We start from the raw sequence: 120,030 nt of genomic DNA, 5'->3' as shown, positions 1-120,030 counted from the left end.
TTCCTATTTTTCTTGCTTCTCGCCACTCCGCTAGGGGTAGACCCCAAGCTGGCCAGATCCAGCAGGCGGAATTTTCAGCACCTTTTCTTCCAACTGAACATGTCCCAGGCCACCAGAAAAGCTTTTATTCTCTTAACAGATTGTTTAAAAACAAATGTCTCAATTCTCCACAGTATCTTCACAGAGAAAGTGCTTGCCTGTAAGCTTTCTCTCAGCGGTTTCTTGGGTTGCAAAACAGCCCATACAGTTCCTCTGTAGCTCTTTAGGAGATGCCTCTTCCTTTCCATCACCCCAGAGGCTTCCCCACAAGTCCACTTTCTGTTCCTCTTAGGAAAACCCTGGTTTCCTTCCCATCTTGTGCAGTCCAGCATGGTGCTCCAAAGCATCCCTCTGCCTGCCTCCTGTGCACACTCTCCATTCTCAAAGAAGAAACCATCTCCTCATCATCCTAGACAGTTCTGCCCTGTCAAAGATATCAGGAGCCAGGGCAAGGCAGGGAAGCAGTCTGCCTTCTCCCCTGATCCCCAGCTGTGGCCTTTCTGAAGAACACGGAGTACCCAGGCACATAGGAACAAACACACACCCTCCCTTTCCGCACCCCTCCCTTCCCTGGTCTGAATGGTGCAGCTGGGCTCCTGGAGCAACATTTCACTCCAGATGGCTTTTTCTCTTGGCTGTCTCCTATGCAAAGCATGCATGGCTTCCCCATGACCAGGAGTCCTATCCTCCTGCAGAAACCAACCATCCCTTGAAGCCACTGCATTTCCTGGACCTCTGCTGCGCCAGCCCATTGCTGACTGGCCCAGCCTTGCCTGGCTTTCCCAGGGATGGTCAGCACTTCTGGCCTGATCCAAACTCCTTAATTGCGATTTTGGCCTTTCCCTTCGATCTTCTTGTTTAGACACCTCACGCTGCATTTCTGTACCATTCCTTTACCAACCTCAGTCTATCTTTCTTGCTGCACAAGCTTCTATTCCTCTTATTACTGAATGTTATTTCCTCCAGAACCTCTGTCCCACTGAATATTATCTCCAGAATCCCTATCCCATCATTAGCCTCTTCTGGTGGACCACAGAACAAGTGTAACTCCTACACGTATGTTCCTAACTATTGACTATAAAGGAGAATTATGTCGGTGGGCTCTAAAACTAGGTAAGAAGAATTTCACTTAGCTGTCTAGATCAAGGGGCTGGATAAAAAGGCAGTATAATGGTTGCACTGTGTGCATTCTCCTGAAATGAGAGTAAATATTTACTCAGAGGAACCAGAACCACTAACCATAGCCTTAAAATGCTTTACATATCATTTAACAGGTAGCAAATTAAAAGTTGTGCCCTGCAAAATGTCATGGAAGGGGGAGAGCTGGATATGTCAGATAAGGACACAGCTGAGAAGAGACAAAATGAACCCTGGACTGTTCCTGTGTCCGGATGCAGTGACATCAGGACAACTTTATGCTTACGGAGCAGTTCACACTCTTCCTATTGACCTGGGAAAATCTGGCTCTCATCTGCTGGAATCTGGCCTGAAGGCACTAGTTCATTTCACAACTATCTATTCTGTTTGTGGGGTTTTGTTCCAAATTACTCTTCCCTTCCTTTTTCGGTCTCCTAGTTTCAGCAATGTAAATGACAAAATTAAACACTTCCAGTTCATAAACTTCTTTTTAGGTTCCTGCTTTAGCCAAGGAACTGCAGTTAATAATTTATTTTCTGTTCCAAATTACTGGTACCAATATTAGCAAATAGTTTCTATGTAAACTGGTATTCTTTTGGAGGAGGATGATGTTCCATTCTTCTTTGTACATCTGTCTGCTGTGGCTGTGTCACTGTCTGACATTACAGAAAGCAACAATGGTGAATTGTTCCACAGCTTTTCCTTCCCTAAAGGCAGTTACTACTTCTTACTTTGTAATAAGTTCAAGTTAGCTTAAAAAATAACTGATTGTTATCTTATAGATTAGGGATATAATGAAAATAGTGAGAAAAGGTGGGATGTTCTTTCAAAAATACCACCCTAATAGAGAGAAAGAAAGGGCAAGCAACTGAGAAAGTAGTTCTCCACATCTTGTCTATGTGGAGAGACATTTTATAAAACCTATTAGGCTGCATGTAAGCCCAAAGCCAGAATCTATGTGGAAGCTGGACAAACCGCAAATTGTGGTCCCCCAAACATCTGCTTACAGCAGCTTAACCATGAAGGGGCCTAGACCCAGTAAAAAGCTTGCTTTCAGCACTAAATTCTCCCCATATCTGTTTCTGGGCATGTGTCCAAGCACCTCGATGAGCACTTATTTCATGTCTCCATGTAAGTAGTGTCTTTAAACTAGGTACTAGATTTGTCTCGTCTGAGGAACATTCTTGGAGCAGGTCTGTTAGCCAGGACTTGATATGAAATGCAGCAGCAGCCTTCAGAAATCCAGCTGCAGGAGAGGAATATGGAATCAAAAACATGAGAGACATCAACACTTTGAGAAGAAAAAACATCATACCAGGGTGTACAAACCACAGTTTCTTGTAAATTCCCTTTTCACTGATAGGGATCAGGGTGGGAGGAAATGCAGGTCATAAAGCAGTATTTCTTAGAACAAGGTTGTTTGAGGTTTTTTTCACTAAGCTGTTATTACTAATAGAATAAAACTCTTATAATAAATATCAAATAACTATCCACCCAGCACATTCACTTCTTCACTTGCAGACCTCATTTGCAGACAGTCACCCACAGCTACCTGGTCGGAGCTGTGTTTGGAAACCAATCCCAGCTGCACAGTCAGTTGCACAGAGCCATACTGGCACTCCAGGGGATTTTGGGGAGATCTCTGAAAAGTCTCTCAAAGGGTTGTACTCATCATTATCAGATAGAAGCCACTGCTGTCTCAGATGTCGTTGAAATTATACAATCCTCTGCTGATGCTTGTGTGCGCTAACAGCCTTGTACAGTCCCAGCACATTCTTGGCTCAGTTCTCACAGACACTAGAGGACTACTAGCCTATAATGTTTATCAGTCCTTGGAAAATTTCACAGACTAACTTCTCATTAGGCACCTTTCCTGTCTTTGGTTTATTGTTTTCTGGTAGCCATTTCTGAATCCAGACCTACAGATCCTGTAGAACCAATCCAGACAGACAAGTCCTTCTTGGCAAGTGTTACAATGGTGGATTAATCTTTTTGATCTGCTCAGTGTTGTTAGGATCTCACCTGAAATACCTTATCCACTGGTACGTTGTACTGTCAGAAAGACCTACATGCCACAGAGTAAGGTTTAGAAGGGAACAACAAAAAGGATTAGAGATCTAGGAGACATAGCTAGTGAAGTAAAAAGGGAAGAAATAGTGTTGCTGTCAGAAAATACAGAGAGGAGACGTGACGAGCTACTAAATATATAAAAATCTATCTCAGAAACTGCTCATCAGTACAGCACATCAGTAGTCTTAAATTACACTTCTACTAGATGTTTATTAGGGTTCAAATGTCGGGGATAAAGAAGCAATGAGATACACTCTTTTCCAGGATGGTAAAGACAAATCGCTACTGCTATTTAAGAACATGCTAAGACTAGGAGAAGTGACTGCTCATCTGTGTATAGAAGTTTAAGAATCCCATCCCCTCTTCCTGTTATCTTTACTTTTATGATAAATTGTTTGGTTTAAGAAGACACACAAACTTTTACTTAGAACTAGCCTTTTAATGCCCATTTAGTGAACCGACATAGAATAAAAACTTATTTACATGTATTTCAAACACACACAAAATATTTTAATTTAAACACAATTAAAATCTGTCAAAAGGTTAAAATATCAAAAAATACCAAATTAAATAAGGACCTTCTCTAGACTAAGAGCTTTGAGTCATTTGATTTGTTTACATTTGGCATAAAATACACCAGAAAAGTAAAAAACCCGCAAAACTATATGTGAGCCTGTTGTATATTTTTAGGGTTTATGAACCCAGAGAATATACCAGTAGACCAGTATGACATGCAATGTTATCAGCTCCATCATGATGGAGGTTTCGAATGATACTCAAAGAATTAAAACAGACAGATGGGGGGGATTTGGTTAGATACCCACTAGTCAGAAAAGACTTTTTCATGCTTTATCAGGCTTTGAAAATATGGCCTAAAAAGGTATGAAGTCTTCACTGCCACTGGAGATTTTAAGAATAAATTTAATGTAATTTTTTCAGGTATGAATTAAGTATGAAAAAATGAATAGGCATGTTTATTCTGCCTATTCCCCCCCCCCCCTTTTGCAGAATCCTTTGAGAACCCTATTCTACTATTTAAATAATAAAATATTTCTATTCATAAAACATTCCAGCCTCTTATTACAGTTGATCTTTCAATGCTTATGTTACAGAATTATAGCAGAAGAAAAACAATTTACGCTTTCCTTTCTATCAGTCATATACAGAGGAGGAAAATGCGTTAATTCAGATATTACGGGCAGCACAAAGGGTTTCTGTGGGTAGCTCAGTAGCAAAAGGAAGATGTGGACCCACAACACTGGAGCAGGCTGCCTGGTTGAGGCAGGGAGCTGGTCCTGCTTCCAGCACGGACATGAACCAGGTAAGCTTGGAGATCCTGTCCAACTTGTGCAATTCTGCCAGTTTGCACTGGAGATCAGGGTGGCATTTTCAGGATACCTACAGATCCGGATGTACTTTTTTGGAGTGTGCTAAGGAGCATATTGTCACAGCTGCCTGGGTGAACATGGTTCTTCTTGTGCCTAAAGGTGGTGCTGGACTGATGCAGAGACTGGAACTGTCTTACACAGCATGGCTCCAGGTCTGTATGTACGCTCAACAGTCCTCCCAGGTACTACATTTTGTGAGCAGATCTCTGGACCTGCCCTGCAAGATTGCTTGTTCTTGCTAGTACAGAAAGCAAGAAGCATCCTGTGCAAAATGAACTAGAATTTCTGTGGGAGAAAATTGCTTTGCCTTAAGAATTCTTGTATTCCAGCACTTTAATTCCTTTCAAAATCAGGCCCAAGATTACCATGCTTATTAAACTGTTGCCTGCTCATTTTGTTCAATATTGGTCACAAGACAATTTGATTCATGAGTTCCAAGATCAGCATCACCACGGTATATAGCATTTTCAAAACTGGCTGTAAATGTTTGTCGATCACGTCTTTTCTTATAGAAGAAATAGACTATAAGGCCAGTTCCTGTCAGCAGAAGGAAGATCAGTATAACAACAATCCCACCTAAACTATTTGCTGATGAAACAGCAGCTTCATGTTTTGATGCTGTGAAAGACAAAACAGAATAATTACTACAAATGTCCAGAGACTGCTGTTGCATACAACAAACATCTTGCTAAGTAAACGGAGTGAACTGCAAAAGTTCACTTAACGACCATAACAACAGTTAAAACTGATGCATGTTCTGGATGGACAATGCAAAATTGGGCTCAATCTCTTCTATGCTCCTTTTAAAAGGAGCATTATATTGCACTACGGTATACCATTTGTAAAGAAAGAAAAAAAATATTGCAATAAGACATCCAGTTTGAGAGAAGACCTGTTCTTTTACACAGACTTAAAATAAAATCATCTGTGACAGTTAAGTGGGTATTTAAATGAAACTTTTCTGAAGGCAATTTTACTTGTAAATGATAGGTGCCTATGAACTTACTGAAATTTCAGTTTAATGGGCTTATAAGAAACCAACTTACCCTTATTGACCAGTGAATCATGGGTTGGCTCAACTTCAGTAACTTTAAAATTAAAATATAAATATATATTACACACAGTTTGCAAGCAACCATCCAAAGACTAAATACATACTGCAAACATAATTTTTACTTTGTGTTCCTATCAAATTTTAAATAACTGCAGAATCATAGAATGGTTTGGGTTGGAAGGGACCTTAAAGATCACTAGTTCCAACCCCCCTGTCAGGGCAGGGACACCTTCCACTACACCAGGTTGCTCAAAGCCCCATCCAGCCTGGCCTTGAATGCTTCCAGTGATGAGGCATCCATAACTACTTTGGGCAACCTTTTCCAGTGCCTCACCGCCCTCACGGTAAAGAATTTCTTTCTAGTACCTAACCTAAGTCTACCCTCTTTCAGTTTAAAACCATTACCCCTCATCCTATCACTACACTGTCTGATAAAAAGTCCCTCTCCGTCTTTCCTATAGGCACTGTAAGTACTGGAAAGCTGCAATAAGCCGCAGAACATTTTCTTCTCTAGGCTAAACAACTCCAACTCTCCCAACCTGTCCTCCTAGGAGAGGTGTCACAGCCTGCTGAGCATCTTTGTAGCCCTCCAGTGGGCCCACTTGAGTAGGTCCATGTCTTATGCTGGGGGCCCTGGAGCTGAACACAGTACATGGACACGAAAAATACATGAAAACATTATCCCTGACCATTCAAGCTGAATCCATCAAACATTCTTGTTAAAAATATTTGGAGAAAAAAAACAAAAGACCAAAACAAAACTGTTTTTCTCACTATTAATTGACTTGAACACTTTTTTTGGTAGTGGAGACAGATGTTCAAAGTTTTTACTCTTCCACAGTGTAAGGCTTGACACTGAAAAACTGGATTTTTTTTTACACTTTCAAAAATGAAAAGCGCATTTGTACTTGGCATTTAAGCTGTTGCTGTTAGGCAACTTCCTTTTCCTCTCTCCATGGCTTAGGGAGTATGATTCAGTTAATTGCTTGCAGGACTGGCTGGCTGGGCCCTACAAAGTTCACGGATGACTCCATTGCCAACCTGCCAACATGTGGAGATCCACAAGCAGGAGACTCAGCTGGTTCCACATTGCAGCGGGTCTGTTTGCCAATGGCAAACCTGGCCTATTTCGTATTGCTTCCCAGTTGATGTGGGCAAACACAGACTGAATCCATACATACATGGTGACTCGCTCTAGCTGCATGTGTGCAGATTTACATCCTTCATGCTTTATGCAACACTGCTGTGCATGCAAGGGGGACTCACCTCAGCCTGTAACACAGTCAGATTTTGCATGAGTTGACATCCAAAAAGTCATAAGGCCACAAGCAACCATTAAAAATGAAATGCACTATGCTGTCTGGTTGTCTTGGCATGTCTCCCCAGGTCTGTGTCAGCAGACACATAAGTTGGGCCCTGCAGCTCACTCTCACTTGCCGCTTTCTTCTTGGTCATCCAGCAGATCCCAGCACACTTCACTGGTACAGACCCCACTGGCAGCACCTCCTTCCTTTCTGCAGGAGTTCAGTGACTTTGTCCTCCTGCCCCTCAGCTTAGCTATCAAGAGAGTGCCTTCTCACCATTAGTCACCTATTCATCATCTACTGCCCCTTGCAATCTGACCGTTAATGACTATGGATTTTCTTTGCACTCTCAACAGGTTATGTGTTCTCCCCTGCCTTGGGGTATGAAAGATGCCAAGACATCAACGCTTTTAAATGAAAGGAGGAAACAGCAGCTCAGGTTCTTCTCCAGCATTATTTCTCATTGCCTTGAACAGAAATTACTCTTGGCTTTGATGCACATGCATCAGCGTTGGTGCATAAAGCATACCTAGTGCATAAGCAGTATGGCTTGATGTATATTAACCACTACTGCTAAAATAACCCAGTGCACAGAAATTCAAAACTTACTTTTGGGGATTTTGCAAATAAAATTCTGGTCAACGGAGCAGTAATAGTTCCTCCAGGTTCCACTTGAGACATCCATGTCAACACAGTGTTCGTCAAAAATTACTGTAGGCTCTCCTTTCTCCCAGTTGACAAATTCTACTGCGCTTCTGTCTGTCCATAGCCATTCCCCTAAAATCAAAAGTATTACCTAGTGAGGGACTGAAGTGGAGGATCATTTCTAGTCTACCAGGCACAACAACATCAGACATGGAGTATATTTGTTGATTAAAATAACATCAAGGAGGACTTATTTCTCACTGGTTTAACAGCCAGAGATACTCAGACAGGAGTGTTCCAAATGTAAATACTCACAGACAAAGTGAACTCCATTAGCCTTCAGGGCCATGGCTGCCAGTGATGTAGGAAAGACATGCCCAGGCTGCCCAAGCATGTTTAGCTGAAGCCTGTGCCCAGGACTGGAGCCTTAAGAAAAGCAGAGCACCTGTGCAAGCCACGCTCTGCAGTTCAAGGATCCACGTTGCTTGGGAGGTTTTCTTTATGTGTGTATCCAAAATCGGTGAATAGCTGCTTTATTAGAGCTGTACTAATCAATTATCTTTGCAGACTGAATCAGCTCTCTTTCTGTAATAATAACTCTCTGCTCATCTCCTGCTGAGGCGCATCAAGTAGGAATAATTGCAGTCTCTGCTCCCTCAGCATGTGCTTTCATGGCAGCATATCCTGATATAACTCACAACTGCCTCAGTGCCACCTCCTCTGTCCCCCTGACTGCAGCTGCACTTTCTTCTTGCCTCTGCTTGCACTGCATCTAGCTGTGTGGCAGCATGGTGGGCCAGGTCAGGAATAAATCTCTGCTTTTGTACTGTTAGCTTTCAGCTAGATCAGATGAACCTGGCCCACCATGGGACAAGGTACCTGCCATTGATGGTGGGGAGAGACAGGGACCTGGGCAGCCGTACCCAAGGCCACTTGCTGCAGCCCAGCCCAGACTCATTCTGGAGATGTACCCTCAAAGTCTGCCATGAGAAACAGGCTTCAGAATTACAGTAATATAGAAAACAGGATCAAAAGTGCAATTAAGAAACAAAAAGCTGAAATATTGTTGGGTGAAATTAAAAAGTTCTAAAAAAAAAAATAATTTTGAAACCCCCCTGAAATTTAGATTAAGAAGTGTTGCTAGGCAGCTTATATGAGCTGCTATCTTCTGTGTTGTTTAGAAAAAAATTTCAATTTAAGGCTGCCTCAGCTTTTAATTACAAGACAACATTTTTCTTAAAAGACTAAGTTTAACCAACTAACATTGGTTAAATGTTGAGCAATTTGAATTAAAAAAAGCAAAAGGAAACATTTTAATCAACTAATGCAGTGCTAAGCTAGAACCATTTACAGACCAAAATATGCTCTAATTACAGTAAAGAAACAAAATGCGTAGACTTCTTGGTGGTTTACATTTTAAGTATTTTAGCAGAAAAGCTATTAAACATTTAACAGTTGATTTCTTTCTCATTTATTTAATATTTAGTATATTAACATTAGTATTTCATATGTTAGTGTTATTTAGTATTCTTTCTGTTTATTTATTATTTATTTTCATCTCAGTATGCATCGTGAAATAATTACCATCAATATTTTTGAACAATCCTATCCAAAACTTTCTGAAGTCACTTGCAAGTGGAGACAAATAAAGTAAGAGAAAGTTCATTTCAGCTGAATCTTCTATGGAAACCAGAGAAGCACCTAAAAATATCAATTAAATATTACATATAATATCAGCAACATTTTACATTAGAAATTAATTAGCTCAGTAAACAATCGTGGCATGTTTTGTGATCAGTTTTTTCATATAGTAGAAGAGCTTGATAACAAATTTAAATTAGCTGTTGCTTGTAATTGATATACATACACACACGCACATCTATGTATAACCTCTTAGTTCTGGATTAAAAAAACAAACACACAAACCACCTGTAAAATATCATCATAAAAACCTCCAACACTTACCCATTTGAATACACGTCATGGAAGCATCAGGCCAGCTTTCCTCAGTATCAGTGTGAACATAGTAGCAATGACCACGGAAGGGAATCCAAGACCTACCACGCTTCGGTTCAGGACACTTTCCAGGAAGCTGTGGTGGTTCACTGGGAATTAACTCTATTAAGACACACAGGTTTTAGTAGGGTCTTAAAAACTAAGGGAAATGTACTCCCGCACCACCCCATCAGCTCTACCAATTTGACAGTGATTCCAGGAAAAGGTATATCCCATAGACTTAACTGATGATAAAAGATTGAACTAAACGTGATAAATCAGTAATAAACCATACTGGTTGGAGCTGGTTCTCCAATCTGCTGAACAAGGCTTACGCCAGTCTAACTGCAATTGTTTTCAGCAAGGCAAGTTCTACTTAAAATTTGTGAAACAGAGTGAGTCAATATACATAAAGGATCTCGACACCACCACCAACACAAGCCAGTGGCATGTTTCCAGCCAGTTTGTAGCAAGATTGGTCAGAGAAGCTGTTTGTACCTGCCCTTGTACATACATCCTAAGCTATGTAAAAGTGCAATTAGTAGCCTATCGCATCGCCTAACTCAAGCCAAAGTAGAGCTTAGATGAATATAAAATTTGCTGTGAAGTATCGTGCAGAGATCATAAAAGAACTATTGCATGTGTCATGAAATATTGCAGTTGTCTTTATCATTTGCATGTGTTGACTGGCCTTCTGGAATTAAATGTCTGAAAATCATTCAAGACAGACTGGATCTGGAAGTTCTTCCTTGATAAACGCAGTAGTTTATCACAAGGCATACACCATCTATCACAACAGTTCATATGCAGAAAAGATAAATTCAGATAAGCCGTTAATTGAAATTCCAGCATCCCAAATCACATTTTTCCCATTCACAACTTACCATCAGATTGTTTACAGAGAGATAAAAATGTTTCGTTGCAAGGTGCTGTCTTCCAAAACCCATCCAAATCTAAGTAGACACAAGCTGTGTTCTTATTTGGTTCTCCACTTGCCCAGTTATGATACCTGCTCCTCCTTCTATCTGACCATATGTAATGGCCACGGCTCTAAAAGCAAATGACAGTAAGGATTATGTCACATAACAGAATTAGATTGAAAGAACATTAAGACATTGAAAGAAGACTTGAAGGTATATAAAAATTATGAAAAATCATGGTTGTTCACACAAAATTGATTTGTCCTCTCTCATGAACACATAACAGGCTGGTCCAGACTTCCACTCCCCACAGCAGTTAGGGCATTGGTCCTACAGATGTTTATTTAGTATGCAACCTATGTTATTGAATTCACACCATCCATCTCAGGCACTGAACGGTCAAAGAGCCTTGTGGTGACAAATACGAATATGTAGATGAAGATTGTAACTAGAGGAGTCCACATATACACACAGATCAAATACAGATCCTCTAACCCAGGGTTCTCTCTCTATATAGAAAGCAAATAGAAGAAGCAGAAGTTCCACTGGAGAGAGGAATACTGATGACGTTTTTCATGAGGCATGCACTGCAGACCTCAGCTACCCCTGCTAACAGGGCTTGTGGTGGTAAGTTTTTAGCTCTTGCAAGGACCAGCTACTAGAGACAAGCTAAGCACGCATTTTTTCAGCGGATTTCACCACTATTTGCAGAGCGTGAGCAACGTTAGTCACATCTGTGGCTTCTGTCACCCCATACTGTGCAGCCTAGCCCCTTCTTCCTGCAATCTTTGGAGGCAGGCTCCCATCCATTTTTTTTGTGCCAGTTCCTTTCCTGTCCTTTTTTCCTTTGAAGTCCTTGGCCATGTTTCATTCCGGATTCCTGTCTTGCCCTGGTTTCCCAATGCCTGCTCTCACTGAAGTGCCTCTCCCGTTCCTCTCACCTCAGTACCTATGCCTGCTCAGTCCTGTGTCTCACCGAGCTCCGGCTCTGCCTCTGTCCTCTTGATTCCCTCAGAACTCTGCTTCCACAAACACCCCGTTACATCATCTTTCTTCATGTTCTTTTGACATGCCTCTAATAGGTGTTTCCCCTTCCAGTCCTTTCCACTTTTTGTTGACTGAGTTTGTTGGCAGTTTTCCCCAAGGCCCTGGCTTCAGCTCCAAAAGCAGCCGAAGGCGTCCCAGTTGCCAGAGGTCTGCTCCCGGCCCTGCGCTGCACTCTGCCGTTTCCCCTATTGCCTGGCACAAGCACTTGTAGCGCTGGGCTGTGAATTAACACAAAACGTGCAATAACCTCAAGAAGAAATAACTGGTTTTAACCCCAGTTTTTCCCATGGTGTCTCTACAATGTGCCTTAAGAAATGGCAGTGCTCCCCGACACCAGTGTGTGGTAGACCGTGGCGTAGGAAGTGGAAACTCCATAGCCACTTGTACTGCTGAAACCGCTGCCGACGGCGCTCCATCCTTGGTGCCCTTTGAAATGCAGGCTGGGGCAGATCTCACTCACATTGTGGCCAAACAGTTTGATGTGTAAAACCCCTGAAGCGGAGGGAACTCGGGTACCTCAGCAAGGTTTTGATGCCTGCCACACATTCAAGGGTCTCACCAGGAGCACTCACATGGGAGCAGGCAGCACCCACAGTAGTGGATCCTGTCAACCTCTGAGCAAGATCTGTGCTGATCTAGGGTAGCAGTAGGATTGTCACAAGCATTTGATGGACTCACCATGTCACTGTTTAGACCAATCCATGCAGGCTCCCCGTGCTTTAATATTTGCAACCACAGGTAAGATTCAGCATAAGGATCCAAAACGCTGGCAAGTTCTGCGAACTGCTCTCTGCAGTTTGTCTGTGCCGCTTCCCAGGTCATTTTGCGGTTGATGACTGCATAGCTGTCATTACCGTAACTGTTAAAGCCAAATATCGGAACCATGGGTTCGGAGTTCTGCAGTTTGGGGTCTGTAAAGAGCAAACAAACAAAAGGGAAAATCAAACACTTTATATTGGCTAGACATGTAACACTGAGAGAAGATCTAGTGTACTGGAGTAGTCAAGCAATTAAGAGAGGCTGGAATAACAAAGATGTGTCGCAACTATAACTGCAGCGATGAAAGCCATGTTTTCGTATTCTTTGACAAAATTTTCAATTCTTGTCAGAATAACCTTTTAGCATAATTAGCTGTATCACCTCCAGGAACATGCCTTGTAAGCTCTAGACCTTCCCAAAGCATACTGTAATGATGTAGGGCATTGAAGGGAACAATTCCTCCGGTTTTTCCATTATATATTAGCATTTGTTGTGTTTCTGACAAGGAACAGGGTGCAGTAAGAACACCATGAGCAAGCAGAGGGATACAATGGCTGCTGATGTAAGATTGTAGCCCGAGTAAGACTGAGTAAGTGAGACTGAGAAAGACTGTAAAGGAAATCAGGCAGGGCAGTTTTTCAAAATAAAGTTGCAGTGCTTTTCAGTATGACAGTATTATTTCATTTTGAAGAATTTAGCTATGCAAAGAAAGACAAAGTACTGTCCTCTCTGTCCCACCTGATCACCAACAATAGTGAAATACATGATGATCGATGATTTATTCATTTTTTTTTAATTTACTGGTCTAGTTCTCAAAATAGGAAAGCTTAAGTGTTTTTCTCCAAAAAATAAAATGTGTGCTCGTTTTGTTGAAATGGTCAGTAGCACATGTGATACTGTCAGATTAATCTCAGTTAACATAGGGTTAATGTGGGAAAATCACTTTTAAGACCAGTTTGACATAACCACAATTAATCTGCTGTACTAGGAAGTGGTGAAAGAAAACTCACCAGAATTTTTCTGGCATATGTAGCTTTTGCTTGTTTTACATTCTTCATCTTTCCATTTCCCTGCCTGTTCAATAGGGTTCTTCATCATAAAGACACAGTCGTCCTATAGGGTAAATGAGATTGACAAGAAAAAGATATGGATAGATAGGAAACATTCCTACTCCTCCTGGGTATACAGACTAGCTTATCACACACAAGCACACACAGATGGATAATACAAAGGTCATACACGTAAACACACACAAGCAGTGGTCAGGAGCCATGATATGACAGTAAGCATTTACAACTCAGCCTTAGGAAGGTTTGCACTTGGATGATGGGGGGAGTTGCAAAGCACAGCACAGAGGCAGGAAGAAGTGTTTTGGACTACCGGTATGTATATAATCCCTGTGCACTCACTTATATGCATATGTGTGTGCCAGTAGACGTGCGCCTGCTAGCTCTGGCCCACAGGACATTTCAGCTCCGTTGCTGTTTTCCTGGAGGCTATGAGGAAGCTCCCCTCAGCACTGGTGCTCGTCTGCATTGCTGCAATCCTCCTCCTGCCCCAGTGTGGTACTTGGAACCAAAGTTGTCACCGCAGTGCGGTAATGTAGAGGTAGCGATCAGACTCAGCCTTTTGTGGGGGACACCTCCCAAACCCTTTGCACTGCAGGTTGGGCTTTTTACCTTCCTCCTTCTCCTCCCACATCGTGAGCAGCTGCTGCTTGGCTTTCTGCAGCAGGAGGCAGTGGCTCTCCCCACTTCATATCAGCACAGTCTCATGCAACTTCCAACACCCTCCAGGGGCATTAGCCCAGGTCTTGGTTGCAAGTGAAGTTGTATCTGGAGGAATTTGTGTAGGGAAGTGGGCACAGCCTTCTACAGAAAGTGTATGCATTTGTGAGATGGGGAAGTCCTAGAGAGCCCAAACCCCAGCTCTAGGCAGCCGGGGTTAGACCTTGCAGAACTTTTTCCCATTTTAAATAAACTCAAACAATTCTGTTATGAAAAAAGAGAGAAACTTGGTAAAGCTAGCACAGCAGGACAGAAACAGTACTAATGTAGAATACTAGGAGCAGTATTCTACATTAGCCATTTTACAATTATTGAAAAACAGTCATGTTTGTCTTGCATTTAAACACAAAATGATATAGCAGTGCTGAAAGTTTCAAAGCATGCAGAAGAGATCTTTCAGAAGGAAGACTAGTGGGGGAGAAGATAAAAATGGGAAAGGAGTCTCCTTCCCAGTCTCCTTTTGAGGATTTTGTTCAATCCATTTATCTGAATAAGTTCAGTCTAAATAAATATAAATATATGCAGTCATCTGAGTATTTTCTCCAAGTCTAAATAACATTCACTGTATCCCAAAATTACGCAGTTACTGCTCTACTGTGGTTTACTTGAATCTCCTCATCAGTCATGGTAAAGTGAGGGAAATTGCTCAATTGTCTGAGTTTTGCATAACGCTTCCAAACCTGTGCTGGATTCATAAAGAACCATACAAAATCTCCCACATGATTACTCTGCTTTTAAAAAGCAATGACATTACTAAAAATCTTCATAATGAAACCTTACAGAAAATATGGTTGTAACTACATATTTTTTATCCATCTACCAAAGTTATAATGTTTAAGTGATAAACAGAAATTAATGTTTACCTTACTATAATAACTTCGGGAACCTTTTGCCCAATTTGTATAGAAAACTGGGCTTCCATCTGTCCATAAGTATGTGTGCTCCTGATTTATGTCGTTCAGTCCAATCCAAGCATCAGTTGCAGCATTTTTCAGGAGGGACATGAGGAAAGCTGAAGAATAAAGAAAAATTGTACAAGCAGGGAAATTGAATGCACCTTTCCCATACAGCACAGACTTTAGAGTGCCTGGAACTGGGATGATGAGTTTAGGGTTTCTCTTTATTAACAAGGTGATAATCTTATGATAAAAATAAAAAGAATAGTCATTTGATGTTAAAGTCAGAAAAAGTATTTACAAACTCAAAGATGTGCAATTTTTTTAAAAAACGGGAATATCTTTGTACACTTCAGTGTTTTTCATCATCTGAGCTAACAGGGGAAATGTTTTAATGGTGTTACAGAAATTAACATGAGTATGCTAAACCCTGGCACAGGAAATGAGTCTACAGGCTGTGCACTCCCTTTTCTTCTTTGGTAACTTCTTTGTTAGCCAGACTTAATAACCTCATTTCTAAGCAGGCATAACACAAATAAAACTACTTAATAACCAAGTATGTATGTACTGGGATCTCAGCTTTTTGGAAGGCCAGATTATGTTTCCCTCAGCTCCTGCCTAGACTGACTTCCCACTAAAAGAATGTCCTTCTGCTGTGGAAAAAAGTATGAACCACAAGCACTGGTAGAGTGAGCCAGGAGATGGTCCATGTGCAGCCCTCAGGACCTGAGGCATTACATTTCCTAAGCAAACATGAGGCCTCACAAAAACCCCTGTAACATGCTGAGCAGCAACACCAGCAGGCTGAGCAGAGCAAGGGGAACGGGGAAACTGGGACTCCAGCATTACAGCCTTCTACTGCCTGAGGATGTGTCCTCCACTGACACCCACAACATTTGGCTCAGCAGCTGGTGATTTGCACAGTGATTTGTTTGGGACATTACTCTCTTTGCGTGCTATTTTTAGATGTACACCTAAAAAAAAATAAAATATGGACATTTTATTATTTGACAAGCCCCTAATACAAAATCTTAATATTTGAACAGTATTCATTCCTTTGTACATCCTATATTAACTCAAAGCTATGATTTTAAAAGTTAATCAAGACACTAAAACCAATGCAAGCATTTTTGCAAAAGTGCAATTTCACATTCAACAGAACTTTGTATTAATACAGCATAAATAACAGCATATATTGCAGAACCTATAACACCTGATTTAATCTGTTTATCAGGAATTACTTAATATCTCATCCAGTATCAAAACATTAGTACTTTATACCTTGGATTTCCTTTTTGGATATAGTAGCCAGGTTTCCTCCAAAATTAATACAATTGTTCCTCGCAGCGTGCCATGTCAATGTATCATTTTCATTAAACCCAAATACTTTGAAACACTGAAAAAAGAGAAGCGTGACAAATATGTAACAGAATGGTGTTTTAATTTCTGGTGAAAGCACCTCTGTTTGTAACAAACAAGATAAAACAAGATATTTTAAGCAAAAAGGCAGAGTAGCTGGTTTAACAGTCCTTTCTTGCTTGTCTTTAGGTCTTTAAGAAAGAGAAGATCTATACTAGAAGACTAGTATAAATCCTGGTATTTCAGCACACACTTAGGAGAAGGAAAATGTCAGCCTAATGATTTCAGTAAAAATTATGTTAAAGCTTCTGGGCACACTTCTGAGGTGTGGCTTTGTGGGAGGAATGCCTAATGAGACCTCAGAAAACAAACAAGGATAAGATACGTTTTTGAAGCTGACCATCTCAGTTTCTGTTGCCTTATTTGTCAAACCAGGTTTGGTTCTCACAGGATAATCACAGAAAGAGAATGACTGTGACTTTACAAAGAAAACCATGATTTACCATTTCTTGTAATATGATCTGTGAGATTTAACCAAGTCGTCATTAGCTTTGTCATAACCAAGCAAATCAATGTGCTGATTAAAGCATGCAACTGGAAAGTTAATCAAGCAATTTGGGAAAAAAGTTGAGCAAAAGCGAGGTAGCTCCATCACCGTCAGAAGCAGTGTGTGAACACTTCAAGAGGAGTCAAGGAAGGAGCCTTTGGAAGCTCCTCTTGCAGGAGATGGGGAAGAAAGAGACATTTTATCTTGAGAGAGGACCACGAATGGGAACAAACTCTGAGTTCATGACTCTTTTTCCCAGGACTGAGAGAGTGAAGGAAAGAGGAGGCCGCAGCCAGGGGATCTCAAACAAAGGAGCTCTATCAAACTGAAATCATATTTTGGTTTAGTGTGGTGCGTTGACCTTAGTTGGGTACCAGGTGCCCACCAAGCCTCTCTATCACTCCCCTCCTCAACAGAACAGGGGGGAGAAAATAAGATGGAATAAAAAAAACCCTTGTGGGTCAAGATAGAGGCAGTTTAATGAAGCAATAGCAAAAGGCACATGCATGGAAGTGAAGGAAAACAGATGTTATTCTCTACTGCCCATCAGCAGGTAATGTTTGGCTACTTCCCGGAAAGCAGGGCTTCAGTACACATGGTAGTTGCTCCGGAAAACAAATCTCATGAATAATGACTTCCCCGCCCCGCCTTCTTCCTCCTTTCCTTTAGCTTTTATATCTGAGCAGACATCATAAGGCACAGAATATCCAACCAATCACTTTGGGCCAGCTGTCCTGGCTGTGTCCCTTCCCCAGATCTTGCCCACACCCAGCCTGATGGTGCTGGGGGTGAGGTGAAGGTTGGGGAGACAGCCTTGATGCTGTGCCAGCACTGCTCAGCAGCAGCCAAAGCACTGGTGTGTCACCACCACCTTTCTACCTACCAACATAAGCACAGCACTGTGAGGCTGCTGGGAGGCTCAGCCAGCCACGACACACGACACACGTAGCCAAAAGGAAGACAGACAGAGGTAGATAAAGAGATGTCATCAAGGCTTGTCATCATTTCTAGCTGCGTTCTCAACAGTGTACACTGTTCTCTTACAGCTTTTATAGCTTCATTGATGACAATCTATAGATTTAAAAAATATATATATACAGTCTCTTACCCTGAACTTTTGTCTTTTGAGAAGGCTAAGAGTAATCTTAACTAATAAAGTGTAGTGAAGGTTAAAATTGGATTATTTAAAAACCTTACCAGGTGTTTTAGTTATAGAAAAAAAACCTGATAAATTTGCTCAAGGGAAGGTGCTTTTGTGGCTTAAGAGCCAGTGCATAGTAAGCAAGGGACAAATGAATGTTATGACAACCTGGGACAGCCAAATAAGCCCAACACAGTAAATGGGAACATACAACAGCTCCACACAAGGGAAATTGCTCAGCCACTCTTGGCAACACAAAACACTAGCAAAATTATAAGAGGAAGCTTTCTTCTTGTATGTGTCTCATGACCTCCCTCGTAACTGCTGTAATCTCAATAGAGGTTATAATTTTTATTTCAGGAATTCTATATTTATCGCCTTTAAATAGACACAATCAGAACATATTTTGTGAAAACTGAAAACCCTGCTGCAACTGAAAAACTGAACCAAACATGGTTTTTATTCTGCTCTTTTTGAAACACAATATACCAACATTTCATACTGCACCTTGTTATCAAAGAGGAGCCAGCCTTCTGAACAGCCACCCTTTGGTGGTGGTGAAGTGGGAGCTACAGCTGGACGAACAGTGTTGTTAAGCCTTTCACAGATGAATAACTCAACACTGCCACAGTTGAGATCGTTCCATGTACCTGAAAGCAAATTAGAATGAAAGAAAAATGAAATGCAACTGAGACTGGGATAAAAAGTGTCCTTTCCTGAAGCAGATCTATCCTAGGAAATAGAGCTAATTCCAATATTTGTATTTCTCTGCCCCAGAAATAGAGTAATTTTTATGTATGTTCCTTAGAAATACTCAGGTTTCCAGCAAAATTCAGAATATGAATATTTTTGCCTGAGAACAGAAATATTTCAATATTGCAAAATAATAGCATTGCCAAAAGGGAGTTTTAGGTTCAAATGCTTAGTTCACCTCTCTAAGACCTGTACGATCCCTAAGTTCACTCTCTCTATATAAGGTACTTGGTCCTCGTTACCTGAGGTTCTTATAGTCTTCTGGGTATCTTTTCCCCCTATGGGAATCTGATGTAAGGATATAACACTAACATCATCATCCCCGTTTTATGGATCAGGAATGAATAAGAAAATGGCCTTCATTTCATTAGCTGTAGACAACTACAAGGTAATCCCACCTTATGTTCAATGTCATTATAACTCAGGGAAATTAAGGACATTATTAAAGATCTCCAAAAACAGGACATAATATTTACTCCGCAAAAGTGTTCGCTTCCTTCCATTGACCTCTAACAGAGCCTAGGAAGACTACCTCAGCTATAGATTTTGAGACTAGAGATGCTTAAAAGTAGAAGAGAGTAACTACTCCGAAGAATAAGTGCTTGGCTAACGTAGGCACAATTACTTCCAGCTCTCTCTATTACAGGATATCTGTATTTATTTTAACTAAAATAGCGTATAGCAGTGTTTAGTAATAATCAAAACCATGCCCAAGCCTTCAATTTTTAGGAACTGCAGAAATGATAACAGACAGCTGATGTCCCTGAGAGGTAGTCTTAAAATTGACAGAAGTTAGAGGAAAAAAAATACTGACTCTGTCTGCAGATAGTCTGATGCTTAACTGATTTGTTCATGTTGAAATTTTCTGACAAAGCTAGGAACCGAACTGCAGATGTAATCCAATGTGTTAGCTACATAGAGTTGAATTTTTTTAAAAGTGCATAAATGAAAGAAGAGGATATGATTTATGCTCTTTCCTATGCTTTTTAAACACTCTGTCAGGCACCAGCCTGCTCAGCATTATAACTCACCCAGCCTTGCACATGCAGCCCTCCCAAGCCTATGCCGCACCATGCAGGCTGAATGTTGTTACAGCACACACCTGTTTGGGTATACATGACCACACAGTTCTCATCATTATTTGCAAAATTGGGTTCATTTGGAGCCCAGGCAACATAGTTCACTGGAGTTCCATCCATCCACCTGAAAGAAGTAATACAGGGCAATAATAATACTTCGTTGAATGAGTTAATATTTATTTGTAAAGGATGTATTAGAGCTTTGTATTTTAAGTTTCCTATAGCCTAGCTTACAAACACATGCTGTTCTCTGTTGAGAGAAAACCAAGACCATCCATTTGGAATTAGTAAAAAGTAACTTTGTATGTTTGGTCTGGACCAGATCTGAACTAACCATCTCAACTGGTGGTCCCAGACTTTCTTGGTGTCTAAGCACTGACAGCCTGCAGGGAACACGCCAGCATAGCACTGGATGGACCTGGCTTTCTCTGAAGTACAGGAACAGAAACCTGAGCCTAATTTAGTAATTTCCTGCGTCCAAAACCAGTAATATGAGATCTTGCAGGGTAAGACAGAGCCCTGAACCACATACTGGGGACCAATTGGAACCATTTTGTTAAACAAAGGAAATCTTTAATATTATACAGCTATTGCTTTCAGGTGTACAACAATCATTTCCTAGTTTGGTGATTCACAAATTTTTTAATTTTTTTTTTTTTAAAAGAGTAGTCAAGAAAAAAGTGGAAAAGACTCAATGTGATGGAAGGAGGAAAGTCAAGTGGGGAATCTGCCGAGACTGAGAGACTTCAGACAACATCAGCTCCAGGGTAATTTAGTGGGTTTCCAGGTAGGCATCAACAGGGTGCCTTGGTGCTTCTACTTGCAAATCTCCTGAGCCAAATAGGAAAAACCAGTACATAATAAACTGGGAGAAATAATATAAAGAATATAGTGGCACTGTCATCCAGCAGGGAGGAGGATGAACCTAGTGAGGGAGCAAGGGAGAACTGGACAAACAACATGTCTTCTGAGCAGTGGATGTGATGCAGAAAGCAGTAGCTCCAGAAGATGACACTATCCAGTTTTGTGGCTTGTGGCCAAGACAGGCATCCTAAGGCAACAGCAAAAAGACTGAAACGAAGAAGCTGAGACTCATCTGACTGAGCTTCAAATCCCAGAAGTCACTAGAAAAAGAGGCGGCGGGGGGCGGCAAAGTGCCACAGGAGAAATGTGTCTGTAACTCATCTAAGGCTCCAGGGGTAGTTTAGGACATTCCCAGGGCACTTTGTTTCCAAAGACATTTGGAGAAGTGTGATGACTCCGTGTAACCTGAAGCTGTCCTGCCCTAGGCTCTGACAGCACAACCATCTGGGAATTACCTGTCAGACAAGGGCTCTCCACTATTGATACTTCACCTCTAAAAACCACCCTGATGCCTCTCACTTCAGGTTTTGAGGGTTCTTTTTCTTTGATCATTTGTATATTCAGTAATGTCTGCAAGTACCATCTGGAACATCCTAGAGACCTCCAACCAATTTTATCTGTCATCTAACAAGGGGATGACACCACACCAACTGTGAGTGAGTATCTCAGCTGCACAATACAAAAGCAGAGTATAGAACCAAAAGAAGGGGAAAGAGAGAGTGAAATTATTAAGAGATAAATGCTCCCCTGAGGAGCAGAATCGTATTTTAAAACCGGATGTCAAGACATGGCTGTAGACAGGTTGTATCAGTCATTGAACTTCAACAGTCTCTTACAGACATGCCAAATACTCACATCTGACAAACTTGTTTTGTTTTGACTTACCGGAATGTCTTGTCAAGGCTCACGCTTAAGCCAATATAGAAGTTATTTCCCCAGTCTTTATAGAAAGTCTAAAACACAGAAAATAAGGATTTTAATGAGCTGTAAGAAAACAGATTTCAAATAAAATAAGCAAGCTCTCAAAAAAACACTTTAGTTTCAGTTGTAAAATTGCAAATTATGCAATGTCCGGGGATTTGCTGGGATTATGTGCCTGAACTGCAAAATGCAATTTTTTTTTCTCCTATTTCTAGTCTTTAAATTTAAAAAACAACCAAAAAAAAGGCAGAATGGCATGAAGAAGAAATGGAGCAGAAATCTGTTAAGAAGATAAGAACAACCTCTTAAGCAGATTATAAGATAAAGCAATATTTTTTAAGAATTTTAGGAAAACATCGTGATAATTTGCTGAAAGACTACAAGTAAATGGTGGGGTTTAGTACTTAGTCATGTGGAGGAAAGGCTGGAATCATATTTGGGTTTAATAGTAAGGAATTATTTCCAAAAGAGTATATCATCATCAAGTTATTCTTTTCCTATTAGAAAATATTCTGACTTAAACATTTTACTGAAAATCTGACATCTGTTTTGGCAAAAAAAGGGAAAAGCTTTTCTTGAATTCTGTGAAGAGAATGAGTTGGAAAAGAAAATACACACAGTAACTGTAGCTTTCAGATAAACACAGCAAGGTTTTTGAAATTTGCATCCTGAGAGTGTTCTTGAAAAGAAGCTGAGGATTTCTCTACATGTAGCAATTTATCAAAATAATGATTATGGTAAAGCTCCTAAGTAGATAAGCCCATAAAAGGTTGTACTGATTTTTTTTTTTTTTTTATGTTGGGGACCGCTTTCTAATATTTCACAAGCCAGCTGAAAGAGATGCCTCAGTGCAGGACAGAACAGCACATCTTCGAAGTAAAACATGTTTCTTACGTATTTCCAAAGAAAATTTTTTTCACTTTCATTCTCAATAACAGCAAGATCACCACCATTCTTCTTGCAAAAGTCCCTGGCTTTTTCCATAGGCATTGGTTCCATGCTGAAGTAGTATTCCTTGTGATTATGTATTATCCAGTCATCTTCACTAACAATATATTCATAATCTGCAAGGTAAAACATTAATTTCTATTACAGACTGCTTAATGTCGTTATTGTGAATTGATTTCTGTTATTGGAAGTACAAGACTTACTGAACGTGGAAGTAGGCTCTGGTTTCAGTGGTACTCCTGCAACATAAATCAGTATCTGAGTATATTACGTTTCTCAGATAACTCTCGATTAAATATATTTATACAGTTGTTAGCATTTTAATTCCAAGTAATAAAATTAATCTTAAGGGTTACTCAGTATGCTTATTTTTGTCACAGAATTTCTCAGAATATCTGGAAAGAAGGTGTTACGCTCAGCAAAACACCATGTTATAGCTGATCACATGTTAAGCTTACAGAAACTATGCCAAACTTTACGTTGCTCTATTTCACTTCCTCAACATGCTGCATATACATCCCAAACTTACGTGTGTATCTCATGGATGAACCCATAGTTTTCAACTACTTATATTTAAATTAAAATTTATTAAGTGGTTTTTTTTTGTGCTTGATGGCACAGATGACCCTAATACCTGCAGGTAATGTGATCTGACCTGGAAAGGATGTTTTTATCTGCCTCTCAAATTTTCTTAAGAAAGAAAGTTATCTTACCTTTTTTTATTTGGCAAACATAGTCCTGCATATGTTCACAAAATAAATCATTCCAGTTCATGTTATTGTAGCCATTAAATACACCACATTTTTCATTTCCATCATAATTGTTTGGTTCGCCACTTGCCCATTTTTCAAAATTTACCTATAGTGGAAACACAGTTTTGTTACTATTTTCCTTTCAAGGTGAAATAATTGTCTTATATCGTCCTGTTGAAGAAGAGTGTACTTCATTTGATTTCATGGTCTGTCTTGTGCTTTGATGACAGTCCTTGTAAGGAGAAGGACACGACCCTTGCATAGCATAATATATCAGCCATGTATTTATAAGCCATGTTAATAAGCCAAGAAGTTGTTGCCCTCTTTGTTACCAGGAGAGATAAAGTTCTCCTGTCAAGCTCTAGAAAGAAGTATCTAAGTACCATCCTCTGCCCCCTGGTTATCCTTCTCTGATGTTCCAACCTGAGACAATCCATCAGTGCCGCCATATGGACTTGGGCCTTGCAGACCTTGATCTACTTAAGATGGTGAGGGCAACAAAGCCTGGCTTGTGGAGACATACAAAATTATTTCTAACATTAAATGACAAATAGTAATATAGACATAAATACAGCCAGTTTTGCTTAGACCAAGAAAGATGTTCCATGACCTTTGGCGTTATTTCATTACTCTAAATGTCATACTGTTAGCTGTAACTATGAAGTATCAAAAGATAAAAACTTGTTCCTAGAGTGGAATTAGGTAATAAAAAATAATATGGTCACTGCTGGCTTGTATAGGAGGAGTTGTGAGAGCTGCTGCCAACACAGACATGGAAAAGTAGACAAAAAGCTGGAACAATAAATTATTTACTCACTGGTGAGCCATCACTCCATATAAATCCACTGTCAGAGTCCAAGGCACTTAAACCCATCCAGTAAGATAAGTGAAGATATTCTCTGTTTCTGAATGATTATAAATACAGACAATTAGACACAGTGTGAAATAAAAAAGAATGTATAGCATATATTATATTATTCTCAGCGTTTTGATGCTAGAAGTACCATTTGAGACAGTCATATGAAGTAATCGTTCAATTGTCATGTAGGGAAAAACACCCTGGCACTGTATGTGGCAGGAAGCAAAGAAACACAGAGCTTCATGGGGAAGATCACGGGTGTCATACGTTCACAAGTACTGTGAACTTAAATGAAAATATATTTTAAGGTCTTGGTTCCACCAAGTAACAGGCATCCAAATTCAGACCTGTGTATACTCATAGGCTTGATTTAAATATTTATATAAGCACATCAATAGGTCAGGCTTTCCTTAGTCTCCCAATTTTTCCTCTTAACTAAGGAAGGAAAGGAGCACAAACTATTCTTTCAATCAAAAGTATTTTATCTCCTGATCAGCTAAGAAGATCAGTTTTATCTCTTTGAACTAAACTTAGTTGAAACCAATTTTGGTGATCCTTCTTTCATTTTTGTGGATGTTCAGGATACTTCCATTCATAGCACCACTTCCCAAAGCCTGTCAAGAAACCCTTTGGCTCACCTCTTTCCACCCATTTCCTTCTGCCTCTTTGCAAGGATTTACACCATCTTTGCAAAGTAGAAATTGATCACCAGAAATCCTTTACGTCCTTCAGAAAGGTCAATTCTTATTTATTTATTTATATGTGTATATATATATATATTATTTATAATAAAATGTGATGGGATTTAAATGATAGTCTATGCAGATACTTACAAGCCAGCTATTAGGTTTTGTTCTTCTTCACTGTGAATACATGCCAGATCTCCCCCGATGGCTCTGCAAAAATCTCTTGCACCAAACCATGTTTGCATTTTCTCCCTTCCTCCCTGAAAAATCTATGAAAAGTAGACAACTAAATACTGTGCTGGGTATTACAGAAATTTAGAAACAGAACTCTGGGCTTCTACCTTTCTTCTGGTCTCCTGCCCTCTATTTTTATCACTTACTATTTAATTGTGCAATCATAAGCCTGTGGTCATCTACCAAATTTTATTACTGCAGCTTTGCTTTCCCTACCATTTCAGACTCCCTGTGACTCCAAACTTCAGTTCAACCTACAGACGGCACCTTCCAGCACTTCCCAGCCAGCCACGCTGCCTGGAGACATGTTGCCACAGGCCACCTATCAGGCAGGCAGGGTAAGATGCACCTTCCATGCCTACACAAACGTATTCTCATTTGAAAGAACAAGTGTTTGCATTCAGACATTAAACACCTACTTTGAAGCAGGAGCTGCTCTGAGGAATGGATTTCCATCCCTCTGGGCACGATGGGAGAGGGGTCGTTGTTGGAGGAGGTGGGGGGGTCACTCCCTCCACCAGCTGCTTGCAGACAAACATGTTTGTTTCTTCACAGTTCAAAATATCCCATAATCCAGCTGAAGTTCCTGTTATCATCGCCACGCAGCCTGACTCCTTTCCTTCATGAAACATAACATTTTTAAACTTTATTGATACATGGCTGCATCTTCTCAAAACATGTGCTACCTGCTTAAGAGTAACCTGTCCCCACTGTGGATGCCAATAGCTCACAGTAATCCACATGCATTTCAATTAAATCATAAAAGAAATTTTATCAATTCCCTTTTAAATTATACTATGAATTACTTATCAAAACCATCAAACAACAGAGAGTGAATGATGCCGACAGACATATGCAGTCCCAGGCAGTCTACTGGAAGGAGCTACCACAATCCCTGATTTAATCCCTTTAGCACAAATGGAAAGTTGCACTGTCATTACTGCCACTTTATGCCAGAAGTGTTTCTAAACCACTTTTTAGCTTTCAAACTGTCACTTCTCGGGTCCCCAGAGCAGAAACTCGGTGGCCCCCATGGCACATACCTGGCATTCCTGCATTCCAGTGAGTGAAGGTGACAGCATCCCCACTGGCCCACCTGAACGTCCCCTGCTCCTCTGCATCTGAGAGACCAATCCAGAAATACCTTGCTGGATTGAATCCAATTACAGAAGTCAGAAAAGCTTGTTCATATCTGTGAAGAATAAGTACCAAACGCATCACATTTTATCATAATTTGTTCATTTCTTCAAGTGTTCATGGTAGCAAATCTGGTAAAGTTAAGGTGACTTAATATTTGGGAAAAAATAAATATGGATTGAAGCAAGGGCAACAATCTTACTTTTAAAGTTCTAATTGTCACATAAATTGATTTTTATTTTATATTTTGGTAATGTAATTCATGTTTAGAATTTAGAGTGACTCTATTCATCTTTTCTACTGCACAACGAGCAACACAAGCCAAACAATGCTTGAGTTAATGCATATATATTATTCATTCTGTATAAATAAGTGCCACCGTGTTTTACTGAGATTTATGATAAGGTTAGATCTTTAAATTTTGTTACTCTGGGGGAAAAAAATAATCTACTTTTATTCTAAAAAGGGTAAGTTTCCAGATACGCCTGTTGCAAAGAAAAGGCTGAAAAGTTCAGATCCAGAAGAAATAAATAGTTCCACGTTTATCTGTTTATTTTTAGTTCAAAAACTTTTACAACAGTCTGGCAATCTGGGGTTTTGGGGAGGTTGTCTCAATTTTTTAGTTCCTGGAGTCAACAAGAGTGTAGGTGTGTAGTAGAGTAGAAATGGCTTGAATGCTTGTATTGATGACATATCATATTATATTGATGACATATCAAATTATCATGACATATGAAAGCCCCTGATGTACTTTGTCATACTTCCCCAGTTCTACCATAAATTTTCCAGCAAAGGAGTAATGCCATGCTAGACACTATGAATAACTAACTGCAAAGAGATTTCTATTTGGCCCTTCTGTCATGGTTGCACGTATGAAAGGACAAGAATAATGTTTCCATACCTGTCTCTCACAGTAGCCAAGTAACCTTTGTTTTCTTCACAGATTTTTTTTGCTTCTGAAAATGTTGCTGGTAACTGCCCCACAGAGTAACAGTAAAAGCTGTGCTTCATCCAGCCCTGTCAGTGTCAACAGCAGAGATGCGCGGGGGGCGGTCAGACTGCACAGCACAGTACACTTCCAAAAGCCACATTAATACCACACCCCAAGTCAAAATTCATCTCCAAAGCCATGAGAAGAAACAAAAAGGATAATCAAACAGAGCTTTTGTAACCTCAGCTCTTAGTCTTGCCCCTTGATAAAGGACACAGGAGGAGTCTTTGCGAGCAATGAGCTGGGGCTATGACTCGGAGCTGGCAAGCACACTCACAGCCACTTTGCAACTCCTTGTGTAATGCCTGCTCCACCTTATTGTGTAAGTGTAGCTGTTGCAAAAGGCCACACACAATCTGCAAAACAGTTGGCTCAAATATTCCTGCCTCCTGTGGCAGATTGATTGGATGGAGCAGGCTGCACACAACCCAAGACCAGTGAGTTGCAGCATGAAAAAATACTAACATGCTCTGCAGAGAGTGGCTTTTCTGGGTGAGGTGACCAGTTCTGCACTTGAAGAGAGCTGAGTGAAGTGCACGTGTAAAAAAGTGAAAAACAGAAGTCAATCTACATTTTGATTAAATAAAGAAAAAAATTCCCCGTTAGTCTAAGTATCAGTATATACGAAATTAACAATTTTCTAAGGTTCCACCAAGAACAGTCAAAATAATTGACTTGTGGGATACCATCACAGGAGTGAGAATAAGATGCAGTGACCTTTTGGTACTTGTGTTTTAAACTTACTTTTTGGCAGCCTGGGTAAGTAACCTCGCCTTTGTCTGATTCTTCTGCCAAAGGTTTCCTTTTACAGATGTAACCAAGTTTCGTTTCACAAGCGCTGTCAGCCCATGATCCATCCTGAGGATGGTAAAGAAGAAACAACAAAGAAAAGTGAAATCTAAAGAAAATCGATCCAACAGGAATATTCACCATCCTCAGAGAGAACCCTTCTCACTTGGTATGGCTAAGACTGTTCTGGCTCTCTTCCTTGCCTGGCTGCTTTCTCCAAAACTCCCGAATAAAGAACACAATAAAGACAATAAGGGCCACATTTCCTCAGAGGTGGGAGGATGAGGGTTGCGTGTATTAAAGATTCAGTGGCTGATGAGAGCAGGAAAGGAACATGCTGTTCCACTCTATTCTCACCAGCATGGTATTTACTATGTTCATATAACCAGATGACAATAGCAAAGAAATGCTGGATAGACTAAACACAAAATATTAAAAATGTATTGTTTAAGTCTTTTTCCATAGTATTATGGTGCATCATTTTATGCTGAGCATAAAGCAAGATAGAATTTTTTGTACCTAATTTTTTGTGCTTCCAGTAATATGAGCCTTCAAATTAGCTCTAATAAAACTGTATTTTAGGTGGTTTAGGGGAAACATGAGGAAGTCCCTGCTCCAAGAATCATACTATGCAGCTATAATCAGCTGATGTGGGTGACAAGTTACTTCAACCAGTTTCAGGTGGGTGATTTATCATAACTGCATATCTTAATGATATGCATATCATAACTGCAACTCTGATTTGCAGAGCAAACCAAGTCTCAGTCCAGTGCATTGCCTCTGGTGCTCCACCATACACCTTCCTACATCTGGTCTCCACTCTCCCTCTACACTAAGATATTCTGAATTAAACCAAGTTTATAAAGCCCTTTAAAACCCTTGTCATTTGTTTGTTTGTTTGTTTGTTTGTTTTTGTCACCAATGTTTTCCTTTTGGGGGGCACAAAGGACAAAAAAAATGAATAAATTGGGAGAGAGATTTTTACCTCCCCCTTCATAACAATGCAGTCTGCTTTATTTGACGTGTGGGTCGGCCCTCCGTGGTGCCATTTGGTATAAGTCACAGGTGTCCCATCACTCCATTCAAAATACATTTGAACCCTGAAGTCATTTAGACCAATCCACAGCTCATCATCTGGTTCTGGGAACACAAAGGTAATTGTAGTTGTGAGTATGTCTTAAAATGGAACAATCACATCTCACACCCACTCTTGACTGAAGAAGGGCTTTTTAAAAACATTTAAGATCATGGTTACAATGATTATATGAATAACAGCAACAGTATAATTCCAGATCAAAAAGTGACCTGCAGGAATACTCACTGTACCCAAGCTGAGACACTGTGAAACTGTATTCCTCAATATTATGAATACTAGCCAGCTCTCCATCTTCTTTTCTACAGGAAGACTGGGCTTCTTTCCATATTTTGGGTGTTCTGTAAAGTCTGTAGCAATGATCTGCATAGGCCACCCATCCTCTAGGGCACTTAAAAGTCTTTAAGTCACCTAAAAAAAATATTTCAAACAATTAATGCATAGTCCTGTTCAATGTTTTCTTTTAATCAAAAAGAAAATGACCTTTACTGACATGAATTTGAAATATTGCAGTGCATACTGGCAGAGGAGAGAAGCAAGTGTCTGAGGATCACCAAGAATACAGAACAGATTAATACAACACAGTTGTGCTGGGAGCTATCAAAAAAAAATTTTTACAGGATTAAATAAATGTTAAGTAACTTGGCAGGCGAACTTGCAGGGCACAACTCTGTCAAATCCCCCTCAGAAGGGCTCTGGGTACAGCCACATTCCACAGAAAAGAGCCTCTTTTCCTACACAGGGGCTTTATCTTGGTGACTTTAGGATATTTTGCATATTTTTTCTCTGGAAACACCAGGTGCTTGGGAGTGAGTTGGAGCTCCTGCACAGCCCAAATCATATATCAGAAAGCCCAGGCGCATATATATACCAGACATCAGAAATCCCAGCTGCACAGAAATGCCACACACTTTGCTCAGCCGCTATTTCTTTGGTGTGAATTTAGCATCGCCAACCATCTTCCACTGCTTTGAAAGTTCACATGGTCTGCACCCACGCGGTAAATGGGAGAGGGCACAATGTGTACCCAGCGTTGGCATGTGATCAGCCACACTGTTCAATGCTCCCTGCACATAGTTTTGACCAGCGCAGACTTGCATTCCCCTAAACAACATCCAGGCATGGTTTGGAAGTCAGCATGGGTCAGAAACCATTCCCAGTGAGCTGTCTGGATACAGCCAGAATGTACAGGATAGAGCTATGATGTGCCATTCATCCCTTGAGCCAGAGAATAATCTTATATCTCTGTATATATGTAGTTGAGGGACTTATTGGGGATACTTGCATGCTGGGAATTCCCCGATGAAGTAATAGCGCACCTTTTTCTTGACGTAGATAAGACCTAGTCTGCCCCAGGTGGAAAGGGAGCTCAACTGGGAAAAGGTGCCAGCCCCATATTCTGAATTTTTCCTTTCGGTATAGAGTTAAAAGGGTCAGAGAGAGCAGGGAGAGCATGAACTCTGGCTCACATCTTTTAGCAGGGCACATCTTTAGTGTATTTTTTTAGAGCATAGGATATTCATCAGTATTTTGTGGTCCGGATAACATGTCTAAACACTAATGATGCCTTCTTTGGTACCCTGGGATCTTTTCAAATTGATGAACAACATCTAGAGATCATCTTTAAAATGAGCCAGAAAATTAACGTCTTCTTAGTGTTTGACCCAGGTCAATAAGTATAATCCTTTTGTTTTGAAAATATATTGTCATTTCATACACGGCATCCTCCCAGTATTTCTCACTGACTGCAAAAATAGCCTTATTTTTTGACCAACTTACCTGAGGCAATAGTGGAGGAATCGAAGGAGGAGTTTCTCTTTTGGCAGATATATCCCAGTTTCCGATCACACACCTGGTTTTCCCATTTGCCATTCCTGCCTTGGAAGGTCCCACATATCTTTCCAGATTCCACAGAGGGATTTCCTTTAGGACAGAGGCACAGAATCCCTCTGTTAACACTGAAAATGTTCACCTCATCACAGGAGGGAACGCACGGGTCTTTTTCGGCTGCAAAGCCACTGGTGTATTTATTATTTAGAGTGATAATTCCCAAGAGTGGTGACAAGGGAGCACCACTGGGATGGCCGAGAGGGCCAACATTTCAAACATAAGACTTACCCCTCCTCTCCCATGCACTGCTTTAGAAGAAATTCAGTGTGTTTGAAGTACAGCAGCACACAGAAAAAAGCTTGTAAAAGTTCATCTAAGACACAGTTCCTTATGGGGTGGTAGTACTGCAAACAACTCACTGTCCTTTACTGTTGGACATTGGACATGAAATGCATATTGAATTCCATGAGAGTGCTCGCCCGTTGGATTTCCCTGTAGCTACAACTATTATGAAAATAGGTAACATTGCCACATGCAAGATGGTGACTTAGATCCTAAGAAAAGAGTGGAAATTTATTAAGACAAAATATAATGGCTAAAAGTCAAAAGCAGTAGCTGAGAACAAGTGAAAATATTTTTTTATGCACTGTTTCTCTTTAATTTTTTAACATGCCTGTTGATAAAATTGTAGATTAAAAAAAAAAAAAAAACCAAGCCAGAATGAGGTGCGGGTATTTGTTTTAAACTGTTTTCTGAGCTATCTGCATTTTCTGGGAAATTCTCAGAACCATCTCTGGTGTGACCTCTATTACTGTAACATCCTACCTTTCTCACAACCTCCTGGAACCTCTTAAAAATTCTGTGAAGCCAAAGGAATTATGTAACATAAATTTGAAGAAGAGAAGAGAATTCTGGCCCAGACCCTGATCATTGTTTCAGAAAAGGACACCTACCTGGAGCCCAGTTGAGGTATCTGAAAGGACCGCCCCCAATCCATTGCCAGCCACTGTCAAGTGCCCTGAAAAGGCCAGTCCAGAGCTTCGCATTGACACCCAGGTCACTAGTGAGCCCTAAATGGCCAAAAGGAACATTCAAGTTATTAAATGCCTCTGGTTTTGTAAATTATTCAATAAAACTTGAGATCAAATTTTAAAGCCCAGAAAAAGGAAAAGTGTAATAGTAGATATCTCTTTTTAAAATATAGGTTAGATTTTTTTCCACTATTTCAATACCATTGATTTTAATTTTTTTTTTAGAAAAGGACAAACGTTTTAAAAACGTCTCTAAGATCTATTTTCACAAGGTAAGTATAAGTATCCCTGTTCAAGCTCTTGGAGCTGACCTACATTTCCAACATATGTATTAATTTGTTTGGGGTTTTATTTTACTTTACCTAATAAATACATTTCTTCATGAAGGTCTGTGACACTTAATAATTCTGCATTCTGCTGCTGGCAGCTTTTTCTTGCTTGGTGCCATGTCAAAAGCGACTCTGAATTTATCTGATAGTAGGTTTCTGTCACAGGATTTGTTTTCCAAAGGTTGTTGTGTATGGTGTCTATAAAACATGATAACAGCAATTTGACAAGATAATCATACTTGCTAACACAGAAAATAAAATCTTCATTGCAGACTAAAAATACGTAACTATGATTTGCTAATTTTTATTTATAGTTTGCCCCACTTAAATATATTTTGTTCTATATTGATAATACATTAATCACATAAGGAATTATTTCTCCTTCCAAACCTAGTTTTTCTACATTGACCCTGTTCCTTCTTATTTATATAACCAATGTACTTCTCTCACAGCTCAGTCCACATTAACCCACTCACTGATACATTCTACCTCTACACACACATTTCTCTATTCCCCATACAGAAAATCTTGGTCTCCGCAACCATTTCTTACCTTGGAACCCCACTTACACTCACTTAGACTCCCAATGTGACAGAAACGATCATTTCCAATCAATCAGATGTGAAGGGGTAGAGACTTTGTGTCGTTATTGGAAAGCTGTGTTGGATGATCTGTGGGTGTAAGGAGCACTGGAGCACCTAAGGCAGGTGAAGGTCGCTGCTCGTGTCCTACACCCTTCAGTTTGCTCCAGCCCTGCTGTTCTCTGCTCCATCCTATGATACACCACTGTCTCCTGCTTCCCTATATCTCACCTTCCTCATTCATTGCAGCTTTTTCTGCCTTTCATTTGCCCTGACTTTCTTCTGTCCTGGTCCAAGGGATTTTCTCTTCCTTTTTCCATCAGTCCCAGTCACCATCCCCAGAATACTCCCCAGATGTACCATAGTCTCAGAAGCACTGTAGACCACTTCTCATGTCTTCTGGAGAAACAGTGAGAGTGAAGAGCAGATACCTCATCTTATTGCATAGCTCACCAGTGAACTAGGCTAGCCAGAATCCAGCTTGCTGTCCAATGCTACTTCCACATCCCAAGCAGACTTTGACCATGAGAGTGGAAGAAACTTGTTTAATGCCTTTCCTGAAATCTTTATAAATAAATTACCTTTTAATGGACACTTTCCAAAAAATTGGTCTTTATCAAAATCTGAAGAAGTTGCACACCAGAGAAAGCTTGCACTGCCACTCCAAGGGATGCACTCAGCATACCATTTACCATTGAACTTAAAAGGGAACACACAAGGTGCACCAAAGGCATTTCCTTCCAGTGTATAGATATCTACAGAGAGAAACATAGGTCAATAGTGGTCAGTTGGTATCAGATGTTCACCACAGTCTCTGCTCATAAGCGGCTCTCCATGGACACAACAGAGCTGTGCAAGAGCTTAACACATCAGTACTTCATTACCACAAAGCCTTCCAAGGCTGTGGTGCCAGTCAGGTATGACTATAGCAAAATATTCAGACCTAAGGCTCCCAAACAACCCTTAACTGGCCCTGAGACTAATTTCTGTCTATTGTTTCCTTTCATTGCTCTCTGGACTACTGTGTCAGAGGTGCTTATGACTCAGCTTCACCTGTTGCATACATACTTCTGTCCTTGGATGATGTTTAGGTTCTTTATTTCCCTTTTTCCCCTGTATGGTTGAAGAGGCTTGGAAAGGAGATATCAGAATATTTTTATTAGTCATCATGAGAGGAAGTTGTATCTTAAATTTACATGTGACTGTGCTGGGATGTGACCCTCCCATCTCTATGCAGTCTAATTAGCTGCTATCTGAACAAAATCATGACAAATTTCAATCTAATTCAAACTGCTGTAGAGCACAGCAAAAATTTCATCCCATGGTATTTAACTTCCCACCCTGCCAATGTCACTGTAGAAAGGAAGTTGAACACTTGAGCCTGGATGACCACGCTACATAGCCCAGGAGGGATAATAATGCAGGAAAAGGAGACCTAACTCTCCAGTGTTCCTTTATTAGTGTGTTAGGACTTACTGCATCCTAAACTATTAAGCACTGGTTTTCTTTTTGCTTTTTCCTACTTTTTCTTCTTGCTGGGCCTGGGAAACCCCAGGTAAGCACTGTTAAAAGTGGATTACATATATGTTAACTAGAAATTAACTTCTTAGAGATAGTACATGGCCAAACCAAGTAAAAGCAACAATAAATATTCAAGTATAACACAATCACCACTTCTACAAATTGATCAGACATATTTTGAAACAGTCATAGATTTCCTCCCACTGTTGCTGTACAAACAGAATTCCCATTCTTCCTTATGATTATATCATAGGCCTTTGTCATTTTATTCCATCATTTGAAAGAATTGTGCTTTCCAAGGTTTGCAGAAATATATACAGTCATGTTTGCCTTGCATTTCTACACCCTATTTGTAGTTAGCTCTGCTACTGATGTCTCTGTAAGAAAAGGGTTGCTGCATGACAAGCAGGCAGTGGAATGTTTTGCAAACAGGGGCAGTCAAGCTACCTAGAAATAGAGATCAATTTTCAGTACTCACCCTCATAGTGCTTAGAGCACACGCTGTCTGCAGTTCCATGGATTTTCCACCTGCTCCCTTTGCCTGATCCTTCGGACAACCTGATTTTCTTCCCCTTGCCTTTGCCATAGTTGAAAAATAAATCCTTGCCATGGGTTGCAAGTGTCTCATTTCTACATTCCCACCACTGGAGCTCATTTGTCCTGTTACAGGATTCCAACATGATGGCAGCCTCGCTGTCCTTGCTGAGCACTCCCAGGCACAGCTTGAGCGCCATGCTAAGCAGCTGCGTGGCAGAGACCCACCGGAACTTTTGAAACTCATTGTGCTCATCACAAGTGGTAGTTATGACCGAGCTAGAGTTTTGAGCTTCAGCACAGAGCTTGCTGTCTTCATTATAGATTGAAAAGATTCCACTATCTATAAAATAAAATGAGAGTGCAAACATTTGAGGAGAGATTTCAGAAGAGGTAAGTCAGCTACTTGCTATTTGTCAGTCTGCTACAACAAGAAATGGAATATGTAAAAGAAGAAAGCAAGAGAGGTGAATCATCAGTATGACGGGTATTCATCAAAATGTTCTTAAGATGCAAGCAACACAGAAGCTGAAAATATAGCTCTTTCAAGAGAAATTACTCTTCTTCACATCCCTCCACACTGTTCTCAAATGCCATTCAAAAATTACCTTTATTAAATTTCATGAGTTCTTCAAAGTTCCATCACCACACAGCATACTAAAGAGGCTTTAATTTTGGAAGTAAAAGGAATTTTTCCTTTAGAGCTATTAAAAATGGTTTACATATTCAAAATTCAACCATTTTTATATTTGGCCTAGGATGACGTTGCAGTTTGCAGCTTATCAGGCAAGAGGGGTATTATTAATTTCCGGTTAATTATTTTGGAAATTTTTGGCAAATGTGCAAAAAAGTTGTTTCTTCACAGAGTTCAACTTGTCAGTTTCTCAGGAGGGAAGCCACAACTTGCCGCATCATCACTTTGGTTTTGAGCATAGTTAAGCTAAGTAAGTATCCTGTGTGCCATTAATAGCTACACTTGTAAACAGAAATGTGAGGCACTGCACAACAGGGTTTTGTTTCTTAAGACCAGCTTCAAAAAAGGGACAAAACTTCAGCCTGCTCCAAAACGTAACCATTTCTGCACCTTGCCTCGCATCCCTGAGCAACTCTTTAAGTGACAGCACCATCATCCAACTCGCTTTGTTGTGCCATTGAATTTTACTGCCCCGCAAAGCTTCTTGCCGGGGTGGAATAGTTAAATGGGGCTTCATAACCACCCCCCCACCCCCCATCCCAGGGCTGCCAGGGGATGGTCGAACAGCCTCAGTGATGTTTCTTTGAAAGGCTTGCAGACCTGAACAAGCCAGATGGCATTTCTGGCACAGCTTTCCTGCCGCAGCGGTTCTTGAGAAGGTTAGCAGAGGATAGATTAGAGCCAGATTGGTCTCACCCAAAAACATGTACAAAGGAAATTCTCCTGTAGTGGATTAGATCTGCATCTGGCTAGTCCCTGCTGCCATCCCAGTGATGGCACTGGGCTCTTGCAGTTCTCTAGCTGGGAGTTTCCTGTGAGAAAAAGCTGCAGACACAGCGTCATTTGTTTTCCTCTCAGCAGTAGGAGTGTCTGAAATCTAACAGAAGCTTTTAACATCCTTCCTAAAGCCATCAGCTTGGAAACAGGATTCCAACATGCAACTGTTCATAGGCCATAATCTCTATGAGATATCTAAGAAATTCAAAACACGTAACAGCCAATGGTTCTGTGCATGCTGAGAGGACTTCTGAGCTGTCCTAACCTCCAGTGGAGTAATTTCAGACCAGTTTTTGTCTGCATTCAGCTGGCAGATTTTCAAGAATTAGCACTAGTGCCCACATCTGTTGGTGTATTTCCTTCATTCATACACCACCTCGAAAACTGGGTTAAGGAGACAGAATGCCTATATAGATACCACCAAATTTAAGAATTGAATAAAACTGTTTCAAATTACATGCTGTGACTAGATCTAAACTCACTGTCCAGCAAGGGCATCAGGAAAGCACAAGAAAGAACTTGTAAAACTCCCTACTCAGCAGAGAACAAAGACTTACCAGACATTTGAAGAGATGTACTAAAGGAAGAGAGAAAAATCAGAAGCAGGTAGACAGCCATGGCCAAATGTTTCACTCTCTTCTCCACTCGCTGAAGTGCTGAAGACCAAATCTTGTCTTGCAAGAAAATCCTTCTGCACTGAACCTGATTAACAAATCCTTTTCGTTTTTTAAGACTCAACAGATACAGGGAAGTTCTGAGCAGCAAATAGGGAACTGGATCATGTCACATGAGTAATCTTGAAATAATACATTAATGAATAAACTTTTCTTTTTAAGCTGGTTTCTCTACTACATGAAAGTTTTCTCTTCCGTGGAAATATGAGATCTAAGAGAGAACATTTTAGTGAGGATTTTTGGAGACATACCTTACAGTTCAGGATCATTATTTTTACGAAGAGGTGACATGAATGTCTCTTTACCAGAAAGAAATTTAAAAGGTGAAAAAGAAGAGGGGGATCTTTCTGTATCAATAAATGATGAACAAAGCCAGAGTGAAATGCAACACTGTGAAAAATTGGCTAGGACACCACGCAAATCAGGTAACTACGACCTTTGAGACAGCGAGAACCAGAATTTCCCATGTCTGCAGTTCCACAGAAAAGAGAAAAGCTGTAGAAAACGGAGCCTGCATTCTTGAGGAGGCACCTGTCCCCTCTTGTGCTCCATTCCTGACTATATGCAGCAGCAACGTACCCAAACTGACAGCAACAGCTGATGACATTCTGAAAAGAAACCACAGAATTCTAGGGAGAACCTGTAACTGGAAAATAGATTTTCAATTATTGTTAGAGAGGAAAACTAAACTGGTAAGGAATACTGCCACATTTTTCGTGCCACTAGTCTGTGAAAGTTTGCACCCCATACAGTGCACACCCTTCAGGCATTCTGACAAAATTCTGATGTTTAGTCTGAAAAAAGCTCTCTCCTTCATGACAGGTAAAAGAATTAGAAAAATGTCAAAGGCAGGGGAAGAGAAAAGGCACTCCTGAGGAAGGTTTACATCCCTTTTTTTTTATGGCCTTTGAAAAATTTCTGTTACCAAGTCTTCGGGAGAGGCTGGTTTGGGATAACTTTCCCCATATTGTATTTGAAGCAAATACCCTTTATGGTCTTTCCCTGAAAATCGCTGCTGTTGCAAGCAATGAAAACACCTACCTGAAGATGTGTGATCCTGCTTCTATTGTTCTGATTTAGACGCAGATAGACGACTCACTGGGTCTAAAAAGATGCACAAGGAATTACAGCAGAACAAGAATTACAACAGTGAGAGAAAATAGTGGGACCTGAAGGCCAGCAGGTACAGCTAGACCAAACCCATGGAAAGAACAGGAGCCTGAGAAGGACACTGAGACCTGAGGAAAGTGGGAGAAAAGAGGGCTGCCTCCGCAAAGCAGCAGATGGTCAATTACGCAGTGAATTATGATGCATAAGAAAAGATGGCTGCACTGAGTCTGGAGTAAAGCATTCTGGTACTCCACTACATGGAAATGCTTGACTCCGCAACCTCAACTTCCCAGCTTTTCTTGCATCCTTGTTCAGAAGCTCCACGTGTGCAGATGGAAAAAATTCTTGTTTATTATTTAGGCAGGAGAAATGTAATGTCTTGTGGTTCTGCTGCCTCCAACATCTCAGCATCTCCAGAGCTACGGGGAGGCAACGAGTACAATTACAACAGGGAAAAACAACCTAGTTTTGTTCTGAAGAAAGATCAGCGTTTGGTGAAGGACTGTTACCAACGATCTGCTGGGAGATGCTGAAAAAAAGTAAAACATACTGAGGTCGGTTCCACTTCAGTGTTTGTATGTTTGTCTGAGCAGACCCCATCACAGTCCACAAAGCAGGAGAGGAAATCAGAAGACTGCAAAGGTGCACTCCAGCATCTTCCACTGGGTAAGGCACGGCCTGACATTTTAGAAGCGGCAAGGAAGAAAGGCTGCTGGGTTTCGTGTTGAGTCAGCATTGTTCCTTTGGCAATCTGCTCCCAGGCAGGAAGTTCACTCACAGGGTGCAGATTCACCACCTTTTCTGTGAAGTCTGAACTCTTCTGGAGAAAAGGGGAAATGAAAATTAAGCAGAAGGGTATCAAGAAACGTAGCAACGTGCAGAGACAAACCTTTACACGCTATCAAATATTGCCGTCGAGTCATTCCTCAGCTGCCCACAGAAATGCATGGGTGAGTCCATTCGCATTCAGCTGGATGTTTCCCCACAGAATTGAAATAATTCATTTTCAAAAAACACTGGTAGTAAAATCTGAAAGGAATTTTGTGGTCATTTAGCCTGCTATAACTTGATATAAGATTTCTACTCAGAATCCCCACATATAGTACAACCACAGTTTCCAACACAAAACAATACTTTTACCAAAAAAAAAAAAAAAAAAAGATATGCTCTAAACCTCAGTAGATACATTCTAGCCTGGGGGTGGGGGGGGTGGGGGGAAAGAGTGAACAACTTTTCCATTTCTCTAGACAGGCTCAAAACACACTAAAAGAGCAACATAAGGGATCCTGCACTTTCATGCTATATTTTCATGCTACATAACCAACATTTATTTTTCTTTCATGTATCTAAACCGCCAAGATCAAACATGAGAAATCTTGGCAGAATCAGAGGATTATGGATATGAATTATTAGTGATCAGTTAAAAATTTGCTTTGCTTTTCTATCCATCACTTACGTCTCATCTTGCTTGCCAAGAAATTATTTTTATTGTTTTTACAGCAAGAATATTTCAGAAAAGCAAGATCTCAATTCCTCTGTGAATGTATATTTACACAACATCCAGCCTGAAACCTCCCCTAAGTAGCGGCACCTACTCAGGAGACAAAATAAGAGAACACAAGAGCAACAGGGCCGTTCTAAGGCAACTGACTGATCCTGATAGGAATAGTAGCCAGTAGTAGAAAATGGCTGAAAGAATTGGTGGAGGGCCAGAATACATGAAGCAACAAGTTACATTGCGTCCATATGAACGTCAATAATTTCCAGGAAGGCACACTGCTTTTTTTCGGTCAAATAGAACAACGTGGATAACTTCCCCAGCCCAATCTTTGAAACTTTTTTGATGTAGTCAATCACTTGTCAGGAACATTGCAGCCTTAGCAGCAGGCAAAAGACATGATGCCAGATCACCAAATGGTGTTTGGTAAAACTATTACACAACAGCTGAGGCCAGGGAAGCTGGAAACAGCATGAGGCTGTGGAAAGAGAATACTAGTTTGGAAGCTACTCTCCCAATTTTTCTTGAACCTGTATGATCAGTTTTGTCACAAGTATGACCAAAGGAATGATAATGTTAAAAATCTGGGACTAGACTCTGTATTCAGACAGTCTAATAAATGAGTAGCCATCACTGAAAGGTACTAGCTGGAAAACAAAAAGTGAAAAAAGAAAAAGCAAACAAACGAACAAAACCGCCACCAAAGCAAAACCCCAAGAAATTCTACTTTTTATAATTAGAAGTCTCTAGGTAAAATTTTTTTTTTTTATAATTACAAGTCCCTAGGTAAAGGGCTTCCATTTAATCTTATATAAATTAGGTATTGTTTAAAGTGTTCACGCCTGTTCATTTCTCTATCTTCCATTCAAAAATTCCTGTTAGAATTTGTGTATAAGGTTTCAGTGTTTATCTTCAGCTTACTCCACGCAACTGTAATGATTACCTGTGCTGTAAATGCCACTCTTCCGTGTTTTCTCTTTTTAATGGGAAATTCGCTTCAATTCCATTGCATTGCAATAGGAGGGACAGTAAACCATACAGCTTAAATTTCCTCCTCTTCCGAAAATCTTGCAAGTCTTTTTCACTTACACTCTTTCTAAAATGAGCAGGCCACGTACAGTCTCAGATTTGGAACCTCCTCTATTTTTCCTGCACCCATTTGGACAAGAGAGCAGAACAGACGCAGCATCTCACAGCCAGCTATTAACTAGCATGGCATTTTTAATTCTCCTCAACTGGAAGACGACGCTGGATTTCAGGCAGTATAAACGCATGAATAGGCCCGGGACTATCCAGGCTCCAGTGGCCAGATTCTCTCCCTGACACTTTTTAGCTGCACATGTACCTGACAAGTATTGCAAAGAACCAGAAATGAGACATTCCCTCAACCTTTATTTTCTTTCCAATCATACATTTGCATACATACATGCGATTAAATGTTATCTGGAAGAATCACTCGAGGTGCAGACACGGCCTTAAGATTGTGCAGGGCCCCAGAACAGGACTGAACTTCTTTTGGGTAGAGACTGCAGCCAGCGCAGTGAGGCTCGGATTCCAGTTTGGGCCTCTTGACCTTTCACTGTCCCTTTCACATACCTTTCTAGCTGGCAACGCTTCTCCATATCATTGAAACGACATCATCCTTAACATCATTAATCAGTCAGTGAGGAGGCTTCTGGCACATAAGCCCCATCGGGTGGCACGAAGAACCATTAGAGGTACTACTCCTTGAAAAGACATGCTCAAACAACTGTGCATTAAAAATGGAAACAGCAGTAGGAACACAGGCAAGGAAATAACTGGGAGAAAGGGAGCAGAGCCAGAGAAAAGTTTTCATGATAAATTTCCCCATCTTACCTACACACACATGTAATTCAAGATTTTTACGAAATCACTCAGCTGACATTATTGTTTTCATTTTAAGCAGACAATCCTGGGACAGATTCAGGAATATATAGTCAATATATTACTTGATTACTACTTGGAATGTCTCCACAGTTGTACCATCTCCCTTCTAACTTTATCCCGTTGCAATGTCTTATATAAAGACTATAAAATGAAAAACTATTTTAAAAAAATCAAAGCTTGTTGCTGTTTATTTCACAAAACAAAATCTGAAACCACAAAATCAAACCTTGCAAACCTTTGTATGCAAGTGAGGCATCATGCATGATTTAAATTTTACAAGATTTACAAAAATTAGGAATATAACCTCCACACTGAGGAATCTAAAATTTCCATAAATGGTAACTGATCTAGCCATTTTAGAAAGGAAATAAAATCAGTAGCAACTAATACACTGATAAAGCTAAATTGTTCTTGACTTCTAGCACACATCCCACAAACCTGTGCTACTCAGTGAAAGGCAGTAGGAGAGCAGTACCAACATGTGATCACCGTAACAGCTATCCAGTGCTCCTGTAGACCTCCAGAACACATCTAGGTAATGTTCTCCCCTCTCCTCAGTAGCTGCCGTCCTGATAAGAAGAAAGTTTTGCCATGACCTTCATCACCTCTCCCAGACAAACCCACTTGTGGCCAGCCAGAACTCTGGCAGTTAACAGCAACCACACTTCTCCATTCCAGAGGCCTGCCCCCAGATTTTACCTGGTTAAATCCTAGAGTGCATAAATACAAGAACTACATACTTGGTTCTCTGTTATGTGAAATCGTGGAAACTGAAATTACATCATAAAATTATTTTTTCCCCACGTAGTTCAAAGAGGATGTGCCTAAATACAGACTTGTAATCCAGCAGTTATCCCTGTAGTTAAGTCCCTAGGAATATTTGAAAGATGGTAGAATCAGAGAGGTGTTTGATGAATAGCTTGAAGAATCTGTGCATTAGCATGGTTTGAAATAAATCTGGTACAGAAACTTCAAATCTTGGGAGCCTTCTCAAGCGGATCTAGATACATCCATTTCTATTGTTCCTTTTAATAATTATTCAATATTATATCTTTTCTTAAGACCCAAACTCACCAGTGTGGGTCATCAAATTGTGAGATCTGAAATCTGACACTTTATACAATGGTTACAATATAAAGTAATTGCTGTATATAACATCACACACACACTGAAACCGGCTACTGCAGTATTTGCACATGAGAAAATAGCTTTGGCTTAATTCTAATTGCATAATTTTATTAAAACAAGGCACATTTTACTTTATTACATTACATTTTACATTACATATTACATTACATTCCATTTTATTACATTACAGTGTTGCATGTTCGTTCCGTTCTATGTTGGTCACAAGATCCTTTGTGTCACTAGTTCCAGGAACTGCATCACTATTAAAATACAAATTGTTCTCAAAGCTGTCATTTGTTGACAACCGATTCTTTCTTCTCTTGTAGAACAGATAGCCAGCAAGGCCACTTCCAACTAGGATGAGGATGACAACAATAACTACAACACCTGTTTTACCATGGTTCAGAGTAGGAGCCTTCTCGTCCTTTGTCATCGCTGAAAACATACAAAGAAATCAAGAGGATGCTATATACTCTGTCTGATTACTGAAAACAATTTCTTTAGAAAGCATGATGTTTTAAGAAGTGTTCCATTTGTTTCAAAATAATGAGAGACAAAGGTAGCCACATAAAAGTATTAGATTTTAAAATGCTAACATTGTATGCTATATCACAAATTATTATTTTTTAAAATCTGCATTTATTTGGATACCGAACGGAGTATAACTTATTCTACAAGGAAATAATATGCTCCTAGGAAACAGATATGGTAGTCAGGCATACCAGAAAATGTAAGAAAGAGACACGATACAGAATATGATTTGTCCTGTTTATGATCTAGTTTTTGTCTACTTGAAAGAAAATATTCTTACCCTTTGTAGGCATTTCAGTTGGTGGCATTTCAGCTGCTGGTGGCACTTCAGTTGCTGGCATTTCAAAACAGTGAAAAAGAATTATGTTACCATATTACTCTGTAATTTATTTCTATATTATTTATTTCTATATTTTGAAAATACCCAAAATCATATTCAGAGAAATATATGGTAAAACATACCACGAAATACTGAAAACACTTGGGGTTAGTTCACACAAAGCTATAGACACCAATCAAAAGGCATAGCACAACAGCTTATTCTGTTCTGGTCTCATATGTAGTTATTTACATAAACCAGTAAAAAAGAAGCATCATCAAAGAGCCCCACAGAGACAGATCCTGACATCAGCGTAAAACCACGAGAAAACCTACCCAGCATCTTCAGGCCAGAGATGATCAAACCTAATCCTTAATACAATTACAAATCCTTGAGTACTTATCTTATATAAGCATAGCAGATGTAATAAATTTGGTTTGCAAACAGACTTTAATGGCCTACTTACACAGAGAATTGAAATCACTCATGAACTCCAAAGTGTCTTAGCACATATCACATTCAAACTAAAATGTTTGTAACTCATTCAAAATTTAATACCTGGGCCACAAAATCTTGTGGGAAAACCAGGCCACTGTTTAAGATGAAGATCCGTATTTTGCCATGTGGACATAAAAGCAGCCTATAGCTAAATCTTGAATCAATGCATCAATGCATTGCATTCACTCCCACTGTCCATGTCGCTGACAAAGATGTTAAAGAATGCCAGTCCCAGTACTGACCCCTGAGGAACACCACTCATCACTGGTTTCTGCTTGGACATCAAGCTGTTGACCACAACTCCCTGAGTGAAACCATCCAGCCAATTCCTTATCCACCAAGTGGTCCATCAATCAAATCCACATCTCTCCAATTCAGAGACAAGGACGTCATGCGGGACAGTGTCAAATGCTTTGTGCAAGTCCAGATAGATGATATTAGTCATTCTTCCCTTATCCACCAATTCTGTAACCCTGTTGTAGAAGGTCACCAGATTTGTCCGGAACAATTTTCCATTAGTGAATCTGTTGGCTGTCACCAATCACCTTATTTTCCATATGCCTTAGCATAGTTTCCAGGAGGATCTGCTCCTTGACCTTGCCAGGCACAGTGGTGAGACTGACTGGCCTGTAGTTCTCCGGGTCTCCCTTTTTTCCCTTTTTAAAAATGGGGGTTGTGTTTCCTCTTTCCAGTCAGTGGAAACTTCATTGGACTGCCCCAGCTTCTCAAACATGACAGATAGTAGCTTAGCAACTTCATCCACCAGTTCCCTCAGGACCTATGGATGCACCTCACCCGGTCCCATGGTTCCTTAGATGGTCTCAAACCTGATCTTCTCCTACAATGGGTGATTCTTCATTCTCCCAGTCCCTGTCTTTGCCTTTTGCGATTTGGGCGGTGTGGCTGGAGCACTTGCCAGTGAAGACTGAGGCAAAAAAGTCATTGCATACTTCAGCCTTTATACCTCAGGTAACCAGGTCTCCCGTTTCCTTCCAGAGAGGGCCCGTCTCTTCCCTAGTCTTCCTTTTATCACTGATGTACTTACAGAAGCTTTTTTTTTTCTTGTTCATGATGTCCCCGGGCAGATTTAATTCTATCAAGGCTTTAGCTTTCCTAACCTGATCCCTGGCAGCTCAGACAATTTCTCTGTATTCCTCCCAGGCTCCCTGTCCTTGCTTCCACCCTCTGTAGGTTTCCTTTTTGTGTCTAAGTTTGTCCAGGAGCTTCGTGTTCATCCGTGCAGCCTCTGGCATTTTTGCCTGACTTTGTCTTTGTTGGGATGCCTCGCTCCTGAGCATGGAGGAGGTGATCCTTGAATATTAACCAGCTTTCTTGGGCCCCTCTTCCCTCCAGGGCTTTATCCTATGGTACCCTATCAAGCAGATCCCTGAAGAGGCCAAAGTCAGCTCTCATGAAGTCCAGGGCAGTGAGCTTGCTGTGCACCCTCCTCACTGCCCTAAGGATCTTGCACTCTGCCCTTTAATGGTCACTGCAGCCAAGGATGCCCTTGAGCTTCACATTCTCCACCAGCCCCTCTTCGTTGATGAAACCAAGGTCCAGCACAGCACCTCTCCTTGTTGGTTCCTCTATCACTTGGAGAAAGAATTTATCATTAACACACTCCAGGAACCTCCTGGATTGCTTATGCCCTGCTGTGTTGTTCCTCCAACACATATCAGCGTGGCTGAAGTCCCCATGAGGACCAGGGCTTTTGAATGTCAGCCCACTCCTATCTGTTTATAGAGTCCGTCATCTGCTCAGTCTTCCTCGTCAGGTGGCCTGTTAGCTAGCATACCTCCACTATAATGTCACCTGTCCCTGCCCTCCCTGTAATCGTGACCCATAAGCTCACAGTCATCTCCTCATCCATCCCCAGATGGAGCTCCATGCACTCCAGTTGGTCATTGACATAGGGGGAGACACCCCCTCATCACTTCCCCTGCCCATCCTTCCCAAAAAGCCTGCATTCTTCATTCCAACACTCCAGTCATAGGAGCCATCTCACCATGTCTCCCTGATGCCAATAAGATCATAGCCCTGCCAACACACACATGTCTAAACTCCTCTTGTTTATTCCCCATCCTGTATGTGTTTGCATAGAGGCATTTAAGTTGGGTCCCTGGTAAACTGACTTCCTGGTTGGAATGGCTGGAATTCCTTTGTGCTGCTCTTCAGGTGCTCTCCTGCTGACCTGTGATCCCTCTCCAGGCTCTAGGCATCTACTGCTGACACTGACATCAAACTGGTAGGAGTGGGATGGATGGAGGTTCTCCTCCTCCTAGCATATACCTAGTCACTATTTGTAGCACAATCAACTAGCACCCGATGAACTGCTGAACAGTCCTTTAGAGTACCTCCTTACTTACAAAATAAAGTTAATTTTTTTATGGAATAGACCTGTTACAGGATTTCAAACTACTATGGTAAAAATTACCTCAATAAATGGAACAGAAAATAGCATCTATTCTATGGGAAGACGTCAGTCACAGTTTTGCATTCACAGTCTCTTCAGAAAACAGCAAACATAAGCCATAGCAAGCACAAGTAAGTAAATTCATGCTTCAAACACCCTATTTATTAGGCTATAGCTATTTAATACTTTTTTCAATTCTGTAAATGGAGCACTATCACAGTTTTGCAAAACTGTGCCAAGCCAAGTTGCATTTTTACAAACAGTGCAGGACTCAACTGTGTCCTGTAATTGAGTGAGCAGCTATATAGTCCTTGCCTTGATGCTGACATTTGGCTGACTCCATGGCATTCCAGCACAGGAGACTGGACTGGCTGAAGCCAATTGTAGAAAAGTAACTAGCTTTCATCTGCTGCAGCTCTTTGAAATGGCTCAGTATCAAAACTGCATGCCAGTAGCAGCATAAACAGAATTGAATGGCTGGAAAGGAGAGGTGGTCAGTGAATGTTTACACTTGTTACCTACATCTATGACTATTCTGGAGAGAGAATGAAAATAAAGTGCCTTTTTGTTTGCCAATCACAATATAAAAAGACAGGTAAGTAGACTCTGAATGGCTGGTTATGTCTGACTTCAGCAGTATTTCCTGTAAAAGATACAGTCATCATTACAAGCAGCTGATAAAGTAAGAATAACTGCATGAGAGTAAATTTATAGAAAGTATAGCAGAATTTCTCTCATTTCCAGTCTTGTAGAGGAAGTGGGCAGATTTCAGCTACTGCACGCATTCCACTCTTCTCAGTAAACATTAGTAAGAGATTTTGATATTGCAATACAAGCTGGAAAAAATGATTAGGATGACTTTTAGGAACACATATGCACTAGATGTCCTTACTGTCAAATCTGCACATTCAGTTATTTCAGGACACTTTCAGTTTCTCACATTCAGAGTGTATTTGCTTTGCACATCCAGACTATGCTATTTGCTTTGCTTTTCATACTCTCAAAACAGAACATAGGCTCAAAAAGTCCAAACCTGTTCATTAATTCAAAATTCACAGAAACACTACTTCATACTCAGAAAACGCATGCACATGAGACTGCCAGAGGGAAATAAGCAAAGAGTACTCCTTGGACTGAGCAGAGGGGGAATGTGTTTTCAAATAGATGAGACAAATTTGTGTATGCAGGACACAGTACTAACACTGATTATCCAACAATTACTGATACAGAGCAGGCAAACTTGTTAAGTGTACACACCAGGTACAGTTAAGACAGTCACACAATTCTTTTAAAACAGATCTGAAGGGACTTGAGCACTGGTCAGAAGTTCTGCTTTCTAACAAGAGTTATTCTATCTTTTTGTAGGCAAGCAAATTTGTATTCCTTGGTGTTTGTAAGAGCTCAAAACACTCAGCTAAAAAGTACTGTGTATAATGGCCATCTATTAATACTGGCACACAAGGAACATACTGCATACATAAAACAAATTCATAAATGCAGCACTTACTTTTTGGCTTTTTACAAACATAGCCTTTGTAGGAAGAGCAGTAGATATTATTCCAGTACCCAGAGTTTGCATACATTTCAACGCAGTGCTCATTTTGTTGAGGGGAAGGTTCTCCTACATTCCAGTTGACAAAATTCACTGCAGTGTTGTCTAGCCACAGCCATTCTCCTAATTGGAAAGACATTGAACATGGAAAAACACGATAGTATTCATTTCCATCTTGACACCTGCTCCACATGTACTGCCTTCCTCAGAAACCTACTTGTGGCTACTCTTGGAGACAGACCACAAGACTACTTAGGTTTCTGGTCTGACACACCATGTTGCCCTTAAGTTTTTATGCAAATGATGTATCATCAAATTTGGAAAATGGCAGGCCAATCTGGCTTGTGATGTTATAAAGGCAAGGAAGTTTGAAGAAGTATCTCCCACAATTTATTGCAATGGTTCAGTGTCAATTATTTATTGAGGTTATAGAAATTACTGATGTCAAAACATAATTTGTCTTCACCAGCATGCCCTGTATTTCAGTAATTGTAGGGAGCTTTTGTATTATTCTTTTTGAACTCCCCACTGAAGTCTTTCTAAGCCCAATTTTATTCCATATGTTTTCCAGTTTCTGCTCCTTTCCACTGACTTTTTTTCTTTTTCTGACAATTCACTGACAATTTTTCTTTTTAAAGATCTACTTCAAAAATCTCGTGATCAGTGTCATTGAAATACACTCACTGTTGTTCAACTATGCTAGAACTTTCTGTCTCTTCCTTCCTGTTCCTTTTTTTTTTCTTTCTTTTAATAGTGTTATTTATTTAGACTAAGTGTTCCCCTTGTGACTCTTAAGTAGTACTCAAGTAAATTCTTAGACTCTGCATGAAAACTGTGTTTTGATTTCTTATAAGATTCTTCATATTTTGCTTTTTGCTTTGTTTTTTGGTGTTTGTTTTTAATACCTGCTACCCTTTGTTTCAGGGCATGGCATCTGGATACAATCGCTTTTCCAAAGATATGAAATGTAGTTATGTGGTTATGCTGAAATCACTATAATCACTACCTACTAATATGACATGTACTTGCTGAAGCAACTCTGGTGTTTATGATCACTGTAAGAAGTCTATTGTTCTGTACCTGCTCTAGAACCACTTTAAAAAACACTTTATGTGTCCGTTAACCTTTTCTTTATGTGTTTTGCTTATAAATCATCATTCCCTTCAAATTCTTTCCTCCTCTACAGAGAACTTTTCCTTTTCCTGGTTTAGTTCAAGTACTGTAATTGAATACTTGTCTTCTCCCCAGCTAGTTTGACACAGAAGAGTTGAGCAGGCATTTATAAAAAAACCCTCCAAACCCAAGGAAACCCCACTCCAAATCACCTGAACAATTCTAAAGTCCTGTCTCTGATATTGTTATACTGGAACTTTTAGTCTGAAAAGCACAAGACTGAAGCAACTTCTAGGTCTATTGTAAAGACAGAAATATCCATATAATTGAATACTAACTGTGTTAATGAAAAAGCAATAATTAGTAAATGCAAGAGTTAATTAAAGCTGTCTATTGCCTGTTCTCTCTTACCTTACCTTCCTTACAGTGAAGCAGAAAACAGAAAAACCTGTGATACACAATTCTGAAGACACAAACAATTCTAGCTTCAAAGTGAAGATGTTCTGAGGGCAAGCTGTAACTAAAGATGGTTGACTAGTCATTCCTGGATAGTGATTCCAAAAACTAGAGGTAATGTTAGCTACATTATTCTCTAGCTCAAAAATTGGAGTATCTCAATGACAAGCTCATCAACCCAGGGTGTCTCCACATTTGAGAAGAACCACTTGACTTGGGTTCAACTCCCAGCATGGTCCTATTTGTAGTTTACTATATGCATGTTTGTGCCTTCCTTTGTTGTGAATTATTTTTCTTGCTTTAAGATGAATTTTCTGTGCCTGGTCTTTCTGTTATATATAGCTTGATTACAACTGAGCAGCTTCCCCTGTGATGATAATACATTGCCTTTTCTAATTTCACTTTTTATGTATTCAGAAGCATAATGTGAAATTTTCAACATGTCAAACAGCTTGTGACAATTATTCACGAAACAAAAAGATGTCAAAAGAAATTACCATCCACATTTCTGTACATTCCTGTCCAAAAAGTTGATGTTTTCCCCTCAAGTGGTTCAATGGTATATGCCAGAAAGTTGGCTTCTGCTGAGTCTTCAACTGATACCAAAGACGCACCTGGAAGATACAGAGAAGAAAAAAAATCTCTTTGAGACATAAGTTTCACAGTGGAAAGCATTCTCATTGTCCTGTCAAATGTCAGTCTTATTTTTGCCACTTAATTTTGCCCAATTCCAGAGTTTAAAGTTAAAACAGAAACTAACTTTGGAATATCTTATATGAAGGACTGTAGCATTGTTGTTGATGTATTTCTTATCATTCCCATGACATTGCACTAGCATTTTGTGTGTTGCCTCATCCATTGGGAAACGGCAACATAACCTAAGAACAACTCCAGGCAAAATACAACAGGCCAATATGGTAAACAGTATAAATCTCTATTGGAGTGTTACTATTAAAAACAAAACAACAACAACAACAACACCACACACAAAAAAAACCACCCAGCACTCTAAAAAAATAATTTAAAAAATATTTTTTTAGTAAAAAGTATGTATAACTTCAGTCTGTCCACAGTATAACTTTGCACATTGATAATTAAATGTTTTCTGAGCCTTTGTATAGCTCATGCATCTGAAGCACAGTCCTTAGTGTAACTCCTTAATCAGGTCTTTTTTATTTTCCTACATTCTCTTTGTAGCCATCAGAGAAAGAATGATCATCTTGGTCATCTGTTGCCCAGTTAGTGTAGCACACTGTTAGTCATCCACACACAACACTTGGTATTCTGCCATGATTCATTCTGTATGACGCTCTAGCAGTCAAGGAGTCACAGCGTGGAGCCAGCAGACAGAATGAGCTACATGACTTTGTATGGAATGGCATTAAACACTGGAGAAAGAGCATCTTCAGTTGTCTTTAGTGTGGGCTTGTGTCCAGTCAATAGGTATGGAGCAATAGCTGGTTTTGGCACTTGACTGTTTTGATTTGGCCGTTGAATTTTTGAAGGTATTTTTTCTCAGGTAAGGAAGGCACAGTTACAGAGAATGAAAATATAAAAGTAATTTGAATCACTGCTGAGCTACTGACAAATTCTACTGTGGTTCAGAATTCTACTATAGGTAAGATGTAATTGGATAACGTCCAACTGCAAACAAAACCCAGAGTGCAAGCAGGGACAGCAGAATATAAAAGAACATGAAATGTTCCTCTTTTTTCACTGCAATCTTTATGTTTTTCTAGTTGTTCCTCTTCTGCGGAACAGTATCAGATGTTTGGTTACTGATAGGCTGTGTGATAAAAAGCTTTACTGCACATCCACAAAGGAGCTGAGTGAAACAATAGCAGATGGGGGACCCCTTCCTTGGCTACCCATAGGCCCATGACAAGAGCCATCAGCTCATCAAAGGCCAATCTCCACAAGCCCAGAGGAGTAAAGACGCACAGTGACAGGGCAAGAACCCAAAATATGGACTCGGAGGATATGACATCCTGCTCAGGCCCCTCCTAGGGTTGCAATAGGACATCCTCAGCCCTTGTGTCCAGATATGAAACCCATCAAGAAAAGTCAACATCAGAATACCTTTCAGACTGAGGGGACTTACTGCCTAGAGGTATGGGACACACAATGAGATACAGAAGAGCATTTCAAGATTGCACAAGACTTATTATGACATGTTCAGGGCAAGATCCGAAGACAGGGAAAGGGATGGACCTAGATGATTGGCGAAGAACAAATATGGGAAAATAAAGGGACAAGGGGATAAAAAGACTGGTCACGTGTAAACAGTTTTCTGGTCAGTACGGTTGTCTAGCCATACCCTGTACCTGATCTGGGCAGACAGTCTTGTCTTATTAACCCTATTTCTAACTATTTTCATGGGTGAAGGACTCTTCACTCTGTGTGCATGTGTGTTCATGGGGGTCTAAGTACCAGCAACTGGAGTGGGACCATGAGTCAGAGACTCTTGTGTCTGTGGTGCCAACAACTGCAGCAAGTGCAGTTAAGACAAATAAGCGTGTAATCGCTAGGGAACATCAAGTCAGCCCAGCCAGCAAGTAGGTGAGCCAACTCTGTGTGTGCATCACCAAGGGTGAGACCACAAGTTGAGCTGGTTATCAGAGGAACCAGGGGACTCTCAGCCAGCTGCTGAAGGGACCTTAAGGGCTGAAGGTCTCTAAAGGTGACTCCTGCTGGTATGTGTGCATTTCTAAGGGTGAAACCAAGGAGCCAGTGGCTGCTGGGAGACCAAGGGAGGTTCAAATAGCTCTGCATGTGTGTGCCGCTGTGTATCTCTACAGGTGAGACCATGGGGGATTGACTACTGGAGGGACCAGTGTGAGTGTGTAGCAGGGACAGGGTTTGTATCAGCAACAGAAGCCAGGCCGATGGCCATGGGGGCTCCTATTTCCAGGTTCCAGCAACTGAGGAATAGATCCATGGGGCAGCTACTGGGCAAACTGAGTGTCTGAGTCCAGCTGCTGGAGGGATTCACGTTGTATTTATGTACATATTCCCACTAACAGACCTTCACCCTGATCAGCTGGAGAGTGGAACAACATGAGGGTGTTGGTGCAGGCTGTGTTCATGTGAGTGCTCTGTGTTTCTGTCTGTGCTGATCTGTGTGGCCAGCCATTAATGTATGTATAGCTGTGTCGTATCTGTGTGTACACCTACAGGGAACACACAGATCTCAGCCTTGTCATTGCTTGGACTTGGGAGCATAGAGCCATGGTAAAGTTGCTTCTGCTGTGCTGCCGGATTCAGCCTGCCCTAACAATTATGATGAAAAATTAGAAGGGAAGGGGATGTCAGTGACATGAAGTCTTAACCATACTAGTATTCAAATTTTAAATTCCACTTAATGCCAGTCCTTTACCACACACGCTGAAACAAATGGTCAGTGTCTTTTATCAGGAATCTTAGTTTTACAGAAAAATGCAATTCTGATGTAACTGCAGATTCCAACAACAAAGACGTGTGGACAACCTGAGCCAGTGAGTGGAGGCACCTGCCATTACACGCAACATCATTATTCAATTCCTCTCAAACTTCACCTTGAAACTCTTTCATTTATTTGCCACACTCTTCTTACTGAAAGTCTGTTTCAGAAACTCAGTCCTCCAAAAAAAAAGAAATGTTATTTAATCTCTTGCACAAGCTTATTCAAAATTACAATCATTCCACTCTAAAGCAGAGAACTGCAGGTAACAGATAACAGCTGTTAGGCACACAGCTATCAAGGTCCTTTTCACTGTTCCTAACTAAGAACATTCGCTGCAGCTTTCAAAGACTGACCATCTGTCATGTCAACTAAAGAACTCAGAAGACTGTATGGAAATGGCTCACACTGTAACAATTGTCAGAGTCTTAAAGGCTGAGCTACAGCAGGAGTTTTCTATTGTGGAGACTTTTCTATATTTAAAAGTATATTATCCAATACCTTTATCCAAATGTCAGACAAAGTTGACGTGGAAAATATAGTAAGATTTAAAGAACATATAACAAAACTTGAATCTTCCCTCAAAAATACTAGTTTCTCAAACTAGAGCTGGCAACAAACTAGGTCATGAGAATCCAAGAATGAAACTGAGAACAAGCAGAAAGAGTGAGAATTTTCCTACCCAGCTCTAGATTACTATATTTGGCATGGGTTTCACTGGTAGGTTTACCATCAGTGGAGAGCTAATCAACCCAATTAGTGGAGTTTAGGGGTCAATTCACCTGACCAAATGTCAATATATACTTCCAGTGAAGATGAATCTGTATCCAGTTCCACTGACAGCATGAACAAGATCTCTGCATACTCTAATTGAAGGTTAGACACCTAAGTCACTTTGCCACCAATGCTATAGACATAGCTTTGTCTTTAGCAGATAGACAGAAATGGAGCATAATGAATCTTTCACTTTCCCAGAAAAAGAAGTTGCAAGAATGAAACAACACAACCACCCCATTTTATGAATATATTGTCCAGCCTAGAGAGCTGTAGCTTTCATTCCAGTGGCATAAAACTGCAACAATCAAGAGGCAAATTAGATCAGAAATACAAAAGATATAAAATGCCCTTAAAGTAAGATCTAGTGATCGCTGCGGATGAGGTTGACTACCACCTAGCAGGATCAAAGGGCAAAGTTCCTGCTTTTGTGTTCTCCACTCCAGGCCACACAGCTCCTCTAATGCCTGGTCCCCCATACAAGAAAGACAGTGTGTGCCACTGGTAGACAGCTGTTTGCCATCTTCTTCCAAATTAAGGTAATAATTGGATGCAATCGTCCTGTCCAACACTTGGACCATCCTTGAAATCACAAAACTACACAGCACATGTTCAGTGTTTCCACAGAGAAGAAAAACAAATCAAAAGATGTGCTCTTCGCTTAAGGAGTATACTTACCTAGTCGAAGACATTCTAAAGATGCCTGGGCCCAGTTCCTTGTAGATGAAGATTCAATGTAGTAGCAATGACCTCGGAAAGGGATCCAAGACTTGTGTCCTTCTGATTCAGGGCACTTTCCTGGAAGCTGAGGGGGCTCGGTGGGAGCTTGAACTGTTTAAAAAAAATATTTAAGATGAGGCACAAAATTTAAAGAAATCTTATAGATTCTTTTATCATTAATAGATTATTTTAACCAACTGCTGGAAAACTCACTCAGGTCTTAAAAAAGTGTAAACATGGTAGTTTATACTGCTTAGTACAACACAATAATGGAAAAAATCCCTAAATCTATGAACAAAAGGTACTGCAACTGCAGTCTTAAGAAATCTAATTTAGCAAAGAATACAAGTATATTTTTATCTTTTAACACATTAAGTTCACCTCAACTCTTTACTCACAAATGTATTTTCATACCTGATTGCTTTGCTCAATTAGGGCCCATATGAACTTGGTCATACGGGCTGTGACCTAGTATCATGGAATGCAAAAGGCATTATCTGATGATAGTAACAGGAGTTTTGGGTCAAAAACATAAAAGAAGGCAGCCTAAAGAAGTATCCTTAAACATTCCAATACCACCTGTACTTTGTTATTCAGTTATAAAAGGAAAACCTGGAAAGCTGTTACAAGTAAACATTCCTTATGGGCTGGTCATTCAGCTCTTCCCCCTTCAACACCATACTCGTTGACTAGTATCTAACATTCATTGCCTTTCGATTTTTGAGGGTTTTGGTCTTGCGTGCTTTCACAGTATCAGAATAAATAGCAGAGTAATGTGAGTCTTAAGTTTTGCAAAATATATCACACATTACTACTGTAAAGTGATGGCTATTCACAGTCACGCTAGCTCTTTCTTAATATGTGTTGGCCCTCATTTTAAAGCAGCTTTCATCTGTTTAGTTCTTGAAATAAAAAACAGCATCTAAGTACGTATCAGCAGACGATCCAGCCCAACGAACTCTAAAGAGATAATCATAGTAATTACAGTGGTTAGATGGAAGTTCTTACCATCGGGTTTTTTGCAAACAGAGAAGTAACTTTCATTGCAGGATCCTGTCTTCCAGGTTCCAGCAATGTCTAGATAGACACAGCCTATTTTCTGCTTTGGCTCCCCTTCAGCCCATTTAGTATACTTCATTCTCCAGTTATCAATCCATTCATAACGGCCATTGGTCTAAGAACAAAACAAATGAACCAGAATGATTAAACTCTAATCATTAACCATCCCTTCATCAGTCAAATGTCTGTCTATGCAGCACCTATCCTAAAAGGTTTTTTTAGAAATCAATAACAAAACCAAATACCTCAAACTTTTAAATGTATGTGGCAACAAGCAGCTATTCATTGAGAAATGCAGCAGCACAACAAATGCTTTTCAGTAAAAGGAAATGCAGAATAAGCAACACTGAATTAATTTTGAATGTAACAAAACTGTTAATTTGGGATGAATAAAAATTTCATTTAAAATTATGTGTAGGAGCGCAAGTCTGATGACTAATTTTTGTACTATTGGTTTCCCCCCAAATTTCAAGAAATGTAGATTATTTTAACTTAAAGTATATTTGAAAACTTAATCACTTCCCATCAAAGCTGGTGAACTCAGTGAATCATCTTGTTGATTAGGTTAGGGGAATTTTTTGGGTTTTAGGAAGTGGTGTGTTGTGTTCACACATTTGTCTTTCTTTCCTGTGTTCAGCCAAACAAAGTGAATATGGGACAAGTGTCTGTGCCAAGAAGAAAGGGTGGTGTATTTTAACATCCAGAAAGTATCAAAATATCAAAGAACTAGGAGAGGGAAGACAAAATTAAATTAGGTGAACAATTAATTATTTGGCTAACTATCCTCAAAGGTGTTAAAAGAGTCAAAGAAACAGCACCCTATTCCAATTGTGAAAATTAGGTATTGTTATTTAGAATAAATGCTTTCTACTGCACATCTTAAAATATGTGGATTTTATGTCAAATACACCACATATCAAAGAGGTATTTCAAAATGCTAGCCTAAAATGTCTTATTTGAAGAGACTGTAATATCACAAAAGAAGTGTGAAAAATATGTGTAATATATACAATTTACTCAGAGTAATAGAAGAGGATGGATTCCTACCTGTAAACCTGACAGCTCATAAAAGTATTTAGGATCAAGGTATAAAGTAATAAGCTAAAGCAAAGCGAGATAGTAAGACTTTTCAGTTCCTGATTTTTCCATAAAAGAAGTAGCATCATGTTCAATTAGTTTGATGTTCTTACCACATTACTGTTAAGACCAATCCACATAGGCACTCCATACTTTAATATCTTTAGCCACAGGAATGAATGACTGTAGGGGTCTAAGATGCTGGAAAGGTCAAATTGATCACGTTTGCAGTTTTTTCGTGCATCCTCCCATTTCATTTTGGTATGGATGAAAAAATAACTACTGTTACCATAACGGATAATGCTGGATGGGGATGAACTTGTAGAAGGCAGAAAATCAGCATCTGTAAAATGAAATGAAATTATGAAAAAAGATTCATATACTTGTTCAAAAGGGGATTATGATTTTGCTGTGGTTGCAAATAGAATTAAACAAAAAGCTTTTTTTCTTGATTTCACATTCTCTGACTTTTGATCAGCGTGGGCTAGATGCGCTATTCTTTAAGCCAGATCAGGAGTAAAAATCAATTACAAAGCCATAGAAAGGAAAAGAGCTGCTTAAAGCAAGCTCTGATGAGGAATAAAGGAGCATTCTGTATAAACCTCCAGAACAGTATTACTGAAATGAATTAGGATTAGATTAGGTCACAATTTCTTTAATAAAATACTTTTTCATCAAAAGAAATATTTTGCAGAGACTGTGTCGTCTTCCAGGGTTGTTGATTTTTTTTTTCCAGAGAAAAGAAAAACTCCACAACAGACCAGTCCTTAAAAGTCAATCAGATATTTAAATTCAGGTTTTCACTGATTTTTAATTTCCTTTTTGGAGTAAAATCACTCAAGTTCAGTGTGAGAAAGTTACAGTTGTATTTTAGACAGTTCATGCTGCATGTACAAGCCAGTATTTTCCAGAGCAGCTTTTGAAAGCCAATGCGTTCAGAAAATGACAGAAAAAATCATGAAACAAATACCATGTCAAGGGGCATACAAAACACAAAGATACAGATACAAATTCCAGTTCAGGAAGGCAGCAACACGGCAGTTACTAGGAAGGGTCAGCTGAGAGCAATGACTTTAACTGGACCTTTGACACACATGACCCTTGTGTTCCTGCTTGAAAAACAATTTATGGAATCCACACCCCTGAGCAATTCCCTGAAAAACCGTAAGGTTTGGTTGTGTTTTAACTAAAAAGACAAGTACCTGCAGTAATTTGGCATATATATCCTCTGTTGTTATCACAACCTTCATCAGCCCACTTCCCTGCTTCTTTAACAGGATTATTTCTCATGACAACACAATCAGCCTTGAGGCAAAAAGATATAAAATCAGTTACAAGTAGCTAGCAGAAGCAAATACAAAACTTTTGTCCCCCTTTTACATCTACAGACACAAGTAATGCTGTAGTTTTACTCTCACATCTCTGTAACATCTAATAGTAATGTTGTTCTCTTTTGCACAACATTGAGTTGGATAAGCAGACCAGAGAAATTCTGGTATTCTCATATCTCCAGGCATACAGCAAGGAGAGAAAGCAAGCCACAGACAATTTAAAGAGAAGTGAGATCAACTATTGCAGAACAGACCAGTTAGCTTTACCCAAGAAAATAACCAGAACCCTCAGGGGGCAATACAATGTTTCTGACACATCAGTCTCCAAATTTATTGGTGAAAGCTGTAACGGCACACACAGCAAAATTAGAACTGCTCCTGCCCAAAGACAGCCACTGACCTGTCAGTACCACTTACAGTGACATTTCAGCTTCTCTGACATGGACATGATAGCTACAACCTATGTTAGCCCAAATTAGACAAACAGTGATGAATGCAAAAAGCTACATGGGTACAAATGGTTTTCTGCAATGAAGCATCCAGATTTATTTTATTCTATTTACTTATTTGATTTTGCTGTCCAGGAGGAGATGCACAGAGAAAGACTTAATTTGTAAGTGAAATTAAGAATCTAATCTTTCAAACTGAACAGCTGCATAGTATTTTGTATTAACTATGATAACTTACTTTTTGCTAAAGTCAAGTAAACTTAAAAACAAATCTGAACTTTATAAAATAGGGTCTTCATAAGTTTGCACAGAAGACTTCATAGAAATCCTACTACTTTACATAAGAAGAGAAACATATATATTGTTCCTCCCAGAAGATTTTTTTAAAGATTTTAAAGCATTTTAAAGATGCTTTCTCTTTTGAACTTTGAATTCTCCCACATTTTCTCCCTCCATTAGAGATAAGAAGCTCCAAGGTACTACTTTACTTTTAAAAACAGGAAAGAGGACATCATACATAAAAATAAGATTCCTACATTAAAAATGGCATTCAACACAAATATAGCATAAGATCAGAGAGAGGAATTCTATGACCTATCAGATTAGTTTGTATGGCAGAGAAACAGCAGAAGTGGGTTTCTTTTTTTGTTTATTTTTTTGTAAAAACTGAATGGCTGTCTTTTTATAGAAGTACATCCTTCCCACAAATGTGACTGATAGAATTTGCTTCTATGTAAGACACAGCTGTTTGAGGGGAATGTTTGTAAGTGCCTCTTGCAAGCTACATAAGACAAGAGGAAATGGCCTCAAGTTGTGCCAGAGGACATTTAGACTGGATATTAGGAAAAATTTCTTCACTGAAAGGGTTATCAGGTATTGTAACAGGCTTCCCAGACAAGTCCTTGAGTCACCATCCCTGAAGGTATTTAAAAGACATGCAAGCATGGCACTTAGGGACATAGTTTAGGATGGATTTGGCAATCCTGGCTTAACAGTTGCAGTTGATGATCTTAATGGTCTTTTCCAACATAAATGATTCTATGATTCTATGCCAACTGAGAAACCTGCTAAGTTCAGGCACATCTGTGGTCAGAGGACTAGAAGGATGTGCTCATTCAGTGTGCTTTTGGGGCAGATGCCATGAGGCAGGAATCCAACTATTCTCTTTACCAGAGCCTATGAGAGACTGGGGGGTGAACACAGAAGCAATGTAGCCTTCATGGACACAGAGAACTGAAATCTGAAATCACTCTTTGTAAAAGAACTGCACGGATATTGTCACAAGCTAAGACAGCAATTGCCCAGGGCTTAAAACCATTCACTGTATTTGGATTTATATTTGGCATGTATATATTGTATGAAAGTAATAAGTCAAGCAGTAACATGTCTCAAATTCCAACAAATACATAAATGCAATCTAAAATCAAATTTCAGTGAAAATTTTGTGATTGCTATTTACCTGGCCATCATATGAGTATAAATCTGTATGTCCTGATGGGAAGCCTTTGGCCCAGTTTGTAAAGTAAACCCCTGTTCCATCTGTCCAGAGGAACCTCAGTTCATGATTTATATCATTCAGTCCAATCCATGTATCAGTAACAAAATCTTTCATATGGAAGGTGAGAAAAGCTGAAGTAATAAAGAAAAAGAATAACACTTTTAATGAGGGACCATTGAAAGGTCTGGCCTCACTGAGGTTGGTGATATTAAAATATTTTTCCTGAGATACAGAACACTTCATTGTTGACAACACAAGCAGGTAAGATGAAAAGAAGATGATTTTTTAGTTTAATGAACAGGCAACCAGACATACAACTGTGGGTTTTGGCAAAATACTTCACCTAAGTATCTAACCTGGTACTGGGGTGAATCCCAAGAGCATGACGGAAATGCTTTTTTGTAATGTCTTAAGACATTTTTGAATCCTAGTCCCACATTTGACTTACAAATTTATATCTGTGCATATCACACACATTTTTTTATAATCCCACCAGAGTGGTTACCCCCCAATGGCATCACACAGCACCACTGAGCACCTGCTACTCGCACATCTGCACAAATGGTGCTGTTATAGAACTGCAAGCGTTTCCTCTCCCCCTGGAACACACGGGCAATAGCCTGCACTGTCTTAGCAGGGAGCAGAATGCACCAGTGACAAGTTTAAAATGAGTCTCAACAGAACTATTCATCACAAGCAGTTCAATTGCTACAGCTTTGCACCATCCAGGAAGGTGCTCATGTGTCTTAGCTACCATAGCTAACTGACAAATAGGGCAGACTAGGGCAGCTGGTATTCACTAATCATATCAAACAGTGTGATAAAATTAATATATCGTGGCTTTTTCCAGCTGCTACAGTCATTCTTATAAGCATACTTTTCTCAGCAAACAATAGATGAATTTGTGTCTGCTCTATTAACCGTTCACCTTCCTTTAGTTTTTTTTAAAATGAATGCAGCTTCCAGGAATGAAACCTGTAGATATCTTTGCCAAATGTTGACATTGCTGTTCTGCCAGAAACTGAAACAGGAACTCGAGCCTTTATGCCTACGTTGCCAGCAATAACAATAATTTAGTGCTAATAGCTTTATTGCTCATTTCTCTTTTACCTAGCATTCAAGCCCTGTGCATGAACCAGCCACCTGAAATCCGTACTGCAGTAATTATGTTGGATAAGAATTTAATTCAGCTATATTTGAAAAGTGAATGTTTGATTCTTGATCTCTTCACATGTAGAAAACATAAGTAGTACTAAGTTCATGTCAGCAGTCTAAATTTGAACTATTTAATTGCTCAGATGACAACACAGACTTGTTTTACAATGGTTGCTTTTTCAGTATGCTGTTTTGAGTTCACAAAGAGTATGTGTTATACAACATCTATTTATCTTCGCTGTAGTATAAAACAGTACTTCTAAAAAGAGGGTGTTATTAACATCTATCAAAATCTTCCCCAATTTTTAATTTGAATGTGTACCATGTTTATTGAAGTACGAGGTAATTTCCCTGTGTTCATCTCCCCCTGTCACAGATGCAGCACCTAGGTTCATTAAAATAAGCTCCTCTAGTGAAAAGAATGGTACGTTTATGTGGTGAGTTGTGGACAGGTGTATGAGCAGTCAAACCTCTGCCCCAAGCTGCCCAGAGACATAAAGTTCTGAGCCTCAGGGCTCAGAAAGCCATGCAGCAAGTTAATGCCACCTAGTGAAACCGCATCGTTTGGAATGGAACTTGCTCAGTCCAGCTGGCATCATGTGTAAGCAGAAACAGCACTACTTTGGCTGCCAGCACAATATATGTGTGTATATATATATAAGCCGACATTAAAATTTGGCATATTCAGGTGAAAACTTCATTGTAAATTACTGAAGTCTATATGTTTTGGAACAGAAATCTTTATTCAAATCCTGTCCATATTCACACAAATACAAAGCCATTCTGTAAAGATTAAATGTCATCTCATCTAGTTGCTACAAAACTATACACAGTACCTTGCACTTGTTCATTAGGGATAGTGGCCAGGTTTCCTCCTAAATTCATGCAAGCTGTTCGTGCAGCATGCCAAGTGACACGTTCATCTTCTGTAGATCCAAATATTTTGTAACACTAAAACATAAACAAATTCTCTATATATTAGCTTTATTCCAATATCCCTCACAGATTTAAAGCCATGCTTTAAGCAAAGCAGGGTGGAAAAAAGGCAGTAAAATAATACATTTATCTGAAAAAAACACATTCAGCTTAAAATAAACTTTATATGCTGGTCCTTGTTCTATATAAAGGTCTCAAGAAAGTGTTTGGCTCAAGAAGACATATACTAGTTTTGATCTGAAATCCCTAGAAAATAAGCAAAAACTGACTTTTTATAGACACTCATCTAACAGTGGTAAGTTATACATGACTGATATTAGTCTGCCTATTTGTTTATTTGACTCTACAAAGCATACTGTGCTAGCAAAGTTAAGGAAGACAAAATGTATTCAGTACTGAAAAAGTGTTATGGTTTGGCTAAAAAACATCAAGATCAAAACATCAACGCTTCAGGAACTCTGTCTAAACTCTCTAGGAAACATATCAAAAGGTTTGAAGAGATGACTTCCATCAACTGCAACTGAATATGCTTCATTAAAAGCATCAAAAAAGCATCTTTCCTGCAAAACAATGGATGGGCAAACAAACAAAAGCATGCAGGCATCAAACAGCTCTCTAAAAATTAATAATATTTTATGCTAATAAAAAAACCAATATTATTAAATAATTCCCTTGTTTTCTATTTAATGCTTTGCCAAATACCCAACATGCACTGTATTTGTTATGGTACCTTATTATGAAAGGAAAGCCAAGTTGGATGACATCCTCTTGGAGTTGAAAATGTTGTTGGAGGAACAGTTGAATTAATGGAACTGTTGTGCCTTTCACATATGTAGGGATTTGGATAACCACAGTTTATATCATTCCAAAATCCTGAATGTAAGATAAATGGGGAACTGTATGACACCACATCCAGAGCTGGTTAAATGGAAATCAACTTCACTCGTTCTTGCACAGAGTGCTTTTAGTTGAAAGGTAAGATCAAATCCTCAGTATCTCAGTTTATTATCATTCTATATCAGCATCTAGGATAAATATGTCACTTTATACACACTGTAATTACAGAATGTTAAAAGCTGTGTAGAACCAGGTACTAGAAATATCAATTTTATAGTGGCACAGTAGGCCAATTTTAATAAAAAATACAAAGCAGTTGTATAGCAATCACAGACCTCTATCAGAGCTTCCCCATGCCAGGCTTAAGGTAAACACAAAAGCACAAAACTGTTATAAAGTCCTGAAAATAATACTATGGTCTGCTCCTATGATATTTTGCAAAAGAGAAAAAAAAGTGGGGGAAGGGTGCCTCTCAGAAGAAAAAAAGTTGTCACACAAACACACAAATAATGAAACTCAGGAACAAACACACAAAACTCACCTAAATTCTTATACATAACTACACAGTTTTCATCATTGTTTGCAAAGTTAGGTTCATGTGGTGCCCAAGCCAAATAATTCACTGGAGTGCCATCCATCCAGCTTAAGAAAAACAATCCAACAAACACTTCTTTAACATACAAATAGAATTGCTTCCATGTTACAAAAAGTAATTTTGCAATATGCTTAATACAGCCAGTCATAGTTTAAGGTGTATAAGGTTTTTTGACCAATTTGCCTCTTCGCTGATGGCACTAAACTTACTCTCTGTGCAAAGACATAGGTTTATATGTTGAAGTCATGTTTACTCTGCATTTAAGCGATGTGCTAAAACTTTTGCAACTGATAGGACAATACTCAACCATTTGGGCCAATGTGAAAGTCAGACATCATTTCAGCATAACAGAGCCCCAGTGCTCACCATTTCCCACACCCCATGTGCCCGTTACAGGGGAAAGAGATTTTATTCATAACACTGGTAAAATGCTTGATCTTTCCCCCATGCAGAGGAAAAGGGCATGACAAACCACCTAAAAGGAAAATCCTGTGACAATGTGCCTTACCATAAGGTAAAATACCAACTTTGAAAAAGTTGTACACCCATGTAGATTAAACAGTAAAGGACGAAACCAGGCAACTAAACACTTATTAGGAGACGTATTCTTATTGGACTGCAAGTGCAGAAGTGCACAGGCTTGCCTTTCAGGCACATACAAAAGGTACTTCACTTAGAAGCACTTTCATCCTACAGGCCCTACAAAAACAATGGAATATTTCATTTTCAGAAGGTGATCTTGGTCCCCTAATATCCTCATTATCCTCTGGAAGTTCCTTATTGTCACTGTGGACTATAAGGAGAACTAAGAACTACTAGGCATCTATCAAGGCACTTCAAGACCCAGAATGAACTGAATCCAGGCCTAAATTAACAACACTTCTAAAAAATTATATGTTACTGCATACTGACATTCAGAAAGGCTTGCAGAAAACCTGCTTTTTGAGTGCACCTGAAGTTATATAATGACAACAGCTATCTTTTTCCAACAAAAAGAAAATGGGTTGCATTTTAGCCTCTATTACAGTCTGTTCCCAAAGGTTAAGCACAGGGGAAAAGAACATTTTTACCTACCAAAACTCTTATATATTTTGAATTGGGGCATCTATTTATATTTTCAATATAAATCACGGCATAAAGGAAACTAGAATTCCTGAATAAAGCCCCAAAATATATCATCTGCGGTGTAATTTTTCTGCTAGCTTTGAGTGAATTCTATTTAGGAAACATGCAGTATTTCTCCTGGGTAGTCTGGAACTAAATTAACATGGAATCAAACCACTTGACAACATTAATATGTTTAAATTAAGACTCAAAACTAGGTATGTCCTTTGAAAATCCATGCCCTATTGAGTTAACTTCTTTGGTCCCACAGACTACAAGGTCTTAAAACAAACAGTAAGGCAAAACTTTCCAAATCCAGCAGATCTGATGTAAAGTTATAACAAAATTAATGCTTTTATATTGTTAAAGGATAAGTCAAGTTTTAGGGTTTATGAATCTACTCTAGCTTCCAGTGGTGTCAAGGAGAAATTCCATTTACTTAAGAAGGAGCTGGTCTTCTATGAATAAAAGTTTTCACTAGTATCCACAAGAAACACTTTTTACAAATTCCTTATATTGGCTATATTTTCTTGGAGTATGGACAGGACAGACAAAAGCTGAGAGCAAAATTCAAGTCAAGCTTTCTTCCTGCTATAATCAAATATAGAATAACAGTAACAATAACAGGGTGAGAATGCCTAATGACAGAGAACCCCCAGAAATGGGAGTCAAAAAAAAAGTGGATTAAATATAATGCTACACTGTGGTACATTTACTACAGAGTACATTTTTACAACCTTCATAATTAAAAAACACTAAACACGAAAATCCCACAGAATTCAGAGGAAAAACGTACTCATTTGTTTTGACAGGCCAAAACTTCATTCAAGCTCTTCATTATTTTTGCTGCGCTCAGTAAATTTCTTTATTTTAATGCCCAATGCAAGTTTGACGGTTCTAGTTGGCCTACCTTGTTCGTTGGTCAACACTCAGTTGTAAACCAATGAAATATGAATCCTCTTTGCCATTTTTCAAGATCTAGAATGTAAATATTAAAATTGTATAAATGTTCTCTCTTTATCACAGAAATTATTATGTTAATAATGATTAATATACATCTGACTGACAGAGGATATGACCTGATATATTCTTTAGCTGCAACATTCAAGTTAAAGCAGCTCACCGTGGACAGTCCACAGTCAAACTTCAACATTGGCCAAAATCAGCACCTCTTGCATAGTCTCTGCAGTTGACATCATCTGACAAATTTCTTGCAAAGGACAAGCCTCCTACAATTTGGATATAAATCAACATAGACCCTTGTGTCAGCTCACTGCCACTCTTTAGGCAGCCCAGGAAAAGTTCTATGTAGTTCATATATGACTTTTAAGCCCACTCCTGATTAATGAATTTGGACTCAAGACAGTATAAACAGGTAACCAACCCCCACCACCAAGGAAGTATCATTTAAAAGCTCTTTCTCATGGCATAATCCATTATTCAAGTTGTTCTTCCTGCATAATTATATTCTTCTTACAAGAAAGGAGGCAAAGGAGCAAACTTGAGAATGAAAAAGAGACTGCTGGATAGACTACATCTCAGATATACTGACAAGATCAAAAGCCAATGCTCTGAGTGTTGCATGTAAGCCAGTATCTGTTTTGATCCACTAACTTAAGATATCTTGAGTTTATCTGTGGATAAACTGTATTTTCAGTTAACTCACCTGCCTTACAGAATCATAGCTCACAAGTATACTACTTCTTGCTAAAATGAAGCCACAGAACAATTAAAAGTAAGCATAACATTTACCTTAACACTTTACTGGTTGCAGATAGATATAATGTGGTGTAACTGCTACTTTGAATAGGAAAAGTAGATAATGATCTGTTTAATGCTTACTGTAATTATGTCTATACAAAACACTAAACCAAAATGTTCTTTGACTCAGCTATGAAACAATCTGAAAAAAAGACTTGAGTTTGTTCTTCATATTAATCTGGCTTAATGCTACTACAATTACACTATCATAAAACTTGCAGGGAGAACACCGGGATGAAAAGAATTTGTGCCCATGCTCACTTGTTTTGGATGATTTATTCCATAGTATTAATGATTTTTCTTACATATCGCCAGAGGAACTTTCTTTCACTTTCACTCTCAATGACAGCAAGGTCTCCGAAGTTCGTTTTGCAGAACTCCCGACCTTTTTCCATAGGAACACTCTCCGTGCTGAAATAATATTGTTTATCTTCATGTACAATCCATCCATCATCAGTAGTCTTGTATTCTGTAAGACAAATTGTAAGCAAACTTCATTGTTCCTGAGATCAAGACATTCTCATCAGTAAAATTTTTTAAATGCTTTTAAACATGCACACACAAATAGTAATAACAATAAAACTTACTGGGTGCAGGAGATTCTGTTGGTTCAGGCTTTACACTTGCTCCTGTAAGGAAAAAATATAATATTATGATTGTATGCTTTCTGCTGTAAGAGAAAATATTTAGTATAATTGATAGGCATGTTTTTCTATTGACATTGAATTTCACAGTTAGCAATGGATTTAACACCAAAAAGTAGAAGGAACTAAATAGCCTAAATCTCTGATTTTTCGTACACTATTTAATTTTAAACACATATTTTTGTTTCCTGAGGCTATTCCTTATGTGCAAGGTATTATAAAATACCTTGAAATTTACCTGAATTAAGTAATAATTTTTGGTATTCACTGGAGGCAGAAAACCTTATGTCCCAAAGCTTTTAAAGGGGATTTTATGTCCCAAAGCATTAACTTGATTAAGACAGTCCTGTATCCCCCTCTTCCTCCTTTCCTCAGGTCACTTATGCATTAATTCTGGCTTAAACCAGAGGCAACAGGAATGTAGGCTGGGTTACCTTCTTCCATGGTGCCCTAGCTAATACAGAGTGAAGTTCCTTCTATCTTTCTCTCGTTAAGAGGAACTTCTATCCAGATCTTGAAAATTTCTCTAGATAAAATCTCACTGGAGAAGATCCCAAGAAATTTAACTGGTCCCCGAAAAGAAGACTTCAGGCTAAAGAATTCCCTTGTTTGTTTTTGCTATGGTATCATGGAGATGGCGTCGTGGATTACATCATTAGACTCTCAGAAAAACTATTTCTAATACAGGAGATCTCTGTCTTTATAGGTTTATCAATTTATTTTATGCTAAAATATAAGCTCAGAGATACTGACTTTTAAAAAGAAATTATCTGCCTAAGAAATTCTTTTACCAATACAAAGCAGAGCTGGTATTTTATTGTCAATAATCTAATGCAGAATCTTTATTTTGCTCCCCTCCCTCCCAATATAAGAATGTGGTAAAATTTTAAATGAGCACTTGCTAAAATACTCAGACTTAAGTAGATGCACTGCTTGTGGAACTCAAGGCTTCCCTAAATGATAATTTTTGTCTCGATGTCTTCAAAAAAACCCAAAATAACCAAACTCAGCTCTCAAGAGAATTTAGCAAGAAACCAACATGTGAATTACTACAGATTCAATTAGCTGAAAAAACGGGAACTGAGCCAAGTAAAGGAGAGAGTTTTCACACACAAAAATTCAAGTATGTGAACTGATTTGCAAAGTATTTTCTAATAACTTGAAAATCCGTAATTTATTGGCAACAGTATGAACTTTTTAAAGTGAAAAGTCAAAAGCGAATGTGAATATTCGAAGGAACATTTCCTATTTCTCAAGTATCACATTTCTCCTTCTGAAATCATAGAGCAAGATCAGTGAGAAGTCCCCACAGGGCACCAAAGGCACTGTATCTTCAAATGCATCAAAACCTGGGAATCCTTATATCACTTGGATATTTCACATTCCACAGGGAATCATCCTGATAAACAGGTTTTGAAATTTTTGATTTCTTAAAGTAAAGGAAAAAATGAAGTGAGAATTATTTCTTACTATACTAATACCCAGGAGTAAGCGATACCTTTTCTTATCTGGCAAATCCATCCATACAGATAATCACAGTGCCTGTCATTCCAAAGCATGCTGGAATCACCACTGATCTCTGCACAAAGTTCGATTCCTTGATAATTATTGGGTTCTCCAAAGCCCCAGTTTTCATACCTCACCTATGACAGAAAAGGTTTTGTGAAGATTCTGTTCTATAGAAAGAAAATAATTGAAAGAGGGAGGGGAAAGCATCAAACCACAGCCCTACAACTTGTTCCTACTGTCAGTTTTAAAACTTAGATATTGGGAAACCAGAATCTCCCCATGCAAATGCTGACATTTCAAACTTTTTTTCAGATTTCAACTGGACTGCAGCTTAGATAACAGTTGTTTCTGATCACAATTTGAAGAATATTGATGGTTTTTATAGGACCTAAATTCTGTAAAATTCATCTGATAACAATGATGGGTCATGATACATGTTGATATTAAATTAAGTAAATGTCCTGTATGAGCTAAAATAGTATGACATTATTGAGACACAATAAAAATATTGACATTTTTCTCAGAAAAATATTATTGCTATTCTAATTTTTCCGTATAAATTCCAGTTTCAGTTTTCTGTATGGTAAAATTCCTTCAATGTATTTTGGTCAGCCTTGCATGACTTACACCCACATCTCCAAAACCACTTTTTTTTTTGACAATTTTATATCTTAGTCTAAAGTACAGTCAAGTCACACCAGCATAAAACAACTGCCTTCAGCTACACTGAACATAGGTCATTTCAAATAAAGATCTAATTAGCAAAGAAGAGAAATACTAAAGATGTACTCTTTTATTCACAAAATCCTTGCATTTATAAGAACATTCTCTTAGTCTACAAGAATTTAATTTTCTTGTTGATTCAATGCACATTTTCTTATCACAAATCAATAAGTTTTAGCCAAAAAAAATCAAGCCATGAAAATTGCTATTCATAAGCTTTCCTAAAGAGAGCATGATATACTAAAGGGTTATGATTAAGCATAAAATTACACAGAAACACATACACCACACACACTTGAGAAGCACAGGGACTGCAAAATAACAGCTGTGGAAAATTAAATCACTCACTGGAGATCCATCACTCCAAATAAAGCCATCATCAGGATTCAAGTAATATAAGCCCATCCAGAAACGCTGGTGGTAATAGCCATTATTCCTAAAAACAAACCCAAAAATAATAAATGTCCCATTTATAAGAACTTTAAACATAAAACCAAAATTAATAAGAGGAATCCAATATTTTTATAATCTGTCATTCACAACAGTTAATAAACTTCTCTAAAAATAATCCTTAAAGCTGTTAGAAACAATAACAACCACAACAGAAATTAATTAAAATGCAACCACTTCTAGCTGTTATCACTGTACATTAACTCAGACAGATTGAAATACTGACCAAGAAAATGTCCAGATCCAGTCCAAGTCCTGAAAATAAGGTGACTTAATATTTTTGTGTAATGGTTCAATAACTACTGTTGCTCCATTTATCAACTCTCCATTTTCTCTGTAGAGGCACTTAGGGTTTCCAAACACAAACAAGCAAACACTTGTTGCAGTTGAAATGCATTTAAAAACCAGCACCTTAAACTAATTCTTGTCTGCAAGCATACACATTTACTTATCTTAATTTATTGAGTCAATTTGTGATAATACAGCATCTAAGACTTTTTCCTTGCTGTAAGTATGTAGCTGGGGTTCTAGTACTGTTAGCATTTTGCAAGGCTGCTATGTTTCAGTCTTGCTTCCTAGTTAGACAAGGATGTAGAAGTTAATTGAACCCAATCTATTCAGGTCATATTGCAAGTGTTACATTTTTGAGGGTATTTGACCTCATTCCAAAATCTCACACCTGCTTTTAACATTCAGGAACTCACTAACCTTAGTTACATTCCCTGTGTAGGAAAAAATGAAACTGAAGTTGCTTCTGCTTTCTGATTAGTTCATAAAAATGACAAACAATCAACATATCGACCAGATTTATATCACAACTGTTACCCTATTTGTACACTTGCTTATGTGAAAACAACTAGCATCTGTGGTAATTTTATAAGATCCCCAAATCCCCAGTAAATATTTTTACATCAGATGATAAATGTTGCCTCAGCTAGATATCTTGCCAATCTCATTTTAGCATTAGTTTCTGGGGTAATAGCCACTAGTCATACAACTCCTGCTATTTCATCAGCTTTGCTTTTTTGCTGTGTTTGATAAAGATGCAGATTATTAATGCAGACTGGTTTATACAGAAGTAAAAACATACACCTTAAATAAAATGTTTCAGAAAGGTCAAAAAACTAGTTAAAGGATGACCACAGTACAGATACTCACGCAATAGAACGCCATATCACGTACTGTTCTTCTTTCCCATTAATGGAGGCCAGATCTCCTCCTATAGCTCGACAAAACTCCTGAGATTCAAGCCATGTTTTCTTTTGCTCTCCTCTTGAAAAAGGCTAAAGAGAGCATTTTGCAATCAGGCAAAATAGGCCATAGGTCACAAGATCAAGATTAGCTACCCAAAAGCAATTAATTTACAATTAACTTGTTCTGTGGGGATGTGGTGGTTTAACTCCAGACAGCAACTAAGTATCATAGCTGCTCACTCATTCCCCACCACACCTTCAACGGGATGGGGAGAAGAATCAGGAAAAAGCTAAAACTCAAGGGCTGAGATAAGAACAACTTATAATTGAAATAAAATAAAAATAATAATAAAATAATAATAATAACAACAATTGTAATGAAAAGGAGAGGGAAGGGGAGAGGAGTGAAATCCAAAGGGAAGGGAGCAAAAAACCCAAATGATGCACAAGTGATGCACTCCCTGACCAATGCCCAGCCAGTCCCCGAGCACCTAGCGGCAGGTCCCAGCCCACTGCCCCCAGTTTATATACACAGCATGACATTCTATGGAATGGAATGTCCCTTTGGACAGTTCAGGTCAGCTGCCCTGGCTGTGTTCCCTCCCAGTTCTTATGTCCCTCCAGCCTTCTGGCTGGCAGGGACTGAGAAACTGAAGTGTCCTTGACTTAGTGTAAACATTAGGTAGCAACAACTGAAAACATCTGCTTTATCTATCTTATTCTCACACCAAATCCAAAACACAGCACTGCACCAGCTACTAATAAGAAAAATAACTCTATCCCAGCTGAAACAAGGACAAAGGATTACAGGAACTTTGAATATAGGGTTTCTGAGTGCTCATTGCTGTGAAACACAAGCTTAGTATGAGGGTCTTCAGGCCCAGTTAGCAAACTGCATTGCTGACAAGAGTATCTGCTGCAAGACAACAACCAGGAGAAAGGCATTTTTACTCTTAAAAGAATGGGAAGTTCAGTCTTAAACAAACTGGAAATTCAGAACAGAAGATCAGACCTGAAGATCAGACTTTAATGGAAGAAACAAAACCATAAGCATTTCAACAAAAAGGGAATGAGACCTCTACATTTAATCTGTAAATAAGCTTATGAAACAGTAAGACATATGTATACTGATTTTTATTGCATACATGTGCAGAACAGAAACTACCTTAATGGAGAAATAAGCAACATACTTACTTTGAAACAGAAGCTAATACGATTGTTTGAGTCCCAACCTTCTGGACACCGGGGAATAGGAGTTGTTGTAGGAACAGGTGGAACTGTCACTCCCTCTGCCCACACTTTGCACAGGAACTTTGCCTTTTCTTCACATTTTATTACGTCCCATAATCCACCTGCAATTCCAGTCTTCATGGCAACGCAGCCTGGCTTTCTTCCTGGTTGTAAACAAGAATGCACAAAAGCAACACTTAAAGAGTCATAAGAGTTCAGAAAAATTCATATTCTATCCTGACAGAAATTAAGTCTTTGTGTAGAGTCAAAAATGTTTCTAATGTTAGAGTAGATCCAGAGGAGGGCCATGAAAATCACCAGTGGGATGAAACATCTCTTCTGTGAAGAAAGGCTGAGGGAGTGGCATTGTTCAGCCTGGAGAAGACTCCAGGGAGACCTTACTGCAGCCATTCATTATATAAGAAGGGCTAATAAGGAAGACGGAGAAAGACTTTTTACCAGGGCCTGTAATGACATGACAAGAGGCAGTGGTTTTAAATTAAGGAGAGTAGGTTTAGGTTTGATATAAGGAAGACATTTTTTTACTATGAGCCTGGTGAGACACTGGAACAGGTTGCCCAGAGAAATTTTGGATGCCTTATCATTGGAAATGTTCAAGGTCAGGTTGTAGAAGGGTTTGAGCCACCTGATCCAATGCACGATGCCAATGGCAGGGAGGCTGACTTGGCAATCTTTAAATATCCCTTCCAAGCCAAACCATTCTGTGATTCTACAATTCAATGATTCTAATCCATGAAGTTAAAAAAAATTAAAAAAGAAAGAGAAAAAAAGAAAAAAAATCTGTGGTTCAGCCACATCTGATACTGAATTTTGCCTCACATCAAATCACCTCCAGTGGCTGACTCTAGCAACATCATAACCTTCTATCCAACAACTTCTCCCCTAAAACAGAAGATGTGGTTAGAGCTAGGTTCTCAAATTTGTTTAATCTGACTATGATTTTCAAAAACAAACTTGTTATATACAAGCCTAGTATTGGATTCATGGTCTACATAGCCTTACCACTCCACCTGACACATTCAAATCAGCATTTAGGCACTGAAATTAAAGAAAATTAAAAGATCTCCTGAAAGCCAAATGCCAGAACCTTGATAGCTGATGACTATCCCCTTTCTGATGTGATCATCTCAGAGATGAAATGACCTCCCAGTCCTATAATCTAATTAGCACACAAAAAAATGCCATGTTTTCATCAGCAAAACCTGGCAAATAAGGAAATGACAATTAGTCTGGTGAAGATATTAACTGAGAAAAGATTAAATAGAAATCTTCCCTTTGACATCCTGTCCTTCCCTACAATCCCATTTTCTCTAGGACCGGAGATGCTCCATGCATGCTGTGATCTCACACATCTCAAAACGTGCAGCTAGCAAGTGTGCTATGAGATATGGCTGAACAGGCAGGACTTGTAAGCAGGACGCAATATGCCTGCAGAGGTTGCTTTTCCATAGTACAGACACAGACTTTCTCAGAACAGATGCAAATCAGAAACTTGATCTCAATTTAAAGTTTATTCCCAAGCTCATGCTAAAAACTCATTTCAGCACTAAGCTGGAAGTTAGCAACAGCACTGCACACTTAAGAAAGCAGCCAGATACATTTGAGAGCAGGCAGTCAGCATACCATCAAGAGAGGACTAAGGAACGAAGTAAAGGAATTCAAGTAGTGAGTATTGCTTTTGGGCACTGGATTTATTAAACAGTATAGAGTCATACCTACCAGGCATTTCAGAATTCCAGTGTGTAAATAAGACAGATTCACCATTAACCCACTTGAACGTTCCCTTTTCTTCTACATCTGAAAGTCCAATCCAGAAGTATCTTTCTGTTCTCAGCCCAACCAGGCTAGTCAGATAGGCTTGTTCATATCTGTTCAAAAGAACACAACCGTTAATTTAATACTGTTAAATATATTTTTTAAAGTTGTAAAAGGGTTTTCTCATAAATTTATCAGAATGTTCTCAGAACTTCAACTGTAAGTTCTTGAAAGCATAGCTTAGATGGATTTACTTGAAAAAAAAACACGTAACAAAAAATTACATAACAGATATTTTGTAAACTTCATAATACCAGAGTATTCTGCCTTCTCTTCAGATATCCAGTAAAGAAATTGACATAGTCATGGACTGACATGAAATTGGTGGGAAAGAAGAAACCTGATATGACTTATATGTTATAGCACTGTATTTTTTGAGAGTTTCTAGTACCCTTGCATTTTAATGACTTCTTGCTTCAGGCAAATCCAAAACTGGAAAAGGAATCTCATCATTATTGAAGAAATACACAAAAATAGAGGCTAGAGTAGTATGATACTAAATTATCAAAACAAGGAACACTGCAAATTACATCCAATGATCATGCAAGAAAAGTTATGTTTGGGAAACCAAAATTATGTAGAGGTAAAGCCTGTCATGGTTCATTATGGTGTCTAAACAAACAGCTCCTAAGAAATCAAACCAAATAAAAGTCTCCCCTTAACAAGGTTTAGTCTGAAGACCACATTAATGTTAAACCATTTGTATGACAGCTGCAGTGCTACCTACATTTAAAGAGCTACCGTTTGGATATAGAGCTTCCACACTAGAACAGATCTATGTAGATTATATAGAAACAAATAAAAGAAAGTGTCAAGCATTGAGTCAACTGCAAGCAAAATAAGCTGTTTCTTAACCCTTTCATTTTCCCTATATGCCGCATTCAATAATGTGCACCAGTTGTTCAGAAATGGAGAACACACTGAACCCTGTCTGAATTGTGATGGATTTTCAGGTACCAAGCACTTCTATCATCACTGGTTTCTTATTTAACTTTTTTCAAATTAGCTCAATTCTGAGAAGACCAGATAGGTGCAAGCGATATCCTCTTGTTCATTTGAACTAGTTTTGAAAGGAATTCAGAGCCATATCTCTTCATTTAATAATCAAAACTGGATTCTGCACCCTTCACTCAAGTAAAACCCATCCTCAAGCCACTACAATTAAGGAAATAGAAAACATAATTCTATTTTTTTTTCCTTGACATACCCATCTATATCAATACTGAATTTACAGCCATAATATATTTTTACTATAAACTGAATTCCTGGATTTTAATATACAAGCAAAAACTGTGAGAAGTTCTGTATCTACAGACAGCTGTCCTCTCAAGCAACATTTTTGTCCAGATCAGTCTTTATTTGATATCCAGATGATGCTAGGTGTTAAATCCTCATGTGATCCCCTCATGCAAGTAGACTTTTACATACCTATCTTCAATAGTTGCTAAAAAGGCCTGATGCCTTCCACAGGTTTGATTTGCTTGGGAAAATGATACAAATGTATTTCCAATGAAGTAACAATAAAAACCATGTCTTTTCCAACCCTGCCAAAATAAACATTACATGATCACATATGTTGCAGCTTTTTAAAACATCTTTAAAAAAAAAAAAAAAGAAAAAGAAAAAAGAGAGAAAGAAAGAAAAAGAAAATGAAAAAAAACAGCAAAAAACAGAACTGATTTATACCACTGTCAGTTAACCACAGGACAAAGGAACAACTGAACTGAAAAAGCCAGACTGGAAACAGGCAGGATCAAAGCTTTTTAAAATTTTGTTTCATAAATCAATTTTTCACATATAATGAATTTTTAATCAGTGCATTACACTTACAAAGGCATGAGAGGCTTTGCTGTGTGCATTTAATGCCCAGTATAGGATTATAACTGGCACAGAGGCATTGTACAATCATGGGAATGGTCTTGAGAAGCAACTTTCAGCTTGGTTTTTCAGAAAGTGAACGACACCTCAAACAAGTTTGTTTATTATTAATCAACAGTAACACTCTCTTCTAATGTTTTGTTGTTCAAATGTCATTAACCCAAGAATATGCTTACAAAGGAAGAGTTTGCTCTGACCAGCCACATTTCACACAAATTTTCTTCTAATGGTCTCCAATTTCTAACCTATGAGAGACTTTTTCTATGAGCACACACTTAGTTCTCTAGACAAGGATAACATCCATAAAAATGAGAATCCCTTTATCTTCTCCAGTAGTTGAATATTTAAGGTTCCTGGGTAGTCTTTTACAAATATCGGGAATAAACATCCAAGACTTCCTATGCAGCTGTAGAAAGCAGACTTGGGAGAAAAGGCAGTTTCTTCATGGAAGACAAAAACCCAGTAAGATTCCTTGTGACATAACAAATTACAGTAGCTTTTCCAGAATTTCTGAGTGTTATGTTACCAGAAGGCGAGCATTACTGAATAAACAATAGACCTGCTGGCAGTTCAGAAGGAGAACAACGGATTCGTTTTGCTCAGACACTCCTAACAAATTCTTCAAGTAGAAAGCACTGCCAGAGACCATAGCAAAGCCTTGAGAATAGTATGTAGACAAGCACACCCTTCCTGCTGTGAATAATTTTAAGAAAAATATAGGCAGAGCTGAAGAGCAAAGGCTGGTACAGGCAAATTCCTTGGGAAGGCTTGAATGCCAATCAAGGAAAAATGGCCTGCTGCAGGGACAACAGGTTTCAGTGTTGGTTTATGTTCCAGAAAAAGAAAGGGAGCATCAAAAGCCAAATGACAGTCAAAGCCTAGATTTATTCATATGTATCACCTATCCCATCTGCCATAGAAATGAGAAGGCCAAATCTTATAATGACAACACAGAACCCATTTTCCCTGTTTTATCTGTCACCTAGGTGGCATTTTCTCCTCTTAATCATTCCTAGCAGCCTACTCAGAGCAGACAGCTTTCTGATCACTTACTCTCTGGCAGCCCATGTCAACAGTTTCATCTTCTGTAGGAGCTTCTGACATGGGTTTTCTTTTACAGATGTAGCCAATTTTCTTTTCACAAGAACGGTCTGCCCAAAATCCATCCTGAATATAAGAAGAGAACATCACAATCAAGTGGGATTTAGCCTCCAAATTTTTTTGCTAGCTTTAAAAGAAGCAAAACCTACATCTAAGTTCAGTACTTAATTTCAACCTCGTTCCAGTCTCACTTCTACTGGGGCTGATTCACCATTGATGTACAATGAAAAGTGAACCCTTGGAGGCAACAGCAATACAACATCTTTACAAAGACTACTGATTTAATAAGCATGCAGGAGGAAAGGGAAATGTCATCTCTCTCTGCAGAAACCCAGTTTCAACAGAAAAAAAACAAAGAGAAGACTACATTCCTAGTTAATACTTATATAAAAATCTGAAGATACAAAAAGTTCCTTGTCAAAATTAGAATTACCATTGTTACTTTTCATACTACAGATTCTCAGAAGCAGTAATGACATTCAGTGAGAGCTGTACTGAAGGTAAGGAACCTCACACCATGTTCCCACTATATTTTACATTTTTTTTGGTTTAAAAGATGAACTAAGGTATTGGGAGAGTAAGAGAAACGTCTGCAAAGCACTCTCTCTCCTGTGCCTTAAAGACTCCACTTTCATATAAGTAAAATCATATCGGTTGGTGGCAATTTTTCTCCCCCCCCACCTCGCCCCGAAATATAAAATAATCATCATGGTAATACACTGTCTCCTGTGCCACAGTGTGCAAAGTTCTCATGAACCTTTGCTTCCAGCAAAAACTCTCCCAAAGCTCAACACTACTGCCTACAACAATGAAGAACCCTAGGATGTTCGGGTAGTGCTTGTGTCTTTTCTGTCCTATCCTGACTGCAAGGCAAGTCCGTTGATGGCTGTCTCATCATCTCCTACTATTTGTTTCTCACTCTCACTAGGCTGGTAGGCACTCCAAATAACCACCCAGAATTCTGACCTTCTCAGTCTGGAAGAAATAAGCACAACTTTCACAACCTTTAGATTTCATCAACACGGGAAAACTCACTCTGAAGCTTTGGCGCTCTAGTTGCAGGAAGATCCTTTGCTGTCTTCCCATAACTGTGTCTTCACTGGGAAATTCATACAGTAATTTCTAGGGACTTCTTACCATGTCTTAGGAGCTGCTTTTTGCAAATATCTTTCTGTTTTCCTACCTCCTCATTAACTAAATCCAAATACTTCCTTTAAAAATAAGCTGGTGTCATTAACAGGGGCAGGTTTTGTTTCATAAAAATAAGTGATGGATTCAGGTGACTTCAGCCACGGAGTGAATAACCCGGAACAATCAGCAATGTAACCATACATGTACTCTAGGTAGACAAACCGCAACAAAAACCAGGGAAAACCAACTTATAATTATTCTTTGGTCAGTTGATGGCTGATCCCAGGAGATACTGGACCAGTGCAACTTCCATGGAATCTGAAGTTACTTTTCCTACTAAGACCAACTATTAAATAGATATGTATTTTGAAAGAGTTCAGAAGAATCCACAATAAAATTAGCCTTCTACACAAAAGTCACATGAAAAGTCTGTATATAGCTAAAATGTGTGTAGTTCTTTTAATCTATAACTCTCACAATAGAAATTACTGACTTTTTAACCCAAAGGAAAACCTGGTCTGATGGAAAGCATCAAGACCTTAAAATTTAGCCTTGAAATAAATATTTACCAGTCTGACTTACAACTTGGTATAGAAAGCAAAAGAGTCTTCTCATCAAAAAGAATGGTAGAAAAATGTGGACAGCTATCCTTTTGAATCATTAAACTGGACAGATAGTAGCTTCTTTATATTGTAACAAATTTGTATCACATTAATTTGCATCACTGTCCAAAAGGTACGGAGTCAAATTAAAGTAAGAACAGTGAAGTGAAGGAGGAGTTCAAATAAAACTGCCTCAACAACCATAAAATTCAATGACAAATAGACAAAAATTGTTACACAATGAACAAACATGTTAAAAATAGAAGTCCTTTTTAATATCATTGTTGTATGCCTTGCTGTTATAATTCATTTCTAACTTTCTATTAGTGGAGTGAGGGCACCAATAGACCTAAATGGCCCCCCACCATCTTCACCTGGGGCCTCCACCCACCTGCCTGACCATGGGCCCTTGGAGCTCCACTTAAAACTCAGACCTGGGCCTTCCATCCCTGCCTACACTGTAACAGAAGTACTTGTCTCCAGCTCCAGCAATGTCTGTACCTGGCTATGGGGCTTTTTGATCCAGACCCTGACCTTTGGACTGCCTTCCTGGCTTGATTTTGGGCTTACCTTGTCACTATGGGCTTGCCCAGCCATCACTGGATTGTGTCTGACCCTGGTTACTCCCTCCAGTCCTGATCCTGACTCAGCTACTGGGCTGGACCTTGGACCCACCTTATCATCCCAGATGTGGGGTGTGGTCTGCCACCAGCTGCCTACCCCTCCTGCAGTGCTCCTTCACTGGGGACAGCGGGACAGGCTCTGGCCGGACAGGCTCTGTCCCTGCAAGCTGGAGTATTTTGCTTGGCTTCTGGCTCCTCATCTGTTAGGAAGGAGTTGATCCTTGTTTCTCACCGGTGCTTTCTGTTTTTTCATTATACTTGAAGGTTAATGATCTGCTGTTGCATCTATGGGCAGCAGAGAGACCAGCCACATAAAGCAATGGGTATGGAACCGTTTTGTAATAGTTCACACTCTCTGAGAACCAAAGAAGTAGTTGTAAAACCTCAAAACATCCTTTCTCTCAGTCCCTCAGAGGGGAAGTAACTTATTTCAAATATCCCCGCTGGCTTCCAGCTAACCTGTTCTTACTCACATTAAAAACCCTGCTGTAAGTAGCTCATTCTGCCTTTTTACTAAATGAACTATTGGAAGAATTGCAACCTCTGTAAAAAGCTGTGTATACTTGAAGACTTTTGCTCTTTTTCAAATTTCTCTTTCACAAATCAAAACTCCCTTTTATTTCTTCAGCCAAAACCTACATCATGCTTTCCATATTGCTTTGGAGCACTAATACAAGCAAAAGGATGACAGCTCTCCTAAAGCAGCAGAATGGAACAGCAGGCTACTACTTTTATTTATAGCTACAGCCATAAACATCTCTATCCATTGCTGTTGGAATTAAAAGGGCCCCTGAGGTTCAGATACAAGTCTCACTTGATACATATTCAGTGCTGGAGGACCCCAAGATCCTTCTGTACTGACAAGCTAGGTGAAGGAAGAGGAAAAAGCTTGGTGTACCAGAGGATGGAGTGTTCTGCTTCTTCCCTTCCCAAAGTCAAGGCCCAGCAACCCAAACTGGTGTCTTCATCTGATTCTTGACCATAGCATTGAGCATGCCAGCCTGCCATCAGAAACTCCACTTCTGAGTAACAATCACAGGTTACCTAGCTGCACTGAATGCTGCCACTTTTGGCATGGCATATTGGACACGACCAGTCAGTCCAAATCTTAATGCTTTGAGACCCTGACCACTGAATTAATTTTATTTTATACCCAACCACATGTTGCCCTATGAGGTAAGCTCTGAATAGTATTCAGGCCAACTGGGAAAAAAAAAATTAGTTCTCTTCAATTTATAAGCACGCTCACCAAAAGTACAATGCTCAAGTTTTAATTTTGCATGGGTAAACAGGTTTTTTTCCTCCTGATAAAATAGGTAAAGCCTGAACAAGATGGTAAATTCAGTATTATTAATTATCACAAAAAGGAAAAATACAATATTTCAAAATCACACACAGACTTCTGCATTAGGCATTGTCTCTGTTCCTGTAGTACACCTTGGTCATCAACCATTGTCACACTCTGGAAGACAGCCTTTTCAAAGCACAGCTGTTCAGTTGTAGGTATATGTTGTAGTCAGAATCCAACTCAATCAGCCTCACACAGGGCACCGATTGTTGTGGCACAATCAAACCAGTAGACTGCAACAAGGATTCACCATTGGTCAGAGTCTACTGTCCATGCTCATGCTTCCACAAGACAGACCACACTGCTCCTCCTCCATCCAGCCCCCTCTTCCACACTCCTCAGGGCTATTTAACCACTTAGCAGGATGAGCTACAGCTGCACATCATCCAGGCCAACCAACCCACTGCCTCTGAGGCAAGGCCACAGCTGCATGTGATCAATGCTGATCAACCCACTGCCTTCATTCCTCTACAGGTATACACTCACTCAGTAAAGGCTTTTGCTAATGCCACTGCTAACTACTTCTCTCGTAGCTCTTCATGGGCAGTGCAGATACAAGCATAACATCTAATCCACCTAGACCTGAGATTTATAGCTTTACCTAGAAAAAGAAAAAGGTGGCTTCTATTTTCTTCTACAGATAGTATTTCTCTTTAACATAATTAAAAATTGCTAGTACATTTTTTAAGGTAGGTGTATATCCCATATTCAGTCAAAGCAGAAAAAATCCAAACATGTCCGAAATGTCTTTGAAGTTTCCTCAAGAAAAGAATTTACATGTTCATGTGCTTCACAGTGTAACTAAAAGTTTCTCCAAAAGAGCCCACATGCACAAACTGAAATCCAGAAATATGGGCCAGGGGGGTAATTGCTCTCAAGCAAAGCCACCATTTGTGTGCTTCTCAAGGAAGACAACAAAAACAACTTTCTAGCAACCTTGAACAGGGATGCTTCCTCAAAAAAGTAACACCTATAAGACTCTAAAATAGTCTGCTTCAAGCACTGATATCCCCTACTTCTGTGCTCCTGCACAGAAAAAAACCCAAATGATAAATGAAATTTAAAAATAATTAAGTTAATAACTACATGACTTTACCTTTCCCTTCATAACAACACAGTCCTCTTGCCTGTTGTTTGCATGAGTGGGTTCTCCACGAAGCCATTTGGTGTAGGTGACAGGTGTCCCATCGCTCCATTCAAAATACATCTGAACCTTGAGGTCATTCAACCCAATCCACAGCTCATCAGCTGGCTCTAAAACATATGATTAGCAAGGTTGGTAACAGTCCTTTTATATGATGTGAGATTTTATCTGCATAGAACACAAAATAATTTATTCTCAGGAAGTTTAAAAGGCAGTCACAGGAAATTAAGGCTCCCTGTTTCATAGAGGGCAGACTGTTCCTCATATACTTGCTCATCATCAGGAAAGGACACTTACTGTAGTGGCAATAAAATAAGAGTGTTTAACTTTGTATAAAACAGCCAAAATACTTTCTTTGTTGAATTATGTTGCAACACAACTAGGTTCATTCTTTTTTCCAGCTCAAAACTCTTGTAACAAGACATGAATAAACACCTAAACAAAATGCCACTTCTCCTTTTCCTCCTACCTTTAGTATAGTGAAGAAAGATGTGCCCTCTTTTCTAATGTTCAGACACCCAGTGTTGTCTTTTAGAGCTGACAACCAGAGTACCTGCGAGTTTTCCCATTACACGTGTTCCTATATTGTATTTCATTTCAGAGCAAAATGAAATTAATGTAGTTGTTGGACTTTTTTCAATTTACAGTTAATAGACTTACTGCTGGGTTTTGGCTGGAAGGGAAATGCAGGACTGATCAAAGATGTTACTTTACAGCAGCTGTTTCTTAGAGGTCTAATTTGTCTGTACCCAAAATGCTCCACTATAATGTGTTGCTACTACAATGTTCATACCTAGCTTTGTTGCAGATAAGCTATTTGAATAAGGAGGATTAAAAATTTTGGCATTTATAATCAGTCAAAATTCCATCATCAGCAAAGGGTATTCCTCTCCAGAACTGATTTTATGACTTTGTTCAGCACAATTGGCAATTTTTAGTTATTTTTTAATTATTTATTTGTAGTCTGTTATCCAGCCTACACTAAAGCAGCAGGTGGGGTTTTTTATCCACAGCACTGTGATTCAGATCACACTGGCCAACTACATCCACAGACCTTTCTTTAGATAGCAGTCTTTCCAATCAGAGTATGAACTACTTGGTTGCTAGAACTTACTCATTGGGAGTATTTTTCACAAATGACAGGGAGATTACTTTTTAACAACTTTTACACCATTATGTGTAGAGGAATGAAGGCAGTGGGTTGATTGGCATTGATAACATACAGATGGGGCCTTGCCTCAGAGGCAGTGGGTTGGTTGGCATGGATGATGTGCAGCTGTAGCTCATTCCCACTAAGTGGTTAAATACCTCTGAGGAGTGTGGGAGAGGTGGCTGGATGGAGGAGGAGTGCTGTGGTCTGGCCTCTAGAGGAAAGAGAAAGCGCATGGACAGTAGACTCTGACTGATAGTAAAGCCTTGTTGCAGCCTACCAGTTTGTTTGTGTTGCAACACTTATGACCTTGTGCTTCTACCACCCATTTATAATACTCAGAGGTTTTTTCCTGATCAGTTTGTTATCATAGTTCTGGCTGTCTTCTGTTAATTTTCCTCTAGCACCCTTTATCCAAACTAACCACAGTTAACCTAACAACACAATCACCCATGGAAATTAAAGATGGGATTGTGAACCTATGCAAAAAGACATGAGCTGTAGGAGTAGGTCTCTCACTGGAACTGGAACTTTCTTTTCTGCTGCTGCTGACACTAGCAACAGAAGTGCCTCTGAAAGAGTTAAAAATCATTGCTCCAAGGCAATGCTTTCTGATTAACACATTTCAGATGGAGGTTTTCCTAGACAGCTTCACAAGTTACAACTCTCCTGTGACATTTCTCCCATCTGCTAGTTACAGGAACATGGAGGCCTTCCATTTTGACCAACCAAGCTGCTGCAAAAATCACCTTCCCAGCCTGTCACTTTGAGTCAGCTCTCTCCTTTCTCTTTTCCTCTCTCATCTTTATTATACTCAAGTATAATCAGCCCTCATAGCTCATCCATACTGTCTTTACTATCTCTTCCCCAATAAGAAGGGCTCAGACTCACAGCACATCAGTCTCTATTTTCAAACAGGCACCTTCACCTCATCTTCCAGACTGCTCTTCATGTTCAGAAGTCCTCCAACGTCAGATCTCATTACACCCCTTTAAACTCTTCTCTGCTATCAAAATGGAAACCTGTTCAAATTCCACTGCACATCATGCTTTCGTTCACTCCTTAGCTACTGCCATCCATGCTTTCTAACTTCTTTTTTGTTTAGTTACCTGTTTAAATCTTTCTGTCCATGTTTATTGAGCACCTAGCACAGCAGAGGCCTCATTCATGGCCAAAGCTCCTACTCTGGTGAGCTCACACCATGGTAATATGAACAATAAACAGCATTCTTTAACAAAACGATTACATCAAAGGCAGCTAAATAAGCCATGCAAATCAGAAATTGCCAAGAGCCATTTCTGGCTCTGTGGAGCTTCTTCCTACTTAACATTTTCTCCTCTGAAGAAGAAATGCTGTCACAGAGTTTTGCAATCATCTCGAAAGCTGGGTGACTAAATAACATATATTTTCTTTTCCAGCCACTTGTAAATAAGCTGTTTCCCACTCTCTTAGATGTGCATTCTGGATGTTTGTGCTGTATCACATGCTGGATTTTTGTGTAAACATCCAGAATGCACTTATTTATTCGTGTTCCTCCCTGAAGTTCTCCTTTGTGGGTGATGCCAACAAAAGCTCAGCTACTATGACAATATTCATCTCATTGTACAAATCTCATGATTTGTTTTATCATGGGACTGTGAATTGAAAGACAGACTTTTGTTCTTTCTGTACAGCACATACTGCAGCGGAGTTCTGATGCAGACAAGATTTTCTAGGCACTGCAATACATAGTGTTCTCATCTCAGTGGTGAACAAGGGTAATGTGATACTGTTATAAACTGCCTTAGAAGGCTTCTTTACTTGTTCCAATTTCGCTCCTCTGAAAAAAATGCTTTCAAAATAGTCTGTTGCAGTGAGTGTGCCGTATGTGAGAAGTCTGGTTTCCTTCAGGACTATTGGCCTTTCAGAAACATTTAGTTTTACAAAAACAGTGCAGAGCAGTCAGTTCAGGAAAGGTCTTTGGAGAAGGCATTGAACTGTGAAATCATCTGCTTCCAAGGAGTAAGGTGAATATACACTAACTTCCTTTAGAGCCTAACTTCTTTAAAATGTCCTAATCTTTCATCAAGAGGTCCCACCTTTCTTAATAATCTCCTTTGAAAAAGTAAAAGTTTCATGTTCCTGAAAGAACAACAGATCACTCTTTCAGGAACATGAAAACAAGCACAAGTTGCCATGGAGTTGGCTAGGATACAAAAACAAAGCATATCTGCTTTTTCGTGACTGCCACTGCAAGATTGCTGTTACGCTGCAGCTCAAAGCAGCTTACTGCACTTTCAGTGAAGATTAAACAAACTCACACTACTTGGCACTAATAGCACACACAGCACCAGTTACTGCAAAGAAGCATACACAGGTCTAAACACACTCCTCCCATCAAAAAGCAATAACTGATCCTACATGCAAAATCATGTTCCTGTAAAGCAATAGCAACTCAAAACTGTTTGAGGGTCAGCATGGTTGCATCTACCCTAATGAGCACACAGCACCTGTAACTTAACTTGCCTTGCAACAACTTCAACGTGCACTCAGAAGCCAAACACCTAAGTACCATATTTAATTTAGGGCACATCTGAATCCACATACTGGGACTGACAGCTTCCTTTTTCAGAATAAACACAAGCAGCGTGACTTGAAAAATGACACGGCAGTGCTTATAATAGGACCCAGATCTTCCCAAACTGTCTCTGACCAACAGACTTTGTTTCCCCTCATCTATCTTTGCAGACCAGTAGTAAGAATACTTCCACCTTCTGATAAGGCTGAAAATTGGTTTAATCTGTATAAAAGGAGCTAGAAGTAGACCCTAAGAAATAAGTATTTGGGTTTGATGCAATCCACAACATTGACCATAGCTTTTCTGTGACAGTAGAGGTTGTTTGGTTTTCATGCTCTTTTTCATGCTCTTATTGTGCATTTTCTTCTTTCAAAGATTCTTTAAATTTAAAATTTAAGGCCTTCTGCACCCAGTGATCAGGACAATTAAAACAGTGTCCTCCTTTTATTAACAGGAAATATATATAAGTTATTGCTAAAAAATACTCACGATACCCAAGCTGAGAAATAACAAAGCTGTACTCTTCAACATTATGGATGCTCGCCAGATCCCCATCATCTTTCCTGCAAGATGTTAAGGCATCTTTCCATATTTTGGGGTCCCTGTGAATTATGTAACAGTGACCAGCATACGACATCCATTGATCAGGACATCGAATAGGCACATTAGTCTCTGAAAAGAAAAATTGCAATGAAGAGTTTCAGAATTCTATTCTTAACTAGAGACTGAAAATCACATAAGGAAAGATTTAACAAACAAATTAATTATATGTTTTCTTCATGAAAAACAGCAGATCTGAAAAATATGTACTGGGATAATAATCTACTCGCATGATTAAAAGTTAAAGCCTCCAGATTTTTTTTAAGAACACTACAGTTGCAAACAAGTGCTTCCATCTTTTGAAAAGACAGAATTAAAACTTACCATAAAATACAGTTTTGACTTTTATATGCATATATACATAGTAAAAGGTAAGGTTTGCAGAGCTGTGTTTTATCATTTTTCTACAGTCATGTCAGCATTTCTCTTCCTTCTCCACGCTATATAGCTGTGTATTAAGAACCTGAGCTTATATAACATATTTATGAGGGTAATTTTTTTCCCCAAACCTTAGGCATTTCATGGATTAGCCCCATTTGCTAGACTAGGGAAAAAAAAAAAAAAAAGTAACTGGTTCTACAAGATCACAAGAGAATCTAAATAATTCTGCATTTAGGAATCCTTTTAAAAACCTTCATTGAGAAAATTATACTGTCAAAGTAAATTATTCGTACTTAAAACTTGCTTTTAAAAGTTCAACAGAAAAGCACCAGAGTCCTGCCAACCACCACATTAATGTTTAGCAAACAATTCAGCCTTCAGAGGAGTTCCACCCAAACATATAATGAACAAAATATTGCTGTTGTAGAAACAAATTATGATTCTTGCAGCACTTTATTTATAATCAGTAGATGGGTTTAGGAAGCACCAATATATTGAGTAGAAGAACAAGGACAGCAGGTTTGCGGAAGTTCTGCTGGCAAAATGTCTTGTGTATGTCAGGGAAGGAGAAGCAACATGTTTGTGTGTAACACTGGGGTATATTCCATAGAAATATTTAAGTAGATATCCAAAGTCATGACCAGTCAGGCCCAGGTTGCAAGCACATACCCAGTTTCAACTGGAATATGCTGCTGATTAATTAGTAGATAGTTAGTTCACAACACGGATTGCTAGAACAGATATAAACAGTCCCTGCTGCTCACAGATCTGCCTCAAGAAAGTGCTAGCATGTTCTCACAAGGTTTAAGTACAACTAAACTTTGTCACCCAAGACAAGGTGCTCAGTGCTCAGTCAGAGCCCTGTCAATCCTGCCACAGGAGAGGAAGAAGTGGAACAGAGAGTTGGGAGAACCCCAGAAAAAAGAGACTGAATGTATGTGGTGGTGGTGGGAGAAATAAGAGGGGAAAGAGGTGGCAAATGCTGTTGTAGAGGTTAGTCTGATGCTTCAGACTGCTGCCTAATTTGTCCTATGTCTGGTCTCAGCTCTCAGCATACGCATTTCACAGTGCTTTGCTACAACAGTCAGAAAACTGCTCTAAAAAAAAAAATCTAGCCATATAAGCACCTCCAACAAACTTAGTGCACCCTTCTGGAAACTGTAAACACTGAATAGAACAGACATCGGCAGTTCAGACATGGCTACAAAGTCAGTCACACAGGTATTTATTCCCCAGTGAGACCGTGAGAGCCTCTTTTTCAGACCAAAGGAGACTGTGAGACTATTACTGTCACCACTAAAGCAGCTTGGCAGGGCGGGAGAATCTTTTGCTTGTAAATCCAGTAACACCAGGGAATTTGTTACAGGCCACAAAACAAGAAAAGCAATTGACAATCTAGTTTCTTTGGTGCAAGTCTTACTGAACAACATAGCTGTGGATTTCTCAGTAAGAAAAAGTCTTCAGTTCTTCATTTCCAGTAGTCAGCAAAAATGAACTCTGTGCTTCCTTATTCTCTTTTTTTAAAAAAAATACATGACAACACAAAGCCATGCAACCTATTTTTTCATCCTAATGGAAGAAAGTACTACTCCCTGAACACTGTTTGACTTAAGCAAATGAAGCAATGCAAATGAAAAAAAAAAAAAAACCAAAAAAAACCCACCAACCACCAAATAAGATGTAACAAAGAAAATCACATTAATTTGTAAACAATGTTATCACAAATGTCAGGCCAATGAATTTACTGTGGAATAGATCAAGACAACAAGAAATGAAGTGTGTAAGCACAGAATGGTTATTCCTCACATAGAGAGCAAATACTTTTGTAAACTATAAGCTTGGCTTCCTGAAATCTGAAGATCTCACAGTGATTGACTTGGGTGTCTAAAAGGGTGAAAGCACTAGTTGAAGTTTGTCTGGTGATTAAGGCATACAAATTTCTCTCTCTCATATCCATTCTCTGTGGTCTGATAAGAGAGCTCACACAGCAGTCATGGCAGTGACACTATAAGCATTTATTTCCTCTAATCAAATGCTTTATGAAACATTTGGAAACGATAATTTTAAGATCACCACACCTTGTTGGATTGGAATGAAATCTATTTTGGCAGTCACCTGGTGGAGGTAGACTGCCAGAAAGCCTTTCCCTAGATAATGAACTTTTAAAAAAAAGTAGGTTTTGCAGGTGAAATTAACAGGTTCCTGTCAATCCACTTTGCTGTATTACAGGACAAATGCTGTCAAGCCCTAGGGTTCTACACCACTTGGATGTATACAATTCTGTGGCCCCCTGCTGGAAAAAAAAACTTCTGCTACAAAAAGACTACAGCTATTAGCTTTGTGAAAATCTTCATCTGTAACAAAAATAACAATTCCGTAAAGATTTTTCTCTTTGTTTTGAACACAAGCATAATTATGTTCTGTTGTAAAGTGGTGTTGTGTCCCACAGTTCTCACATACTACCTTGTTAGACTCAATTATAACTTCCAGGGTTACCATTTCAAAGGATTGCCTCTGTCTTTAATGTTAAGTCCACAACTAAGTGGCTGTATGAATTTATGATTAATTTATTTCCTTGCTCAGGAGCCCTAGTCAGGAAAACATCATCTGCCATGAGTTTTCCTTTACATCATTAGAAGCTGAGGGCACTTAACACCTTGAATGATCGCATGCTTATTCCTTTTATGACTTCCTCCTATGGGACATTTTGGAAAATATTTTATGAAGTGAATCACTGCCAATCTCTCATTAATCTGTCACCATGTTTACTCAGCAATTTCTGTACAATTGAAAACTTTTGTCTCATTTCTGTTCTTCCTCCAATTTACTGGCAAACTGGGGGAGGTGGGAATCAAAAGCCTCAAACATAAGAAAGAAATTATGCCACTAAATGCCCCAAAACTAAATTTAAATCTAAATAATAGAGCAGCCAGTATTGAATTGATGGTGTATTTATAGGCAAAAGTATTTAACAACTGATGTATGAAACCTGAAAAGCTGAGGACTAGCCGACTGAACAATCAAAGACAACCTATATAAATTAAAACTATTTGGTTATATATAAATTAAAACTATTTGGTATACAAATACTAACAAAACTCAAAGCATCTCAATTTAGGAAATAATTAAAATATGCAGCTACAGCAACAAATACTCTTTATTTAAATACTGAAGTATTAATTTAATGAATTCAAGTATTAAATATTGATTTTAATATTTAATTATTGAAACACTATCTCATTCTCGTGGTTTTCATCTCTTAGCAATAAAGCAAAACACATTAGGCACGAAGCCACTGTCCTAAGTAGTTTTGACTGGACTGGTTATATATTGGCAAAAGCAGGAAAAACACTTAAAAATATGGTTTTTAAGCCAAATGTCAAACACTTAAGTTTCCAAACCATCTGGTTTGCCAGTAATGCATATTACTAAATGGACATGAAAACCAGTAATGGTTTAGCTTTCTGCTTCTACAACCTCTACAAAATAATGTCAGTGGATTTAGGAGATACCTGTATGTCCTGGAAAGATAAAAAAGCTTGGAAAGAACAGAAAGGAGTAATGAAACAAAGGAATAAGTTACAAGGTTTTCATAGTACACTGAGAGATAGTAAGTAAACAGGTCTAAATAAAGCTATGAAAACTTACTCCTGTTTGTCTTTCCTATGTACATTTGGCAAGTGCCAGAATTACATTTCTTCTGAAAAAGCGTTTGTTTGTATATATATAATTTAAATAATTTCATAAGCAACATACTTTATATATCCATAAATAAATATTTTATATATCAATATATAAATAGAGATAGCTATAAAAATTGTTTAACTCTCTCAAAAGAATTTTTTTAAATCCCTCTAGTCCACTACCAACTTGCACTGGCAAACTTACTCTATTTCATAAGTAGTAAAAATGACAGCAAGAAAAAATAAATTAGTTTCACTAAGTACGTAGGGCTTTAGATAATTACTTTTTTATTTAACATTAGATTATTTCTCTTTTTATTTTATGAACAAAACCTGACAGTTCTGCATGGTTTTGGAAAAGAGAACTCCACGATTTCTGCAATTCAGAACTCCAAGCTACTGAAGAAAGATTACTACACAGGAAGTAGGGAGGCCAGAACAAAAAGGAAGTACATGCTGTTCACTTTTACAGGGAATCTCGGTCAAGGCACACCCTGCAGAGACCTTTGCTTGGTTTTAGCATGTGCAATAACAAATACTTATTGGAATTACATATAAAAAACACTGCTCATTAATAATTTGTTGAGAGTTTATTACCAAACCTACCTGTAGGAATAATGAAAGATTCTAAAGTAGCATTTCCGCGTTTACAAATATAGCCAAGTTTCTGATCACATTCCCGATTCTCCCATTTAGCACCTTTGCCAGGATTTAATGCTGCACAGATTTTTCCAGGTTCTGGAGAAGGGTGTCCTTAAAAATAATAAAAAAAAACACCACCAAAAAAAAAAACCCACCTTCAACATCATGGTTACCCTCCAAATTACTCTGACGTTCTAATCTGTTCCACACTAACTATAAGACATATTAACATATAGACAACAGTCCTTTAGACTGAATGGGGCAGTTGATTCCATTTAAGCAGTATTTTTTCACAGCAACCACAAACTGAGGTATTTATCCAGTTCACAATTTAACAGCCTCTTCAGAGGTCCAAAATCTTGATGAAAGGTATTAAAGTGCACTTATTCATTTTGTTTGGGGTTTTTCCCTTTCTAAACAAAGAACGTCTAAACTCCAGAGCACAATCTTTACGTGTTCAGTAAGCTAGTAAAATTCTGTACTTAATATAACAGTAAAGACAGAAAAGTAGTAAGGAATTATTTTGCTAATACGAACTTCTTATCCACTTGTCTAAACAATACAACAATAGCAGGATATTTCGATTTTTTCAGTTAAGATTAGCATTAGCACTAACAGAAACATCTAGTAGAAAAGCAGAGCCTGTAAAACAGAGCAAATTTATCCAATAAACCACATGAACTTTTCAAGATCTGATCTAATGTGATTAAACTTACTGTGGATTTTCTTTCATTACTGAACACATGCCACTATACTACATAACAAGCAAGTGTCTGTACTGCTCAGCAATAAACACAGCAAACCAATATTTTTTAATGTGCAGGATTGTTCATTGAAAATTTCCTTATATCATTATGATTTCATTACCTTAAATTATAGTTAGCCTTATATTTGCAGTCAGGTTATCTCTTCTTTCCACAGGAGAAAAAAGATATGCTTACCTCAAAAATACAACTTCTAATTGTTTTAATGCACGAAAAAGTTCATCTGTTGGCTGTTGGCTCTCCCAAATGCCTAATCAGCATCATTTTAGTTTAAATGTAGATAACTTAGTTCCCATGTTTTTGCATTATTTATTTAAGGCTAGCAAGATGGAAGAATATGAAGCTTCCACAAATTCTTTTAAAACATACTAGTGGAAGAACAGCCACCTCTTGAACATCCAGTGTAGTGGGAATCAGATAGAGAGAGGTAGGCTGACCAATGTAAAGTCATGAAGGAGACAGCACAAATATAAAATATGTTACATGGACTTAAAAGTATTACCTTTGAATGAAATTATGGAACATAAGGAGTTAAAGATAAATGGAGCCCATTTTGGTTACACCAAAACCCACCCAATTCTTTATACGACAAGACCTGGCAGTTTTAACAACCATGCACAACTCCCCTTAGTACTCTGGCTCCACCTCACAATCAGTTTTCCCCAACTCTTCATTATCTGCAGATCTGCATCAGTGCACTTGGGTGACAGACCTATAAACACCTTCGCGCATCTTGCAGTTCAGCCTATCTGTTTGCCTTGTGTGCTCACTCCATTAGAGAACTATTTATAAAGTAGTTCTGTTCACTCTTCAAAGCGTACCTACTTGAGAAGCTGTTCACCTAAAATGTGCTTTTGGCTTTATCTACACAAGGAAGCCACTGGGTGATAACAATGGAACGTGCATTTAGTTACCGCAGTTTAAATACGTGACATGCTCAATGAAGATAAAAAAGTGTTTACACTGCATAAGTTTAGACATCTACTTCAAATTAGTCTCCAAAGCCTTCCTGAATAGCCAGTGCAAGGGAACAAGGGTCCTGCAAAAAGACACCTTAACACAGGTACTCTGAGTAGTAAACCAGAAAAGTACCTCTTCTTCACTGTGTACATGGATGGCATAGACTAGCTTTTTAATAACTGCACCAGAGTTCACAGAACTGCAGGTATGAAGCTGCTGGGCTCGCTTCAAAGTAAACTAGCCTAACATGTTCAATTTGTGTTACTGCCAAGGGTCAGTTAATCCCAAATGAAAAAGAAAATTTAATCTTTAAGCAAATAACTAAAACAAATTGGAAAGGAATTAAAAAAACCCAAAACCTACAAAGAAAAAAAAAACCACCAGACTGACCAGTCTAATCTCAAAAATGAAGACACATATAGCATCAGATTTATTCTGTATTCATACAGAAATAAACTAAGAAGATATACAAATGAAGCGTAAATAGATGACTCTTTCCTCTGGATTTTGAGGCTGCCATTTACATTATGAATAATAAATCAAGTCCAGTGTGTATCCCTAGCACAAATGGCGTTAACTCACAGTGTTTATAGCCACAGTCAGAATCTTTCAACATCAAAACAAGCTCAATAATTGCAGGAGAATAGAGTACTAGAAAATAAATATGTTACACAGTGACCAAATTTTTACCTTTTAAACTGAGCAGCAACATATGTAACCTTACCTGGAACCCAATTTAAGTATCGAAAAGGAGCACCACCAACCCATTGCCATCCACTGTTGAAATTCAAACTGTTAAGACCAAACCAGAGAGCAGAACTCAGTCTGCTAGTCAAACCTAAGTAAGAGACAAAGAGAGATACTGGATGTGCACAGCAAGAGCAAACACTTTCTCAAAACTTGAGAACTGAATTCTAGCTAAACTGTCTGCTTCTCATTTTTTAGAAGTTTTAACAACTTTTAATCTTTCAGTTAAGGTGGGTACACTAAACCTGCAAAACATGTCATCTCACATGTATCACTTTAGTTTTGGAGTTCCACATTCTTAGGTGTGGAAAATTTTATTACAATAGAAAACAAAATGACACTTCTGCATGCTCTTTGTAAACCAATGATCATAAATACGAAACAAATCACCTTTTTCCAGAACTATAAAATATTAAATTGATAAAGTTACACAAAAGGTCACAAAACTGAAAATCAGTTTTCTAAAGTGAAACATGAATAGTTTCCTGTTGTATATTTTCTTTTCCAATAAAATTAACAAGTTTCAAATTTACAAAATATTGTAAAGTTAAAAAAAGTTTGCATTTTATCAAACTATATTAATTTGTGATCATTCCAATCATTGTCTTATTAACAGTACATACTGTATATTTTTCAGACTCATTTCACTTCTTTAGCCAATGATATGTCAGGCTTCCAAAATCAGTTCCAACTTACAGCTTTAGTTCTGAAAACCACCTGGAAATATCATACTTATATAAGGTCCTTCTGAACTCTCTAGCATTATTTATAGTCATTATTAACCAATTGTCTATCTCTGCCTCTTGTGTAAGACTTGGAGGCCCAGCTGGATGATGGCTGATATTTTTATTTAAATGTGTTTCTACATAGCTCACAGGAAATCATTGCGCAATATATATATTACTGATTTCTGCTTCTACCAATGCCATCATGCAAATATGTAATTTTGCTCTATGTATTTTAGTTGTCTTTGACACCATGACTATGGGCAACACTTGAAGCATGGCAAGGTTAGAAGGTGGGGTAGTTAAGCACTGGAAAGGACTGGAATGTCATACCAGAGCCTGATTTGGCACCAACACATTAATGTGTTCCAGTACTTCCTCTCTACAAACAAGTTGCGGTTAAGACAATCAAGAGCTGAGCATGGCAGGAAATCCTGGTACTGCCAGGGCAGCTGTAGAATAAAAGTCTGATTTTTACATACATTTGGCACCCATATCCACTAGTTTGCAATTAAAACACACCTACTAATAATTCATTCCTATATGTTAGTGCCAGATTGCTCCCTTGAGCATCAATTTCAACAATATTTTTCATCACGCTCAGTAAAAAAAAATAAAAAAAGACCCATGTTTTGCCCAAATCCTAAAATTGAAAACAAAAGTTTAGACAGAACAGACTGTTCATAGCATTAAAAACAGCTTTCTCATTCCCCTAAATTGGAGAAATATGGATTTGACAGATAAGGACAGATAAGGAATATGCTGGATATTTCCATGCAAAGAGTTACAGTCAACAGCTCAATGTCCAAATGGAAACCAATAAGAAGTGGCGTCCCTCTAGGGTCTGTATGAGGACTAATACCATATAATATCTTCACCAATGACACAGACAGTGGGACCAAGTGCCCCCTCAGCACATTTGCAGATGACGTCAAACTGAGTGGTGCAGTTGATTCGCTTGAGGGAAGGGGCAGCACCCAGAGAGTCTTTGACAGGCTCGAGGAGTGGGCCCATGTGAACATCATGAAGTTCAACAAGGCCAAGTACAAGGTCCTGCACCTGGGTCGGGGCAGTCCTCAATATCAATACGGACTGGGAATAAAGGGATTGAGATTAGCCCTTTGGAGAAGGATGTGGGGATACTGGTGGATGAAAAGCTGAACATGAGCCAATAATGTGCACTTGCAGCCCAGAAAGCAAGTTGTATCTGGCACTGCATCAAAAGAAGTGTGATCGGCAGACTGAGGGAGGGGATTCTGCCTGTCTGCTCTGCTCTAGTGACTCCCACCTGGAGTACTGCATCCAGTTCTTAGGTCCCTAGTAAAAAACAGACATGGACCTGTTAGAACAGGTCCAGAGGAGGGCACGAAAATTCATCAGAGGGCTGGAACATCCCTCCTGTGAAGAGCAGCCGAAAGAGTTGGGGGGTTTCAGCCTGGAGAAGAGAAGGCTCTAAGGAGACCTTATCACAGCCTTTCAATATATAAGGAGGGCTTATAAGAAAGATGGAGAGAGAGTTTTTAATAGCGCCTGTAGTGACAGGACAAGGGGCAACAGTTTCACAATGAAGGAGGATAGATTTAGCTTAGATGTTAGGAAGACATTTTTTACTGTGAGGGTGGTAAGACACTGGAACAGGTTGCCCAGAGAAGCTGTGAAATCTCCATCATTGGAAGTGTTTAAAGTCAGGTTGGATGGGGCTTTGAGCCTGATCTAGTGCACAATGTCCCTGCCCATGTCAGAGAGGGTAGACTAGCTTATCTTTAAGGTCACTTCAAACTCAAACCATTCTCTAATTCTCTGATTCTATGAACTTACATATTACAACATATAGCTTATGGCATAGAATAGTTTATCTTCCAACTGATGTGACATATTCAAAACATTTTCTGATCTATTTAATAGATGAATTAGTGAACTATTTCTTGTGTGTACACAGGCTAAAAAGGTAATAAAAAGGAGACTGCCTCATTGTGGAATGTAAATATATTCAAGTACAAATTCAGGAGAGAATTTTCTCAGAGAAGTTTGGAAATTACTTCGAAAATCATTAAAGGAGATGGAAAATAAACCAATCTATTTGCAAGTCCTTTTGTTTATTAGTTCTTTTTTTTTTCTTTTCATATTTTAGCACATACTGATGATACAACAGCTTTAATGAGATAGGCCAAAAATGATGACTAGTACACACAATAAGTAGAGCACAAAAAGGATGCAATCATCATATCTGTTTATTTGGTTTACAAACCATTTTGCATTTTCCTGCATTTCAACATTCATTCTTTATTGCTTGCATTACTTAATTGCTGTATTTTTTAGTGACTGTAACTTTCTGACAATATTTAATCAGGATAAAATAGCCATTACCTGTCTGATTTTTCCAGCTGAATCATTCAAGATAACAATTTAAATCTACTAATTACCAGAACTGAACAAATAACTGTTTTTAAGATGGACATGCTGTAGAAGTGTCTCTGTTACAATAATGCACTTTTGTAAAAAATCTGATGGATAATATTACTTTACCTGTCAGGTATGTTTGTTCATGCAACTCTGTGATGCTTAATAACTCCGCCTTCTGTTGTTGACAGCTTTTTCTTGCCTGGTGCCATTTCAGAGCTGCCTCAGAGTTTATCTGGTACTGAACATTTGTTAAAGGATCTGTATTCCACAATAAGTCAATATTATTAACTGTAGGGAGAAAAAGAAATGTGTAACTGATCATGAAGGTGGAGCCAGATAAAATATAGAATAGATTGCACAGCAAAAGTACACAAAACCTAAACACTTATATAAACAACTGGTTTGAAAGGAGTCCTGAGGCTCTCTAATATGTTGGTAAATCCAGGGCAAAGTTAAACCATGACAGCCATGTTGGACAGTACACAGATAATGAAACAAGGTCATCATTTTCTCTGGTATAACAAAGCTGCTGTTTAAGGTGGAAGATGAGTTGCTAAAGTCATGCTAAAAGAGTTGATTTGTCAGTGTGGAGAAAAAAAGACTAAAAACTTCCAGACTCATGGTAGCTAAGGTGTGTATCAAGCTGATCCTTCTTCTGAGATAAGAAACACCATTTTTTTTTACTAAATTTGGGTATCATGTAAGGTGGTTATGGATTTTCTTAATGTGATAGAGGTAATCAGACCCAAAGACTGAACACAAAACTTACATTATCAGCATCTATCTCACACTTTCCTGCAATTCCTGATTCATCTTGTACATGTACCTGACACCCTCATGCCTTCCTCTCTGCCACATGACCTGTGATCTCCTTGAATACTTGAACTTTGCACATTGAGGCAATGCCAGACTGGTGAAAATGTCATCCAGGCCTAACATTGCAAGTGGCCCCAGAAAGTACCACACTTCTTACACTGCTGCAGTCTGTGCTGGCTCATCTCACTGGAATCTCCACAACAAGCAACAGAAAACAGTGTGATTTTGCTTTGCCAAAAATGGAACTTATAGGAGGCCCCAACACTCAGCTAAATGTCACATGAAGAGATTAAAGTTGCATGACAAAAGCAGAATATAGCAGAGGTCACTGTATGTCTGCTGACAATGGGAAAACAACTGAAATTCCTGCAGCCTGTATCAGTTTCTCAAGTTGCAAGCTGTGAAAAATTTGAGAGAAAGAGGTCTTTTCCTTTTCCGAATCAGAAAGCTCAGAAAACTTAAGTGTGCAAGTAAGAGGAAAATGGTACAATAAACAAAGCCCAAGACAAAGAATGATACATGTTAAATGTTAACAGGTCAGTAGCCAGTTACACTTTTTCCCGTATTAAGTCTGACAGTATATAGATAACATGAAGGTTTTCTTTTCAAATTATCCTTATAAGAAAAAGAAAACAGCTAACCTAGTGTAATAATGACATTTGACTAAAAATGAGAACTTTCATCCCATTGTCATTATCCATGAACTGATTTCTGTCCAAAATACTTTATGACTATCAGAAGGCAAAAATTCTTCACTACGCTATGTTCCACAGGACCATAAATTCCTATGCACAAGCACAAGCCTGGGATAAAACGGAGATTGCAAAAATAGTAAGATCTATAATTCAGTAAAGAAAACTGGCTCTGAATTGATAGAAAGGGTTTTATAAATCTTGTACAATTACTAGAGGAAGAGGCAAACAAGTCTCAGGCATTCATCCAACCTTCCACATCACTCCCCCAGTCTTATAATTTATAGCTGACTTGCATATAGTGCTCTCCTGTAGAACTTTGGTCTTTCATAAAAATAAAGTTCATTTCTGAACCTTGGAAAATTTGTTTTTAAGGTATTGGAGTTCTATGAGATCAAATGTCTTCACAGAGCAAGATACTGGAAATTCTATATGCTATTGTTTAAAGCTTAGTATGCCCAGAGAAACCAGAAGATTAATCACTTTTCTGGATAATATATTTTAGCATCTAAAGTAATGTTAAACCACACCTGTCCTTAGTACATAACTAGAAAAAGAATAAAAAAGCTGAACTTTATCCCTACACAGACAAAATCAGCATGCATTTTTTTGTATACACTGAAATTAGTGAGAACTAGTTATTTCCAACACAATCACTACTGAAATCACAGAAGTACAATATGGTAAGTCAGAAGATTTCAGTCATATCTTTGAAGGTTCTCAGTTTTAAAGCAAAGCAAAGCAGACCAAAAATGAACTGAATTTCAAGTATAGCCCTTGAAAGACAAGTTCAAACTTACAGGAAAGACATAAAAGTCCTGACCAATGCAGACATTTATGACATTTACAATTCAAAACATGTCAACATGATTATCATATCAAAATATAGTATTTCTCCTGAATTAGGAAATGGAAGAATCTTGAGAGATTCTAATTTCAAAACTGCAAGCTGAAGTCTGGACCTTTACTAGCAGTAACAATAAAGTGTTCTTGTTCGTTTAGTTATCCATCGAAAGCAAGCTGGAGTCTCAGTCCAATACCCTTGGAAACTGCATGAATAGAATCATGGCAAACAAGAACTGAATATAAATCTTGTTAGACAGTCTATAAAGTAACTGCCATCACTTCCTCTCTAAGCATACAGTAGAGAAGGAATCTCATAATAAAGACATTACAGTTTCTGTGAATTTATATATATATACTATATATAGTATATAAAGATATTATGCTATCAATAGTAAAAAAAGTCTAAATTATACTAAACTTTCTTCGCATGCTTATCTTCACTTAAATATCTTTTCCTAAAGTGCTCACCTCTTTCTTTTTCCTAGATAAATTTGTGAGAGCCAAAGTCAGGTTATGAGGTCCAGATAAATCAGAAGTAACAACACAGTTAACCTCATATAACTTAGTTGACCAATTCACTAGGCATTTTGAACCAGACAACAAACCACAACAAAAAAACACCTTCAAAACATCTTGAAACACCAGCATGGGGGAAAAGCCTGTCACAAAAATTAAATTCAGTATTTGTGAATGAATACAAGGATGTAGATTTGCCCAATAATTAACATACCAGACTAAGACTATTTAATTATTTCCTTATTCTCTGCACTTCTTGTTTCCTTCATAGTCAGTGGCAAGTTTTATGCATCACTTATAAGGCTTTCTAACTCTTCACAGAAATTCTAGCTCTTTCATCTGTCAAGGAAGGGGCCTCAATGGACTGTTGCCCACTTGGATACAGCTATAGGCACACCTCACGACACACTATCCTGACAGTCTTAGGCTGTGCAACCTATTTTCTTCCCCAACACCTACTTCTATATTGCAGTGCAGTATACAGCTCAAAAACATACAGTGTAACCTGTAAAGAACCAGTACTTCCTAGGCTACTAAAAATTGTCTGATGTAGCAATGCTTCTCAGTTTCTTCCTGTGGGATTTAAGTTTCTACTGTCACTGTATCAGCATCTCTTTTTAAAGCATCAAATAAAGAGTCATACAATTATATTATCTCCACTGGTCAAATTTCTACACCTCTATTGAGTGTAACAACTGTTATAAGTATAGTCTTATGCCCTTTTGGGGAATTTTTGAGCTGGTTTTGCTCACAATGAAAAAAAGCGGCTGGTCCAATTATAATTTTACTGCATGTCCAGGCCCCAGTATGAATGAACATTGTAATAGTCTGCATCACATATTTTTGTATTGGCACCTTTTCTCCCCAGACAGTTTAAGAAACAACAAACACTTTAATGTTATTAAATTAAATTTAACATACAGACTTAAACACTCTGTCTTTAAAGGTGCTGTTGGAGTTCATTAACTTATTACTCTCTCATGCAGTGCGTTCCTCTTTCATAGGGCTGACTAAAACTTCTGCTACCACAACCTCTCATTAAAATATATGACCAAAACTCAAATATTTTATAGCCAGTATTGAAGAATCAAGAAGGAAATATGCAGGCAGTCAGCATAAAGCAGCTTTTTCCAAAAACAATCACAGCCATCTGAATGGATTTCCTTGAATTATGCCAAAGAATTAAACAAAATTTTAACGATGCCTCCTATTTGCTATATTTAAAAGAATGCCAGACAGGTAGCATTCTTAAGTTGATCTTGCATGTGCTGTATAAATGGGATTGATATTCCCAACATGTTTTTAATATCTTGAAAATAGTACTGGCATAGAAGAAGAAAACATGCAAATTTTATTTGTCTGAAATAATGAATGCAACATCCATGGAAATCAGGCAAGGGCACTAATACTTCATCACCAAACCAGTTAAGATCAACCCAAACTGTTTTATTCACATCAAAGGAAAGACATATTTTTCTCCTTAGCTCTGATTGCGGTCAAAACACAATAATAAAGAAGGGAGGGAGAAGTGCTACCTCTCTCAGTATGACAGAAGCAGCTTGCAGACAAAATGCTTAGTACATATTTTACAGAAGTTCAGAAAAACTTTATCCAAATATAAAAGAATTCAAATACATACAGGCATATTACTCCAATTTAAGTATTTAATATCAACATTTCTAAATAAAGTTTGTATATTCATAATACTAGAGTTGAAACTATGCTCAAACCAGGGAATGTAAAATACAAATACTTCTCATTGATTTTAAATACAGAACTACAATGCAGCATACAGATTTGGGAAATACTGGGATTTTGTAAAAAGTTCATGTAAGTTCCTTCATGTTTAAAAGGCAACTCATTCTACAAAGTAGTCTTAATTTTCAGTTAAGCTGTATTTTATCTTCCAATTCTGCTGCACAAATTTCTGCACAACCTTTTGCATATGCTAATGTAGCATCTTTAAATGTAATTAACTTGCTGTTTAAGTAAATGGAGTAATTACAGATTTCAGCATGTGATTAACACACTTGCACCCAGATGTAGCAGGCCAATTTTTTTTTTTATGCTGAGCCCTATATTTGCACATTTAAGCAGTTCCTAAAAGGATAGCAGACTGAATGGAGACAGAAAAATGCACCATTTCAAACTGTATTTTGTAGAGTAAAGCACATGACAAGGATACCAATATTTCCAGGCAGCTGAATAACAGCACAGCAGTCATGAACATACAAAACTTACATTTCAATGGGCAAAATCCATATATCTTGTCAACATCAAAGTCTGAAGTGGTTCCACACCAGAACCAGCCATCTGATCTGCCAGCATCTGTGCAGTCAGCATACCATTTATCACCAAACTTAAAAGGGAATACACAAGGTGCTCCATTGGCATTTCCTTTCACTGTGTAGGTATCTAAGGAAACATAATAATTTAAAAATTACTAAGCAATAATAAGCACAGGATATATATCAGTTCAACTTTATGTTCATGTGATAGCATATTATAGAAAACAGAGCTCCTTAGCTTAGTATAAAAACTGTACTAGAAATGGAACATTGATAATTTTTGCTATCTATGTCTAAGCTAATACCCATGTCCACAATGACAGGAATTTTTATTGCTTAAGGAGACCACTGACCAGAACTGACTGAGCCAAAAGAAGTACATCCCATCCTAAATTTTACATGCACAACAATCAAAAGTGTAAAATCTACACAGTTAAGCAATTTTCTTTTTAAGCACAAACAACCGCTGATTATTCTGACAGTAACCCACTCGATAGCTGACCATTTTAGACAGGGAAGAGCGTGTTCATACAAACTTGCTACCACAGAGTGACTGCAATATGCTACGCCCAAACAAAATTTCCATTGGCATCTAAACATAATTTTTGTTTCATCAGAAACCTGACTCAATGAAACTTCTCAAAGTAACAAAAGCAGTCTTCTGTGCGTGCACATACAATGTACATGCATTGATGGAAGGACATACAGAGGAGCACTACTTGACAGAGACTGCTAGAGAGGTGACATACTGAGGTCGCTGTCATGGACCTTATAGAAAATGAAGGAGGAAGGAATGGCAGACCATCACTCCACCTCCCCCCTGCCTCCTTTCACATAATTTCCTTTGCTAGGGCTCTTTTATTCTGGCTTTAGACCAATGACTAGTACTGTAATCAGCCATTGCGTAAACCACAGAGAATGCATCCGTACCTCCCTCTGTGACCACTTCTGTTTATCAAAGAATACTAAATTGGAACCCAAATGTGTTCCCAGATAATTATCATAAATATATGCATATATGTACATATGTATGTATCATAGATAACTTTTTCAAAATTAAATATTTAAAGTATCTTATTTATCTAACACTTCAGCGCTAACTCTGAGGCTCACTTCAAACACCTAGAAAGGCACTTCCAATGTACTACAGCTGAATATATCAAGAGTTAACGAAATCCTTAGAAAATAATAAATATTTGCTCCCTAAGAAAAAAAACCAAAAACAACATTATCAACAGACAGATCATGTAAGTGTAAGTACACTTACACTACGTCTTTCTGTACACATGTATATATTAACAGCTATCATTAACAGTTGTGTAATAGTTATACACATGTTCTGAATAACTGCAGATGTTTTTCCCCTCTCCAAATGAATAGCCACCAGGCATCATCTATCAGAACTTTGACAACTTTGACAAAAAAGCAAAATGAACCCATCAAAAAACATAAAACACAACTCAAGTATTACTGATTTCACCAGACATCACACTCACTGATCATTAATGAGATGAAGGAAATTCTCCTATACTTCTAAATATTTTAATTAGATACACATAGAAATTAGTTTGAAATACAGAAATTAATTTGCAGAACTTTACCTTCATAGCCTCGAGAACACAGATCGTCTGTGGTTCCGTAGACTTTCCACCTACTCCACAAACCAGATCCCTTGTACAGCATAATATTCCTTTCCTGTCTGTTTCCATAGTTGAAAAACAAATCTTCCCCTTGGATTGCAAAGAGAGTCTCATTTCTGCATTCCCATCGCTGAAGTTCACTAGCCTTGTCACAAGGATACAGCGTGATCGGAACCCAGTCTTTCTTCGAAGGCACTCCCAAGCACAATTTCAATGATACGCTCATAAGCTGGTGATCTGAGACCCACCTGAATTTTTGTGACTCATTTTCTTGAACGCAAGGAGCAGTAGTCACTGAATTAGAACTTTGAGCCAGTACACAGCGCTTGTGATCTTCATTGTATATTAAGAAAATGCTAGTATCTGTAAGATAAAAAACAGTGGAATCATTTGAAGTAGCTTACCTACTATCTAAATGAAATATACATCTGGATACTACTTTTGGGGTAAAAATCTCATCATCTGTTCAGGAAAAGAAGGTACAGTACTCCTACGGCCTACACCTGTCAAAGTGACTGTAGAATGCAGCTAGTTTAGATGTGAGGACATTTCAACTGTTTTGAGTCAGTGAAAGCATCCACCCTCAAAAGTGCAAGGCAGCAGAGATGCAGACCTCATGTCTCCTATAACTTTAAAGCATTGGTTAAACTGAAGAGGATAAACACATAGTATTTTTCCAAGCTGCACCCATGGGAGTTACTGAAACAAGGGAGCCACTGCACACTGCAAATCCTGACAGTGAACACTCCAGGAGCACTGGCTCCTTGATCCTGGCTCCCAGGCACGAGGAGATGACAACAGTCACTCAGTTCTTCAGGCTCCATTTCCCCATAGTGGGGGTTCTGTTTCCATAAGCTCTGCTAAAATCCTTAGAGTCTTAACTGAGAGGAACTAAGCTTTATACACAAGCTACTTGTAGGGCTAGAACAGCATATTTGTTTTTCGCTCAACTGCAGTCATCAGTGATTTCTTCCTCCTTTCTTACATTCCTCCATTATGAATGAAATGCTGACAGCAGTGGGATTTGCCGTCATCGGGCATGCCTCTTAAGGACTTACAAAAATCTTTGAGGCTCTCCACAGCTCCCAAAGTTATCTCCCCCTCTTAGCAAATAGTGCTTCTCAGCATGCATTTTCACGTATTGAAAGTTTATTTCAAAATTGTAACCACTAGAAAAGTATTTAACATGTCCTACACCTTGATGTGCTATGGACTGCAACATTTCTGAGCTGGTGCTGCAGAAAGACTGAGAATTTCTCTTTTCAGGTCCCCTTCAGATACATATTAGCATGGAAACTAAATAGTTCTCTCTGGTACTAGATCACAGAACGTAATAGGATGCACAAGGTCTTAAAACTATATTTTTACTAGGCTATAAGCTAGAAAAGAGAAATACTAATTTATGTGAATCTGGGGATTGAAGCTAATTAAAACATTATTTATTTTAGTGTATGATTACCAAATTAAACAAATTCTATTATGAAGAAATATTTAAGGAGAAAAACAGGTTAAACACAGAAAACTTTCCCTTCTCTGCTGAGGCTCCAGTGTGGAAATGGTCATACTTTACTGCAGAAGAACAACCTGGGAACAAATTACCACTCTCTCGCAGAAAGAGCTGACCTATACTTATCTCATCCATGGTTCAGTTTCCTTCTCCTGTCCTTTGACTTCCAATTCACTGGGAAGTAGCCTAAAACTGATGAGCACTGGAGACAGAAATTGTTGCCTTTTGCCAATCTGTTTTACTTACAGACAATACAAGGAAATGTATAATTATCACTGCTGGTGATAGCTTTTTTAATTCTGCTTTTCTACTAGCATTTAGCACAATGTTATTGCAAACTGATATATGCAATGCTTGCAACTCTCCCTTTCCTGAAAACTTATTCAAAGTTTCTGGTTAAAAGAGATGTCAGACATTTATTTTCACATGTGTCGAAAACACTGCCTGATCTTTCAAAGTGCTAAAACTGCATTTGTGGCCTAAAATAACATTCCTTATTTTATGCAGCTTATGGTATTAAAGAGAGGATGCTATGTAAATGAAAACAGTACCCCAAAGTCAAAAGCCTGGATTGCTGCACGCTGCACCCAGTCTGAAAGGGTGCAGTTTTGGCTTCAGAAATAAGGCTAGAAATCTAAACAAAGAGGTTTGCCGGGGGGGGGGGGGGGGCGCGGGTGTTGGGGGAGGGAGGGTAAAAAAAAAAAAAAAGTCAAATCTCTGGCCCTCTGCTATTCTGACTGTCCCTTTACAAAGTGTTAGCAGTGTGTAAATGCAACACAGCTGCTTATACAAGAGCCCCAGTGCATGCAGGGCTCTGACAAGGAATACTATATAGGTAAGCAGCTAAAGGGCCAACACAGCCAAGCAGGTATTGAAAATAAGCTGGCACCAAAACAGGACAAAAGAGGAGGTAGCAGGATGCAGGAGCAACTGTGGCTGAGACTGTAGTTGCAGGATTTCCTTCCCCTCAGGGTTGCTCCTGTTTCATCCACGACCATGCAGCAGACTCATAGCATGTTCCTGTATTGCTCTAGTTTACAGCTTTATTTCTGTGTTTGTTCTCCCTACTTGGACACCAAAGAGGAGTCCCATACAACACTTCCCATGTGAGTTATTAGATAGCCTAGAAGAATATGAAACGAGTCAGGTATTTGTGCAATACTTTCTATGCCCTGCCATCTGTAAACACTTGATACCGCTCCTGTGAACACGATGTACCTGTAAAATGGGCTGAGCAGAATTACTCCTGTCACCATTAACTGTGTTCCACTATTCTGTAGCAACATTTGTTATATAGCTCCCATAACAGGATGCCATTCTTCATTATAGATGAGCTGTAGGTGGTACACTTAAAGGTCCACCACAGCATGATCATGAGTACCGCAGTCTTGGTACTTTGAATTACACCAATTTCTAACAGAGTATCTGTATGTTGAAACTTAATCCTGAAAGGAGGTTCTTTAAAAGGCATAGGAACACGCCAAGCACAGAAACCAACTTTACCATTATAACCCATTATGGGGGGATCTAGCATCTTTTCCACAAATGTCCCAAGGAGATCCTAACGGAATTTTTCTCAGAGGCTTTCATTTTTCTTCGCCTACCACACTGTGACTATTTGCCTATCTCTGGCCCCAATTATAATCCAAAGAATTGTGCCAAGTACTGTAAAATCTCACTGACCAAGTATCTTTCCACAACAGATATTTCCAGCATGCCAAGGTAGCTTCATTTCTGCAGCATTTGCAAACTAATCATAGATTATGCAAGTGTAAATCAAGAAGTAACTCGTGAGGCACTAGCAGTGTTAAAGCAGTGATGGAGAGCACCAGAAGAGCACACCAAAAGCCAGGGCAGGTAGGGGGGAGTAATGAGGCAGCCATCAGGTAGGATGACTGTCTTCTCCACACAGACTCGTCTTACCAGATGGCCTGCAATGATTGCTGCTAATTACACAAAGCAAGAAGGGTTACAAGGTAGTGTCACGAAGTTTTGCTTCAGTAGACCTCAAACTGGAAGAGTGGAGGATGCTGAGAAGCTTTCAGGAAGGACAGATGCAAAACTTTCACTGCAGAATAGCTGTGTGATGCAAATCACAGTAATTCTAAGAGTAAGCAGGTGCAAGCCCCAGATTTCACTAAGAAACACAGCTTTCATCTGTTTTCATAATTCTAATCTGTATCAACACCTCAGCTACCTTAACACACACACACCCCCCATGAAAGCCATCTGCCGGGAGCAGGTCCCCAGGCCCGTTAAAGACCAGAGGACTGGAGGAAAGGCAGAGCCCCAACACCAGGCCCTTCCACAAACCTCGGTGGTGAGAAGGTACCTGAGGGAAAGCTGAATGATGGTGTTCAATTGATCAGGGACTGAGCCCCCAGAGCGGTGGGGGAAACTGAGGCACTGCCAGTGGCAGCCCTCTTGGTGCCCACACCACCAGGGGCACCCAAAAGGCCCCCTCATGCACCGGGCAGCTTCATGCACCGGCACCTCGGGGTGCAGGCAAGGAGCGGGAGGCAGCTGGGGTGGGCAGCTGCCTGCCCCGCCGCATCGCGGCTCCCCTCAGGCAGCACCTAGGGGGTTAAAATGGCCGTGGTCTTCACCTGTGTGGGTGTTCCCTTCCCTCAAGCCCCAGGTCAGGCTGGGCTCGGTGTCCGCCGCGACCCCACTCTTTTCTCGGCACATCTCTTCCTGCACAGCCCCTGGGGGCACTTACCCAGCAGCGCACAAACCGGGGGGAGAAGTGCGAGGCGAAGCAGGAGCAGGGCGGGAGCCATCGCCGCGCCTCCGCCGGTGGCGCCCCGCCGCTGAGAGGAGCGGGCTTCCCGCGGGCAGGTCCTCCGCACTTGTGAAGGGCTGGTGGATCAGGGGAAAGCGCTGGACTCGAAATGATAAGGAAATATCCTGTCACATGGGGCGTTTTGAAATAACAGGAATTCGCTGTTCAAACTTTGCTTTCCTAAGCTGATTTTTTTTTTTTCCTCCCCCCCCACCAGCGAAGGGAAGAGCCTTCTTCCAGGCACACGCAGGTGATAAAGTGGTGATAACTGAGAGGAGGGCTGTTGGTTGGTTTTTTTCCTTGTCGTTGTGGTAGTTCTTTTTTTTTTTTTTTTTTTATCCCCTCCGCGGCCCCGTCAGCTTGCACGTGGATCAGTGGTTTGTTTTCTGAGAAAATCAGCCAAACCCGCGCCGGGGGAGCGGGACATCCCCCTCCTTTCTTTCCGAGGTGACCTCAAACAAAACCTCGCCGGAACGACCGGGTTTCTCCCGAGAGCGGGGACTGCAGAAGTGGCAGAGACCCGGTTTTGCGAAGCCGGGGTTTGGGCTGCGCCCCCTCCCCGTGGCCCATCCCTGCTCCCCCGCGGGCCAGCAGGTTGCTCCCAGGGCTCGGGGGCCGCAAGGAAGAGCCGGGAGGGACGCAGGGGCTGGGGAACTCTGAGGCATTTTCAGAGAGCCAATAAATGAAATTCGACAGATTTGTTTGTCGTTCTGACTGGGGTGGCTGTGTTTGCTGTTAACAGAATTTGAATCTTGCTCGGGAACGAGAATGTGGGGAAAACAGAACTTTGCCGCTAGCTGGGTTTTCACAGGCTGAAGCACCTACATGCAATGCAACAATCTTTCTGAAAAGGTGCCTTTACTGTACCATCCGCCTTGGGGGTTTTATGGCTTCTTGCTGTGCTGGGTAGGAGGGCCACTTCTGGTATCCCTGTGCCTTTTTTATTTTATTTTATTTTTTTTCGGGGGGAGCAGCATGTTATTCCTTGGAGGCTGTTATCAATGTACTGTCTGAAGGGTCCCAAATGGATTGCAATCAGCAATCTACTGCTGTTTTACCTACAGAGGCTCTTGTATCATATGGGACTTACTGAGCACTGTGATACACCATAGATGAATTTGCGAAGCATGAAACCTGCCGTGTGTATGAAGCGTGTTGTACAGCAGCTCTCCTTGTACTGTCATTCTCTCAGAAATTTCTGGTAAGCATTGCAAATCTTCAAAAGCCTCCTTGCTGGAAGTTCTGGGTGGAAAAGTAGAGCACATCCAGGGAAACACTAATGTGAGCTTAGTATGGAAGGAGACAGGGCAAGGTCAGAAGGTACTTTGACAATATTATTAGAGGAGAAGAAACAGTGAAGTCCAAGCTCATTTGGAGTCAATGATGAAACTCCCATTAACATCAGAAGGGATTCCAGTCAGGCGCTTTAGCAGTGCTGGACCCTCCTGTGGACTACGTGCAGGGAGTGAAGAGGAAGTGCTCCACAATATCTCCTGACATCTGTGGACCCGTTGAAAGGTCAGGAACAGCCTGGCCCAGGGACAGGAGGTGGGAAGTATTTCAGCCATAATCAGCAATGTTCTGTGTTGTTATGTTGATGAATTCACATCTGGGAAATTTAATCTGTTGCTGCAGTATATGACAGATATTTATTATTTGCTAACTACTTGCAACGTCCTTTATGCTGAACAACTAAAAGATCCGAATGCTTGCTCTGAGATTATTGCTAACTCAAATAATCACAGTACAATTCAGAATTCCTCCATATTCCAGCACTAACACCTTCAAAATATTCAGGCATTCAATAAATTTATAAAAAGTGGGTTTAGAGGTAGAGGAAAAAATATTTTTCCAAGACACCTTAATTTTGTTTACGTATTTCTTTCACTAGCAGTTAGCAACACCTGGAAGCCCAGGAAAGCATCTAGTGCTAGAAGGAGTAAGTCAGACGATGGAAAATAATGCTGCTGCCCCAGCAGAATACTGTTACTTGTAAGACTGTCACTGAAAGTTTGGGGATTTGTGGTGTTCTTTTGGCCCAAGATAAAAAGAGAAGGGAAACACTGTGTGAAGTTCAGTTTCAGTGGAGGAAAGTATAACTGCCACAAAACTCTTTAGATTAAACCTAGGTGATTCAAACAGCAAAGGGGGCTGCACATAAAGTAAGTGCACGTGTCGCACAAATAGGCAGAAAAATGAAAGTAAATAGATGAGTAGTTATACCTGTTCAGCAGTCAGTGACTATACCAGGAATGAGTTATACCCTGAAGTGACAGAAGGAGCTGTATTAGGCCATTCTTGGAGATTCTCAAAACTGAACTGGACAAGGAGCTGAGCAACCTGATCTAAATTTCAAGTTAGCCCTGCTTTGGGGTGGCAGTCATACTACATGGTGACTTCCAGAGGTCCCTTAAAACCAAAAAGAGACATCAGAAATACATACTTCCAAGACAAGTATTCCAGCCTTTCTTGGGATATATGCCTCACCAAATTAGCTCCCTTTCTGATCTGAAAACTGTCTTTTTCTCATTTTCCCTTGCACACAGGGGAGAAACTGCCATTTCAAAGCCATTTTGACTGTGGGGGGTAGGTGTGTGTGTATATATATATATATATACCCCCTTTCTAAAGCAGCACAGGTCTAGATGAGTTTATTCTTATAGCCTCCATGTCCCATCTGCAGCATACTCCTCAACAACCATGTCTGATTCTGGCTTGCTCCTTGAGGATCATCACACAAATACATGAATTGTGCATTCTGATCTGACATAGTCCAAGGGAAAGATTGTCTCTCTTTTGAGACAAAAGGATTCAGCAGTCTCAGGCTACAGTGATTTCTAGGCAAATAGTTACCACAAGTCCCATTTGCTAAATAACATGATGGGGCACATGCCCTAGATAGACATATGTTTTCATCTCTCTCTGTGGATAGCAAGCCAGCTGCCATTTACATTTGGAACAGAAAGGCCTAAATTCCTCTGAAACAGGTCAGATGCTCTCTACTTCTGACACATCCAGTACTTGCAACTGGTGACTCTTCCAGGCAAAATACCCTGAAATCACAGTAGCCCTTCACTTTGATAGTCAACAGGAAGATGTACATGAAATCGTATCCAGACCTGAAACATAATATGCCTAATTTGTTTGTGTTCAAGCAAAACAACTGCATTATTGTCTGTTCTTTCACATTTGCATGCAATATGTTTTTTGATGTTTCATCTGGGAACCTGTATCTCTCAGATGGCATTCAATAGTTTTTTATACATTTCTAATGTTTGCGTGGACATATATAATAAACACATACTCAAGAACAAAATGCACATCATTTTTGTCTTCACTATTATCACAATACATATACTATATTAAGAAGCTATATAAACAAGACATTGAGCAGGGAAAGAAATAGAAATTGGCAAAGTTAATATTCCTCTTTATGCAAATCAGATTCCTTTGAAATGTTACTCAAAAATTGATTTTGATATTTCTGATTTCTAAAAACAAAATACAATAAAATGTTTTAGGAAGGAGAATGATCAAGGTTTTAACATCTGTCACCACAGAACCTTTATCTAGTAAAAGTCCCTTGAGGATATTAATATCACATACAATATTCACTTTAAATTCAACTAATGCAAGCTTCTTTCTGGGCTTTAAACTTAAAAAATATTTAAAATTCCAATATTTTGCCTTTACTGCAAAGCAAGAATGTCATTGTTCCTTGCATATACTTTAATTGCTTCATAAATATACATGGCTATTGGGAATGTATGTATACTTTCATGTTTTCTAACTTTTCAAGTTCAGTTTATGCTTGATCCACACTATGAAAATAAAGAGAAATGTCCATGCCCTTGCATTTCTGGTTGCTTACAGCTACAAATTAGCGTCACCTGCATAGTTAAAAGCCATGGCAAATACAGCCCAAAGTTTTCAGATGCTCAGGCCAAGTAAAAAACTCTAGAAGGCTTCTGCTTTCTGTCATCATAGAAAAGTCTCAAGCGGTAAAGGAGAGAAGATCCATGGCTGTAGAACACCCAGTGTGCCTACAAAGATCCTGTCATGTGCCTTTTATCAGTTTCCATGGTATTCTACTATGTCATGTTTCAGAAACACAGCTAGGTATCGGATTGTGGAGTGAGAACTGTTTCATATAAAATACAGATAAGGAATCCTTACATATAAGGTGTTTACATCTTAAAATTAGCATACTATGTTAGGGGCTACTTGGTGAACACAGCTGAGACTTAACTTTTAGTGAAAGGACTTTTCCTTAGCAAGCCACTAGTGTAGCATATACACGATTTTTTATCTCAAAACCAGAAACTTTGTAAGGTATGTATTTCAGAGAATAGCCTGGAAAGCAAAAGTATTCTGCGTAGGGACAGGGAGGAATGTAGCCATAAACTAGGCCACTTTCTAGCCACACACCAAGAAAAAAACACCTAGTTTCAACAGAGTCCAAAGATACCAAAGATTTTTGTATTGAAGGATTTCTTCCATGGGCATCATGAAGCCTTCCAGCATTAAGACACTGATGTTTGGAAGTTCTGCAGTGGAAGAGGCTGGTGACTTTCCCCTAGCTTAATTCTTCTTGAACGCTTGATATCCCACCCTACTTGTGAGATACCAGGTTGTAAATGCTTTCTCTCTCACAGTGCTTGCACAGCAGCAAGGGCTTTTCTGCTTCTCATGCTGCCCTGTCAGCGAGTTGGATGGGGGTCGGAAAGAAGCTGGGAGGGGACACAGCCAGGACAGCTGACCCCAACTGACCAAAGAGATATTCCACACTGCCGGATGTCATGCTCAGCAATAAAAGCTGGGGAAAGGAGGAGAAGGAAGGGGGGACATTTGGAGTTATGGCATCTGTCTTTTTCCAAGGCCCTGCTTCCCTTGGGAAGTAGCTGAACACCTGCCTACCAAGGGGAAGTAGTGGATGAATCCTTGTTTTGCTTTGCTTGTGCATGGAGCTTTTTGCTTTACCTATTTAACTGTCTTTATCTCAACCCACAAGTTTTCTCACTTTTAACCTTCCAGTTCTCTGCCCAGCCCACTACAGTGGAGTGAGTGAGCCACTGCACGAGGCTTAGCTGCTGGCTGGGGTTAAACCACGACAGACACAGACTAAAACATTATTTAGGAGGATCATGTCAGGAATTTTACTATTTATACATTCTAATTAGTATAAAGAAGTCAGAGAATGTAGCTGTATTTAAACGGGAATCTTTCAGGAAGCCTTACAAGGAGTTAAAGTTAAGAGGGAAATCACAGAAAATGAACAGAAATCTTGAATTTTCTCTAAAAATTTTCAATGGCAGACAAACTAAATGTAACTATCAAATTGAGGGAAAATTACAGCACTGTTGCACATGAACTAAAAAAGCCAAGACACAAACCTATGGATGCTGACCAACAGCCACCTGAGCTGATTTCAAATGTAGCTAAGGCTGAACCAGGCACCTTTCCTCCATACAGGAGCCACTAGAAAGAAGCATTATCGAAACTTTTCGCACTTTTTCATCTCTTGTCTTGGTTTGCAAGGCTTAAGCTCATCCTGTTGACTTCTGGAAGCATGTAGAAATAAGACAGCTAATAGGAACAGTGAACAAAACAGTGCATAAGTAAGATCCAGTTCAATACTGGTTTTACAATACTATTATCTCAAAAAGAATTTGGCCACTGGTGAGAAAAAAAGAAAGAAGAAAAAGAAGTAAAGCACTGCCAAGAAAGTAGATTCATTTTTCTGTAATTACTTTAAATCCCACAAAAAAATCTCCTCTAAATCCCCAAATGTGTTCATCCCACCTACACAACTCCTAAGACAGCAGTGCAATCATCCTAACCTCCCTTTGCTGTCAGTGGAAAGAAAGAGGAGCAATTTGGATCTCATACCTAATTTGAGCCTGGGCCTGCATTCCTGCACAGGATAAATACATCATTGTGCTGAGTGGAGTAATAGAATAAATATTAAATCTGAATAACCATTTTGTTTTTCTTAAGGCAACACCTCAAGCCCTACATGCTTTTTTTTAAAAAAAAACCCACTTTTTAAACTACCTTTTTTAACTTCCAGTTGGGCAACATAAAGCAAATGGGATTCACTTCTCTATCATCTGTCTACAACCCATGGCAGGTATCTGTTGTACAGGATGAGAATAGCTCACCACTGATTTGGGAGGTGAAGTACCTTAATTCACTCCCAGAACAGAATCTCTCAAACATGAAATCCACGCTACAAATCTTCTCCAGCCAGGAGGCAGAAAGGGAATGCCACTGGAGTAAGCATTGGTCGCTCTTCACAGTCAATATACTCAGTTTTCTCTCCCATTCTGTAATAATAAAGCACTCCTGTGTGGTAACTGTGGGAATTCTGTTTTAATTACAGCGCTCTCCATGGCCAAGAGCTGTACACAACCAGAGCAGTGGGACCCACGGTGCTGTTATCTGCACAAGAGACAGTTATAAAGCTCTGGGCTGCCATTTCTCATTTATCTAGGTGCCATGAGTCTTGTGATAAGACTACTTCTCAATTAATAAAATTAATACATATCTTAAATCCCTCACATAACTTTGCAAGTACACCAGTGGTCTCTAAGTTTTCTTCATGCATAATAATATCTAACTATGTGGATGTTATTGCAGAGTCAATGCTCAGCAAAATTTGGAACTCAGTGGAAGCTGAGCAGAACACACCTTGAAATTAATGTAACACCATAACATGCTGATAACAGTTAATACTTTGGAGCTGTACACTCAGTTCTAGTTATTTATCATGGTTAAAAAGAGACACAGCAGAAATGTGGCAGTTCACAGATGAAGGAGTGTTTAATAAAGGATGAGGAGGTTTCCTTGCCAGGCAACAGGTTTTTTTAGAAATGAAAGGCAAAAGTTGAGATATAATAGAGAAATCAAAAGGGATAAATGGTACAGAGCTGGTTTGTCAGTCCTTTCTATTTGCCATATCATGGTACAAGCACAAAAAAATCCAGTTTAAATCAAAACCAACAGTCTTCATATCTATTTTCACTATCAACTCAAAATATAACCATAGACATAAGCTGTCAAAGAGGTCCCTTGAAGAACTGTCATGCTTCAAGATAGGAATAAATCACTGGGAAACAGTATTTAAGAAGAAACAACTTCTGACCAGGCTATGGAATCGACAAGTAACTGTGAGAGAGTCTGGGTTGGTTTTGTTTGCAGAGAAGAGGGTTATTTTGAGGCGTGTGTGGGTTTTGTTTGCAGAGAAGAGGGCTATTTTGAGGTGTGCGTGTTTGTTTGTTTTAACTCTACTTCACATAATCTAATTTTGGATGAAATCACAGGCGACTCTCCTTAACCGCAGATTTGATCCTGTCTCGCTGGAATAGGAATACTGTTGTATTGCTGTAAGTATGAAGAGGATACCCGAGAAATCTTTGTCATTCTTTTGGCCAGTATTCTGTTGGGTAGTAGTTGAGCAACATTGCAATATTCTTTATTATAAATGAAATTCTACACCCATGATCAGTATACCAGTAAGCCTATGCCATCATGAATATTAATTCATGATGGTTACAGTAGTAAAGTACTGTAACACACACATGTGACAGAGCAGTTTTATTTGAAAAAAAAGGAAACAGGTTTCAGTGCAATTTCCCATGGCATTAAAAATGAGTTTAAAAAGGCACATATTTTTTGAAAAATTGATACTGTCCCTAATATCAGTCAGATTATTGTTAGAAAAGCTTAAATATATGCTAACCTCAAGTTTATGAGGTTTTACCCATGGTATAGGGTTTATCCATTGGCAGAATATTTGATTTTTGGAAGGAAATACACCTAATATCACTAAAGGCACAGAGAATTGCAGTTACATCTGTGATTTCAGTTCAAACTTCCTGTCTCATTCGATGAACTCCTTAAGCCTGTGCTGTCTGGAGTTTTTTTCATGACTTTTGCAGAATTTAAAAATCTTTTTTCATCAGAAAATGAACTCAGTAAAACTGAAGTATCATGAAGTATTATATAAATTAAACAGTCACTGAGTACATATTATTGCATTTTCAGTATAGTAGGGAGAAAATGAAATTTTAATTTGGCAGAACATTGTTACATTTTATTCTAATTTCAACCACAAGATTTTTCTTTTGATAATGTTTCCTGCAGAACAGAATAGAACTTCCATTCCTCGGTTCTGTCTGTGCCAGAACAGACCAAGCATCCCTCCCAGTGATTGCCCTTTAGGCCAGCACCGTGCTGCGATGGCCTGTGAGATGACCCTCTGCCCCACTACAGCTCGTCCTGTGTTTTGCTCATAAAGGTGCTACGTTCGTCTCTTCTGAGAATGACCAAGATTGATAACTATGTTTTTATTTGACATTGTTTAGTCACCGAATAAGGCCATTTTGATTAGTCCAAAATTGTTTATGCATTCAGATGCAGTTCACCAAGTTTGTTTGAAAAGGAATTGTCATGCTGGATTCACAATACGGGATGACTCATTAGACCACAGCAGGGTGGATTAGATCTGGGCACGTGTACAGCGACGGATGCCTCCCACAGTAGATTTCAGATCTGTGCAGCACGTGTCCTGTCGCTGCAGCGTCACCCAGGAACATCGCCAGTCCTGATGAACACGGAGTTTTCCACAAAGCCAGTCTCAAGTACCTAATTTAGTGATCCTGTAAATGTGTCACTTTATTCCTCCTCTTACTTCCTTACCCCTGAAATGAGGTAGTTACTACTTTCCTCAACTTACTAGAGGAGAAAATATAGTGATGTGTATAGGGAGTACTGAATATAGTGACATTTATGAGCCAAAAAGTGACTGAGACAGTCTCTAAGCTATTCTACCCTCCAGCCTATTGCCTATGAAAAAAAAGCTGTGAAACGATTTTGTAGATCATGGTCTGAAGAGGTATGCATGAAGGAGGATGACCTGCAAGACAGGGGTAGAGGGAGCAAGGCTGGTACTGTGTGTGTGGTGTGTGGGAGCAGTTCTGATGGAGGGAGCAGACCTCTGATGGAGGCGCTGGGATAATGCTGAGTGCTGCTGTGAGAAGGCACATGGTGAAAGAGAAGGCTGGGACTGGTGTAAAAGATACCTTGGGGCTAAATCCTCACCTGGATCTCAGGAGGCTGCTAGAATTGCAGTAACGCGCCTTCTTACTTCTTCATTCTGCTCATCCATAGCTGAACTTCAGGGCAGTGCTGCTCCAAGAGATAAACACCTTACCTCCCCCTCGATGCAGTGTCTCCTGCACTAGGTCTTACTGGGATAAGATAAAAAGAAGGCAGAAGTTTAAACTACTTGCTTCCTCTTACAAAGTTTTGATAATGTACGAGTGGTGAGTCTGTAAATCAAAATTTCTGGGAAATTCAACAGCCTTGCCTTGAATTTTGAGAAGTTTGGCAAGAGCTCCAAAGTTACTGAGAAATGCAGCAATATGCTGAACACGCAAACAGCACTAGCCTGCCCTGAAGAACCTGCCCTCCAAAACCAGCTGTGAACTAGTGGTGAAATGACAGACTGGCCAGAAGCATCCTAACGTAAGCTATCACTGCAGCTCTTCACTGAGCAGCATTTTCAGCAGAAATGCCCTGGCATGAAAAAGCAGAGAAACTGAATCACCTTTTTCTCTCCTACTGGGAAGTGTTATGAGGAGTCAGAAAATCTCACACCGCCTCAAAGCCAAGCTGTACCTGTTGTATAGTAAGGAAAACAGCCAATTTCACTGTTAACTTGTACAACTGGTTTCCTATTAAAAAAAAGATTTTTAAATGTTGAGATTTAAGTGAAAAGCCTTGTACCGCTCTGTAACAGACTCAACAGGCATTTCCCTCAGAATATTTATGAATATTGACTTTGTAAAATCTGAAAGGGAAGTAGTCCAGATTCCCGGGAGCTATGCCAAGAGATTTTTGAATCCAGGGAAACAGCACTCATGATGTGCAAACAGGGCTAGAATCCAGAGCTCCTGGAATTTAACCTCAGCTACCGGTTTTCTGTGTGTTCACAGAACGTGGTGCAGTCACTGTGCACCTTGTTTTTCACCAGTTTAAGGCATGCTGATGTAGCATACTATGTAGGTCAATCAGTACTTATGATGACCACTCACAGGCAAGGCTGTAATGTTCCTCATGATAAAACTTGTTGGCAGAGAGAGCAATAAAGGACAATCATGAAAGCTTTCCTCAGAACAGCGGGGAGCCAAATTCCAACGTCGTTCTGAAAACCATGTAGAAGACCAAAATGGTGGGCAACAGCACCCAGTCTGGGCCCTAGCTGAAAAATGTCCTACCCCACAAAATGATTCAGAGCACGGTACGGTACTATTTTCTGTGATCATTATATCCTTTATCTTGCACCAGCAGTGGGGATCAGCCCCCACGCATGTGGACATCGACAGCACTGTAGGACTGAGCAGCCTCAACACTCTCACTTTCTCTCTTACAAAATAGTCCTGTAACTCCCCCCTGGCCAAAAAGCAACGGTCCCATCACTAGGAGAGCTTCAGCTCCTGTTCTTATACAGATACAGGTTGTTTATAGGTGACTTGGACTCCAACTTTTCTAGGTATTTCCACAGACGGACAAGACATTTCTTACGTAACTCAAAGTGAAAAACAAAACAAAACAAAATCCCCAAACAACACACCAGAAAGAACATCCAATAAAAGGTAAAAGGTGCCTAGAGGAAAGGCATAATAATCCCAAACCAGGCAGGATTTGGGATTAGTTTTTTGCCTTTCCTGGTGCCTTGGCTAGGGATCAGCAAGAGATCAGCCACAGTCATGGCTGGATTATTTCGATGCCTCATTTCAGTGGGAGTTAGGCATCAAAATGACTTTGAAAATGTGAAACCTAGCTGTCAGTTTAATCCTAAACGTGAAGTCTCAAAACTGATCAAATGCCAGTTAAATCGGAAAAATTAGAATGGGAACAATTACTCTGATGGGTTAAGAACAGTTCTGTGATAGGGTAGGTTTTTCCCTTTTTAGACCACTCTTTTTGTCAAGACCAGCATCTTTTCTGTAATTTGCCATCTTTACCATTTCACAGAAGAAACTTAATATTTCAGAGCACTTCTGTCATTTCAAACACTGTGAGAGTTCCTTAGCTAAAACATACTGATTTTTCATTAACTAGTAGTTGGCTGTGCTCTCTGCATTTAAACCCAGATTAGATTACCTCCACTAGGAACCCCAGAAATTAGATATCTGCAGCATTCAGTTCAGTACAAGAGTTCCAGATCCTCACAGCCTGTTTCTGAAGGTCCAACAGCAACTGTGCCATTTGTTATTTCAGCCAGTACAGCATGTAACTGCTCAGGCAAATGTATTGTGGCAGCCTGCCAAGCGATCCAGGCAGCAGTGACACAACAACTTCGTTCTCTCTCGTTTCATACTGACATTGTCATCTTATCTAAGTTTTCTGTAGAGCAACGGGTTTGAAATCATGAACGACTTAAAATATTTGTACTTTCTGGGAACTGCTTCCTTCTGCAGTATCAAATAATACCATTTGCTTTTTCTTCCTAAAATAAAAATACTCACTTCAGCTCTATGCTGTATGGAGGGTTTATACGGACTATTCTTCTCAGGAGTCCTGGCAGCTCTTCCTGCCTGTTATCTATGGCCAGAAGCGAGCTGATGTATCAGTTTTTACAGGAAACCAAATCAGCAAATGTCACACAGACAGCGAAGCAGGATATAGTAAACCATGCTCCATATATACATCCCATGCTTCCTTTAAGCTCTTAAAGCTGAGACCCGCGTGGCAAACAGCAGACGTAGGTATAGGGGCAAAGCAAGCTGAAATGCTTCATAAATCATAAAAACTGATTTTCCCTACGAACTAGTCAGTGCAAATGTAAGCAATTGAAGATGAACACTAAAGTGCTCAGGATATCATGTGCCATAGAAGTCAGGATACTGTCCAAAAAGATTTGCCTATATATCCTTCATTTTTGTTTGTTTGAATAATTTTGCTAGGTGAAGTACTTAACTAATGCACCCAAAGCAGGAAACTTCTGTAAGCCTCTTGACATTACAGAACATGCCATAATTCTGATTTCACTCAGAGCCCTGGCTTGCTTTACATCTTTTATAACACGGAGCTTACTTTTTACACAGACTGAAAATACTGCTTTGTTTACAGACAGTTGAGGTTTGCTATGGATGAATCCTCTCTATACAAAACATGCACGTCCTAGAAACAAAGTTGTATCACGGCAGACTCATATGTTTGCACAGTCGCCTTCCTTCTTTGTCTTTCCCGATTGCATCATCCACCTCAAATACTAATTTGCTTTTTTCTTTCATTCTCTCCACAGCTCATGTTCTTGAGACCCTACCCCACATGTCATGCCCAATTCAAGTGAAGCCAACACTTGAAAAATTTGGCAATGAAGTACTAAGAAAAGAAATTTCATCACAGTCTCTTGCTTGTCATTGCAATTCCAAATTACAACATCACCCAAAAAGATTGACTAATATATTCCATGTTTTACCAC

The 120,030-nt window shown here is 39.2% G+C and overlaps 2 protein-coding genes across 3 annotated transcripts; both read right to left on the bottom strand.

Annotated features, from left to right (window-relative positions):
• Window positions 1-3,664: 3,664 nt before the first annotated feature.
• LOC101917261 (macrophage mannose receptor 1-like) lies at window positions 3,665-37,222 on the bottom strand. Its single transcript, XM_055806559.1, has 30 exons — window positions 37,049-37,222; window positions 34,965-35,363; window positions 33,547-33,720; window positions 32,418-32,582; window positions 31,978-32,094; window positions 30,974-31,117; window positions 29,423-29,605; window positions 29,087-29,241; window positions 28,057-28,170; window positions 27,223-27,338; window positions 26,228-26,376; window positions 25,604-25,803; window positions 25,098-25,219; window positions 24,223-24,310; window positions 23,367-23,511; window positions 22,857-22,892; window positions 22,600-22,769; window positions 21,670-21,737; window positions 19,944-20,044; window positions 18,596-18,738; window positions 16,323-16,437; window positions 15,009-15,157; window positions 13,369-13,471; window positions 12,278-12,510; window positions 10,517-10,682; window positions 9,603-9,755; window positions 9,222-9,338; window positions 7,602-7,769; window positions 5,681-5,722; window positions 3,665-5,252 (listed from the first exon to the last, which is right to left on the bottom strand). Exons 1-30 carry the CDS (start codon window positions 37,107-37,109, stop codon window positions 5,008-5,010), a joined length of 4,341 nt encoding a protein of 1,446 aa, XP_055662534.1. The 5' UTR covers window positions 37,110-37,222; the 3' UTR covers window positions 3,665-5,007.
• A 3,923-nt stretch (window positions 37,223-41,145) lies between these two features.
• LOC101917436 (macrophage mannose receptor 1-like) lies at window positions 41,146-107,721 on the bottom strand. Of its 2 annotated transcripts, none has more exons than XM_005228848.4 (30): window positions 107,475-107,721; window positions 103,210-103,611; window positions 101,562-101,735; window positions 96,574-96,738; window positions 93,300-93,413; window positions 90,816-90,962; window positions 86,035-86,217; window positions 81,791-81,948; window positions 76,943-77,056; window positions 75,440-75,555; window positions 73,916-74,064; window positions 72,140-72,339; window positions 70,911-71,035; window positions 69,651-69,738; window positions 68,569-68,713; window positions 67,014-67,055; window positions 66,732-66,895; window positions 65,576-65,643; window positions 63,508-63,608; window positions 62,860-63,002; window positions 62,030-62,144; window positions 60,000-60,169; window positions 57,963-58,065; window positions 56,874-57,103; window positions 55,633-55,798; window positions 54,583-54,735; window positions 50,189-50,305; window positions 48,078-48,245; window positions 43,621-43,674; window positions 41,146-43,244 (listed from the first exon to the last, which is right to left on the bottom strand). In XM_005228848.4, the coding sequence occupies exons 1-30, from the start codon at window positions 107,533-107,535 to the stop codon at window positions 42,994-42,996; spliced, it is 4,386 nt and encodes a 1,461-aa protein (XP_005228905.2). In that variant the 5' UTR covers window positions 107,536-107,721; the 3' UTR covers window positions 41,146-42,993. The 2 variants fall into 2 exon arrangements, with proteins under 2 accessions (XP_005228905.2, XP_027633053.2); XM_027777252.2 differs by having other exon boundaries at window positions 103,497-103,611; window positions 107,475-107,716.
• Between the last annotated feature and the right edge of the window lie 12,309 nt (window positions 107,722-120,030).

The sequence above is a fragment of the Falco peregrinus genome, chromosome 5 (assembly GCF_023634155.1).
Source record: "Falco peregrinus isolate bFalPer1 chromosome 5, bFalPer1.pri, whole genome shotgun sequence".
Taxonomy (NCBI): domain Eukaryota; kingdom Metazoa; phylum Chordata; class Aves; order Falconiformes; family Falconidae; genus Falco; species Falco peregrinus.
This window is presented reverse-complemented; position numbering and strand designations above follow the sequence as displayed.

Bases quoted from the DNA above. Each gene is read 5' to 3' on its own strand.
- LOC101917261 (XM_055806559.1), bottom strand. From the start codon at position 37,109: ATGGCTGTCTACCTGCTTCTGATTTTTCTCTCTTCCTTTAGTACATCT. The intron at 25,804-26,227 runs GTATGTGCCATG...TGTTTCATGAAG, and splicing joins CTGGAATGCAGGAATGCCAG to GAAAGGAGTCAGGCTGCGTG. The intron at 5,253-5,680 runs GTAAGTTGGTTT...TGTCTTTCACAG, and splicing joins TGATTCACTGGTCAATAAGG to CATCAAAACATGAAGCTGCT.
- LOC101917436 (XM_005228848.4), bottom strand. From the start codon at position 107,535: ATGGCTCCCGCCCTGCTCCTGCTTCGCCTCGCACTTCTCCCCCCGGTT. The intron at 74,065-75,439 runs GTATGTAAAAGT...TCTTTTGAACAG, and splicing joins TTAGCAACTATTGAAGATAG to ATATGAACAAGCCTATCTGA. The intron at 68,714-69,650 runs GTGAGTGATTTA...TTTCTGTCATAG, and splicing joins TTTGGAGTGATGGATCTCCA to GTGAGGTATGAAAACTGGGG.